The 116,072-nt window shown below is 39.1% G+C and overlaps 7 protein-coding genes across 11 annotated transcripts in view; 3 read left to right on the top strand and 4 right to left on the bottom strand.

Annotated features, from left to right (window-relative positions):
• The first annotated feature begins 9,992 nt into the window (after positions 1-9,992).
• Positions 9,993-43,795, top strand: abat (4-aminobutyrate aminotransferase). Of its 2 annotated transcripts, XM_056258193.1 has the most exons (17): positions 9,997-10,086; positions 10,307-10,449; positions 25,894-26,057; positions 27,122-27,219; positions 27,545-27,574; positions 29,575-29,692; positions 37,090-37,139; positions 37,698-37,778; positions 38,047-38,139; positions 38,703-38,765; positions 38,868-38,931; positions 39,166-39,314; positions 40,322-40,459; positions 41,076-41,243; positions 42,183-42,329; positions 42,610-42,721; positions 43,255-43,795. In XM_056258193.1, the coding sequence occupies exons 3-17, from the start codon at positions 25,988-25,990 to the stop codon at positions 43,374-43,376; spliced, it is 1,503 nt and encodes a 500-aa protein (XP_056114168.1). In that variant the 5' UTR covers positions 9,997-10,086; positions 10,307-10,449; positions 25,894-25,987; the 3' UTR covers positions 43,377-43,795. The 2 variants fall into 2 exon arrangements, with proteins under 2 accessions (XP_056114167.1, XP_056114168.1); XM_056258192.1 differs by lacking the exon at positions 10,307-10,449 and having other exon boundaries at positions 9,993-10,086.
• Positions 43,796-45,308: 1,513 nt separating this feature from the next.
• Positions 45,309-58,337, bottom strand: carhsp1 (calcium regulated heat stable protein 1). Its single transcript, XM_056258209.1, has 4 exons — positions 58,197-58,337; positions 47,319-47,515; positions 46,595-46,717; positions 45,309-45,891 (listed from the first exon to the last, which is right to left on the bottom strand). The coding sequence occupies exons 2-4, from the start codon at positions 47,498-47,500 to the stop codon at positions 45,729-45,731; spliced, it is 468 nt and encodes a 155-aa protein (XP_056114184.1). The 5' UTR covers positions 47,501-47,515; positions 58,197-58,337; the 3' UTR covers positions 45,309-45,728.
• Positions 58,338-60,248: 1,911 nt separating this feature from the next.
• Positions 60,249-68,057, bottom strand: nat15 (N-acetyltransferase 15 (GCN5-related, putative)). Of its 3 annotated transcripts, XM_056258206.1 has the most exons (7): positions 67,847-68,057; positions 66,945-67,060; positions 66,738-66,867; positions 61,524-61,620; positions 61,165-61,399; positions 60,559-60,727; positions 60,249-60,457 (listed from the first exon to the last, which is right to left on the bottom strand). In XM_056258206.1, exons 2-6 carry the CDS (start codon positions 67,052-67,054, stop codon positions 60,571-60,573), a joined length of 729 nt encoding a protein of 242 aa, XP_056114181.1. In that variant the 5' UTR covers positions 67,055-67,060; positions 67,847-68,057; the 3' UTR covers positions 60,249-60,457; positions 60,559-60,570. The 3 variants fall into 3 exon arrangements, with proteins under 3 accessions (XP_056114181.1, XP_056114178.1, XP_056114179.1); XM_056258203.1 differs by lacking the exons at positions 60,249-60,457; positions 60,559-60,727 and having other exon boundaries at positions 61,116-61,399; positions 67,851-68,056; XM_056258204.1 differs by lacking the exons at positions 60,249-60,457; positions 60,559-60,727 and having other exon boundaries at positions 61,116-61,399; positions 67,886-68,056.
• A 3,312-nt stretch (positions 68,058-71,369) lies between these two features.
• dnase1 (deoxyribonuclease I) lies at positions 71,370-73,489 on the top strand. Its single transcript, XM_056258199.1, has 9 exons — positions 71,370-71,479; positions 71,686-71,824; positions 71,893-71,981; positions 72,062-72,148; positions 72,250-72,362; positions 72,699-72,811; positions 72,890-73,044; positions 73,130-73,223; positions 73,359-73,489. The coding sequence occupies exons 2-9, from the start codon at positions 71,687-71,689 to the stop codon at positions 73,404-73,406; spliced, it is 837 nt and encodes a 278-aa protein (XP_056114174.1). The 5' UTR covers positions 71,370-71,479; position 71,686; the 3' UTR covers positions 73,407-73,489.
• Positions 73,490-74,166: 677 nt separating this feature from the next.
• On the bottom strand, positions 74,167-76,836 carry eci1 (enoyl-CoA delta isomerase 1). The gene is made up of 7 exons (XM_056258198.1): positions 76,731-76,836; positions 76,178-76,297; positions 75,929-76,056; positions 75,695-75,841; positions 75,457-75,578; positions 74,558-74,736; positions 74,167-74,468 (listed from the first exon to the last, which is right to left on the bottom strand). The coding sequence occupies exons 1-7, from the start codon at positions 76,771-76,773 to the stop codon at positions 74,302-74,304; spliced, it is 906 nt and encodes a 301-aa protein (XP_056114173.1). The 5' UTR covers positions 76,774-76,836; the 3' UTR covers positions 74,167-74,301.
• Positions 76,837-78,141: 1,305 nt separating this feature from the next.
• On the bottom strand, positions 78,142-112,000 carry arhgdig (Rho GDP dissociation inhibitor (GDI) gamma). 2 transcript variants are annotated; one of them, XM_056258202.1, is made up of 6 exons: positions 111,876-112,000; positions 95,574-95,750; positions 91,239-91,322; positions 83,401-83,477; positions 82,692-82,755; positions 78,142-79,234 (listed from the first exon to the last, which is right to left on the bottom strand). In XM_056258202.1, the coding sequence occupies exons 2-6, from the start codon at positions 95,743-95,745 to the stop codon at positions 79,029-79,031; spliced, it is 603 nt and encodes a 200-aa protein (XP_056114177.1). In that variant the 5' UTR covers positions 95,746-95,750; positions 111,876-112,000; the 3' UTR covers positions 78,142-79,028. The 2 variants fall into 2 exon arrangements, with proteins under 2 accessions (XP_056114177.1, XP_056114176.1); XM_056258201.1 differs by lacking the exon at positions 111,876-112,000 and adding an exon at positions 104,760-104,941.
• A 2,894-nt stretch (positions 112,001-114,894) lies between these two features.
• The window catches only part of LOC130090693 (retinal cone rhodopsin-sensitive cGMP 3',5'-cyclic phosphodiesterase subunit gamma), a 1,278-nt gene continuing 100 nt past the window's right edge, over positions 114,895-116,072 (top strand). The window contains exons 1-3 of the mRNA XM_056258208.1: positions 114,895-115,043; positions 115,347-115,387; positions 115,533-116,072. The exon at positions 115,533-116,072 is cut by the window's right edge and continues 100 nt beyond it. Coding sequence (XP_056114183.1) covers positions 114,895-115,043; positions 115,347-115,387; positions 115,533-115,609 — 267 coding nt within the window. The 3' untranslated portion in view covers positions 115,610-116,072. The remainder of the gene's footprint in view (positions 115,044-115,346; positions 115,388-115,532) is intronic.

The raw sequence follows: 116,072 nt of genomic DNA, 5'->3' as shown, positions 1-116,072 counted from the left end.
GACAACATATTGAGTATCGTGGTATAGCAATACTTTTTGGGACAAGAATGTCACTGTGGCACCAAGTATCACAATACTTATTTACTTGATATTTTAATGTTTTTATTTTGGTACATCTACACTGATACGATGACGATACTATGTTAAAAGTGCTGAACACCACAATATGGAACACAACCTTGTTTTGGGATTTCTCGGACCTACATATGTGCAATTTATGACTTTTGAAGGCCAAAAAATGGATAAGAAATGGCTTTAAAACCATGTCGGTGGGCATTAGATTAGTTTGTCAATACCTGCTCTCTCATCTCCATCTTTATTTTTCTCTCAGTCTCCTTATCCTGCCCTATTTCTTCCCCTCCTAAAGCTGAACTTTGACTGATAGTCTTTTAATTTTCGTCTGTGTCCGTGAATAAAGTAAACATAGGCTCAACAACTGATTTATGAATCACTTTCTGAGACAAGGTAATTTACTCAAGGCTACAGGAAAGCTCTGTACCTAGGAAAGTCAGTAGGCCTACCTATAGGAACCTTACAAGCTTTGGAATTTGAAGACTACGTTTAATTATAGGCTACGTTTACCGCAGTTGGTGTAATTGGCCGACGTTCCTTAGGCATCATGCGCTGTGAAACGCGTCAAAGCATTCTCCGGTATATAAATATGCAGCATTAAAGCACGTAGGTGATTTTGAATTAATATTTCATGTCGACAATGGTTACATAATGTTACAAAACTAATCCTGCTATTGATAGTCTATGTTTGTAAGACTGCCGATCCTAGAACAGTGGAAAGGGAAAACAAATGTCCAGCGAATATCGAACCTAAAACTAACTTAACCGCGCTCAACCACCGTGAGTGCATTTCACGCATTAAAGTAATCTTTGGCGTTCAGCGGGGAGGGGAGGAAGGACTTTGTCTGCATGCGTGAACCGGCGTAGATGCACTCAAATCAGACAGGAGAACAGTGACTGAGACGTCGGGAAGTGTGTTTGTGACATAAGCCGCGTTTCCACCGCAGGAACTTTACCCAGGAACTAGGAACTTTGGCCTGGTACTCGGTGTGTTTACACCGCAGGAACCAGGGTCTAAATGAAGTTCCGGGTAGATATTTCCCCCTCCGAAAGTCCCTGCTCGCGAGGTAGTACTTTTTCAAAGTTCAGGAACTTTCGCGGGTGGGGCTTGTGCGCTGAACATGCTGATTGGTTGTGTTCACGCCGCATTATGATTGGATAACTCCGCGCAGCATTTTATTTTAACCGGAATTTTTAGAATCTATTGCAGTTCGTGGCTTCATGCAGTAATGAAGTTCCATGCAGTAAGAGTTGTCTGTCTGCAAATATGGAATTTAATAAAAATAAAAAAGGCAGCTGGACCGACGACGAGATTCAGGCTTTATTAAGCGTATTTGCGGAAGAGAAATTTTCTGCGCGTTCGTCCCAGCCTTCTCACGGTCAATGTCCGCAATAGCTGATAACATACGCTGTCTAATTTTAGATCTAACGTTAGCATTACGAGCTTTCTGAACACGCTTTAGTATCAGTGCTCGTCTCTTTTCTGCCGTTTTGTTAATTACCTGGTTAGTAAACCAATACATCTCAAACAACTGCAGCACAGTGTGAATCTCTTCCATATTTATTATAAATGTGGCGCTCAAAACTGATTACTGTCTTTTACAGTCTACTGTCCGTCACAAGCAAGCAATGAGCAGTCGCGCGCAGTTTACCCGGTACTTTAGACCGCGATGTAAACGCAGAAAGCTACCGGTCTGGGGCAAAAAAAGTTCCTGGGAGAAAAGTTCCTGGGACAAATTGTTCCGGGCAATTGCGGTGGAAACGCGGCTTATAGAGGGTTTGTGACGGCGGGCGCAGGGGGTGATATTCAGGGTTCTAAATTAACTTTTTTGATCACCAGCCAATGTGGCTGGTAACTTTCTAAAGTTACCAGCCATTTAGAATTTCCACTAGCCAAATTTTTTCCGGTGAAAATAAGAGAAATTATGAGTGCCACTGAATGCATTTGATCATTTTATTAACATTGTTGGCATGAAAAACACATATAAAGTACAATACAACACAGAAAGTGCAAACATTTCATTTCAAGTTTGGGATCTATCTATCTATCTATTAGGGATGTACACGAATATTCAAATTTTCGATCTGTAATTAGAAAGACATTAGAAAGACAAATTTCCACTTGTGGACAATAAAGGAACTAAACTAAACTAAACATTATTATTCAAAAAATAAAATACTATTCGAATTTTTTTTCGCAGTTATAATTAAATACACTGGGTGGAGCATTTAACAAGTGGATTGTATTTGATCACATAATGTCGTTGTCTGCCTCGCGAAGTTTGGAATTACTTCAATGAAAATGATAGCCTATTACAAAATGGAATTACTTTTAATCAATTATTAATTAAACTGAGTTATCATAATATCACCACACCACAATGAGAAATCACATGAAATCCAAAGAAACAGCAGTCGACTGAGGAAGCAGCTGTCCATCACTGCATTAACGACTGGCAGCTGTACCCCGATATCTTCTGCTAGCAAAATGATTTTGAGACATGCTTCCTTTAAGTTTCGTTGAGGGATGCAGGTTTAAGAACAGAAAATGCAAAGTGCTGTTACTTCACTTTGCACACACACACACACACACACGCGTCTCTGCAACGTCTGTGTCAGTTTGTTCAGAAATAATGACAAAAACCTTAAACTTAAAAAAATAGCGTAGGCTATCTCTCGTTAAACGACATTTAAATTTAAGTCTGTCCCAACCACCGCCGCATTTAGTTTAATCTTAACTTTTTACTTTAGCTACTTTACTAGCTCCCTCCTCTTTCAGTCTATGCTCTCTGCTCTGGCTCCGTTCGTTCTTCATCTTCCTTGTGTTTTCTGGTAGATGGACGCGTACGTTTCATACGTTTGTTTCCATGATCATTTCTCGCGCTGGTTCTCTTACGAGAGGTTCTCTCGTATTGCGTAAGCTAGCTTACGCTACGGGAAAGATTCATCTTTTCTGAGAAATTGAAGGCAAAAATTATCCTATAATTTTGTATCTATTGTCAACGCAGTTCAGCTGCAGCAGAGCATGAGCAGGCTAGCTAGCAGCTCATTGGCTCGCTCACAGGGAACTGCTTAAGCCTATGAGGAGACACGAATGAACTCTCGGCCAATGAGAGACTGACCTGCTCTCATTGCGTCAGAGCCCGCCGAAACGGGCGTGGTCAGAGAGTATAAATTCGCCTCTCAGGCTGTAAATTCTGATTTTCATCTCTTCAGCGAGGCTACACGCATCTGCTGATCCTGAGAGAAGCCGCCGTCGTAGAAAAGGCACCTTCTAGCGAGCATCTGGGAGACTGAGGAAGCCGGCCGTCTTCGCCACCTTCAGCCGTCCTGCAAGCTAGCGCCATCCGACGGATTCATATCCTTTAATCAAAAGCTTCTTGTTTTGTGTGTGTGTGTATCTAAAAGAGCCGAGCGTCTTTGTAAAGATGTCTCGTTTTTCCTCCTGCGGTTCTTGCCGCGCTCCCCTCGAGACTGGAGACCGCCACGTCATCTGCGCTCTCTGCCTCGGATTGGAGCACGCCGAGCTCGCCCTCGCCGATGGCGGCTGCGATCTCTGCGAGGAGATGCCGTTATCGACCCTGCGGGCTCGACTTCAGGCCACAAAAGCTGCTTCCGCGCCGCCTTCGACTTCGCCGCGTAAGAAGAAACGCCGCTCGCAAAGGCCGCCGGAACCCCAGCCAGAAGCGTTCATCCCGCCGGAGCCTGTCGCCTCCCGCTCTCCTTCTCCGCCGCTTCCGGACATACAGTTGCCGCCGAGTGGCCGCTCTGTCGCCTCCGACGACGCCGCGGACATCAAGGAGACATGTTCGCTTCTCGCTTCAGACAGTGAGGATTGGTCCGGTTCTCACGCCTCTTCGGCCCGAGAATCCTCTAGGACCCGCGCTGGAATTGAGGAGGAATTAGTGCGCCTCCTCTCACAGGCCGTCGAACGCCTCGGGCTCGATTGGTCTCCTCCCCCCGAGCAGACCATCAACCGCATGGACGGCAGCTATTTCCGCCAGCGCTCGACTCCCGTCACTAAACGGGCCGCGCCCTTCTTGCCCGAACTGCACGCGGAACTCACAAAGTCCTGGAATGCCCCGCTCTCTGCCAGAACTCGCTCCGACTCTTCCGCCCCGCTTCGCGTTGTGGACGGAGCCGCAGAAAAGGGCTATCTTTCCATTCCCCCTGTAGAGGACCTGGTCGCCGCACATCTGTGCCCGCCCTCCACGAGATGGCGCTCATCACCTGTGCTTCCTTCTAAAGCCTGCAGAGCGACTTCGAGCTTCCACGCGCGCGCTTACTCAGCCGCCGGCCAATTCACCACTTAGCGTTACGCTTCAAAGCGTGGGAAGCTATTCCGGGAATTTCCCGCTGGGTGCTAAACACAATAAGGCTAGGCTATCGCTTACAGTTTCACCGCCGCCCTCCATGTTTCCGAGCTCGGCGAGAGACTACTGTGAACCCAGAAGCAGTGACTCTGCTCCGTTCAGAGATAGCGAAACTATTGTGCAAAAGGGCTATAGAGAGAGTCCCTCTATCTATGAGCGAGTCGGGGTTTTACGGCCGTTATTTTCTGGTTCCAAAGAAAGACGGCGGCCTCAGACCAATCTTAGACCTCAGATTTCTGAACAAAGTTCTCATGAAGAGACCGTTCAAAATGCTCACTATCAGAAAACTCCTCGCGCATGTGCGCCAGGGGGACTGGTTCATTTCACTAGATCTGAAAGATGCTTACTTTCAGATTCAGATAAATCCCCTTCACAGGCCATTCTTACGTTTCGCCTTCGAAGGCCAGGTTTATCAATACACCGTCCTCCCGTTCGGCCTATCCCTAGCACCCCGCACATTTACGAAGTGCATGGATGCGGCGCTCGCCCCCCTGCGGAGTCAGGGGCTGCGAATACTGAACTATTTGGACGACTGGCTGATTTTGGCACAATCACAGAGGGAGCTACTATCTCATCGTACAGTCCTCCTCGACCATCTGAAAAACCTGGGCCTCTCTGTCAACTGGACAAAGAGCGCACTTCAACCCAGTCAGACTATCTCCTTCTTGGGTATAGAGCTAGACTCGGTCTCGATGACGGCTCGCCTGTCTACACAGCGCGCGCGCCGTGTGCAGCGCCTCGCCGCATCCTTTCAGATGAACAGACTCACACCTCTGAAAACTTTTCAGAAGGCGCTGGGTTACATGGCCTCAGCCTCCGCAGTGCTCCAGCTGGGGTTACTGCGCATGCGCCCGCTTCAGTTCTGGTTGAAGAGCCGTGTGTCTCACCGCGCGTGGACCACGGGCCACCAGCTGATAAAGGTAACGCAGACCTGTATCACAGCTCTGCAGCCATGGACCATGACAGAATGGTTTCAGCGGGGCGTTTCCATGGGGACCTTTTCTCGCCGAAAAGTCATTTCGACAGACGCATCCAACATGGGTTGGGGTGCGGTCTGCGAGGGCTCACCGGCCTTCGGCCTCTGGTCAGCTCAGGAGAGTCTCCTCCACATAAACTGTTTGGAGATGCTGGCGGTCGAGAACGCGCTCACGCGCTTTCTGCCGCGCATTCACGGTCACCATGTGCTGATCCGTTCGGACAACATGGCTGTGGTCTCCTATCTAAACCGTCAGGGCGGTGTCAGATCCAGAATGCTCTTTCGGCTGACAGAATGCATCCTAGTTTGGTCCCAGTGTCACCTGCTCTCGCTCAGAGCGACGCACGTGCCGGGCCATCTGAACGACGGTCCAGACAGTCTGTCCAGGAACCCCATTCCCCCTGGCGAATGGTCCCTGCACACTCTTACAGTCCAAAAGCTGTGGCGAATATTCGGCAGAGCAGAGGTGGACCTCTTCGCCTCAGAAGAAAACACCCACTGCCCAATATTTTTCTCAAAACGCGAGGACGCGCTAGCCCAGACCTGGCCCAGCCGCCCGCTTTATGCATTCCCTCCGGTGTCTCTGCTACCACAGGTGCTTCAGAGAATCAGGGAAACACGCCACTCGGTGCTCCTCATAGCCCCGCGTTGGGAAGGTCAGACTTGGTTTCCGGAGCTCACTCAGCTGTCACAGACAGCCCCGTGGCCCATTCCAGTCAGAACAGATCTCCTCTCCCAAGCTCGCGGCACGATCTGGCATCCCCACCCAGAGCGCTGGGCGCTGCATGCGTGGGTGATCAACGACTACCCGTTGCTTTGCCAGAAGGAGTGTTAAACACGATCATGCAGGCTAGAGCGGATTCGACTAGAAGGCTCTATGCGTCTAAATGGTCTGTGTTCTCTAAGTGGTGCACCGACAGAAACTTGGACCCACGGTCATGCGAGGTTCCTTCCTTGCTAGTTTTTCTCCAAGAGATGCTGGATAAGGGCAGGTCCCCTTCCACTTTCAAGGTGTATGTGGCAGCCGTCGCAGCGTTCGCTGAACCCCGGCGCGGCCAGTCACTGGGCAAAGATGGCTTAGTCATCCGCTTCCTCAGGGGAGCTAGAAGGATGAACCCCTCACGCCCCCCGTCGGTGCCGATTTGGGACCTTTCCATAGTTCTCGAAGCTATGAAAGCCCCCCCATTCGAACCGTTAAACACCGTGGAGCTCAAACACCTTTCGCTCAAGACTATCTTTCTGCTCGCGCTCGCGTCAGTGAAGCGTGTGGGGGACCTTCACGCGCTGTCCAGCAGCGCTTCCTGTCTGGAGTTTGGGCCCAATGACTCCTTAGTCGTTCTCAAACCTAGACATGGTTATGTCCCAAAAGCGATTGGTACCCCATTCAGGGCACAAGTTATTTCTCTATCGGCTCTGCCTGCATCCGATAGCGAATCTGACTCTAATCTCCTGTGTCCGGTCAGGGCCCTGAGATTATACTTTACTCGCACTGCTCCGGTCAGACGAGCTGAGCAGCTTTTTGTTTCGTTCGGTGGGCGCACCAAAGGGTTGGCCGCCTCGAAACAGACTCTGTCCAGATGGATAGTTGATGCCATTGCAGCCGCATACGCTTCAAAAGACCTGCCATGCCCTCTGGGCATCAGGGCCCATTCCACTAGAGGCATGGCCTCATCGTGGGCTTGGTCCAGCGGAATTTCCATTCATGATATTTGTGTGGCAGCGGGATGGGCTTCCCCCTCCACCTTTATCAGATTTTACAATCTGGAAGTTCCCGCCTTGCAGGCTAAACTACTAGCAGTCTAGTATGTTACAGCTCTTCTGGTTGAGCTGCACTATAGGGAGTTATTCACGCAGACCGGTCTCGTTCTGTCCCTCCTTATCATGTGCTTATGTACTTCACAATCCCCGGCCCGCTCCGCTGGCCGTTGTCACATGTACATATTTTATTCCCACTCATAAGGGTTCCCCGGGGTCCCCCCTGGGACTCATAGTGGATGCTTAGCACGCACGGCGTTGACCAGGTGTTCCTGTAGCGTAAGCTAGCTTACGCAATACGAGAGAACCTCTCGTAAGAGAACGAATCGGTTACCTAACGTAACCTCGGTTCTCTCTAGATGAGGGAACGAGTATTGCGTTCCTGGCCGTGCTTGTGCTACTAGCGTTCTCGCTTCATTCTATGAAAACCAGAATTTACAGCCTGAGAGGTGAATTTATACTCTCTGACCACGCCCGTTTCGGCGGGCTCTGACGCAATGAGAGCAGGTCAGTCTCTCATTGGCCGAGAGTTCATTCGTGTCTCCTCATAGGCTTAAGCAGTTCCCTGTGAGCGAGCCAATGAGCTGCTAGCTAGCCTGCTCATGCTCTGCTGCAGCTGAACTGCGTTGACAATAGATACAAAATTATAGGATAATTTTTGGCTTCAATTTCTCAGAAAAGATGAATCTTTCCCGTGCCGTAAGCTAGCTTACGCAATACTCGTTCCCTCATCTAGAGAGAACCGAGGTTACGTTAGGTAACCGATTCGTTTCACTGCAAACTGCGCGCAGCCAATGGGCGTATGAATCGTCATCACGTAGCATTACGGCACAGTGTTCATGGGAAATGTAGGAAGTACTGCCAGAGGGATAAATGACCGAGAACAGAGCCTGATGCATAACCGGCCAAACTGGCTAGTAAGTTTTTATTAACACCCGCCAAAATGAATTTTAACCCGCATTTGGCGGGTTGGCGGGTGTTAATTTAGAACCCTGGTGATATTACGTTTTGATTTGACGCGGAAGGATTCAGAAGGAGCACCAGGCTGGCTGCAATTTGACGGTGTATGCAACATTTTTTTAACAATAGCCTATCACGCTATCATTGATAATGCATCTATTTATCTGAGGTGCCGGCCCACTTTAACCCCTGTATATACACACACACGTTTAAAGTCGTTTCATGCAAATATACAGCAACACACACACACACACACACACACACACACACACACACACACACACACAGGTAAAGTGCCATAGTGTTATTCCTTCTTTGAACACTAGAGGGTACATAGTTAGGAAAGGACTCGTAAAGCAGATCACGAATTCATGCCTATCTGTCAGGTCTGACCAGTTGTTCTTGCTTTGGCTAATTGTTCATGGATTCGATTTATAAATCAGCCTCGTATTGTTGTTTGTTTATGGTGTTTCAATACACAGTTGAAAGGTAGAAAGAGCCTGAATACAATCACTTGAAATGTATTGCTACTGCTACCTTTACAGTTTCTTAATTAAATCTAAGTTAATCTAGTTAAATCTATATTCTCCTCCAGCAATTAAATGCATATTTTTTTAAATACATGTAGGCCTACTTACATGTAGTTTTTGTAATGATGTTTGCACGCCACTGAATGTAGCATTGGATTCAATGTGGGAAATGTGTATTTTTGACTAAACATGGAATTGGTGTTTTTGAGCAAATCTTCGAATTGAATGAATCGTTCATTTTTGATGCACCCATTTCGCTGAATGCGTTTTATTGGTTGTACCTACTGAACAAAAACGCCCCCATGCCCATTCGAGTCAATAACAACATGAACGAAAGAAGTGGGGATATAGGCTATGAATCGTTCAGTTTTTTTTCTTACATTTATTAAATGTCTTCAAATTATCTTTCTAATCCGTCTGTCTGTTTGTCTGTCTGTCGACTGATTAATTAGACTAAAGCAGGGCTTTTCAAAGTGGATCGAGTGGTAAAAGGTGGGTCACTTAATTGGCTGCAGCTAAATTTACGTTTCAGTCATGACACGCAATGTTGTGAAGATTAATTTGGAGATTAAAAGTTACGCTATTTAAAATGTAATAAGTAGGCCTAGCTATGTTTAACTATTTCAATTACTTTATTCGTGTAATGTAATAGTTTTCAACTGTTAATCATTTTCAAACATAGTGCTGCTGTGTGAGTTGCTTTTGAAGTAGGTCTAATTGTATGGGAGAAAAGGGAAACATTTTGTGAACCGGTCTGAAAGTTTAAAAAGATTGGTATAGTACAAGTAGCCTTGTTGCCACCTAGTTCAATGCAAATAAATGATAGGCTGTTACTGTTTTACACCGTGATATGTGTGTAACTATTTCAATTACTTTATTCACGTAATGTAATAGTTTTCAACTGTTAATCATTTTCAAACATAGTGCTGTGTGAGTTGCTTTTGAAGTAAACCTAATTGTATGGGAGAAAAGGGAAACATTTTGTGAACCGGTCTTAAAGTTTAAGAAGATTGGCTTTGTAGTAGGCTAGCCTTTGTTGCCACCTAGTTCAATGCAAATAAATGATAGGCTGTTACTGTTTTACACCGTGATATGTTCCGAATCCAAACGATGCATCTTAAAATTGAGGCATTAAAATTGACAACTGGTCCCTGGAATTTTCTTTATGAATATGCTGGTCCCTGGCACAAAAAAGGTTGGGAACCCCTGGTGTAAGGGAGCTGACATTTCCGGGAGCTGCAGCTCTCTCTCTCTATTGGCTGAAGTCGGCGAATCCCCCAGCAAAACCCTCCTCTCGGGAAAAAGGCCAGACTTCTGATGTTTTAAAGTCTGCTTGTGTTCCTCACTCCTGTCTTAATTTTTCGTCCTTCCACCAAGAACCTGCTAGATTTCACCTCCCGTACAGCGAATAAACATAAAGGTGAGTCTTAAAATGTCATTAAGTATCATTACAGCAGCAGCGAACAGTGTAGCGAAATAGAGACGCTGCAGCGCTTTCGACGCAGAGCATATGCACGCGGTTTGTTTTTGTAATTCATAATCATAAGTTTATCGTGCATTAGAGGTATCGCTGCAGGAACGCCTCGCTGCCAATAGCTGTCTTGTTTTGTAACAGCCGCGTTTCTTATGAAACATTGCAGCGTTGTGAGACAGTAGACTGGTGGACTGCTGCATCGTCTCGATTCTCCATACGTCTCTCTCGCTCGCAGAACCGTTTGACAGGTCAGATCCAGTCGGAACCGGATACTGTTGCTTCTCCGTTCCACCAGCTGCTTTGTGTGCTGTAAGTTTTCATGTTTGTTACCTCTGAGACTGATTCTGACAAAAACAACATTAGCCACCTGTCATCCAAATGCACTCATGTATTGTACCTCATATCAACTTTGTTTTAATTGTTTAGTGTGTTTTTTATCCTTAGTCATAGTGAGTGTGTCCATAACGGCATGTTTGCCCTGTTTTGCAGTATTACAATTTTCTCGAGAAAATAAATTGCATAGAATAAGTTATTCTGTTAAATTTAAACTTGCTTTCAACCAGAAAAAAAAAATCAATTGGGTTAAACAAATAAAATAATTCAAGATATATTTTCTCATGCATTGTGTTTGCATCTGTTTCAAGGATGTCTAAATATTTTAATGGAAAACAGGAAAAAATACTGATTTGAAAAAAAAAATTGTATTGATGACCTGTAGTTGAACCATAACACATTAATATGGGATCTATTACCAGAGAAGTCTGTTTCTTTAAAACTCAAAAGGCTAATTTTGTTTGTAATATTCAGTAAGATTATTTAAAGCTTTACATATTGTGTTACAAGAAACTCCATTTTGTTCATAATCAAATATATTGACATTGTATACACAAGCTGTTGAATTTATATTTTAAAATTGTTTCCAAAACATCCATGTGAAATTTTGTTTACATGTTCAGCTGCTCTTGGTGTATGCTCTGTCATTCAATATCCAGTATCATAATCTCTCCTGCAATAATGTCCTTGATTTGCACACTGAATACAAAGGACGATTTATCCTACACTGTAAAAAATCTGTCTAATTTTCACAAAAAACAACATCAAAACTGGTAACTGTGGTTGCAATAATTCTGACAATTCTGGTATTACGGGATGGCATATTGGTGCCTGTATATTTAATAACTCCTAGCCATATGTTTCATTAATGTTAATTTACCAGTCTACTTGAAATACCAAAATCGCCTTTTTAGCATAAAAAATAGTACACTAAACACCCTAATGTAGGCCTACATGAAAAAAAATACTGTAAAAATATTAAACAAAATTATTTATATATAATCAAATGTGATGTGTCATTCAGGGACTTCTGGGAATGTACTTTTACCGTTTTGACCAAAAATTAAGGTAATTCATGTTTTTTACTTACAAAAACTATTAATTTAGAGTAAAACAGCATAATGCAATGTTAAACAATACTATACTATATAGCTATACTATCACTATACAGCTAATCAATTAAAAATTTTTTTACTGTAGCCTTTTTCTGTAAAATATCACAGATTTTTAACAGTGTAGATTTATAGCGCGAAGCTTGACAGAATAGACCTACTTAAAGGGATACTCCACCCAAAAATAATTTACTCACCCTCAAGTTGTTTCAAACCTGTATGAGTTTCTTTCTTCTGCTGAATACAACTGGCACCATTGACTTCCATAGTTAAAAAAAAAAAATAGTATAGAAGTCAATGGTGCCAAAGTTCCAATCGTTCTTCAAAATATCTTCCTTTGTGTTCAGCAGAAGAAAGTAGCTGTGCAAAAAAAAATCGATTCACATTTGAATCGCGATTCAATCTTTACCGATTCAGAATCGATTCATAGAATTCCAAAAATCGATTCATATATTTTTTTTAATGGCGTGCACGAGCGGAGTGGCAATCGGGTGAGTCGGGACTTTTACCGGTGGTGTTTCAAGGCTGCGAGGGCCGGTCTGATAAATAGTTACATTGCAAGTTCTTGCCGCCCGCTGGTCAAACTGTGCAGCCTCTCTGCTCAACCCGTGAATAAATGCATCGATCCGCAGATCTTATGTTTGAGTTCTGTAGATCTTTTTGCCAAGCGTGTCAGAGGTTACGGGTTCTTCTAAACCGCACTCGTATAGTTTTGTCTCTCTCTCATCAAAACCGAATATGTTCATCACGTTTGTGTGGATTTTATTTCGTGATTTCACCGGAACCACAACGGCGATATGAAGCGCGCGTCCGAGTGATGACTGCGCGAGCCACAGAGAACACTGTATCCATGACACATAGCAGCGGCAACGAGCGCTCAGCTTGATTTCAAAAACAACAGATCTCTTATTTAATAGCGAACTAAATGAATGCTCTGCTAGTTAACTGGAGATACCCGCAAATTACGCCTATGAACGACTTCACTGGATCTAAACAAATCAATCTAACCATAGATGTTACCAGTAGCGGTGGCTTTTTAAAATCTATTTAAAATAATTTCGCAAGGGTTCTATGACATTAGTAGCTATATATTTTTAGGAAGTTCAATGTGCCCAGTCGAGTTCACATTTCGACAGTCAACCTGGTAGCTGAAGTACTCCTTAAACCACATTTAGCATAATTGTTTGTTTGATCTGACTACAGCCCTTTAAAGCTACATGTAAAAGCTTTTTATTTAAGTTTTATTTTAAACTTGAATTAAATGTATTTGAAAGCTGGCCAAAGCTTGGCACTTTTTAGTTGCAAAAGTTTTTATTTTTGTATGATGACATATAAAGTAATATCAAACTACATTTAATTTGTTGTGGTTTTTTTCTTTTAAATTGTGTCTACTGCAATCAATCACATAGGAAAAAGTAAACTACATTTATATAGCCTACTGCGAATCGTTTTTTGAATCGAGAATCGTTTTTGAATCGAAAATCGATTTTGAATCGAATCTTGAGACAAAAAATCGGTATCGAATTGAATCGTGACATTTTCTGAATCGTGCACCCCTAGAAGAAAGTAACTCATACAGGTTTGAAACAACTTGAGGGTGAGTAAATGATGACAGAATTTTCATTTTTGGGTGGAGTATCCCTTTAAGCATTTGATTGTGGAGCAGGTTTTCGGGAATGCTGAATGTTTTTGAACCCCCCTTATGGATGACAGATTGATTTGTCTGTACATGTACAGTATGTGGGACTTGTTATTCATAGCATCTTCCCATCTGATGCTGAGCGCTTCACATGTCTCTCTCCAATTTTCAGGATGCATTTGTTGTGATTAGCCCTGGCTGCAACACTCTCTATGTCATGCTTTGTTTTAAATGAATACGCCATGCAATTATTTTTCTCGAGGTATTGATGCATAAAACCTGGCCTATTGCTTCTTAACCAAGATTTATCCTCTTAATAGCACCACAGTTTTTCCTTACAGAGGTTGATCTGTCGTCTAGACAAGAAAGACAGCCAGTTGTACAATTGTTTTCCTCCTTGGTTCTCTTGGCAACTGTCTTGCAGTATTTGTCAGATGTTTTACCTCCTCAATCCCACTGAATGTCCCCTTTTTCATGTACCATTGCTGCAGAGACTGATTAAAGACTCTTAATGTCTATTTCAACTACCTCTCAGATTTTGACTGAATCTTTTTAATAGTCATCTTTTCATTGAGCTTTCATATTCAGTATTAGAGTCTAGATTCTTATCTTTTTAATGAAATAGAGGAAAATCCTGTGAATTTTTCTTCACCACATTCGTATGAGTGAGTGTAGCAAAGAATGACTTGTGCATGACCTTAGTAGGCTGTTTAAATCATGCAGAGGGGAATTGGTGTAATGAAGTTTACCAATAGGCTTTAACAGGGTTGGCGATTGTGCGCAATGAACCGTGCTCATATTCTTCACTGACAGCTCAGTGTCTTTAGTGAGCCCAATGTTATCGCTAGCCAACGATCAAAGTTCATGTGCTGGTGATCAGGATTATGATGATTATTTCCCAAAGTGCAAACCCAAATAATCTCTGCTATCTTTATGGTCACTATGATCAGGTAAAAATCAGTTAATCACAATTTGTCATCTCTGAAGTTTAAAAATGAGCTTCACATATATGTATTGAGGATGTATTCTGTAGACTCTTTCATGTATTGTTGCTTACTTCTACTGATGTTATCTAGCTCCTTTTCCGAGGGGAGCTGCTCCCAAAAATGGTGTTACGTAACATAAGGAATAATTTGCATTTTAAAAATGGCTCCGCCGCGTTTGGTGCGGTTGCTCATTGCTCTCGTGGAGCGCTGGCTTTAGTTCACACTCTGAGCTGAGAGGATGAGGAGCAGAGGAATTGGTGGTGGCTCAGAGTTGTGTAATCCAGCACAGGCGGCTATTGTTCGCTTTGAAATGATCCCCCCGGACAGCGCCAATGCGGAGACCACTGATGAATATTGATTAGCTGAGAGAGAATCAGATGTCATGTGATGTGAGCAAAGAGTGCTGGTTTGATTTTGATGCTGAAAATGAGCAGATAAATGAACTTAGAAACCTAATGTTGGATTTCCAGTCTTTAATTGCCTTCACAGTTTCTCTTATTATTATTATTATTATTATTATTAGGGATAAATCAGCCAGTTGTTCAAATGTATAATTCCCCTACCAATATTTTCACTAATTTTACTTTTTTTCTTTAATTAAACATGTAAACTTTTTTAATTTTTGCTTTATTTAAAACGATACTCGGTTACTAACGTAACCTAAAAAGGCAGGCTCGTAGGTTGTCTCACTGGTTTCATCAGCTGAAGCGATAAGACGCTCGTGGCGCCTGCACGGTCAGGTTACGCAATACTCGTTCCCTCTTCTAGAGAGAACCGAGGTTACGTTAGTAACCGAGTATCGTTCTCTTACGAGAGGTTCTCTCGTATTGCGTAAGCTAGCTTACGCTACGGGAACCCATTGTCAACGCCGTGCGCGCCCAGCCTCCACTACATGAGTCCCAGGGATTCCCGGGGAACATAGATAAGTGGGAAACAGGTGGCCAGCAAGCAATGCGGGCCAGCACATGTTATAAGCACATCTAGGGTATACAGAGAGGCGACGCCGGTCCATAATCATTCAACCTATAGCGCAGCTCAACCAGGAGAGCTAGCGTCGCGTGAGGGGAGTCCGAGCATGATAATCCGTGCAGGACAAACCCACAGCTCACACCGACAGAAGTCTAGCCTGCAAGGCGGGAACTTCCAGGTTATAAAACCTAACAAATGTGGACGGGGAGGCCCAGCCTGCCGCCTCGCAAATGTCATGAATGGAAATTCCGCTGGACCAAGCCCACGATGAGGCCACGCCTCTGGTGGAATGCGCCCTGATACCCAAAGAGCATTGCAGACCTTTAGACATGTAAGCAGATGTGATAGCTTCCACTATCCATCTGGACAGGCTCTGTTTCGCGGCGGCGAAACCCTTGGTGCGCCCACCAAACGAAACAAAGAGCTGCTCTGAATGCCTGAAAGAGGCGGAACGCGTAATGTAAATCCTGAGAGCCCTGACGGGGCAGAGGAGATTCACATCACCCTCACTTTAGGTCCACGGAGTCTAACGGTTCAAAGGGGAAAGCTTTCAGGGCCTCTAGGACCAGTGAAAAGTCCCAGATGGGAACCGAAGGGGGTCGCGGGGGGTTCATTCGTCTAGCTCCTCTAAGGAAGCGAATGACGAGCTCGTTCCTTCCTATTGACTGGCCGGGCGTCGACTCAGCGAACGCTGCAACAGCCGCCACATAGACTTTAAGCGTGGATGGGGACCTGCCCTTATCCAACAGCTCCTGAAGGAAGCTAAGCAGACCCGGGACCCCGCACGTTCGTGGGTCTAGATCTCTATCGGCGCACCATTTGGAAAACACCGACCATTTAGACGCATAAAGCCGCCTCGTAGAGGGGGCTCTGGATTGCGTGATCGTGTTCATTACTCCCTCTGGCAAAGCAACGGGTATCCGTTGATCACCCACGCATGTAGAGACCAGCGCTCTGGATGGGGATGCCAGACTGAGCCGCGGGCTTGAGAGAAGAGGTCTCTCCTCACCGGAATCGGCCAAGGGGCTGTGTGGGACAGCCGCATCAGCTCCGGGAACCAAGTCTGATTCTCCCAGCGCGGGGCTACAAGGAGCACCGAGTGGCGCGTTTCCCTGATTCTCTTGATTACCTGTGGTAACAGAGCGACCGAAGGGAAAGCATAAAGAGGGAGGCTGGGCCAGGTTTGGGCCAGCGCATCCTCGTTCTTTGAAAAAGAACAGCGGGCAATGAGCCTTGTCTTTTGACGCAAAATTCGCTCTGCCGAAAATGCGCCATAGTAACTGGACTGTTTGGGGGTGCAAGGACCATTCCCCCGGGGGGATGTGGTTCCTGGATAGCGTGTCTGGACCGTCGTTCAGGTGGCCTGGTACGTGCGCGGCTCCCAGCGAGCGCAGGCGGCCCTGAGACCACATAAGCAGGCGTTCCGTCAGATGGCAGAGGTTTCTGGATCTGACGCCGCCCTGACGGTTTATGTAGGATACCACTGACATGTTGTCCGATTGGACCAGTACATGGTGATCCTGTATAAGCGGGAGGAAGCGTTTGAGCGCGTTCTCGACCGCTTTCATTTCCAGACAGTTTATGTGGAAGCGTTTCTCCTGGTCTGACGAAGACGGCGCCCCAACCCAGATTGGAGGCGTCCGTCGAGACGACCAATCGGGGGTGTGAAACAGTCCCCATCGTCACTCCCCGCTGGTACCAGTCGGCCGCTAACCAGGGCTGCAGGGCCGAAACGCAGCTCTGAGTCACTCTGATTCGCCTGTGGCCTGAAACCCAAGCCCGATGAGGCACTTGGGAGTTCAGCCAGCATTGTAGCGGGCGCATGCGCAGCAGGCCCAGCTGAAGCACAGCCGCAGCCGATGCCATACAGCCCAGCATCCTCTGGAATGTCTTCAGAGGTATAATGCTGCCTTTCTGGAAAGACGCGGCTAGCTGTCGAACACGGCGCGCACGCTGTGTCGATAAGCGGGCCGTCATAGCCACCGAGTCCAGTTCTATTCCTAGAAAGGGAATTGACTGACTGGGTAGTAATGAGCTCTTGGTCCAGTTGACCGTGAGACCCAGGCTCTCCAGATGGCTGAGAAGCGCAGTTCTGTGAGATATCAGTTCCATCTCCGACTGTGCTAGAATCAGCCAATCGTCCAGATAGTTCAAAATTCGCAGCCCTTTCACTCTCAGGGGGGCGAGAGCCGTATCCATGCATTTTGTAAATGTACGGGGCGCTAAGGATAGGCCGAACGGGAGGACGGTGTATTGATATGCCCGACCGTTGAAGGCGAATCTCAAGAATGGCCTGTGACGCGGGGCTATCGGAATCTGAAAGTATGCATCTTTCAGATCGAGAGAAACGAACCAGTCTCCCGGGCGAATGTGCGCAAGGATTTGTCTGGTCGTGATCATTTTGAACGGCCGTCTCATGAGAGCTTTGTTCAAATGTCTCAGATCTAAGATAGGTCTTAGAGCTCCATCCTTCTTTGGTACGAGGAAGTAACGGCTGTAGAAGCCTGACTCGCTCTGAGAAGGAGGTACTGGTTCTATGGCCCCTTTGCACAGCAGTTTGGCTATTTCTGAGCGGAGTAGGTGTGCTACATCCGCTTTCACTTTCGTCTCGGTCTGAGCTCGAAAGCGAGGGGGGGCGGCGAGCGAACTGAAGCCAATAGCCCTGACTTATCGTGCTTATTATCCAATCTGTCACACCAGGAATAGCCTTCCATGCTTCTACATGTACAGCTAGGGGCAGAATGGGCTCCTGGGTCCCGTTGGCCGCGCAGCACGGGCTCGGGAAACTGTACCGGAGGCGCGGGCGGGGTGCGCGCGCTCTCTGATCTCAGTAACGGCGGCTCGCCGACAGCTGTAACTGCCTGAACCACTTGATATGACCCGATTACTGGGAATGTGGAACATTTTGTGGCGATATTCATAGCGAGCGGAGCCTGGGGCGGAGTGTTTGTCCGTAAGCGTGAGTGCTCGTGGGCGGTCACGTGACTTACGTTCATAACCTGGCCGCTGTGGGGCTGTTGCTGTGTAACAGAGCGTGCAGCGAGTAGATGTGAGCACAGATTGTGCTCACACGGTTGTGCAGGAAACAGCCGTCGAGCCTGTTGGGTGCGGGCTCCTTCGGCGGTGACCAATCGAGCCCGAGTTGGTCGACGGCCTTAGAGAGGAGGCGCATTAACTCGGCGTCCACGCCTGCCCGAGTCCTGCTGGATTCCTGGACGGAAGGGGAGGCGGAGTGATATGAACTCGACCACTCCTCGCTATCCGACGCCAGGATGGAACAGCTGTCCAGTGAGTGGCCCCCTTCAGCTTCGTCCCCTGAGGCGGCGGCAGCGCGGGGCGAGGCCGGCGGCTGCGCGTCCGGGAGGGGCGGAGAAGGAGAGAGTGAGGCTGGCGGGAGACATTCCGGCGAGCACTTCACTGCGGCCACGGACTCCGGCATCCTCTGAGCACGGCGCTTCTTCCTGCGCGGTCCAGAGGGTGGAGTGACAGCGTTCTGTGTGAAGGCTTCGAGTCGAGCCCGCAGGGTCGACAGCGGAAGCGCTTCACAATGCACGCAGCCTCCCGAGTCCAGGGCGAGGGCTGCGTGTTCCGGGCCCAGGCAATCACATGAAAATCACATGGCGGTCACCTGCGCTGAGCTGGGCTCTACTCGAGCCGCAGGAAAGGCGAGGCATTTTGAAACAAACGCTCGCGCTCTTTTAGTGAGAGAGAGTGAGTGTCGCAGCGGCGAACACACAGCAATAAAAGGATACACGCCGGATGGCGTAGCAGGCACGGATGGCTGAAGGTGGCGAAGACGGCCGGCTTCTTCAGGCACTTTCCTCTGCTTGCTAGTCGCTGGTTTCAACGGCGAAGACTTCTCTCGGAGTCCAGCGATGCGGAGAGCTTCGCTGAAGATGATGAAATCAGTGAGACAACCTATGAGCCTGCCTTTTATACGCTAAGCCACCCCCATTTCGGCGGGCTATGATGCGTAAGGGCGCGAAGCGCCCTCATTGGACGTGACGTCACGCGCGAGGCTCAGTGGTAGGTTGCAGCAGTTGCCGCAGGGCAACCAATGAGCACGCAATATGCCCGCTCAAGGTCTGCTAGCTGCTGCACTGCGTTGACAATAAATACAAAATTAAGGATAATTTTTGGCTTCAATATCTCGAGCAAAGATGACTTTACCCGTAGCGTAAGCTAGCTTACGCAATACGAGAGAACCTCTCGTAAGAGAACAGGTTACAACATAATATTTTATTTGGCTTTTAATTTGCAAAAATTACTAGAAATGCAGCTATAATGTATATAAAGTATTCAATGAATTCTTACTTGTGACGCAGCCTGAATCATAATCATACACTGTTGGTTCGTTGGCCAGAGGAGAACTGGCTCCCCCAACTGAGCCTGGTTTTTCCCAAGGTTTTTTTCTCTATTCCGTCACCTGATGGAGTTTTGGTTCCTTGCCACTGTTGCCTCTGGCTTGCTTAGTTGGGGACACTTAATATTCAACAGTATTATTGATCTGACTGTACTGTATGAAAACTGAACTGAGCTGGACGATGACATCATTTTTTGCAGAACTGCTTTATAGATGAAATGAACTAATTAAATAATTGATGATCTTTACAACAGAACTGAATCAACAGTGACTGAACTGACTTCAGCTGAACAACATCCAAAATGCATCATTTTCCTGTTATCACTGTAAAGCTGTTTTGAAACAAACTGTAGCCTATTGTATAAAGCGCTATATAAACATAGGTGACTTGACTTGGCCATGCTGATATCAATTCATGAACACTCTTTAGGTGGAAAACAATGCACAATATCATGAAAAATGTTTATGATCTTCAGCCTTTCGCAAGCCATTCTTGAAATTTCGACAAATCCACGTCAATGTTTGCCAGCTAGACAACTGTTAAAAATGGCACAGAAAACCAATTTTATAAATTTGCACAAAAAAATCATGGACACTACCGTTTAAAAGTTTAGGGTCAGTAAGATTTAGTTAAATAAATTGATAATTTTATTCAACATGAATGCATTAAATTGGTCAAAAGTGAGAATAAAGACATTTATAATGTTACAATAGATTTCTATTTCAAATAAATGCTGTTCTTTTGACAATTCTATTCATCAAATAATACTGAAAAAAGGTATCACCTATTCTACAAAAATATTAAGCAGCACAACTGTTAAACATTAATGATAATATTACTTGAGCAGAAAATCGTCATATTAGACTGATTTCTTAAGGATCATGTGACACTGAAGACTGCTTTACACTTGGTCATGAAGCTGTCACGTAATGCATTGACAATAAATCATTTCAAAGATGTATCCACACTCCTCTTCCCATCAGCATTCACTCATCTCTCCGCTCTCTCTCAGTCAATGAAATGAAATTAGTCTCTTTCACTCGAGAAAGGAAAATCAGCTCCATCAGTCAAGTTGTTGCCCCCCAGCCATCAAACTAGTTTAACCTGTTAAGCTTCAAGCCCACTTTTGAAAAATCCCCAGAAATGACATACCCAAACTAAAACAGATACAGTTCATGAACCCTTTGCACTAAAAGCACAAGTATGATCTCATTTGAAAGCTGACACTTGGTTGTTTATTGTAAATGTAGAATTAATTATTGTCATAATGAAAAAAACAATTTTAAATAGCTTCAAAGTTTTGTAAAGTTATTAGAAATTTATTTTTATGAAACATCTTCATGAAAATAAAATTGAAGTTGGCCCTGGAGCAATCTAGAAATGCACTGCAGCTAAAGCCACATGTCTGACCATTTTATATTTAAAATCTGAAAATGATAAGTATAAAGCTCTGTATTTAGTTAAATGTTTTTCAAGATCATGTCAAATTACTTTATTTTGATTAGACTCTATTAGCAAACTGATGTTTAGTCATCTTCTGAGTCATCTATTCAGTCTATTGTCTCTATTGTTTTGTGGTGCCCCATTCAGTCTCAGTCTCCCCTGCACACATTTACACCTCTCCAGACTGGTTATTATGGCTCTAAATATGCATTTCTTTTGTCTGCATTATAGCTACTAACGACTGGCTATTCACAAGCTATTCATAGGGTTTCAAACCCTAATTTCTTTTATCAAAGTTCTCACTAAATATTTGAAACTGGTATCAAATGCACTGAATCATTTCAGTAAGCATTCCTATTTAGAAAAAAATCATAAAACAATAACTGCTCGTGGCAGGTGCGCCTGGGCTCGCTAGCATGTTAGCTTAGCACACCATCAATACACGACCATTTATGAGATTAAAACTATGTTTGCGCTCCAAACTCACTATATAACGCAAGTCTAGTGTTTTAAATAATCTTCTGTGATCTAACTTGGCTTCAGATAAAAAAAAAATCAGACAGAAAATGTATTATTTAGTGTTCTGAACGATGATGAAATCTATATCGATTAGCATTACATTATAAATATAATCTATTATTATGAAATACCTGGCATGGCTTGAAGAACACAGGTAACTCAAATATCATTGCAATCATGTTTATTGTCTTCAAAACATCTTTATCTGCATGTTACAGCGATCTCTGTACTTTCTGTATCACTCAGTGACGTCCTGGAATGTCACATGACTATGGGTCTTCTTCATGATACATATATGGACTTTTATTGGACATAATAGCGCCCCCATGCTATTGGTATGAATGGAAAACACAGCACATCTCAGTAAGAAGCGATCATTATGATTACATCGACGCATTTGGGTATAAATTCAATAAATATTATTCCTGTCTATAGAAATATGATGTGAATCTATGAGAATATATCAATATTTCTCCACATCTGCACATTGTTGAGCTAAAAGCCCTCAGGGACGTTGTTTTGTGAATCGCTATCATGACGACAGCACGGAGTGTTTTTTATGAATGGACCAGCTGACGCTCATAATTCATATTAAAGGTATCGACTCGTTTTTTTCATTTCATAACTCCTGACACAAATTAAGACATAACTGTCACTATAAGTTTCTCAGAATACAATAGTGGTCAAATACTGAATCTTGAGTCTTATATCTTTTTAATGATGTATAGTTTTTCAAGGTATAACATTAAATCTGATAGTATATTTGAACTAAATAAAAAAAAAAAACGCTTCAGTGCGCCGACGCTCTGGAGAAGGAGTTAACCCATTTTGCTTGCTGCATCCTCACAGGCGCATGACAACAGGCTTGTGTAACACACATTTTCAGAACCGGTTCTATCCGGTCGAAGAGCCGTCTGGTTGGAGTGCTTCTGAGAGACGGAGTGTCTGGATTTTTCTTGCTTCTGCCGCCTCAATTGTGTAAGCGTCCTATAGCACAACAGAGATGCACTTTCTGCTTCTCTTCTCCTGCGCATGAATAAAGATGCTATGGGTCTCCCCTCTGAATTGATTCCTTTGGACAAGCAAACGCATAAGACTAGTTTCCTTTCAATAGAGCTGAAAGACTGATTCACAGGCTTTCAATGTCCAGACTAGAAACATGACAGAAACATATGCCTATGACATTTAAACTGAGCAGGAATGATATTGCTTCATAAACATGGTGTTTGTTCCAGTTAAGAACATTTTGTGCATAATAATTCCATAATGTCACCTTGCTGTTCCTTCCCTAAGCATATGCTCACTCATTATAATAGCTGAAGATATGTCGGGATTCCCTCAGGCTTCAGCTTTTCCCTTAGGCAGGACTATTCTTCCCAATTAATCTTAACGTCAAAGTGTGACCGAGTGGTGCTCGAGTTCCCTGAACCCTGTGCCTGTTGGGAAGGTTTAGCGGTACTCGAAAGTAACGCCGTTAGTCACTTGTCTCCGTCCCAAGAAACGGCTGTGATGGTTCTGCAGTTGCAAAAAGATCATCTGAGGGCTGGTGAGGGTCTAAGCCATGTTGTAATTAACACCAATCAACCATGCTTTAATTAAGTGGCATGAGGGCCAACTGTCAGGACCACTGTTGTAGGACAGGATTGATGGGCATGGCTGAACCTGCTGCTCAAGGAGAGAGGAACTGTCTGTGGTGCTGCTGAAGCATGATCCCAGGACTGTCACACTGCAGACTGTAAGATTTGCACCAATATGTTTGTTAATCAGTTTCTGATAAAAAAATAGATATGCAACTATTTTCAGAGACAAGCTGTTTGTAGGTTGATTTCTCTGAAAATTGGGGTCTCTGCGGTGCTTTCTGAATATTCCTCAGTTTGTTTGAGTCAGGGTTAAACTAAAGCCATCGTGAACTAAAACTAAACTGAACTAAAACAAGGACTATTAAAACATTTCTGTTAACTGAAATAAAATAAAATATAAATATACAGTTGTGGTCAGAATTATTGGCACCCCTGGTAAATATGATCAAAGATGGCTGTAAAAATAAATCTGCTTTGTTCATCCTTTTGATCTTTGATTCAAACATTCTCAAAAATCTAACCTTTCATTGAAGTAAAAGAATTAAAAAATGGGGGGTAAATCACATTATGTAATAAATGCCATAATTATTGACACCCTTTTATTAAATACTTTTTGCAATCTCCCTTTGCCAAGATAACAGCTCTGAGTCTTCTCCTATAATGCCTGATGAGTTTGGAGAACACCTGACAAGAGATCAGAGACCATTCCTCCATACAGAATCTCTAAAATCCATGATACCATGTATCTGAACAAGATGTCCAGAACCTCCAGGAAAAAATAGACCCACAACATTAAAGATGCAGCGCTATAATTATCCATGGGCATGGGGTACTTTTTATCCCTGTTTGCTGCCAAAACGTTTTTCTTTTTTTTCTTTTTTTTTCTTTTTTTTCATCTGCCCATAGAAACCTGTCCCATTTGAAGTTCCAGTCGTGTCTGGCGACTGAATATGGTGGCTTTTTTTTTTTTTTTGGATGAGCGAGGAGGATTTATTTTTACTCTCCCAAACAGCATGTGAGGTGCTGTTTGATTATTTATTTTATTTTTTTGGCTTTGTGACCCCGAGACTAAACTAATCTGCAATTCTCTATCTGTGAAACTTCCCTCCTCGCTGTGCATTAAGACTATATAGACACACGTCCTCTTCCTGGCAGATTCGTAACATCTTTAGTTGATTGGAACTTCTTAATTATTGCCCTGATGGTGGAAATGGACATTTTCAATGCTTTAGCTATTTTCTATTTTGTGAAGCTCAGCAATCTTTTGCTGCACATCAGAACTATATTCTTTGGTTTTACTCATTGTGATGGACGATTAACCCTCTAAAGAACAGGGCAACGGAAAGTTTTCTTAAGGCCCCCATGTTCAGTGCATGTTTCTTTAAATGATTGCAACCAACTAGAATGGTCAAAAAAGTATCAAAGAACAGTCCAATAAGGTGTGGGAGTCACTTTCAAGCACCATTTGAAAGCATAGACAGTAAAAGAAATGGACACAGTGACCCCCTTGATTTCAATGGAGTAAAGGGAAGCCCAATAGAAGCACTCACTTCCTGATGGCCGAGTGAACTGCGCAGGCTCAAACTGAGCTTGACGACGGAGATGTGACGTGAGCAACCTGTCTGACAGTTGTACGTCTTCTAGTAGCTGTGCCAAGAGGAATCTGAATCATTCCCTTCCGAATCTTGCAGAGCCGGAGATCGTGAGTATTAGCTGTCCATGAGCTAGCAGCGGGATCAACTTTATGACTCTCTATGGGCTTCTCCCTTGACTTTATGCCTCCACGTCCCCCTGATTGCCTGCGAGCTTCTCCTCCTGTCTATACGGTAATTTCTCTACTGTGCGACAGAGAGTCGCGTGGTTATGACGCAATCGTCAGCCTATTTTTACAAAAACGGCTTCTGCAGGGCCATAACGTAAGATACAAAGTAATGGAGCCTTTTATACATTGTTGTGTTTCTTTAGAAATAAATAATGGACAAATGGAGTCTTTGGACGCCTCAGATGTAAAGATATTCGCTGTCAAAGTGACGCCAAAATGAATGGGAGTCAATGGAATGCTAACAGCAGGTGAAGTTCTGCTACAATGGCGGCCCCCAAGCGAAGCTTCAGTTTCCGGCTGGTGGATTACCCACTTGTTTGAAAGCAGATGCGTATCGCGTGTTCAGTCTACAGGAGCGTAGTGTATTTTTACAAAGTGACATCGCCAACTACTGGCCTGGCAGCATAATACAGCGTTTTAAAATCTAATAAAATGACAAAAGCACATAATGAAATTACTAAAAAATAAACTAAATGAACATGAAAACTAAATGTATAAAAATAAAAGCGAATTAAAAATATAAATAAAACAAAAAATATAATATAATAAAACAGAAATGACACTTGTTTGAGCTTCCCGACCAGGCCAATGTAGTACAATTATTAAATCCAATGGTGCAAGTTTGTGGCAGGACTATCTGTTTGTCCGACCAATGGCAAACAGTGATCTGTAAATGTGTGTGGTAAAATCTTTGTGTTCATGATTCTAATATCACAAACACAAAAATTTCTGAACAAACTGTTTTTTGTAGTTTCTGTTTAACAAAATGAATAGTCTGTATAATAGTATGTTTAAACAATACATGTATAACTGTACAACTATATGTAAGATCAAGGAAATTCCTTGATAACATAAAATTGTGGATATTATTTCTCCTCTGACCTGCAGATTATTATCCTCCAGGACGTATTTGATTGTGACATTTCAATGACCTATATCGGGCTCCCACTCCCTGTAACCTATCTCTTTCATTGTTTTTTCCCCAGGTGAAGTAAAAGGAAGGTGAAAGGCAGGCAGTGTGCTGTCTCTCTCTCTCTCTCTCTCTCTTGCTCTTCATCTCTGCCTTAGTGAGTACTACACATGGCTTCCTCACTCCTGACCCGGCAGCTGGCCGTCTCCCTTCAGCAAAACTTGCGTCTCGCCGTTCCAGGTAAAAAAACAAAAAAAACATGCTGAGACGGAAGACTACGATACCCTCCAGTCTTAAAAACTTGTTTAACTATAATGTTCTCAACCTACTAGTGACCATCAAAAAGAGCTGTAGCTGTCACAGAGACTTTATCAGAGTGATTAAACTCCATGCTTGGCTTAGTAAGTGAGAGGCTTCCTTTAAAATGATAATGATGTTTGGATATAGAGCCAGATGTCGAGAGGGACACAGTTCAAAGTTACTTAACCATGTAAATTAGTTACTGGGATCTGGTTCTGTCCAGCTTTGGCTGGTGAATTCTGCATGTGTAGAGAAGTTGTTTGTGTCTTGTCCTTCAGTGTCTGGTCACATTGCCCCAATCCTGTCAGCGTCCTACATTAATCAGTACCTCAGTTATGAGTTCAATTCTGTAAACTTATGTAGCCCGTCAAGTGCACATGGGTACTACTGCTCAAATATGGCTAAAAGGCATTTTGTGGCTGTTTATATGTATTTGCTGGCCACTGTTCAGATATACTACAAAAGTACAAAAGTTCTTACAGTGTTCAGTTGGTTAATTACTTTGAGATGTCAGATAAACTTCCTTAAAATGCTTAGCATTGCAATTAAGGAAGTTATCTTCACTGAAACTGAGGCAACCTTTCATAATTCAAGAGGAAATTAAAGGATGAATGAATGACTCTTTCCTGTTATGCAGCACGTTTTGTAACTTTTTTATGAAAGTGAATTTCTATAAAAGGGGACCAGATTTGATAATTTACACAACAGCAAGAAATTAATAATTAAAACAGTTAGTGCACAACACTCGTGGTTATGGAATAAATGGTAACATGCGCTCAAATTAAAATAGTAAAATTATATCAAATTAATTCCCATGTTCAACTAAATGTGATATTAATTTTCTTCTTGTAATATGATTTCCATTTTTAGAAACTGAATTTAAAATCTCATCCAACATATTACGTAACTATAGGAAATATGTAGCCTACTGCATAGTAAGAGTGACTGAAATTATTAAAGTATATAGTCTTATTTAAGTTTTTATTCTGTTTTTGTGGTGTTAGGTTCCAGTTATGTAAGCAAAACTGCCACAAAAACTGTTTCAGAGTTTGAATATGACACCCCATCCATGAAGACCGCTGTGCCAGGTCCAAGGTCCCAGGTTCAGTCTCAGCATTTTTACTCTTTTACCATGAGATTTATCACCAGATTGTTTTGTGATATGTCTCTGCAGTAAAATAACAGATTTTCAAAATGTTGCTTCTACTGATATTTTACTGCAGACTTTAAAAAATGCTGTCAAAAATTTGGACACGCTTCCTTATTAATTTTTCCCCCAAATCTTAAAATTATATATATAATTAAGCATTAAAATCATAAGAAAAATTATGTGTGTCCAATCTTTTTGTGATTAAAGCTGACAGAAATATATTTTGATATCTCTGCAGAGCAGAATGACTAATAGATTAATTTCTCTCAATCAACAGGAGCTGATGAGACAACTTGGAGAGATTCAGGTGAGACAAACTTTGGCGTTGGCTCAGTTTATACATGCATAACTGTACCTTAAAATTGCGTTATGCAATTAGATAGAAGTCTTCCATACTCTGACACTGGTTTTTAAATATCTCCATGTACAATCACATAAGGTGCAGTTCTCTTAGTTTGTACTTAGATAATGATTTAAGTATATGAGTCACTTTTTCAGACAGTGCCATTCAAAACAAAACGATATGATTAACAGCAGTAAAGCTAAAGTATGACTGCCCTAGATCAGCAATGTCACTTCTGATGTGACGTCCAGCCATATTTCAGCCTGTCTGGATGTTTTCAGCGTATTGAGTGATGAATGTATTTCAAGCAGTAATTTATCTGCTGTCTGGTCCAGCTTCTTGAGAGCAGTCACAGTCATCTTTTGACCGCTTTGCTGTGGATGAGTAGATAGATGTGAGCTGACAGGCATCGATGAAGCTAATATCACAGATTCGCTTCGCCGCAGCTCCTGTGCCTGTCTGTTGGTCGCTGTCTGTCTCCCATGCACAATAAGTAGACACAAGAAGTGTCATAACCTATTCATGAGACGTGCTAAAAATAGATGCTGCATCAGGTTCAAAGCCACGGAGACGGAAAAGCCAATTTCATTAGATAAAGCACCGTTGCTCACAATTTTGTGGTAATGGGTCACAGTCTGAATCTTGACATCTGCTTTTTCAGTTGTACAGTACATGTGAATTCATTAAAGGCCATATATATATATATATATATATATATATATATACTGTATATAAAATTTTTTTTCCCTGATGTTCACTTTTTATATTTCTATTTTATAAATTATTGTGCCAATAACCATTTAGTTGTACAATCACCACTTATACATGATGCGTGACATCAGTGCAAATAGACGAATCCGGCGAAACTACCGGAAGTAAGCGGGCGCCATAACTGAGCTGTTGCTGGGTAGCGTTGCGCCATTGCCTCCTATTGTTTTAGTTGCAACTTGCGTCCACTGGAATAAACAGCCCGCGATTTACGACTGTCACTAACGTTACAACTTTTATAATGTTGAGTGGGAAAACATGTTCCGTTTTAAATTGTTTCAATGGCGGCAGTAAAGGGCGCATTGGGGCAGTAACGTGAGTAACATTACTGTTATGTCTGTTGTTAATGTTTGATTTGCTTGACTGTGACAGAATTTTTTTTAAATAACAAATTAAAATAACAAATTAAATTAAATATAATGCGGTTTTTGTTATAATAACAATTATTTAATGAAATAAGTAAAAAATATAATAAATATGTAATATAGTGCTCAGCAAAATCTCCTCTCTAGCTATTTTTTCTATTCAATTAACATGCTATGGTCATTAAATGGCTTTCCTGAGCTAAATGTAACGTTATGTGACATAATTGTTCTCCTGCTGTTATATTGACCTCTTTCCATGGTTTAAAAACACTAATTGGTCGATATTATGTATACTTTCTAGCTGTACCTTACCCTTGCCTTTTGCAATGTGAAAATTAGATAAATAATGGACACAAATGAAAAACATGAATTCGTTTATTTGATGTCATTCATTTATTTATTGTTGCCAAATGGACAGATGTTTTTATAGTTTCCTCGTTAGCTAACGTTAGCCTAGCTGGCTTGCCAAGCTATTTTCATAAATAATCTGTAAGATCGTTTGTACCTTTATCTGTGACTGGAGGCCACTGTCTAACATCATCAACCCAACAAGTCATTCTGCCTGGCTGTAGCTGTCATCGAGGGTGCGTTATCACGGAGGTTTGTTTACATACCGTTAACAGCTCAGTAATGGCGTCGCCACAAGATGGCAGCCTACACAGAACGCTCGTTGGATTCGTGTACAGCTGGTGTGAGAGCTTGCGGGTTCCTTTTTAGCCATTCACTGACATGAAGCTGAAGCTCTGCCAAGAAAAACAAAATCAGGTGTACAGACGAATCACAAATCACTTTAATAGCTACATTCAACTCTACTTCTCTCTTGGTTTGCAGAATGTTGGAGCGATTCATTTTTTTTGCAACTATGAGGAAAGCAGGGGGAACTACCTGGTGGACGTGGACGGTAACCGAATGCTAGACGTGTACACACAAATCTCCTCCATCCCCATTGGTGAGCTCAGTCAGTAAGCTGGTCTCTGTTACAACACATTCATTGCTCTGCAGACCACTGACACATCTACTGTAAGACAGGAAATAAGACAACTTTGAATTAAAGTCGGCATGAAACGGAAGTTGCGTGACGTATATCCAAGTGAAACCGCTTCTCGAACAAGAAGAAATGTAGGACTGGACAGGATTTTTTCCAGTGGTAATTGATTGGATGGTTGTGGTTTGTTGTTGCTGTGATGTCATGTGAATGACAGATTGTCCCGCCCTTGTGCCCGTAAACACGTCATCAGAGAAGAGAACATACTTTGATTAGAGGTTATGGGGCCACATGAATTAAAAAAAAAAGTATGATGTGCAGTGCCCAGATAAATCACTTATAATATAATAAATACTGCAATATTTCTTAAAAAAAAGAAGAATTGTCATTTTCATGATGAGTTTAATGTTGTTCTCTGGAGGTAGTACACTTACTTTGATTTAGTGTCAGAAGTGTTTATCAATAGCATTTGGTGTTTTGATGTTAAACCTGATGGCACCATATTTATATTTATGGAATTATTACATGTTGTTTATTATGGAAGAATTTAGGGTTTGTAATGACATTAGGGTTAGTAAAAGGCAGATTTTTAATTAGTCAGCTATTTAAATACATTTTATGAGATTTATTTTTAGATTAAATATTTTCTTTGATTGCAATTCATTTGTTTTGCAATTTTAATAGTTTTAGTTAACAATAACAACACTGCACTAGAGTTGGAAAGGATCCAACAATCCAACATACAGTGTTGTCACTGTGGCCGCTGTGTTGTTCTCGTTCAGTAAATGTGAGAGGCGTCCTGTGGCTTTGCCTGAGGCGACTGTTGGTGCGGATGATTAAATGTGAGCGTCAGGAACTCAGGACTTCCTTTGAGGTTTGCCTGTACAGATCCGACAGATAGACCTGAGAGGCAGAGAGAGCACCTTTCCTCTGTCTGCATCTCATTCGTTTGGTCCGTTAGCTTGCTTGCATTTAATCAGCCTCAGCAAATTGAGTGAAGCTCTACTGTCTCTCGCTCTCAGATGTGCCTTCAGGTGGTAACTCCGATTTAATGAGCTTTGATTTCCCTGGCACTTGCTTCTCCTGTGTCATTTCAACAGAAGTGCATTATGGGATATTGTTGTTACATCAGTGTACAACCCTAGCCTGACTTCGTCATACTCATATTCTAGTCAGAATGTGAGTCTGATACTGCCCCATAGGGCTTTGATTATGAGGCGTGTCTTAACCGAACCAAAAAAAACAAACTCTGCACTCAATTGGCTAGACCTACAACCAATCAGAGCAACGCAGTAAGTCAGCTACATAGTTGCATAGCACAGTTGTCAACTACAGAACTCAACTGCACGCACGCTGGAAGTAGTAGTAAAATAATGAGTGTTGCTTCTTTTACTTGGTCCTCCATGAGTGCGACCAAAGGAGAAACCACAACGACCACAGGGTTTATTGCGTCCCATCTTCTTAGCGACCATCGGAGCCAGCTGATAAAATAAACTTTTGCCGAATCCCGTAGGAAGGACGGCAAACACATCTTTCCGATCGACAAATGCCTTGATTGCAGTTCTCTGTTCGTCTTTTAAAATTAATGCGCTGTCGATTTCTTTTACAACAGACGCGATAGCGGAATCTATACATCTCAGTTCTCCAGCTGCAGTCACCTTTGAGGGAAACCAGTTCAACCCAAGCGCTCTTTGATAACGTGATGATTACGTAACCGCAGATCATCTGTCCATCATCGTATAAAGCCCGCCCTGACAATTTGATTGGCTCGACTAATTCTGAACCGATCATAATTACTCCTCAATGGATCGAGTCCAGACCGAACTGCCCGACCAAAAAATGTTGTGGGCGGGGTTCGGGCTGGCATCCAGGCTAGTACAACCCCACTCACCCAAAACATTCACAATGACAGACACATCACACATGCATACACAAGGGCAACACACACCACAATCCACTAGTGCTCTTACTTAATGTGTTGCACACCCGTATCCTGTGTGTTTAAGCAATAGCGAGGCTTTATTTGTCCTGCGGCCTGTTCTTTAAATGTGTCAGTAAAGCACATGACTTCATCTAAAGCTTTCTGTGATCCTGGATCAGCCGCTGGACAGATTCAACCATCAGTCTGCAAAATAGATAACTCTACCTCTTTGATGCTTTTTTTTTATGAGCTTGAGCATCCCCTTTTCAGATTTTCATAATTCATTTGATCAAGATAACAAAATATTTGTTGCTGTAAATAACAGATACAGTGGGTGGAGTGTTGTATAGTAGTCTGTACTGGCTTGTCTAGAGTTCATATGAGTTCATTCTTGTTTTGCAGTACATTCTGTACTCTGTATAGGTTTTAGAAGTAAAAGTGCTTGTGTTCTAATTTAAGGAAGTATTATTATGAAACAATATACAAGACTTTCAGAAATGTGCTCTGGTCAAGCTCAGGCACTCAAATATTATTAATTCTGACTCGATTATTTACGCTATGGCAAGAAAGTCATCAAGACAGATCTCAGCATGAGGAAAATAAGAAAAAAAAGAGTTCATTGCATCAGTGCAAGTTCTTTTTGAGTGTGCATTTGTATAGCCATTTTGGAAGTTTTGATAATATAATACTGAGTCCAGTAAATTTATCTAACTTGACAAAAAAAAAACTAGTGAGCATAATTAAGTATAATAGAATAATACACAATAAATGTATACAAAGTATAGACAAATGTTTGAAAAAAATTCAGAAGTCTAATAGAACTTAACTATAAAGAACAATAATAAAAGTAAAAGAGTTGTTTGTTTAAAACCATAGTAAATACAAAAATCTAAATAGCTGTTTGAACTTTTTTTTTTTTTGTTCAGGCCAATGTGCACACTTAGGTAAAATGTAACTGGTTGATAGAAATCAAGCTAATGTGAATTTTACAAATCTAAACAATTCGGATAAGTTGCTTAGAATTATCCAGTATTTTGAAGTGCCCACAATAACAATACCACACATTACCGCAATATACCATATTACCGAATACTGACACATGTCTGTTTGTGATTATAATAAAGGAATCTAATTAGGGCTGGGCACGTTAACGCGTTATTTATTAATTAATGCCGACAATTTTTTTTTATCGAACGTTAACCGAGTTTTTTTATTTATTATTATTTTGAAAGTCCGTTGCTCACTGGCTCTGAATACACATAGGCCTACAGTCAAACCATGGGTCACAGGAGGGAATAACCCTCCCAAACAAGCAGTAGAGGGAGGCTTCGGCAGGTTCTCTCAGGTGAACAGATAGGGAGACAGCGCTCCGCGAGTGAACGGCAGGCGCTCTATGGGTTGTAACCATGGCAACGGCTTCAGTGCTCAGCTGCAGCCTTTTTAACTTGAATTAAAATGATAGATAACTTTACCTGATAGGCCTGCGTTTAGTCCAGCGGGGATGCTCTGCCATGTGAATTCCCTCCTGTTGATGTCCTGATAACTATTTAGATTCTGGAAACTCACAAACAGCGAGGATCAGTCTCTCTTCCAGTGATTTGTGCTGTGCGTCGTGTACAAAAAGTTCAAGACAATTCCACTTCGGTGGTGGGCATGTGCGCACAACCGCGACAGTTTCACGGGAACGCACCCGCTTGTCGCTGCACCTTGTGCTCGACCACTTCACCTCACTCTAACAGGGAAACTTGCTACTGAACACAGACTGTTTCTGCCGCTCCTTGATAAAAGACACCTGTTGATACCTGTTCAGAAAAATAACAAGAAAACAAGACTCTGATGGTAACTTGTTTTAACAAGCTAGATAAAAGGTAATGCCCTGGCAGTGGCAAATAGCTTTGGTTTAATATTTGATTTGATTACATTAATGTTTAAGTTGAGATTTACAAGAGTTATTTTATTGCTATTGTGTAAAGGGAATACTGCTGGTAAAAAGTACATTAGGCTATTTGTTTAAAGTTTTTGCAAACCACATGTTATTGCACTTTTGTATAGCAGTACATTTAAATCAAAAGTACGTAATACACTACTTTAGAATTCATTATTCAATTTTCCGCGTAACAATGCGATTAATAGCGATTAAAAAATGTAATTGTTGCCCAGGACTAAATCTAATATGATTTAATCTTTAAGAATTATAATTGTTATTTTTTTTATCCAACAAATATGATGGCGACATGAAAATGTACTGTATAACAGGAATGACCCATGTGGTAACAGCTGGTGTTTTCACATAAAGGCAGCCACTTGCATGGACAAATGCTTGTTTCAGTTGACTTCACAGGACTGAAAGAGCCAGATACAGCGTCTAGAACAGAATGAACTCCTCAGCAATCAGACTGAGGTCAAACTAGTACTGTTTCTACTCCTAGTGAGCTGTAGGCATGCCGTTTTAAAAGCTAGTCATCTTGATTAAGCTGCAGTGGTAGATTTTCCTTTGCGCACCTGACTTAAGTTAAACGGGCATCTTCACTTCGAAACCTACAAATTTATACTCTACTAGGCGCCTGCACCTGCTTCTAGTCGGACGATGTTTCGCCCCCTTTTGAACACTATCACTTGGGAATAAGATCTCGTATTCCACTAAACACAATCACTCCGGAATGGAAGTAAGATCTCTAGTGTTTAGCCTGTCACGCAGCATTAATCAGACGGACTCCAGACAATGCCTTCGAATGTGCTTTAATCACGGCCGGGAGGACCTCGTATCAATCACGGAGAATCCCCTCGACAAAAAGAGTACCACATTTGTTAGAGAATAGGAGCATGCCAAAGGTGACATGATTCATTCTCCAATATGATTGGTTCTTGTATAATTCTCTGTAACTTGGTAAAAGCAAATTTGGATTCCAAATTTGGTTGCTAGGGTTATGAGGTTATATATATATTATATACACTCACCGGCCACTTTATTAGGTACCCCATGCTAGTAATGGGTTGGACCCCCTTTTGCCTTCAGAACTGCCTCAATTCTTCGTGGCATAGATTCAACAAGGTGCTGGAAGCATTCCTCAGGGAGTTTGGTCCATATTGACATGATGGCATCACACAGTTGCCGCAGATTTGTCGGCTGCACATCCATGATGCGAATCTCCCGTTCCACCACATCCCAAAGATGCTCTATTGGGTTGAGATCTGGTGACTGTGGAGGCCATTTTAGTACAGTGAACTCATTGTCATGTTCAAGAAACCAATTTGAAATGATTAGAGCTTTGTGACATGGTGGAAGTAGCCATCAGAGGATGGGTACATGGTGGCCATAAAGGGATGGACATGGTCAGAAACAATGCTCAGGTAGGCCGTGGCATTTAAACGATGCCCAATTGGCACTAAGGGGCCTAAAGTGTGCCAGGAAAACATCCCCCACACCATTACACCACCACCACCAGCCTGCACAGTGGTAACAAGGCATGATGGTTCCATGTTCTCATTCTGTTTACGCCAAATTCTGACTCTAACATCTGAATGTCTCAACAGAAATCGAGACTCATCAGACCAGGCAACATTTTTCCAGTCTTCAACTGTTCAATTTTGGTGAGCTCTTGCAAATTGTAGCCTCTTTTTCCTATTTGTAGTGGAGATGAGTGGTACCCGGTGGAGTCTTCTGCTGTTGTAGCCCATCCGCCTCAAGGTTGTGCGTGTTGTGGCTTCACAAATGCTTTGCTGCATACCTCGGTTGTAACGAGTGGTTATTTCAGTCACTGTTGCCCTTCTATCAGCTCGAACCAGTCTGGCCATTCTCCTCTGACCTCTGGCATCAACAAGGCATTTCCGCCCACAGAACTGCCGCTCACTGGATGTTTTTTCTTTTTCGGACCATTCTCTGTAAACCCTAGAGATGGTTGTGCGTGAAAATCCCAGTAGATTAGCAGTTTCTGAAATACTCAGACCAGCCCTTCTGGCACCAACAATCATGCCACGTTCAAAGTCACTCAAATCACCTTTCTTCCCCATACTGATGTTCGGTTTGAACTGCAGGAGATTGTCTTGACCATGTCTACACGCCTAAATGCACTGAGTTGCCGCCATGTGATTGGCTGCTTAGAAATTAAGTGTTAACGAGCAGTTGGACAGGTGTACCTAATAAAGTGGCCGGTGAGTGTATATATATATATATATATACATATTTATATATAATATATATATTTTTTTATTTTGTCTCCTCTTTTGTTATATTCAGACACACTTTTGGACATTTAGTGTTCAAACGCATATAAATGTTAATCCTGCAAGAAAAAGAAATGTTAGTTATGATTAATTAAAAAAATTCCTTAACAATGCCTTTAAAGATGCTTCATTTAAGAGATATGTTGATAAAAAAGAAGAAATACAATTCATTCTTCTTTTTATATGCAGACATGCTGAATATCACGATACTGGTTTGTCAATTTTAGCTTTACTATGTGCAAGAGCTCTCTGCTGGAATTGCTATGCACAATTTTATGTAATGTCAACTTTGAAAAACAAAGGAAAACACACTGAAAATTGTTTGTGCTTACATTTAGGACAGGGGCAGGGCACATGTTCATGCGAAACTTGACGTTTGTTCAATTTGTTCTGGGCATGTCTTGTACTGCAGACATAAAAGATCAGTTCATCCCTTTTTTTTTGGGATCAGCCCTAACTGCTAAATTTGAAGTTGCGAAGTTGTAAGAAAAAAGAATTTACAGTGAATTTACAGGCTCACTCTACCATAACTGATTTTTTATTCAAGAAACTTATAGTAAATTCTGTTACTTTATTATTATTAATCTGTTGATTAATCTCAATGAATTGTCTCTATCTCTACATACAGTTTGTCTCATCAAGGTGCACAGAGTCAGAGACCTCAAAAAGTCACTTAACTAAATAAATGTCATTATGCAAAAAATATTACACCATTATTTAAGTTACTTCTCAAACATTTCACAAAATTAAGTTTGTTAGCTTGTAAATCATAGACGGTAGATGTGCTGTTCAAAATAAAGACATTTTTAACATTTTCTTGAGGGGAATCGACTTTATGCATCTACACTACTAATGACTTTGGGACCAAGAAAAGCTCTAGCATTATTTTCCACTTAGTTTGATATTTCTGTTTATTGCAATGACATTCATACATATTTAATTGTGGCTTAAGTGTCCTAATATTTTTGGGTTATTTGTGTAAGAGTAGTAGTATCAGAGAGTTGTTCTCACTGCAGCTGTAGTCGTAGAGAGCGACTATATCAACTATCCACCTCAACTCACTAGCTTGCAAATACATTTAGTTGCCTTCAGCTCCAATTGTGACAAAATGTGATCATTCAATTCAATTGCTGTTTGTTTTGGTGTGTTTTCACTGTCTCAAATCTTCAGATATCTCAATGCATGTATAATGAATAGATTGACACTTCTTTTCTAGGTTACAATCATCCAGCCTTAATGAAAGTGATGACCAATCCAAATAATGTGGTGAGTCCTGATCAGACTATGAAGTGTGTGTGTGTGTCTTTATAGATAGATCACTGCAAATCTAATTTCCATTGTACAGTCAAACAGTGCAGCATGAGTGGAACGAGATGAGAGTTTTAAAGGTGTGATGCACAGAGCTGCTTTTCAGTAGCACTGCTTCACTTAAGTTTTCCCATTAAAACCCAAATTCATTTATTTTATAATTCACTTTTAGCAGATATACACTACTGTTATTGGGTTTGGGGTCTGTACGATTTTTGTAATGTTTTGAAAGAAGTCTCATGTTGTTCACCAAGGCTGCTTTTTTTAATTATAAAAAATACAGTAAATTTGAGTACAGTAAACAGTAATATTGTGAAACATCTTTACAATTTAAAATAACTGATTTTGATTTGAATATTTTTAAAAGTGATTTATTCCTGTAATGGTGTAACGTGAATGGTAGCAAATTTGACAATTAAAATTCAAAGTGTCCACAAGTTGTATACATTTATGAATAGTAGCATATACACACTTAATATTTACTTTTTCAAATTTTGTGTGAATTTTTGTTTTCAGAGTGCATTTGTCAACCGGCCGGCACTTGGTATTCTGCCACCTGAGAACTTTCCAGACAAACTGGTCGAGAGCCTGCTGACGGTGAGTGTTGTTGGGTTTGAAGAAACACAGGTGAAGTATTTCTTGAAAGATGAATGTTTCCACAAAGCTAATAATAGCATATGTCTCAGAAATTATTGCTGACAATGCTCACAAGTAGAGAGTAAGGACTGTGAGTAATATGTTTGCAGATATCACTATGAACCTAATAAATGATTGCGCTCTTTTTCACATTGGCCGCAAGTGGCTTGCTGTTTATTGTAGAGGTGCCAGTGCGGAGTGCTGTGAATGACTCTTTCTTCAACATCAGATTGCCCCCAGCGGAATGACGAGAGTACAAACCATGGCCTGTGGTTCCTGCTCCAATGAGAATGCTTTCAAGAGCATGTTTATCTGCTACAGAGTGAGTGGACTTTCCTCAGTTTTCTCCTGCTCGACTCACACAAAGTCCAAACAAACAAATTTGCTTTATATAGGTGTGATATTGGTTGTATTTTGGCAATAATGATACCCAGAAGAAGTCTTTCTGAAACTGTTGGAGGAAAAAAATCACTTTATATCACTATATATTTTTTTATAATAAGTATTATGATTTTTGATTTTATTGGTATTATAGCTTGCAAAGGTATAACAGAAGCTTGAAAGCTTAAATCTGTTAGAGATACTGATTTAATTCAGATTACTTTATATTAGGGCTGTCAAATGATACAGGTGAGAGGTAATCATAAGAAAATATGATATAATTACACAAAAAAACACATTCCTGACTGTTATGTAAATTCCATATTAACTGGGCTCTTAAAATGGACTCTTGGACAGTGGTTGTGTTCATTGTATGGAATGTATATTCATGTTGCTTGCATCATGTATGTATGTACCTACGTACATATGTTGGCATCCCTACTCTATACACATGAACAGCTCTTAAATCATCTGATATCTAATACTTTTTTTAATGGTTTCTAGAATAAGGAGAGAGGAGACACCAACCCATCTGCGGAGGAAATCGACTCGTGCATGATCAACCAGGTTAGAGAATAGACACTGTGAAAGACACACATTATGCATATGACTGTGGCTCCTGAAATCTAAATGTTCTTTTTACACACACTATTCTCTTTCCTCTCTCAGAGTCCTGGATGCCCAGATTTGAGCATCTTGTCTTTTATGGGAGCTTTCCATGGGAGAACTCTGGGTAAGTGCTTGAAAATTGTCTGTTGATTTATGAGAACATAATTGAAAGATGTGTCTGATTCAGGTCAGTACACTTTGAGCAGATTCAGGGACCTGGCCTGCATGTATTTGCCTTACATTTGTTTGCCTTTGCAGCTATTTGTATCATATGACTTCATTTGACCAACAAAGACGCCTGGCTGTTTTGTTTTAACTGGGACATCCATCCCCTAATGTGTGTGATGTTGGATTACAGGTTGCCTGGCCACAACACATTCCAAAGCCATTCACAAGTTGGATATACCGGCATTTGACTGGCCTATCGCACCCTTCCCTAAGCTCCAGTATCCTTTGGAGGAGTTTGCACGGGAGAACGCTCAGGAAGAGGCCCGCTGCCTGGAGGAGGTCCGAGATCTCTCCTTCATGTGTCCACAGAAAAAAAAAATTCCACACTAATTAAAATAATATTGTGGGTTCAGTACAAGTTAAGCTCAATCAACAGCAGTTGTGGGTTTCCCACCTGTTCTTCAAAAAAAGGTACCTACAATAGAAGTGATTGGGGCCAATCCATACATTTTAAAATACTCGCAATTTCAATAGTATCACCACAAGACACAAACAACAATGTTAACATGATTTTAATGTTGTGTTAAGTTATATCCCATTTTACAGGTTTGTCAGCATGAAAACAGATCACTGTAAACCCTAAACCCATAAAGCAACTATATAAATGAGTATTGTAACAGCTTTATGTTTTGGTTGTTCAGCAAAATTTTGTGGGTGATTTTCAGTCATTTCAATAGGAATATATATGTGATTGGGAATTTTGCACAAGTCAAAGCATTTCTCCAAAGCAGATATCCAAGTTTTTCACGCAAAATCGCCTTGTTGACCGACAGAAAGCTGCATTGTCCACTGCCAATAGTGTAGTAATGCACAATGCACCGCTCACACAGAAGTCGCTTTCAACCAAGAAGCTGTTTGTCAATACGGTGAAAAACTTAAACCCGATGCGAAATCTGCGAGGTGAAATGTTTCGCCCTGCAAAATTCCTAGAAATTCCTGATTAAATGGATTCCAATTGAAATAATTGGATTTCACACAGTAACATTTCACAGAGCAATGGTAAATGTGATGACACGTTTTAAGTAATGTAAGTGATTTTATCAAATTCTAAGCTTCTGCTTTTAAATCCTTCAAGAATGGGCCCCATTTACTTCTATTGTTAGTGTCTCATCATTACCTTGCCTTTTGCGTTTCTTTAAGAAAATGAGGGACGAGTCAAAATATATATACACATATTTTTTGTTAATCAACATGATGCTTAATCCTTTCAACTTAACTTGTGTTGAACCAGGAATATTGCAGAAATACCTAGCATTGAATAAGTTTGAAACTGTTCTGTGTGTCAGGTTGAGGATCTCATCGTGAAGTGGAGGCAGAAGGGTAAACCAGTTGCTGGCATTGTTATCGAGCCCATCCAGGCAGAGGGAGGGGACAACCACGCCTCACCTGACTTCTTCATCAAGTTGCGAAATATTGCACGCAAGGTGAAACGTTTTTTCCTGTTCTAAAATAGCTTTCCTGTAGCTTAAAGTGTAGAGTGTTGGTGCTTGCAACGCCAAGGTCATGGGTTCGATTCCCAGTGAACGCAAGAACTGATAAGATTGTAAAAATGTGTACCTTGAAATGCAATGTAAGTCGCTTTGGATAAAAGCGTCTGCCAAATGAATGTAAAATGCTTAGCTTTCCTCCATAGTCATCCTTTCTTACTGAATCTGTGCTTTGAAGTCGTTTCAGATAGACACTCCAGTTATAAATAGCTAAAATGAGACTCTTTGAACACTAATAAAAAAGGCACTCACCACTCTGTGCGAAGTTCTTTTTATCTGCTCTAAATTGAGTCCTTATGAACGAGATAAGGCAGAACACAAAAGGGAATGATTTAATAAGGCTGCTTTATGCAGAGAAAAGAGCCCCTTTAAGTAATTGTGATGAAGTCCACGCTCTCCCTGAAAAACTTGGGAAGTGTTCTCTTCAAATGAAGTGTAGCAAAGCGCAACAGCTGTGTCCAGCGGGTGTTGTATGCAGTTTTATGCAGGCTGTCAAGATGGGTTTTGACAGAGAGTGAGCTAACAGATGTTTATCTGTGTCTGGATCTTTCAGCATGGCTGTGCTTTCCACGTGGATGAGGTGCAGACAGGTGGAGGAGCAACAGGCAAGTTCTGGGCCCATGAGCATTGGGGTCTGGACGACCCTGCTGATGTTGTTTCCTTCAGCAAGAAGATGCTGACAGGAGGATACTACCACAAGGATGAACTGCAAGCAGACAAAGTAAGGGCTGTCATCGTTTCACCAAATGTACCCTCATGCAAAATCGTCAATCCCATTCTTATAAACAAAAACGATAAAGCAGCCAACTGGGAACAATTAATAAGTCATTGTTTATGAATGGAGTTGTAATGTGTTTTAGTATCAGATGATTGTTCTGTCAGTTTCGCAGTCTTTGTCTAAATGATCGCGTGTCCTTGGATGAGATTCATAGCTGTATGGAACTGAGCTATCATGCCCCCTACTGTTTCTTTCTGTAAAGTCACCTCCAATGGTGCAGTTTTATCTACATTCTAAGCCACAACAAAACTTCAAAAAATGTACATATATGTAAGGTTATATGTTTATATAGGTTATAACTATGTAACCTACTGTATATAAACATATACTTTTCATAAATACTTTACATAAAAACTTTAGACATTGATCAAGAGAGACATTTAGGGCAAAAACAGTACAAACAGAGACAGTGCAATGTGAAACCGAAATTGTCCCGAAAAAATTGAAGTGACCAGTGCACATAGGGAGAGATGAGAGTATTAATAATTTTTAGTAATAATTGTTGTTACTATAATAATTATATCTGTGCAATTTAAATGGTGAAAATAATTTCTTATATTTATTTAATAATACATGTATTATTATTACTTCAAAATACTTTAGTTTTTGGTCTACTTAAAATTGCTTGACATGATTTATCTCTTGTGTTGATGCATTAAAACCAGAATTTGAGGCGGGACATACTGAAGGGTTCATCCCTTCTATTCAAATATCAAATAGCCTTTTTGTTTTGTTTATTCCCTGGAGAAAAAAAAAAAAAACTTTTAAGAGTATATTTGCCGATGAATACCCTCAAAATAGATTTTTGGTTGCATGACGTCTTAAAGAAGACTTGAGTGTATGAACCATTTAAACTGACATGACTGTCTGTATGCACCTCAGCCCTACAGAATCTTCAACACCTGGATGGGAGACCCCTCAAAGAATCTGTTCTTATCAGAGGTGCTTAACGTGATCAGAAGAGAGAACCTTCTGGAGGAGGTGACGCGCTCAGGGAAGGCTCTTTTGCAGGGCCTTTATGCACTGCAGGTACAGTCATCTTCATTTATATCCTTACATGACTGATTCCTCACAGACGCCACAGCTCATCACGAAAGACTTTAAAACTGTTAATGGTTCTATTATGACGTTCATTGCTTATCTGAGGGCCGGCCTCATAACTCCTGCTGCCGGAGAGAAAACCTGAGCCTGTAATCGATCTTAGCAGCGTAATGAGTGCTTGTTTTGAAGCTGTGGATTTATGATACTGTCCACATTGTGAGCCGTCTGTGTATTAATTTTTAATGTCTCGCTGCTTCTCTTCACGTAGACCCAGTACCCTCATATCCTGAGTAGAGCCCGTGGCCAGGGTACATTCTGTGCCATAGACGCCTGCGATGATGCCACGCGCAACAGTATCATGATGAAGGCCAGGAACAAAGGTAAGCTGTGGCCCCCTTACTCATCACACACAAGGTTTAAAATCTATGTTTTTTGTTCTTATGACAATTGGATTATTTTATCATTTATTCATAAATTAGTTATTGTGTTTCATCTGTGTGCTCTGAGATGCAGTTCATTTACAATGTAGGGGGGAAAAGCCACAGCTTCCCAAATTGCAGCAACTTCCATTTTTATTACAGATATTTAGCGCCAATTTCCCTGGATGTGATGATTTTGTTCTCTTGAACGCATGGGATGGAAATGCTGCTTTATTCGCAAATGTTTTAAGCGATTTTTGCGCAAAAGTTAAATTTGCAATTTTGGATGGAAACATAGCTAGTGACAAAGCTCAGGTCATTGTCAGGTAATTATATAATATGCAATTTGCAATAATTATGTTAGTGGTATAGGCATAATATTAATAGTAGTAACAAATAGTGTTAATTTTAGACCCTGTCCGTACAAGATGCAGAGGCTTTATGGGATACTATGTTCTCTAAAATAAAATAAAAACTTCTGTTTATTTCACCAGGTGCGTTTTTGGGTTCCTGTGGCGAAAAGTCCATCCGTTTCCGTCCCTCTCTGGTCTTCAAGGAGTACCATGTCCATCAGCTCCTGAACATCCTGAATGACGTTCTGACTGAGCATAAATAGAGTTCTGGCTGCCAGGTCGGCCTTGATTATGAAACGTATAGGGTCCAATCCCACTCGGTTTATACCAGCCTGTCACAATTAATTGATCACCGTCTCTCTCTCTTTCCGTCCAGTCTCATCCTGTCATTTCTAATTAGGAAGGATAAAAATCTGTTTTCTATCTCTTTTTATTTAGCTGATCTTGTCTTCTTCTTTTTTTTCTTTTTTTTTACCATGGGTGGACAGATTGAAGATCTGAAGCAGTATACAGGAATTATCCCAGTAGTAATGCCTCCAATTCAGGGTCATTCACTCAAATTATAAATTAAAGTAAATCTCTCTTGCTAATGTCGCAACTTAGTTTGTGAACTGTGGGGTCATTCAGGACCAGAAAGTCCTTCCATTGAAAGTTAGTTAAATAAAGCAATATAGAGACCTCAGAGATGCTACAGGATTTCTTATTTGCAATAATTCTTATAACCCTTTTTGTCAAAGAGAAAGAGTCCAGGTCTAAGCATCTGGAAGTTAACATGAAAAGATGAGTAGTCACTATGTATGACACTAAAACTACATGAAAGTAGCTACTACTGGCTTTATGAAGATAAAATATAACATCTACAAAGAAATGGTTGCACTGGAAATGTCTAGGTTGTAATTTTTTCATGATGACAGATTGAATTTACAGAGCACCTGAATATTATGGTCCTCTCTGAATTAAAAGCATGTGTGAAAGACAAGTCGTGGAAGCATCGTTGGACTGATTGCGTTTTAAGGAGCTGGATAGAGCCGATAGAAAGCTGGAAAAAGTGAGAAGCTGCAGAGAACCTCTATTCCCATTTTTACAGGACGTCTCTTGAGCCAATAAGCTTCAAGGAATCAGAAAGTCCCTTTATTGACTTGCTTTACTGTATAATTCCTCAATCATAAAGAGTTTTACTGTGATGCAAAGCCTCTGATTTGAGTTGTGAGATATGAACAGAATGTTGCCAGCACGAAACATTTAAAGCACAACCTGGTGTGGTAATGTGAGGGCTGATAATTTTCACAGCCAAACTTCTACCTGATCTAACAATAGAAATCCATCATGAAGCATGTTTTAAAAGCACAAGCTTGGGGCCGCTCAGCTTAGCGTCCATCCTCTGCTCAGGTGAACATGATCCCCTCATGTTCCTCATCACAGGCCATGTAAGAAAAGCTATGGATAACGTCTACAAGGTCATCTTCACTTAATGGCCATCACAGCCTGTATATGTTTATCATCTTTGGGGTGATTCTCCTGTTCCAGTTGCTCCAAGCTGAAAGAGTGATCATCCCTTCAGCTTGGTGTTTCAATCGTCCTTTCCTTTTTAAATACTTAAATCCCAATATGTACTTAATGTAGTGAGATTATGCAATGCTCATTGTGTAAGCTTTATTAGTGAAGTCTAACTACGTTTCCATGTTGTTTACAGCTGCATCAGAATTAAGTTCCTTATTTAACTGACATTTATTGATATGTATAAAATCACACCCTCTTTAACACACTTCGTGTTATTCCTTTGTGATAATGTGTCCCATGTCAGTGTAATGTAGAAATGTTGTTTTGGATGCCTATTAAATGTTCCTTTTAATGTTGTGGACAGGTGGCGGCAGTGACTCAATGTAAAAGCTGTGTCTGTTTGTACTCGGCAAAGTCAGTATTTAATAGAGAAATGTGTATTGATACTCATATTAATTAAAAAAATAAAACTGGTTTACACTGTTATATGTAGTAAAATTAGATAAAAATATTGAGGTAATTTCTACATAAAACCTTAATGTTGTCTGAGGAAGTTATAAAATAAATATGACAATTTGAATAATTTTTCATTCTTGCCTGTCTTTGAAGCAAAATGACCAAGAAACACACATGTACATGAGAAATGATCAAAATGATTTATTAATCACAATGAATGTACACATACACAGTGAACATGTTTTTTTTTTCAGCGAATAAAAAAAAAAGGGAAATCTACATATTAGATATGTGTTAAGGCTTCCTGTTAAGAGTGTGTAATCAGTTCTCATGAGTAATCAAATCAGTCTGCAATTCACAGATGGTTAATGCAAGTATAACTGATTATGGTTCATGCCACATAATTAAACAAACCAAATAATCAAGATCATTTCAAACAAACTCCCTTCCTGAACCCAAATAAAGAAAAAAAGCAGCAAGGTTTTTTTTTTTTTTTTTTTTTTTGTGGAAATTTGCTGTCATGTCACACACAGCACTTAAAGGCATTCATTCATTCAGCCCTGTTCCCTTTCCCCCAAACCTCCAGAAAAGAAACAGAAACCCTTTTCGACATCATTATGTAAGAGTTCAGATTCAGAGAGCTGCTGTTCTCAAGGACCTCATGATTCAAACACTGCTCCTGACCAGGTCTCATGTTTCGTGCCTGGTGCTAAATGAGTGATGGTCACCTCAACGGCCTGGATCTTTGCATGTTTGGGTGGAATAGAGCAGATCTTGTAGCTCACTTCATCTCCTTCCACAGGCACATATTCACCCTCGATGCTGTTGGAAGAATGGAGATCATCAGCAAAACGTGTGTGTGTGTGTGTGTGTGCTTATAGGACTTGCAGGACACGTGTTTAAAAAGTGCATCAAATGGAAAACAAAACGACGAGCAAGTCAAATTGGACAAACAAAATGGATCCCATTTTACAAATGAGAATTCTTATATAATTATAAATCACTATAATTTTTAAGTTACCTGACAGAATGTAATTTTATGTAGTTGAACATTAAACAAACAAGTCTTGAGAATAAGAAAATTACAAAAGGGTGCAAATGCTCATTCTGTGAATCATAAAATAATTTGATGTACTGAATGTTTGAACAGCTGGCAAGTCTATCCATTTTTTCAGTGGTCAAACACATTTTATCTGAAAGAAGCCAGTCAAGCGCTCTTATCTCTCATACTCAAGTACTTAACTTAGACCTGACGCCAAAACCTTTCACACACTCCACAAGTTTCTATTCCCAGAAGCCCCTCCCTCATGATCAGTTCAAATACATCTACAAACACACTGGGAGCGCTAACATTTATGAACTCTAAGTTGGGCTGCATATTAATGATGATTTGTGATTGCATCTACGTCACTGATAATCATGGTGTTGTCGATACATGTGATTTCAGATTTAACTGGGTTTGTGGTGGAATGTGTGTTGGCTTTGACGAAGGACTCGGCTGAAGATGTTTTCCCAGTGAACTCACTCAGATATGTGCACAAAGATGTCATTGCCTCCGTCTGATGGCGTGATGAAACCGTGTCCTTTGGAACGTGAAAAGCACTTGCAGACCCCACTGAAGACCGGGCCCTCAGCTGCACGCGCTTGACTGTCGGGGTAAAGGGACAAAAATATTACTCTATACTTAATCAGCAAAAATGACCATTTCTATAAATCAAAGAATCCTGAAAGAAATCGATCACGTTTTCAACATTGATAATAATGCATATATTTCTTGAGCAGCAAATCATTATATTCTGAAGGATCATGTGACACTGAAGACTGGAGTAATGATGTTGAAAATTCAGCTTTGTCATTACAGAAACAAATGAACTTTTCAAATAGAATTTTTTTCAATATAACTGTTTTTATTTGGTGAGCATTAGAGACATCCTTCAAAAAGTAAAAATAATAATAATATTCTTACTAACCCGAAACTTTTGATATGTGTGTATAAAGCAGGAGTGTCCAAACTCAGTCCTGAAGGGCCACTGTCCTGTAGAGTTTAACTCCCAACTTGCCTCAACACACCTGCCTGGAAGTCTCTATGCCTAGTAAGAGCTTGATTAGCTGGTTCAGGTGTGTTTAATTGGGGTTGGAGGAGCTAAACTCTGCAGGACAGAGAGCAGAATTAGGCTAAACTAGTATAGGTACATACATACAGGTTAAAACAGTGGATGGGTCTGTAGATGATGTGGTGCTGTACTCACGCTGAGCAGGTGCGGTTGCGGCGGGTGGGCAGGGGACTGGGAATCAGGTAGCCCCTCATGGGGGAGGGCGACCGGTCTCTGTTGCGACATGCAGGCAGACGAAGAGAGCTGGGGGACACCGGGGACAGCGGGGACAGAGGAGGGGTGGTGGACTTCACAGGAGATGACGCTTCTGAGGACATGCTGACGGTGGGACACTGGGAAGGCAGAAAGTGCGAGAAGCTTTACTTTTTAAAACTGAAATATGTTCTCTAGGAGTATTTCCTTAAAAAAAAAAACATGACGATTGTCTGCGTGTACATGAACCGAAAACATAAATAGTGCAAATAGCACACAAGTCTACCGAGGACAGAGTGACATCCTTGAAAAATGTATTTCTGTGAAGTGCAGACCAGTGATAGGGTTATATTATGACTAGTGGTGTCGCAATATACAAGTATTGATGATGTAATATAAAAAATAAAAAAATATATTCATCATGTTAATGTTAATCCTACACATACGAAAGTATCGTAAATAATCAAGCGCCAGAAACTTTCTGGTTGACACTCCAACATGGCGGTACACCCTCTGCCGATGGGATTAAGAGTTGTGTTTTCACCCATCATGAAACGTTAAAAAAAAAGACAAAGCAGTGTGTAGCTATTACTGCTGCACAAAATTGTGTGATAAAAGGAGGAGATGAAAGCTAAATATACTACCCACACCTGAAAAAAGTTAACTCACCACTGTGAGAGTTTTTTGGATTACGTTTTTTGGATCACCCCAGTCTGCAGGAAGTGCCGACCAATAGTTATTTTAGTACACCTTTGAACAGTTATGGTCAAAGACTCTCTCTCCGCATCCCTACACTTGTATTTTGAGTGCGGTTCATTGGCCCATAAATAGAACACGCAAAATAAAGTAAAAAATACATTTTTCAGATGCCATTATTTTTTCCAAGATTTATCTAGCTTTTGGTCCATAAAGCTATCACTAAGACGATGTGGTGTGATTCATCACAAAACAGATACCCAATACCCTTCCTTTTGAGAGTTTTCCACTGTTACAAAAATAATCCAATTCCCTGTGATAGCTGGCCTGTGATATTGACACAGATCTAAGGTAACTAAATGTCTCTAGTGTACACAGCAGTGGATGTAAGAGCCTGAGGGAACCACTTGACAACCCAACACTGAATGACTCAGATCAGCAATTAGTTAATACTTTACTATTGAAACATGAGATGTAAAGCCTGTATTTTCTTCTCCTGCATCTAAATATATACAGCTATAATATTCTGTATTCAAGCTCCACTGCATCTCTCACTCCTGTATTCATTTAAAATGCAAGGCATTATGTGCAGAAATGATAGATGTTAATTATTCATATAACATTTTAAACAACTGTGTTTTAAGCCCTTTGACTTTATCGTTGAGTATCCCTGATAATCACCATCACTGAAACACAACCCTCAGCAGCCGCCACAGGCTACAGCTCCCATTTGCGACAGTAATGTGATCGTTCACTGTTGATGCTGCAGGCCACCTTCAGCTTTTGTTAGCCCTATCTGACAGATCCCCCCTGTCCAGGAATATATTAAAAACCTGCTCTGCCGGCAGAGCGTTTGGCCAGGCCACTAGAGGTTTGTGCAGGCCTTGGTTGTGGGATCTGTTAACTAATGCACTGAGCACCAGAGCGCTGCATGTTAACACAAACGGCATGGGAAGGGTCAAGCATCCAGTAATCACAGTAGGAAATGGCACTGAATGCATAATCGCACGCCCTCCCCCACTGTCATCGCACTCCCTTTGGCCATTACAGCCCACACAAATTGAGGAAGAAGAGCGGGATGACCACGAAAGATGTTCCTTATGAGCCATAAAGCATATTATGTAATAATTTTAAGCACCGAAGAAGTAGCAAATTGGCTTTCCAGACACTCCCAGGCGGCTCTGCCATGGCAACACTGTACCGACGGCTCCCTCGAGAGATGCCAGATGAGAATGGGCCCCTTTGTACCTTCAGATGGATTACATCACTGCAATTATAGCTTTCTGCTGTCAGACTCAGCATGCCCCATAAACCGAAAACGAGGCCACTGAGTGTTTGAAAACCAGGGCCAATTATACAGCGCTGATTGTGTGCCGAGGTACTGATGCATGGGTGAACGTTCGCTTCAGCTCTCATTCGTTCCACATACACATCAGCAGAAATGACACATGTAGTACATCCTAACAGGAGGAAGAAATTTCCAAAGTATGACCATGATTTTTTGGGGATATGGTATTTTGGGTAACGCTTCCTTTTACAGTACAGTACGTACTTACAGTGTACTTACCTAGAAAGTACTGGCTAATATAAGGTAAGTACAAGGGTTAGGGGTAGGTTCAGGGTTAGTACCTAGTTATTACCCAGTAATTATAATTACTATAATAAGTAAGTACATAGTAAGTACATGGGTAACAGGACTGTAAAAGGAAGCGTTACCGTTTTTTGAATGGCTTTGTGTAACTCGTAAATACCATAATATATGAATTTGGCAATCATTTATGTATATATTAAAGAAAGAAAGATATTACCATACTTTTAGATTACTTCTTTGTAAGAAATTATGAAGCTTCTAGCGATTCATATAGAGCAGTCTCTTTAGTAGTGGTTCTCAACCTTTGAAACTCCAGTGAGTCTCCCATTACCAAAGACAATATTTGAAGACCACAGGCTATGATAGTTCCTCTCGCACCCCAGCTGAAATGAAAATAAAGGTGCTAGGGAGAAACAAGGGCTTTCATTACAGTTAAAATAAATTTTAATATTTTCCTTAATGCATAAAAGGATACAAGCAAAATGCAGAATTTGTTACTGTGAACTCAAACCTAAATTTGCCACTTGCTCCGCTAAAGTGAGTTATTATTCCCAAAGAGTGAAGAAACAACACAAACAAATTTGCTTGATCTTGTTGGGAACTTATTTCTTCTAAAGTGTAGGAAACTCAGAAGCGAAGACCAGGAGACTCGGTGTATCTTTTCTAAGCAGGATTCTTTATTGCTGTTGCATCGCTGTAGTCTGCTTCGTTCAAAAATCTTAGCCATGTCTAACTAAGGGCAAAATACTTTGTGTTCATATACCTTACAAGGGGGAGGGGTTACATAGAGGAGGGGACTCTTGAACAAAACATGTAAATGAAAGTACAGAAGTCGGCTCGTTACCGGAAATTCCCCAGCCCTGATCTCATCAGCATAACAGGGTGATTCAAATGTAAATATTCTAATCCAATCAGCAGGACTATTCAATGACTGGGACAGTGGCTCCGAGAGCCATTAGAACAAAGGGTGAGAGTTTCAGTAATCTGACTCATTTAACTTACAATAGAGAGCTCTGGACAGACAGGAAAAGGCAGGTTTGTGACATTTACCTAGTTACAAAATTCACACTAATAAACTTCCTCAGTTTATATACTATAAATCTAAATTAAACATTTGAATAAATTTGTAATCCTACAATCTGTCGACGATTATTGAGGGGATTAATTAAAAATGCTAATTATGTAGGCCTACATCATAGATATACACTCCAATAATAATTGCACATGTAAAGTTCTTAATTCCCGAGTAAAGAATGTCATGTCATGATGCACTATGCCTTGATTTATTACCTTAAATAATAATTAGTAGTAGTAGTAGTAGTAGTAGTGGCAGTACTTTTAAGAAAGGTACAATTTAAAAATATGTGTGGGTATAAACCTTGATATTTCGTATTACTATTTTTTATTTTTTATTTAAAAATAAAATTAAGCTAAAAACATACAAAAGTTTGAGATTGGGGAAATTTTGAATGATTTTGAAAGAAGACTTTTTAGCTCACTACGTCTGCATTTATTTGATTAAAATACAGTAAAACTGTAATATTGTGAAATATTACGATTTCAAATCATTTTCAGCATCATTATTCCACTACTCCACATGATCCTTCAGAAATCATTCTAATATGCTGATTTGCTGCTCAATTAACATTTCTTATTATCAATGAAAATGTGACATCTTTTTCGGAATTCTTTGATGAAGAGAAAGTTCAAAAGAACCGCATTTATTTTAAACATAATTTTTTGTAACATCACTTTTTATCAATTTAATGCTTCCTGCCTTAAAAAAATATATAAAAAATTTTTACACACACACACACACACAAACACACACACACAAAAAAACATTGATGCCAAACTTTTAAACCTATTTATATATTTGCATTTGTTTAGTATGGAACTAGTTGGTAGAAAATGTGTCCATTCCAGAGAGGTCTAACAGCAAGCAACAGCTCGCGTATTATTAGACAAAGGTCAACAGAGGGAGGAAGACATGACCTCAGGATGAGCACACAGACCTCTACACTAAGGTCAGCTATGCAATTTACTGGAATTTCCCATCAACTCTTTACTGTTGAAAAGTCTGCTAGCATAGGCAAATAACTCTGTCAGGCCCTAACCAACCACAATAGGGCCACTAAGCTGCATTGTGAGCAGAGATCCTAGGCAGTATGCAAAATAGCACTATAGAACGTAGACTAAATGAGATTTCAACCACAAGCTCCGAGCACTGAAAGAAAAACAGGGTTTTTTTCAATGAAAAAACATGTATTGGGGCAGAACGATGTACATTTGCATTGACGTCACCTAACAGGAAACTTCTCATGGCAGCAATGATGAAAGAAGCTGCCCATCTACAAATAACCAGTCTAACGTCACAAGATTACGTCACTATCTAGAGCTTTCAAGCCAAATGTTTAGCACAGTCTTTACATGAAGCACACAAAACATAATAAGTAAATGAGGCATACAAAGGAAATTATGTTAACAATTCTGTCTTCAAGTACACATGAATCTCAATTTACAGCACATTAGAGGCCTTGACAATATTCCCTCCAGGCTTGATGAGTGTGATAAACAACCTCCGCAGGCAGATTACAAGTGGACGTCACCAGCAGACAGTTATGGACGGTATTTAACTGCTGATTTACTAATCTGCACCTGATCTAGCAACTGTAATAACAAGCAGCTCTGAAATCAATCTCATCTCTGCCCTTGCCGTGACCGGGATTACTCACCAGCAACAGTGTGCTCGGGACGGGTACAAGCACTGCTTGTTCTTCAATGAGGAAGCGCAACCTTGCTTAGTTTGCGTCAACCACATCCCCCTTCTTTTGCTTCACCTGGATCCCGTGTACGGAGGGCGGAGCTTCCGTGAAGGTGGTGACTAATAAATACGGCAGTGATGGAGAGATAAAGGGAATGCTCTCCATCTGGATGGTGAGTTGCTAAGCTACAGAACAGCAGCTGCGGGACATGTCCGAGAGAGGGACAGTCTAGGATGGCATGACAAGTCTGTAGGTGGGGATGTTGCGTGGGTGACAATTTGCTGTTTGTTTGCGCTCAAGAGAGCACCTGAAGAGGCCCGGTTTGTAAAGTACACAGGAAGTGAGCAGCACAGCTTTTATTGCCTTGGCTTTTAACAATCCAATGAATGTCAAAATTTCCAACAAAACACGAGTTAAAGAGATAGACCTAACAAAACTACACCACTTAATGGAATAAAACAACAATGATTATCACTCACACCAGTACAGGAACAGCTGCATTCGCCCAAGAACATGCCCCCTCATGCCCATATTTTCCCAGAGGACAACATGCTAAACGGATATAAACTGACAGATAAATATAATAAAGAGTTTGTATGCATCAGACAGCCTGCAGCAGATGAAATAATGTGGCTAAAATGACAGTGAGTGACAATGATTAAAACCTCTGCAAGGTCTGGACTCTGGACGCCTACATACATTGATTCTCATCTATAGATGTTTCTACACACAGTGACGGCACACTATTGAATTCAGCCCACAGTTTCAGAGGGCAGGGACAGCTCTGACTCAGACACCTGCTGTTACAACTGCATTAAGTTGCATTAATGAAATTACAAACAACTTTCTCCAACGGCATGTTAAACTGAAAGGACATTTGAGCACAATGTGGGGACATACCACCCAATATTCAGAAAAGTAATCAATGGTTTGTTGTCTCTGCCATTCAGGAATGCCTTAATATTTCAATGACGACATGTGAATTTGACCTGTTAGAGCACAGCAAGCTCAAAACGTTCTCCACGGTTTAGGCAGTGAACAAAAAGACAAATGATACTTTTTGAAATTATCAAGTAACTCGCTGCCTACAGAGATCATTTTCACAGCTATAATCTATGAAATAAACATTTTACTCCCTGACTGTGCTTAAAAGAATGGTTCACCAAAAATGTAATTTAAATGAAAATTTTCACTAATAATTTATAATTAATATAATTTTTGTCTGTTCCATGATATAAAGAAAATATTTCTACAAAAGTCATACAGGTTAGTAATGACATGAGGGAATGAAAACAGTTTTAATTTCTGCATTAACTATTCACTTAATGGCCTTAAATCTAAATACAAATTCTATACATTCAAATTCACTTGCCCCACACAAAAAAAACTAAACTACATGTGTCCTGATAAAATGACACTGCTGAACTTGTTAAAACTTTATGAAAATATTCAGGCCAAACCACAAAAACCAACAAGTTGATACAAGTTAACAGGCCTATATTTTGATTATTTAGAAATGCTGAATACATGAAGAAAAACAGAGAAATCTTAGTTTTGCAGGATTTACAAGGGTGGAGATCATGTTTGGAATGTCAGATTATGACTGGAATAGTTTGGTAACGTATCCAAATAGCCTTGAGAAAAAGAATAGCAGGAGGAAAAACAGGGAGGCAGGGATCTTCTGTTCAAACAAAGGCCCCAACCAGGAAACAGCTAATCAAAACCGGTACGGTAGTTTCCTCCTGCAAGGATGGGTATCCAACAATACATTTATGATGAAAACAGCTTATTATGCGTTTATCCCAAAATAGATTTATTTAGTTGTATTTCAGACGCCCTAAAAATAGCATTCAGGTACGTTTCGTGCAATTGTTTTGATAGAGGGAAACAACAAGATGCATTTCAAGTTACATTTTATTTTGTTCTTCAGACATTCCTCTTTAAAATAAATAAGTATTACCTCAGCTGAGCTCTATGCATAGTGACCCAAATTTGTTTTTAATGAAAATGTGAACACTTTATTCAATTTTATTATGTAACAATCTCTGAAATTGAACCATACAGGACTTCAAAATGAAGATTCTAAAAGAAAAGTTTAAGAACCTGAGTCTAAAAGCATATTAACATTATCTTTAAGTTCTTGGGTTACAGTCATCCAAACTGTCACCATTAGCCTGTAATGCAACAAGGGTTGTTAAAGTCAACAGATTTTACTAATAGAATCTCTGTGTAAACATTAAAAAAATGCTTCTGCCATCTTTCTTTAGTTATTTTCCCCCTCCTGTAATTTGGCTCCAAAAAAGGTGAAAACATACATTTTATTCTTTTCTTTACAAAATCATACACTTTAGTTTGGAGGACACAGAATGACCCTATAGTTAGGTTACTGTCGTCCTTGGAATAGAACTACTTCAGAAACATTTATTTTTATGATACAATTATAATATTTATGCAAAAATGTGTAACAGTTATAAGACCCTTTAAGACTTGTGTAACCCTTTAAGTCTTTGATATATGTTGTTTTCAAAACAATGTTTCAAGGTTGGTAGCTTTTCCAGAACCTGCAAAAAGCAAATATCTGGAAATAGTACATCACTGATCAGGCAGCATCTGATCAGAACAGCTTTCATAAATTTCTCTGGTACATAACAACAAAGAAACTGAAGTAGCATGGTAGACTCATAGACTCTAGATGACTGTTATTAGGATCAGCCCACTTGGTACTGCTTGACTGAGGGTGGTCGTATTGCATAATATGAACATTTATGAAAGGCAAAGGTGGTCACACACATGGGGGAGCTTGCAAAATATGATCTTTGTAAGAAATGTATAATATGACTTGTATAGTTGAAATGGTCAAATCTATATGTGTCAAGAGGCAGTTTGAAGTCTAATTTACATCTCGATATTATTTTCTGGCAGATCAAAACTAAAAAATTACCATCATTTGTGATTTCATTACCTTCTTCTTTATGAGCTTAGTCTTGAGTTTGTTCTTCAACAGATTGTGCTAGTCTGTGTAAACAGATGATCAGATAGCCATCTGCAACAGTCTTTAATTCATAACTCTTTAAGTCATCGCGCTCTCTATTAACTCGATGGTTGGATTATACAATGAAATATGCCCTTCATTAATGTTGTTTAATATATACCAAGTCACATAAAATGGTTACACAACTGGGCACAGAAAACCTGGTAACAAAACTTCTGCCTGAATAACCTTGTAATTGTGTAGTGAGGGAGGCACAATGCAGTATTTTCCAAGACAGTAACAGACTCAGTACATGACCTCTATAGTTGTCTTTATAAGGTCCCAACAGGGAATGCTGTCACTGCCCAAAATCCAATATTACAACTTGAGAACTATCAATTACTTAACTGAAAGCATGGCCCAATAGTCTAGGTTGAAATGAGTAAATAACACAATGTGTTCTTGGAGTAAAGACACAACATTTCTAAGAAAAGAAATATTGAAAATGGAAAAAATAATATACATAAGCCAGGAAATTGTCAGCTCCAATGTAATCAGCCTTTTCCTTGTCCTTGTATTTTACAGTAAATCATTTTGCAACCTCAAAATAGGATTGATAAACTAAATAACTATCAATGACAGATCATCTAAAACATTCAATGATACTGTAGTTCACCCAAAAAAGAAATTCAAATGTTATTGGTGCATAATGCATTCAAGTTTGTATTTATGAGTTGGGAAGAGAACGTCAGGTGTAATGAGTTGTAGTTTACAAGTTTTATTGTAAATGAAAAATACTACTTTCATTAATTAAAAAAAACGTTACCATCAATATAGATTCAGCATTTTATGTGAGATTATTTACAACTTTGTGGTGCCATCCTTGTGCATTCAACACATAATTACAATCTTTCCAACATGACTTGAATGCCCCATTATTCACATTCGTTCCAAAACCTGCATGACTCACCAATTTGGAGTTTGTGTTTCAGAGACTTTTTTGTATGAGATTGAACCATATAGGGCCTTAAAAATGAAGATTCCAAAAGAAAAGTTTCATAAGAACAATAATCTAAATTACATTAAGATACACTTCTTGAATTAAAGACATGTAAACTTCAGAAATGTGTTTGTTTTTGGCAATCAGAGAGGTGTTGTATTAAATTTTGATAGAGGGAAACAAGATACATTTCTAATTTCAGTATTATTTGTTCTTCACGCATTCTTCTTTAAACACAATAACCATCAGCTGTTTAAAAAGTGACCTACATTTGGTTCTTGACCATTGAAAATGGGTAAAATTCAACAATTTGAACATGGATCTGGTTTTGAGATCCCCATATCTATGGGACTGAACTATAGGGCCTTAAACATGAATATTCCAAAAGAAAAGTTAATTAAGAATGAGAATCTAGAAGGATATGTTAAGATATATTGAATAGTTTTAGAGTTACAAGCTTGAAAACTTTAGAAAAATAATATGTATGGCACTCAGACAGGTATGTTCTAGAACTTCTAATCTATGCAATTGAGCTGATAGAAAAAAACGTGATACATTTCTAGTTTTAACATTATTTGTTAAGATATTTCTCTTTAAAATAAAAAAAAGTATCAGCTGTAAGCAAGGTGACCCACATTTGTTTTTTGACCACTGAAAATGTGTACAATTTACCAATTTACTCATGGAGCCACATTAACAAACCCATGTCTCTGGGATTGAACCTTTGAAATTAAGATACCAAAAAAAAAAAAAAAAGTTTGATAAGAAGAACCAGAATCTAAAAGGATATTAAGATATATTTAATACTTCTTGAGTTACAGGAATGCAAACTTGTGGCAAAAAACAAACAAACACAAAAAGTGTTTTTTTTCTCGCATTTTTGAACTGTCACCGTTGGCATATAATGAAACAAAGATAGCTAGTCAACATATTTTACTGATAGACCTACCAATCTCTGTAAAAAGAAAATAATGATGCTGCCATCTTTCTAAAGTCATTTTTACATCTCAGGTGAAAATTGTCATTTTGACCCCCCTCTTAGTGGATTACTCAGTAAACATATACCATATTCAACCACCGAACACCGAGACAATTTATTTGAAGCTTTAAATCAAAAGCAGTAACTTAGTACATTGTTATTTGTCCTGGTAAAACAAAACTGAAAACACAGCAGATCTGTTTTTCACTGTCAACAAGAATTCAGAAATATTGTGTCAATATCGGAGCTTCACCCAAAGACTTTCAGACAAATGTATCAAAATAAGAGTCACAGTCTTGCAACAAAACACCTTCCTTTCACGTAACACGCATGTTTGCTGTATATTTTTCCTAGAATTGTGGCACATATGTTTACTAGTAACGTTACTTAGTTCGACGAGCTGCGTTAACACTCCTCCCTTCACCAGCTCAACTACCGGTAGCATCTTTATGCATTAATTAAACCACTTTATTTTACTTACTTACTCAAACTTCCTACAAAAGCTCAATATGATACCTTAAATTATTCTCAAATAAAATAAAACAATATTCATCGTGTGTAGAATCGTGCCAATGACCGAGCAAATATGCAACAGATTAAAATCAGAGACGTCTAGAGAAAACAATCAATGTTTAAACTTAGTAAAACAACAGATTCATAAGATTGATTCTGACAGATTTCAAACATGACCATCTCTCGTTATAATTTATTAATCTCTCGAATAATTCACGAGCACGCAGCAGTCGCTTTTCTTTCACTTTCATAAAAAGTCACTTTGTTGAGATATAATCCTTCAAAAAGAATCACAGCATTACTCACCGTTTGCAAATGTGCACGAGCCAGAGAAAACAACCGTAGATTGTTGGAGGCAGTGAATAACGAAAAGCAGCCAGACACGAAAGAAAGTAGTTGTTGCTTATTGTTTGCTGGTCTACTCGGGAGTCTGACTGTGAATGAGGGTCCAAGACTCCGAAGAGGCGTGACTAAACCGATGCCATCCAAAATTACATCATTAAATGACAATTACCGTAAAACCTCACATATTCCGAGTCTGAAACGTAAACAAAAAAGAACATTGAAACAAAGGGTTGCACAATCTTTTTTATTTCGCTCTTGCCTGTAGGTCTTCTCAAAAATCTCTTAATGCATGAATCAATTCATAAATGAAGAATAGACAAATGGAGGGATGCAAATGGATGAGCAATACAACAAATAAAATTAATTTAAGTTGTGTACAAATTAAAAATCATCTCAGTGAACACTAGAGGGTGCTACACAATTCAGAGACTATTAGGAAGAATTCAGTTACTGCTTTCCATTTCATTTCACCTACGCCATGACCATCTTAGGGTTAGAATGCATTTTTACTAGAAGAGTAGAAGACATTCCCCTATTTCAATTCTTAATACCTACACAATGAAAATGTTATACAATGAAATGTAAAACAGAACAATGTACCAATTTTACAACAATGCAACATATTAAAAACAGACTAATGTTGAATTGACTAATTGGGGAATAATTGCAGATTTACACACACTTCCATGCTCAAAAGCACAAGGTGATAGTGATTATATTACCTAAATTGAAATTCATACATGCTATTTTGTCTTCAAACTCAATATTTTGCATGAAACAAAGCAAGTATACAAACAAGGAATTGGAAGAAACATTTTTTTCAAATGCATGAAGGCCAATAACATCTGATACAGTAGTTTCCTTAAGGTTTCTCTTATTTCACAGAAATGCTTCTCTGTGAATGTCCTTCACCAAAACATCAATGTTTCAACACAGACATCATGAATGTATTGTCAAACACAGATAAATATAATCTTTGATATTGTAATTTGTGTAAAGCAGGAGTATTTTTCTCAAATATGTTTATTTTGTGTGTAAATCCGATTCACAGCAACACAGCGAAAATCAAACATTTATCCCCCACTACATTCATTTCCCCTTTAAAAGAGCAAGTACATTGCAAGGAATGGCAGGATGTAATTTTCTAGCTAAATTAAGATGCTCTAAATTTAAAAAGTTTTTTCACATTTGTATTTGACATTAACAATACACATTTGGTGAGATGGAGGGTTTTCTGTAACTCTGGCATTTTCCCCCTTCATAGCAACACTACATTCATTGCCTCTGTGCAAATGTTATTTAAAAAAACAAATATTAAACTTAAAACTGGGGGCTGAAATACATGCTTAGTGTCACAAACAAAACACTAGAGCTTGACATGGATGAAAATGACTAAATGAAAAAGTATGCATACTTCTACCATCGAATCCTAAAATCATCTATATAGAACAGGCACACACACAAAAAAACGATTTATATTAAAAATTTGGATAAACAATAGAATATTTCTAACCTGGCCCTAGCCAGATGAATTTCGCTCCGCCTAGCTTCACTCACATCCATCTGGAACCGATCCATTGAAATGGCGTTTCAGAAGGCTGGGCCTTATCAATAATCCTTGCATATGATTGGATAAGCCACTTGTCTGTCATCTTTATCGACGTGCTATTTCAACCACTCACACCGAAGCCAACCCGTGAAAAAAAAGCCTTAAGAGCCGTTCTCTGATGTTCTTTTAATGAAACAATATTAGGTAGATTGGACAACACGGATGAAATAGCAGCATCAATGTTAACGCTTGTTTCCTCGATGCGAGCCGCCATTGTTGTCTGAATCAAAACAGTCTCACGGTCGCTTCTCCACTACGTCACATCTATGAAACTCCCGCCCTGCGTCCTGATTGGCTAAACCATAAAGTTGGTTGGAGAAATCACTCTCAATGGAAGAGGTTCCAGATGGATGTGAGTGAAGCTAGGCGGAGCGAAATTCATCTGGCTAGGGCCAGGTTAGAATATTTCTACACAGCAGCAGAATTGCAGGCATGAAGTGGAGAGTTTATATTAAAAGGGAAATCTACTAATGACAATGCATATATTAAAGTATATATATATATATATATAAAATGTACAAGTATAATACACTGCTCCAGACCAGAGAGAACCGATATCAGTCTTCAGCAGCCCAGGCATCTGATGTGACCCAAACAAATCAATCTCCTCCACCTGATAAATAAGACATCATTATTGCTTAGAAGAAAACGATTGATACATTGATACATGATACAAAAAGGTGATCTCATGAGAGGTGGATGGGTCAGGCTTACCCCCCACAATCCTCACATGGTTCTGCTGTACTCAATGCCGCTCTTGGAAGAGATGCCTGACCACGGCAGAAAGCTGCGCAGGAGATTCTGTGCTTGCCGGTAAATCCTCTGGGGAATAGAACAGGGGCTCAGACTGGCCAGTGCCGAACCTATATGATGAATATAATCAGTGCTGAGAGAGTCAAGGAACATTTTTTCTACCAGGCATTTACAGTTCAAATTCATGAAACTAGTATATCAATACCATTTAAAATAACTGTTTTTTATTTGAATTTCATGATCCTTCAGAAATCACTCTAATATGATGATTTGCTGCTCAAGAAACAGTTCTTGTTATTAGAAATGCTAAAAAAAGTTGTGCTGCTTTATATTTTTGTGGAAACTGTGATGCACCTTTGTCAAAAAAAAAGGGGGGGGGGGGGGGGGGGGGGGGGGGGTTAGGGGGCATATGTAAAAATGCAAAACAATTAATACATTATTGGATAAAATGATTCGGTATCATGTTATGTTATAACATGCAGCTCTAATTACCAATCGCCTTGATTAGCCCACTCACAGACAAATGCGACACATCAAAACAAATATGTGAGATAAAGAAAAGGATATAAGATAGTCCATGGAGGATGTCCGCCATTGATGTAGAGGACGTAGGTGAAGCCATCCTTCAGCACTCCTCGTATAGAGTAATAATATGGTAAATAGTGGTGCTGTTTAAAGTCTCTGTTCTCATAGAAGTGAATGGCAGTGTTATTGGTGGTGAGCACATGCAGGTAGATGGCTTTACAATGGTCCTGTGCCGTGGTGGAGATGTGCTCCTTTAAACTGTCCAGCAACAAAGAGCCTGCAGAGAGAGAGAAAGAGAAATGAGTGAACTTACAAACCGTTTGAATACAGTTCAAGTTTTATGAGGGGAAGCATGTGTCATGGCAGACGTCACACAACAGCACAAAAACGTCACCTCTCACCTACTCCATGTTTGCGAAACTCTTTCACGACTCCTAAACTCAGGATGTACGCAACTTGAGTTTCAACAGGAAAGCTGGAGGCCAAGATGTCTCCATCCTGATGGAGAGAAATATATGCTGAGTTAGCAACACAGGCGGTTAGCTGGGATAATATACTGGAATAACAAAAAATTGTGATTTAAATTTTGTTGTCACTGAAACATATTGAGGGTGTTTTAAGAGATATTTTAAGGGGTTGGTAAAGTTTTTGAAAGAAGTATCTTATGCTCACCAAAGCTAAATTAATTTGATCACAAATATATATTATATATTATTACAATTTAATTTTTTACATTATAAATGTCTTTACTGTCACTTTTGAACCCTTTAAATAATCCTTGCTGAATACAAATAGTTTCTATAAAAAAAAAATCATATTGACCCCAAACTTTTGAACAGTAGTGTAATTTCAAAAATAACATACATAACATTAATTTCTTATTCAGTACACAAGTATTTTAGAGGAAAAAAATTGCACATGTTAGAGAAAAATATAAAATCACACCAAAACAATGAAATAAAAAATTAAAGGCACAATATGTAGAATTTGGGGATTAAAATATCCAAAAACCACTAGAACAATGTTATATATTTTGTTGATTTGTGTACTTAATTTATCCCAAATGTTTCTAAGAATTTTTTTAACCAGAAGAATAAGCCAGTTTAACCAGGACACGGTGTCCGAGCGTCGTCTATCAATGACATCATACCCGCGTTACCCTCGATTTCCAGTTTTATTTTGTAGAAACCATGGAAACACCAAAGACGCTTTAATATATTATACATTTTATTAGATGAGCAACTGATTGGATACATTCATTGACAGAAAACTAACCATTGTTATACAGCTCAACATAGTTAGTCTTTTTGTTTAAATCTCGTTTTCTTGATTTAGCGCGAGTACCATTTTTACTATGCCTAATATCGATCTAGCTCACTGCAGTGTGCAACAAGTGTCTCATATAGTAGCCGCCGAGCGAACACACAGAGTAGCATTATAACAACTTTTCAACACACTCAAATGTATCTAATATGTTAAAACAGCGCTGCGTTACCCCACATACACATGACCGGAAGAAGCGGAAGTGGTCTGCGGCATAATAAAAGCTCCACTGCTCTCGAGCTGTGTGTCGTGCTTGTCTCTCATTGGCAATCGCTCCAGCGGCCTCGTTCCGCTCCAACGGCTTTCGTAACGTTAATAAATCTTTAATACATTACCGGTCATCCATGAATATGATTTTTGCCCGAGTCCCGTCGTATTCTCCACCGGCTGTAGAGGTGAAGACAACAACTCCCATGATATCGCGAAATCAAGGTGTCATCAAGCTACGCCTTTGTTTTGAATAAATGACCTCTAGTGGCAAAAAATTACATAGTGTGCCTTTAAAATAAAATAAAAAAACACTAAAAGGATTCCTTGCAATCATTGTACAAAGAAATCACACTCAAAACCCTACAAATCGCATATATCACACATCTCTCCAGGCTCAGGACTATTTGAACTCACACAACTAGATACAGAAATTTCTACCCTAGTGCTGTAAAAATGTTTAGCACACAACAACATTAATGTGTAATAATATCAATAACAACATGGGTACTCTTGCAACCTGATCTTTTACCACTTTCTATAAGCTTATCAATATAGGCTATATTTTTGCACATACGTAGCAATACTGTCTATTTTATTCTATCTTGTCTAGAGTCTGTCTATAGTAAGCATTCAAGCAAGATTTCCATTGTACTTCATACATGGAACTTGTACATTTAATAAACAACTTTGATATGCTAGCCATGCATGGGCCTACAAAGTTAATTAAAAGTGAACTAACAGTCATATCTAACTTGTCAGAACAGCCAGTGACTGCCAGCTTTAGTAGGAGACATAACTGTACAATGAAGAGGCAAAATTAATCCTCTCTAATGAAGGTCAAATTTAGTCTGTAACCTAATTAATCACCGGCTATAAAAAGGCTTTGGATATGTCAGATGATTTCAATTATGATCCTTTACATCCAAGCTCCAGAGGAACTATTCTTTATGGCCAAAGTATTTTTTTTACTCAATTAAACATTTATTATTCATAGTGATGCACCTATGTGAAAATTGTGGCCGATACGATAACCGATATTAATATTGCTGTTATGGCCGATACCGATATTTACCGATGTCGATATCGATATATATTGCGATATAAAAAAATTTCACCAGATGACTTGAATAGCTCTATTTGGAAAGAATGAATAATTCTAGAATGACTGGGGTGGTTTTGACATGGAGTAAATCCGCATAGAAACTAATATTAATAGAATGTTAACTAATGTAGTTAACTAGACTTTAATAAATGGAACCTTATTGTAAAGTGTTTCCGATTTATGTCTCTTGAGTTCAGTGTTGGACAGATCAGTTGTTTTAACCATTCATTAAAGGCCATCTTTCAATTTAATTGTATAACTTAATTTATACAGAATTTTGTATGAAAATGTCAATTTAAAAAGACATACATAAGAATACATATGTTTTACAACACCCACAGGCAGAAATTCAGGAAAAAGTGTACCTATTCTAAGCTAGGCTAAAAAAAACGCCCTTTTCCAGAGAACGCGTCATATGACGCAACGACAGGCAAACAAATAGGCGTTGCTGCCCTGGTTCTCAGTGTGGGTTTACGTAGTCTGAGAGGTGGTACAGAAAATAGAGCTTGTAGTTATCGTTATAACGTTAGTTGAGTTAGTTTGAATTGTCACAATGGTGAATTCTTGTGTTTGTTTTGGATGCAACCACTCCAAATTGTCTGGTCCACCGATTTCCAAACAAGAAACACAAAGATTTCCGTGCTTGGATACGTTTCGTCCAGGCAAAGAGAAGCAATTTCTCTGCCTCCTCGGTGACAAGACACACGGTGGTATGTGAAAAACACTACACACCGGATGGGAACGGGCGGTAATGGTCAGAAAATCGGCGGGAACGGGTGGTAATGGTCAGAAATTCGGCGGGCGCGGGCGGGAACGGGTGGTAATGGTCAGAAATTCGGCGGGCGCGGGCGGGAACGGGTGGTAATGGTCAGAAATTCGGCGGGCGGGATCGGGTGGTAATGGCATTTATCTGCATGCCTTACACCCAGTCCACATGACAATAAAAGATCCTTGTTGTAACAATGACTATATTTACATGAACAGCATATTCCCGTCCTAACCGGAACACTAACTGCTTTCATACACATACTCCGCAGTACATGCGAGCTCATTTACATAATGTCCGTCGGAAATACTATGGGAGTAGTATAACAGCCGGCTAAGTTCGGAAAATCTGGGATCTAAATTAAACATTTTAAGACGCATGTTGCTAGCATAGATGGTGACAATATACATGGATGCTTGAAAAACAACAAAGTCGACAGCAATATTGCTAAATATGATTTATTAAAGATACTGCAATGTGATAAACATGGAGACAACGTTAGCCACAATTAACTAGCTATAGCCTGTGGTCACTCACCAAGACACCTGCCCAATTCTCCACCGATTCTCCTCACAGGCTCACACCACAACTCTATCTCTCTCCTCTGTCCATTTACCCTTCCCCTTAACTCTGCCTGACCCCTCTCTCGCCTAGGTGGCTCATAATTATACGGCAATGGCCCATCGGAAGAGTTGACATGAACCCTTACTGCAACCACTTCAATGTCTGACTCCATTACGAAGAGATGAGATTTACCGGCCTTTGCGTCACGTCCGATCAGAGCGTTTTTGACAGCGGAAGTAATTTTACTCACAATTTCTTTTAAAAAACTTTTTTAATGCACATTTATGATTAATTTCTTTCTTGTGTGATTATCCAGGCAGTTTAGGACATTGCACAAGATTTGTCTCAACACAGAAAACATTTCATCACTAGATAGTTTTTTTTTGTTTATTGAAAGTGTGGTTTATGTCATCTGAATGTGTGCAAAGCTTTTCAGAGTTGTGAATTGTGCTAAAATAACGTTGCCTTTATTTTAGCACAATTCACAACCAGTGGTAGTTAAGAAAAAAAAAAACTTCGGTCTTCCGGCCTTTTACCATCGTGTATTCTCAAAGATATTCAGTCAACTCAATTCATTAATATGCACGAGGGAGGGAGAGAGAGCAAAACAGTTTGAAGACGGTGAGAGTGCGCGCGCGACCGGGGCTTTCACTCTCTGCTCGTTCTCTCAGTTAAACAAGCGCAGCAGTCAGTCATCTACATCACTCACCGGTCAAATAAGGCTTTGGCGGGACAAAAATACGCCTAATGGTGTGTTCACACCGAACGCGAATAGAGCGTCAAATACGCGTCTAGTTAGACGCTTGAACATTCGCTCGAGCTAAAATTTTTCAACTTGCGCAGAAGACATGCCCAATTCGCGTCATTCGCAACACCCGGCGCGAATGATGCGTCTATTCGCGTCTTTGCATTGACTTTGTATGTAATCTACTCGCGCAAATAATTAAATTCACGTTCGGTGTGAACTCACCATTATGGTGCGTTCACACCGAACGCGAATTTAATTATTTTAAATTCGGATTTAATAATTCGGTGTGAACGCACCATAATGGTGAGTTCACACCGAACGCGAATTAAATTATTTGCACGAGTAGATTACATACAAAGTCAATGCAAAGACGCGAATAGACGCATCATTAGCGCCGGGCGTTGCGAATGACGCGAATTGGGCGACGCTTTTGCCGCGAATGTCTTCCGCGCAAGTTGAAAGATTTGAACTCGAACGAATGTTCAAATAGACGCGTATTTGACGGAAAACAGCGCCCAAGTTCCAGTCTTCTTGCGCTTGATGTTTAAACTGACAGGACTTGCGCTCGTAATGTATGTGCTCGTGCAAAAACAAACATCCCCGCCCCCACACTCACATCTACACACACATCAAATACACAGGAATGATTATCGGCCTGTTCACATCAGCCCTATTTTGACATCGGAACATGTAAAAAATTTACCATATCGGCCGATATTATATCGGCGGCCGATATATCGTGCACCACTAATTATTCATATTATAAAACATTGTAAAAAAACTTCTGCCACGTTTTAATAGAAGCCTCGAATGTATTGCACCATAATAGTATATATTATTTGATTCTAAAACTTGAGTTTTTCCTAATTGTGTCATTTTCTCAATACATATGCAAGTCATACCTCTTTATGCACTTTCGTTCTGCTTTTTATTTCTGCCACAATCATCCCCACAATTCCACCTCTATGGGTGGCAGCCAGAGAGAAGAACTTCTTATTTGATGTGATGTCATGGTACCATGAGTCTGGATACCTAAAACACAAACATATAGCAAAGTGTTAGTGTTGTACTTGAGCCATACAAAAGGATCATTTGGTTCAAGCACTCACTCAATGGGGAACCACTCTCCACAGAGCACTTTTATTCTCTCTATGTCATCGTGGCAGAGTAGGCGGAGCTTTATTTCACTGAGGGCGGTGGTAGGCACCACGTCGGTCATTCACACCTGAAAGAACAAATTATGATAAACAATTCAGCAGTGCTTAACAACATACATCTCAGTTTGAAAACCCTTACTTTTATTGATCAGTCCATTATGTGTTAAAAGATTCATGGGTTAGAACATGGCGGTCAGTATGGGTAAAATTGTGCCTAATAACTTGCTTTTTAAAAGCTTTTAGCTAAGTTAATGTTACTTGCTTTCAGTGGAAGTGAGATCACCACTCTCAGGAGAAATGTGATAAGAGTAAACATGCTACTTTCTGTTTACTGTCAACTCAAATGATGTAATTTATAAAGAAAAAGAGAAACAAGATGTTAAAGTAAATAGACAACATTTTACCATAATAAATAAGCAAATGAAAATATTATATTGAACAAATAGCCTACCCATCACAGTTGATACTAAAGAGGTATCAGTTACAGTAACCTCATTGTAATCTATTAAACTCGAGGAAACAGCAAACACAATTCAAAATAATGTTGAGTAACGTTAATTGTATACGCGCATAAAAAGCCAAAACTGAACGACCTCATAATCTCAAAAGCTAGCAGCTAGTCAGTACTTCTGCCTGTCAAAATAAATAGACATGGATTTTTTTTTAAACAAATAAAATAATAATTAGAGGATTTTTAAAAAGTAGCTGCTATATAATAGAATGATGTGGGAATGCAGTAATTCAAATGATCAAACTGTCAGTTGCGTTTGCTTGATATGTTTACATCACATGCTAACCGCTAACGTTAGCCTACATGCAGTAATCATTAGCTGGGATGCGAAAAAAATCCTAACCTGCCTAGTTTCACCGCTTGGATAAGCAGAAGGATATGCCGTCGTTTCTTTTTATTGCCGTGGAGAATGTTCACTGCTGCGGTAGCATGGCGATAGTGTGTAAATTTGTGTCTGGGATGAAGATGACACATTCAGCCAGAGACTCGATTTGCGATCTGTAATGCATTAGCGTAGCCGTTAGCACTTCGACAAACTCTAGGCAGACACTTCCGGTCCGAACCATTCCGGAATCAGCCGAAAGCCGCCGAAGTGGCCTTGACGTGCCTTCGAGACGGAGACCAGATAAGACTAACAATTTGATCTCTTTGTCAAAATATTTACTATTTTAGTATATTTTTCTTTGATGTCTATATCGGCTACCTGTTTGTATTCACCCTTGCTCCTCTTTCTTTCTTTTTCTTTTCTTTTTTTCTTCTTTTTTTTCCCCTTCTCAAATTCAAACTCTGTGTTAGTCTCAATGGAAGGAACCGACCAATTCACAGTAGCCTACGGCATTAAATAAAATACAAAAGTATTCAGTATATACACATAACTCACGAAAAAAACAAATTACATATAAAATGTGTGTGTGTGTATTTAAATGGCACACAGACTATATGGGGAGGCTGCAGACCTGGAGCCGGCAGATATACGCCCCTGGCAGTTTTACGCCCCGGCAGTTTTAGGACCCTGTTGTTCCTGATGCGTCCAGTAGAGGGATATACTGCGAAATAACATAATTAAATCGACGCTTACACATTAATAACCCGTCCATAGACTTGACAATTTTGTGTTTTTTGTTAATTTAAATATAAACGTTACAGTGTAGATCTCCACGGATTAAATTTTCTGTAGATATTCAGTTGGGCTTCACTCTCTTCACTCAACCTACAGAAGACTATTTGTTTTTGTGAATTGAAAAATTAAAAATACACATAGTTGGAGATTTACATACCTATTATAAATGTGTCTTTTGTGTGTTCACACCATAGACTGTAAAATAAATTCACATATTTCCATTATCTACTGTAATATTGCTCTTGGATCAACTATGTGTTATGACAGGTGATGCTATGACCTACTGCAGTTATAGGCCAATTCACCGTAGGTTTTTATATACAGGAGACTGAGTGAAATATGTTTTTGTGAATTTATATAAAGTCACATTTAGATATTAACCATATTTAGCCCATTAGACATGCAGTACCGTGTAATAATATGGATCCTCGATGAAATATCTGCTGTACTATTCTATTGGTCATCATACAGCTACAAAACAGTGTCCTACACAGCATTTTATGAAGACAAACACAATTTATCCCTTTTCTAAAATTCCATGGGCCATTTAGAAGATATAGACAATATTGTTGTTCACAAAAAAATATTTATTAACACCATTTATGAATTATGATGACTCCCCTATGGTTTGCCACTCTTCTTTAACTGTTTTTTTTTCTTTAACTGCTCCTGCTCACTGATGAAACATTAAAAAAGTTAAAAAGGACATCCATGGTGAATTTGACCTTGTCCCTGTGTGTGTGTGTGTGTGTGTGTGTGTGTGTGTGTGTGTGTGTGTGTGTGTGTATTTCCTTAAGTAGCTAAAGCAAACACACCTTTATGAGATCCAAGTTAAAGAGAACTTGGTAAAGACAGAGTATGATAAAACCCACATTAAGTGCACATACCCTACATTTGAGTCCAGATCAGTAAGCTATTTTAAGAAAAATTTATATTAAGATATAAATGAGATAATTAGATCATCTCATTTATAAGAAACAACTCAAACCAGAATCTACATTCAAACCATATGGGAAGTTTTTAATGTGTTTTAACGTATTTGAGTGAGTGTGCAGTTTAACTCTTTATTTAGAGAGAGAGAGAGAGAGAGAGAGAGAGAGAGAGAGAGAGAGAGAGAGAGAGAGAGAGAGAGAGAGAGAGAGAGAGAGAGAGAGAGAGAGAGAGAGAGAGAGAGAGAGAGAGAGAGAGAGAGAGAGAGAGAGAGCGAGAGAGAGAGAGAGAGAGAGAGAGATTTACATACCTATTATAAATGTGTCTTTTGTGTGTTCACACCATAGACTGTAAAAAAAATTCACATATTTCCATTATCTACTGTAATATTGCTCTATAAACCATGTGGAGTATGTTTTAATGCAAGGAGTAAACAGAGTCTTACCAGAAGAGGCCAAGCTAAAGACAGGCAACAAAAGAAAATTAAAATTAATTTTAAATTGAGTAGAGAAGATAGGGGAAGCTAAACCTACACGTGGTTAGCTAAGTTTCAGCCAGATTGAACATAAACCTGTCAAAATACATTATAGACCCATCCATTGATATATAAATGAATTGATATACCTACCCTAGCTCTATCGAGCTAATCGTTTATAAATAATAAATGTTGCATCATTGCTAAAAAACAATAACTTTAGCAGATTATTTAACATACAAATGACAGAATATATTTTTGTCCGATTTTAATTCTAACTATGTTAAACTTGATTATACGGTATTATTACTTTGTCTCCTGGGCAAGTTTCATCTTCATAAAGACAGAACCATTCAAAGTAATCCTGATTCTAGAATATTCTCCTCTGATATAAAGTTCATTTTTTTCTTCCTTTAAGAAAATGTCAGAACCTTTAAACTAAGGTTTATAAAACAAATAATAGCATTGAGTCTGTTGTAAAGAACCTTGCATGTTTTTATATTGACAAAATGTAATATTGCATTGATTTGTGTACCCTAATTCAATCTCTTTTGATGTCCGTTTACCCTACCCCCTTGTTTTTTTGTTAAACAGATAATTTAATCCGTGCAGATCTACACTATAACTTTTATATTTAAATTATGTTAAACAGATAATTTAATCCGTGCAGATCTACACTATAACGTTTATATTTAAATTAACAAAAAACACGCGTCGATTTAATGATGTTATTTCGCAGTATATCCCTCTACTGGACGCATCAGGAACAACAGGGTCGTAAAACTGCCAGGGGCGTATATCTGCCGGCTCCAGGTCTGCAGCCTCCCCCTACTCCACACAGACGTGCTTATGTCAATGATTGGCACACACATGAAGCGCCCCCGGGTGCACGGAAGTTGAATTGCTTTAAGGGAGAGAGTGGGCTGAGTTAACAGGGGTCAATTGAGCTTCTCAATGTCAGAGTATAATAATAAAGTTTCTTGTTGATGACAAACAAATAAATTTTAAATAGGCTTGCTACGCAAAATCTTTTCAATCAAATAAATATTGGGAAATGTATATGGAAGAGTTACAGTACAAGCTCAAGTAATGCAGAGATTCTGACCCTATAAGAGATCATAGTGTTAAAAAAAGTCCTCCTTGAATACTGAGGTACAGCAGCCAGCTACAAAATAAATGTTTTTTAAATACTTCTGTCAAGCCACCTGTTTAAAGTTACATTAGACTTTGTCTTATCACCCATCTGTTTATTTCCCATGCAGGGAGAGAGTGAGCAAGAGGTTGCTGTCTTTACACAGTAGTGGAAAATAAAAACTCTAGAATATGTGATACCACTTATATTCCCAGAGAGAGGGACTTGCTGAGGTAGAGTATATAAAGGCTCCTTAGTGGTGCAAAAACGGCTTTCTCCCCGTTCTCACGGCACATGCGAAAGCAGAAATCAGCAGCAGGTAAAGCTATTTTATTGCATGGAATAAATGTCTCAAAATACAATCTTAACTAATGCATATTTATATTAGAGTAATATTTCCTTAGTTACATCGATTTTTTAAGATTCTAATTGACTTTTACCTGTGCTAATCTGTCTCAGATATGATTAACTATGCATGTCTAAATATTTCCCAGGGAAATATATCATCTTCATCTCGAAATACAGCATGAAGATTAGTACCACTTTAAATCTGCTCCTGGTATCCGTCCACATTGGAAACTCGTTTCTGATCGGAGCATTTAACATCAAATCCTTTGGGGACTCAAAAGCATCCAATGCCACTCTGCTTGACATCATTACCAAAGTGAGTGACACCCATAGAATACCCATATCTTGCTTCTTGTTTGGTAACCTTAGTATTGTGTTTGTTAGGTAGTTCGCCGCTATGACATTGTACTCATCCAAGAGGTGAGAGACAATGATCTCTCTGCAACTAATAAACTGATGGAAAGTGTAAATGGGTAAGTTGTTTAACTTAATGTCTATAAGTTACAGTATGTTTTTGTATACAAAATAAATAAAATATTATTTTCATTATCAGAGGTTCCTCTCCATATGAGTATCAGCACATTGTAAGTGAGCCCCTGGGTAGGAGCACTTACAAAGAGAGATATCTATTTATTTACAGGTAACATGTAGCTCACATATCATATAACACTGTATGTATACTAATATGTGTACCTGCTGTGGTTCATATCAAATGAATAATTACACTTATGTTCTCATCAGGCGCCAGACAGTGTCGGTTTCAAACAGCTTCCAGTATGATGATGGATGTGAATCCTGTGGAACTGATACTTTCAACAGAGAACCCTTTGTTGTGATGTTCTCCTCTAATACAGGTGGCGGTCCCTGTTCATTGTCAAAATGTTACCAGTAATACAGTTTAAAAAAGCACTGTTCAGCAAAAGCTTTTCATCCAAAGAAATTTATGGTACACTAAATTCAGACAGTTCCTCTGGTTAAGAGCCGTTCTAAAGGCCACAATGAAAATGAAGGGAATGTGATTTCCAGATCCTGAGTGACCATACTTATAGCTGAATATAAACTCCTATTCAAAAATTTGGGGTCAAAAAGAAATTAAAAAAATAAATAAATAATGTTTTTTTGTTTTTTTAAATAATAAAAACAGAAAATGTTTTGAATACTGAGCCCTAGCAAGTCTGTATTTTCCATAGCTGCCCGGGACTTTGCCCTCATTCCCCAGCATACATCTCCAGAAGTCGCTGTGCAGGAAATTGATGCTCTGCATGATGTCGTCTTGGATACTAGACAACGTTTGAACACAAATGTAACTATACTAGATGAGAACTATGCTGCTAATACAATATGATTTAGGGAATTTGTGACATTTCATATTTCATTTCAGAACATCATGCTTTTGGGAGACTTCAATGCTGGCTGTAGCTACGTTTCAAATTCGAATTGGTCAAAAATTCGACTCCGCACTGACCAAAGCTACACCTGGCTCATCCCTGACAGTGTGGACACAACCGTCACACACACAAACTGCCCTTATGACAGGTAGGGAAAACATCACAAGCTATCTAGCTGGATCAGATAAACTTATGTAATGTAATGATGACTCATGATATGCTTGATATAACAGGATTGTGGCCACCTCTGACATGATGAAAGGAGTGTCCCCTGGTTCAGCACAGGTCTTTGACTTCATGGAAACCCATGGATTGAGCCAGAGCTGGGTGAGGACAGGTTTTGCCCCATTGGGATTATTGTTAAGCAGCACAACTGTTTAAATTTGAAACCTAAGGATCTCTAGAGACTGAGTTATTGCTGAGTGTATTCATCTGTCTGAAGTGCTCATGTCTCTATCACAGGCCCTGGCAGTGAGCGATCACTTTCCAGTTGAGGTCAAGCTCATGTGAAAAAAGATCAAGGTTGTTCCCTCACAGCAGATACACACTGCTTGTAACACTTGGTGAGAATAAAAAGAAATCATTTGCTTCAACGAATGTTTGTCCAATATCATTCTATAGCTATAAGAAATGCATAAGTGAATGTGAAGTTGCTTTATAAATTATGACTATTTGTATTTGCATTTGTAAAAAACTAATTTAGCTGCAATACCATTTAAAATGAACTAGTGAAGGCAAAGGTTGATTAAAAATCCACTCAAAAAAGAGAAATACATTATGCAATCAAAATTGACCATTCTTATTTTTTTATGGAATATTGTAGTGTTTATTATTAACGGTTTATGCGTGCACAGTTTTTTTTTAAATTCATGTGCATTTGTAATATTTAATATTACAAAATAATTTCTCTCACTTGGAACGTCATCTCTTCTCCTCTCTGAAGACGTGTTACTGGTGTGAGGACAGGACAACCTGTCACTCACATGACATCACAGCAATAGCAAACCACAGCCATCCAATTAATTCCTATTGGACAAAAAAAAAGTTCAGCCCTGCATTTTTTTTCTTGATCGAGAAGCCGTTTCGTCAAAATAGGGAAGAAAAGACTTTCGCAACTTCCGCTTCATGCAGACTTTAAAATAAAAGGCAACCAGTTACTTGACCTGACATACACGTATGCAAAACTTTAATCTAAAACCTTGATGTTGAATAAAAAAAAAAGTTAAATAAACAAGTTATATGTCACTACTCACATGCTAATGAGACCCCATTTTAGTTTTATACGATTTTATTTACAAACAAATTTATCCTCTAGTAACAAAAGAGAGGACAATGTGATATACAGTGACATTGATGCACGCTACATAAAGACAATGTCAACAACAACAGGCACGTGTTCAGGTCCTCAAGACCTCTTCTTCTTCAGCATCTCCATGTACATCCCAAGAGATTTCTGGATGGAGTCTTTGGTGATGAAACTGACGAAGTTTGTGGTGTCGGCGTCTCTGTTCCCAAGAAGTTTGTCTATAGTGGGCTTTCTCATCATAGACTTACTTATCTGACGGGCATGATCTGTGGGCAAAAAACAGTGTACATTAACAAAATGTACTAACAATACCAGGCAGAAATATTGTATTTGGGAGCAAACTATTACTATTTACCTGGGATGGCCAACCATTTAGTCATGGTCTCAGTAGCTGCGCTGAGAACTTTATCTTCAGGAACAAGCTCATCCACCAGACCGACCTTCAGGGCTTCAGGAGTATTGTACAGTAAACCGAGCTGAAGACCCTTCTCGGTTTCTCTATGGCCCACAACGTTTGCCATGGTGTCCTTAAACCTGGTTTACAAAATCTCCATTTAGTACCATCCTGTTTTACAGGCACTCATTTTTGTCACTTTGAATGAATCCAATCCGATTTCAGATTCAGAAAGATCTGTTTATATGAAACCTAAACTTTGCCATCAGATTCACATAATCGTTTACACATACAATCATTTACAAACTTCAGCACATGCGCAGTGTCCAGTCAGTGCATTTAGAACCAGAGAAAGCCACCGTGATAATGTCACCAGAGCTATCGTGAGAATAACTGTCATTTTTCTTGATGACACGCCTAAAGCTGACAAATATGTCAGAAAAGCTTTTTTTCCCCCTACATACTCAGTCTCCTCCACTGACCACTTTGTAAGATGTAAATAAACATGCACATTCATAAGAAGTCAAACGCATCTAAACAGATCTTATTATAAAAGGGCTCATGTAAACATACGCATCACGGTACTGTGATATGTTTTAATATGACTGAGATTATAGTTGGATTCAAGCATTTACATGCGTATTTTTTTTCCCTATTGATCGGATTATTTATTTTCCCTTCAATCCGATCGAAATTCATGTGGAACAATCTCAGTCGTTTCGATTGAGGTGTTTACATGAAGGCTTTTCAATCCGATGAAGCCATCAATCCCAATACAAACCGTTTATTTGGGCAAATGTAGCTACTAGCTAGTGGTTCCAAAGTCCATGTATTGTGAAATTCACAGCAATAGCACTTACCAAAAAGGTGCAACTATACCAAGTTGTGTTTCATTGAGACCAATGTTATAGCGAGGGTTATTGGCCATGATCCTGTAGTCACAACACAAAGCTAACAAACAGCCACCTGCAGGACTGGAGCCCTAAAAACAGAACAATTATTAATGTACATTCAACAACTAAAAACTGGACCATATACAAGTACTTTACCTAAACCAGCCAGGTATCAGAAAACAGAAGAGTATATAGTGGCACTCACATTGATTGCAGCGATTGTGACCTTGGTGGACCCATAAAGCTTAAGCCACGCGTCCTGTACAGCCTTCCAAAATTCTGCGCAGTGCTCTGGGCTCTTCTGATACATTTCCAAAATATCCAGGCCTGCAGAAAACACCTTCGGCTGGGCCTATAGCAAAAATAGCACTGTCAATAAAATGAACAGACATATAAACCAAACTGGATTCCACTAAAGCAGATGTTTCTGATGACTTACAGATGTTATGATCACACCTCTGCAGCCTCTGTCCAGTTCAAGTTTTTCTAAATTAATAGCAAACTCAGTCAAAAAGTCAAGACTGAGACTGTTGACCGGAGGATTTTGGAACTGCATTATAGCAACACCTGTGAGAATATTAAATTATTATAACAGGAATAAGATATTCTGATAATGACTTTTTGATAAATGTGTAGTTGCAATGCAGTAAACCTATTATTAATACACATTATGTATTAAGATTCTTACCATTACTACTATCCAGGTCCACTTTAATTTTTGAGGATGATGAATATTTGTTTGAAGATAAGTATTGCAGAGCACAGGTTCTCCCATGACTACAGTTTCCAGACAGCAGTGATACAAACCCTGCAAGAGATATATTATTTTCCATATGTAAAACTAAAAGCCAAGGTATTTTCGCAGTGCATTTATTTGATTATTGGTTAACGTTACACCTCTATAAACATGCACTGTACTATACGCGAGCAGTGTTGTATTTCCCAGTGTCAATAAGCTGTGGCGTGCCCTTATTAAAGTTGTGAAAAGTAAAACGTTAACACCAAAACAACAACTGACATGATATGTATCATTATATGTTGATGAGTTCTGCTTTCTAAAACATATAGATTAATTAAAGAACTAATGATTACATGAAAACTACAAGAAGGCGTTGACAACTCTTTTGTGGTCCGCTGACCTTCGTCCTAATTCCTTAATGCATTGCTACTGCATATTTCATTCAAAATAAAACATGGTCACTCCACAATAAAGTTTCAGATGAGGCAAAACACACACATACCAGAGGGGCTGAATTTGGTACAGTGTCTTAATACCGATGACATCTCGCCAGCTAAAGAGATAATGCTAAATTGCTAAAAACTTTCCCGTTTGCGTACACGTGTTGCCAGATCTCACTTAAAAACCAGGTAACGCTAAGCTGTACTGATAAACATTCTTAAAATAAGTACCTTTCCGCAAAATAACATATTTGCATCTTTCTGCGAAGAAATTTTATTTTTAATAGGTTTATCGATTTAAAACCATTTATTTTTACAGCAACCTACAACGGGCCATATATTTGTTAGCGACTTCATGAAAAACAAGCTGAAAGACGTTTTACCAGGCGGACATGGCAACACTAACAGTATGTGTGGCTGGTGAACAGAGCGCCAATCAGCAAAGACGTACTTAATGTACTTTACTATGATTGGTCAATTTTGGAAGGCGGTACATGTTGTGGCATACTCAAGTGAGAGATGCGTGTCTTTTTCTACTGAGATTCGTTTTTATCATCTGTTAGTGAACAAATAATGACTTTTTCTCGTAATTCTTTTATTTCTGTTTTTTTTGCTGCAACATGAAGCAACTGTTCATTGCCAGCCATTACTGCTACATGCACGTGTTGTTCATTTGATAAACTGACTTGATGTGCCTAATCATACTAGTATACTAAACTAAAACATTTGAAACAAGATTACAAATAAGGACAAGCCAAACTTTATTACAAAATACAAGATGAAAACGTATGACAATTCAGAAGCAAAATAATCTATTTTTAGCAAATGAATCAGTCAGCTGAAAAAATGCCCTGACTAAATCTCACATTACATCTTACTGCAGCCGACTTTACATCACAATTAACCCCCTAATTAACATGTTTATAAAAAATGGAGCATCATGCAATACAGACTACAAGTAGACTAATGATAACATCCAATTGTGAGGACAATTGCATTAACAGTCACAATATGAATTTGAGAAAATATACATCATGTGTGTATATTTTGAAAAATGTTGAGGATTTCCATTTGATCAAATATATCTTATAGTCATATTTTGACTGTAGAGTCACACGGTTATCAAAAATGTCAATTCACAAAAAAACCTCCGCTAATCTTTTGTGCGCTCTCTTATTTATGTCTTCCTATTGCTAACTAGCTCCCAGTTAATGATGATTTAGCATTCGTCTCCCTCATAAAGGCATTACATAATGCACATGCAAGTTATACATTTCCTGTGGCATTTGTTACCTTTCTTCAAGAAATCTTATTCTGATCATTTCCGCAGAGTATTTCTGAATATTCTGCGATATATCTGAATATGATAGCGCAGTAGATAATTGTTTAAGAGAAATCAAGATTTGCACATGTCAGATAATAACATCAGAGATGGAGATGGAAGTGTAAGGTAACAGTATCAGCAGGCATATAAACAATAAAATGTATTTATTTTGGAATGTCAACAAAAAAAACAAAAAAACATAGACAATCTAATATCAAAGCTAGATGGAGGACGGTTACAGACACCTGGACAGAGATGAACAGATTTTGAACCATTTCAGGGAATGGGGAGGGTGCTTGACTATGGGCTCCAGTGATGGTGGGTTCCCAGCTAAAAAGACCAGCAAATGTTTAGCCTGGTGTGCCAATCGGGCTTCTTAACTAGACTAACCAGTAAGACAAGTGAACCAGCTTCACCAGAAATGCTGTTTGACCAGCTAAGTTTTGCTGGCGAACAACTTCATACTGGTCTAAGTTGGTCTTTTTTGCAAGGGTTTAATGCTCAGAAATACCTTTTGGACAAGCAACACTTAGTACAAACCACTTCCTACACATGTATTTATCAGTTAACAGCAGGCTGATTACATCATCAATACAAGACATTAGCCATAGCAGACACGATGGCTTCACATCCAAGCATGCACTGATCTGGTCATGGGCTCAGTAAAGAACTCTAAATGCATTTCAAGAATACAGACATTGTAATATTTACATTTACAGTTTACACTAACCTGAGAGTACAGGCATGAGGAATTCCATTTGTTGATTATACCGTTGTTATATCTATTACAAAGTACTAAGTCGCCTCTAATACCCTGCCAGTCACTGTTTGTCCTCACCGTTGATTACACTTAATATGTAAGAATGTCTTCATTATTTTAAGGTTTTTGTTATATGACTAATTGTTATTTAACCATTTGCAAAGTCAACTCCAGCTGCATATCTACCTAGACTAGCCCTCTGTTTTAAACATTAGTCATAAATTGGGTATTTTGCTGTGCATCTGGGAGAGAGAGAGAGGCAGAGGGATAACCGCTTTACTCTCCACTGTCCCAGTCTTTTTTGATTTGCAGGTTCCACTCCCACGACAGATGGTCTGTCTTGTCGTCATCTGTGAAGTAGGATTTGATGTGGTAGCTTCCCCGAACGATCATGCCCTTCGGAGCCTCCTCCACCGGGGTCATAAACTCATGCTCCTCGGCTCTCGGACCGTAGCTGCCCACCATGTACACTGCCTTATCCACTACAGGTAAAAATGAAAATATCTTTTAAATTTAGTAAACATTTTGTGGCATATTTATTCATTTGAAATCTAATTGCAAAATAGCATGACAGTCCATCTTACATCAATTTTGAGAGCCACATATATATGGAAGCTGGTTTCCGCCATGTAATAAAAAAATAAAAAGGGAAATTGCGACTTTTTATCTCACAATTCTGACTGTTTTCTCAGAGGTTTGAATTTATATCTCGCAATCCTGACTTTATAACTCGCAATTGCAAGTTTATCTCTAACAATTCTGAGAAAAAAGACTGAATGTATTTTTTCACAATTCCGAGTTTATAACGTGCAATTCTGACTTTTTTCTTAGAATTGTGAGATATAAACTCGCAATAAAAAAAGGTAATTGCAACTTTCTAACTTGTTTTTTATTTTGACTTGTTTCTCAGAATAGGGAGTTCATATCCCACAATTTGGAGTTTTTTCCTCACAATTCTGAGAAAAAAAATTGCAATTACCTTTTATATTTTTTATTCCAGGGTGGAAACAAGCTGCCATACACATACGAGAGAGGGTGGCTCTTAAAGGGCCATGAAACCCTAAACCAAATTTTCTGAGATTTTAACAGTTATGTGTGTTGAACATCACAGAAGTCAATGTTACCATCCATTAGTTTTGATCGTAGGAGAAAACTAGTTAATTTTCAACTTCTGGGTTTAATTTCGTCTTTGTGTCAACGTCACTATAGTACGTCGATGACTCATGGTAGGGCTGTGCGATATAGCTAAAAAATGTATCACGATATAATGTGTCATATCGTTCGGTATCGATAATTATTGACATTTTTAACCTTAACCTTTTTTTTTTTAGACAAGTAGAAAAGTTTGAATTTAAACTACTGTTTTTTTTTTTTTTATTTATCCACATTATTAAGGCAAGCAACAAATTATATTATGTAATATAAAAATTAAATCTAAACAAAAATATCTTCTATATGTCTTAGGCTATATTAAGGTAAAAAAGTAAGTGTTAAAGAAACTCTTGAACTTAAATAAAATGTTACAAAATATGTGCGATGTAAAAGTGTAAACTTAGAACAATCAAGGCAAACTTTGAGGTAGATCGACAACATCTGTAATAAGTAGGCTGTAACGGTTCACAAAATTCACGGTTCGATTTGACACAACAGTGGTGTCACGGTTCGGTACGTTATCGATACAGCAAAAAGAAAGAAATGCCAGAGAAATTTCCTTGATTTAAAAAGAAAAATGATTTATTAAAAGAAAAAATATTTTTAAGTAAGTGAGAGTTTTCCTACATCTTGAAAGTTTTAAGCAGACGCTTGAAAGCAGTCGCTTTGGATAAAAGCGTCTGCTAAATGACTAAATGTAAATGTAAATGTTTTAGTTTTATAAATGGGGGTAATCTTTGAAGGACGAACAAATAATGTTTTGGTCATCGCATTAAAAATAACATTTAAATATGATAATATTTTAGTCTTGAAGTGCTGGAAAAAGATGTGTGACATACTTTAAACCATTTTACTATTCCTGCCAAACTTCCATGGTTACAGTTAGTGTTACTACATTAAATCCATGGTGAATGCTGCTGATCTGTGACTTAAACCCTTTATACGCTGATTTCACGCAGCCGTTATTTTGAAATCAAAAGCGAGGCTCCGGTGGGAAGAAAACGAAAACGGAGAGTCGCGAATGCGATGGCGTATTGTTGTGTTTAATGTAGAAATGAGTTATTCTAAAACTGTACATACATTTCTTTCATACTTTAGACTATATACAGTGAAATTCATTTATAAATAAAATATATTTTTTTATATATATAATTCAGAAAGAAAAAAAAAGAAGCAGGAACGAACTATATACATATCCTATATTGGACATTAACATCCAATAGTGTAAATCGCGGCAGCAGCTTCAGGTTGGTAGTCCAAGGCATTGTTGTCTATCTTTACTTCCGGGGTTCTTCCCACCGGAGCCTTGCTTTCGATTTCAAAATGGTGGCTGCGTGAAATCAGCGTATAACTAGTTCATTCGTGGCAATGTTTCTCCTGGTTTCCACATCAGTGCAGTTTGCTCCGTTAATAATGGAGAGATTTGAATGCTTCTCAATAGATCTCGCAGCGATGTTATTACTTCTGTGGCAAATGCAACTGCTTTCTTTACTGGATCTCTTAGCGCTGTGTAGTAACAGTGTCGCTTGATCAAGATCGGCTCGCGCTGCACAGACATTGATGGTCCAAACTGATAAACGGTCCGTGAAGCACAAAACAATGAGTAGCGCAATTTCATTATGTTTGCCATTTGATGTTGGGCAACGTGCAATGCGCATTTTAATGAAAACATCGAGCGCTATATCGAACATTTTTTATATCGTTACCGACAATGGTGTACCGTCGATAAATACCGATACCGAGAAATACCATAATTATTCATGAGACTGCGTGTCCTTATCCTATGAGAAGACGCCTCGCTTAATTATTCATGACACGTTTATTTCCTATTACAGGCGCTTCAAAACAGTGAGATTGCATACAGTAAGAGAGAGATGCATTAATAGATCAAAAACGAGTGTTTGTTTTAGCTTTGTAAGAGTTTCTGCATCGCACAAGTTCTCTTCTTCAATAATAGATCATGACCCCTGAGTCTTCGACACAAGCGCGATTCATCCACACTGACTGGTCGAAAGCTGATTGATTGGTTTCCCCCACAAGTAAACTGGCCAATGGCATTTTTTAATCTGACAGGCAAATGGATAGAGAAAAGCATTTGGCAAAACGACGCAAAAAAAAGCAAATAAACTTTTGTCAATTTTTTTTTTTTTTTTTTTTTTTTATGATTTAGTAATTTTTAATTATTTAATTATTAATACTTTTTAAACATGAATTAAATAAACCGTTTTAAATATGCCTATTAATAAAAAAAAGTTGTATTTATTTCCATTGTTATGTTTGAATTAATAAATTGAATTGAGTCACACAGGCGGGTCAATCATCGAGATTATTGACTATGACTGATATAGTTAATATTTTGTGCTGTTATTCTTTTCTTGTCATATTTAATCAACAGGTTTTTAATTCAAAACTTTTAATTATTGTCATGACACAGTTTTCTTTATTGTTGACAAATCTCTAAATGCTTTGTTAACAAACATTAACACTGATTGACACATCATCGATAGTTTCCTGTTTATATAATATCAGATCAACTCAAAGTGGACTTATCACAGAAAATCTGAGCATTTTTGGACTAAATCATCTCAAGATTTTGCCAACAACATAACATATATAAATAAGTGAAATGTGTTTATCAGATTAAAATGGGAATGCAAGATATGTATTTAGATCACTCACATTAAAACAGTACATGTGTGTTTAAAAAATCCATACACCCTTGACTTAAACACATTCCCAGCACCAAGCAAGGCCAACATTTAAATTCATGAATACAGATGCTCTTACCTCTGAGTCCTTTCCTGTAGGTCAGATGCACATATTTCAGTCCAGACACAATGTCCCTATTGACCTAATGGGAACAGATGGGATGAATTAGAATAAATATTAATTTAACATATCATTTTCATTCTCACAGTCACCAGCAGAGGTCCTGTTAGATCCTTGAACATTTAGGAATTCACTTCAGGGAATACCTGGAATTTGCACTGAAATTAAGTCACTGTCTATTTTAGTGTATTTAGACATGAACTATAAAGCTAGATTTTACAGTATCTTCTGTATCAAGCTTAATCAGGCACTTCTTTCCTGATTAATCATGGGATAGAAGGATATTGTTGGATACAAAGGGATTTTGGGAAGAACGGTATTTTGCGGGAACATGATCTGGTATGACTCAATGATTCTAGATGCCACTTTTAATTAAAATTTCTTGAAAAAAACTGTAACAAAACAAAAACATTTCAACATCACCCATATTGCGAAGCAAAAAAATAAATAATCACAAACCCACTTTCTGCTTACATTGTACCCCGAACTGTTTACAGATATTTTAAGTGTGTTATTTTTAGCCTGGGAAAGAGTGTCTGTGTGTATTTCTGTATGTTCTTCATAGTGCTGGCCTGATCAAGACAGGAAATAAACAATCTATCCACTTCTAGCCTTGCATTTCATATCTACATGCTCTGAGGCTGCAGAAGCTTGGGTTCAACTTTACCTTAAAGTGAATTTTCACCCTGTAGTCCACTCCCTCCTTCATGGTGAAGTTCTTCTTCTTCAAAACATCAAGGTCACCTGTGTAAAAAAAAAACACATCAGCCAGAGTGAAATTAAGTGGAATTGTGCATTGTTATAATCAATGTTGGGGGGTAACGAGAGTTACGTAATCAGTTGACTTTTTCCAAGTAACACATTTCTTTTAAATTTACAACAAACTATTACTTTTTCAAATAAGTAATGCCAGGACTTTGTTTTCTACGGTGGTCGAGAGAGCTCAACGCGCTGCAACTGAAGAAAAACACCAGCAAATTAATAAACACATGTGTGCTCCAAATACTCACAACACAACCAAATACTGAAACGCGCTGCAAATAGCACAGACCACAACGGAAACGTTTCCAGGGGAGCCCAACAAGTGACGAACCCGGCTGGGACGTGCTTATTGCTTGTGAGCTTCCCTATGCCCTACTCCCTTCGAAGGGCAGAGCCCTTGAAGAGGGGACTTAGGAGTGAGCGGGGCACTTGTGTGCCATTATGTAGCCGTTTGGAACACACTTGGTGAAGGGAGCAACGAAAGACAATGCAATTTCCTCATTATTTTCACCTGGGATGTTCCCATGACAACGCAGCACCATGTCCATCAGCTGAAGAGCTGTTATTACCAGAAATATCTTATTATTGCTGTTAACATAAACTGTTGCAAATAAATGTACATTTTATATGTTATATATCTGTGTGTGAGTGTCTCAACTTTAAAACTTGCCTTCTCATCTTTGGACCCTGCATTACATAACATTTCTTATTAAACTTATTTAAACATAACATGACAAAATGTGTACATTGTAACTGAAGTATAGATTAATATCTTTCCCTCATGGTCTTTTTCTCTATCTTGTTTTTTTTTCCCCAGCTCATTGTTAACTCTTCTTTTCTCATTTGTATTCTGATGACATTGAACATATTGTAAATACATTTTGTAAATTGTATACAAAGTTATATGTCATAAACATGTCATCTCTTTCATGAGTTCACATCTACATATAATTATTACGGTAAAGGTTATGCGTACTTGGCGTGCTGTCCGGGTGGAGATGGAACTAAAGTGAGGAGATGGGGTGGAGGTGGGATGCTGATAAACTGTAAAGGAACAACGGTGGGTTCTGCTGTCATTTATCCTATTCTGAGTTGATAAGAGATTGAACTCCACTTGCGCTAATTGGGTTTTTTGTTTTTATCTGCACCTGCTCCTCCCGAACCTTGTTAATAAAACATCATGTATGTTTTGCAGAATTTTTTTTATTGTTTTAAGTTAAAAAAAAAAGTAGACTTTGAGCTGTAAAGCATGTCCTAGCCGGGTTCATCACTTATTCGGGTCACCTGGAAACATTCTGTTGTGGTCTGTGCTATTTGCAGCGCGTTTCTGTATTTGTTTGTGTTGTGAGTATTTGGAAAACATATGTGTTGTGAAACTGATGAAGATGTTTTATTAATTTGCTGGTGTTTTTCTATTTGCGTGTGTTTTCTTCAGTTGCAGCGCGTTGAGCTCTCTCGGCCACCGTAGTTTTCCCATTTATAGTCTGACACCTCTCCTGTCCCCATGGTGAATGAAATCAGGAGAAAGGTGCACCATATATATTTTTTGCAATTCAGAATGGCAGCACAGCCGAAAGGTTTGTTTGAGCTGCACCCTCTACTGTACAGGCGTGGATTTGCATTTCATTCAACGTTAAAGCTGCTGTAGGTAACTTTTGAAAAAATGTATTTGCTAAAACTGCCATTATGTCCTGACAGTAGAATATGAGACAGATAATCTGTGTAAAAATCAAGCTCATCTGGCTCCTCCCAGTGGTCCTATTGCCATTTGCAAGAAATACACGCTCCCGGTCAGAAACAACCAATCAGAGCCAGGAGGAATGTCTTAGAAGTGTCAATCACGCTCGTGTACGCGCTGATCACACCCCTCTCTTGCACAGCGCGAGCCGTCGTTCAAACTCAAGATTGCCGGCGAGCTGCAGCTGTGCTAATGGCGGAAAAACAACCTAAACGGCCAATTCTCGAATGACACCTGCTCATAAAACAAAGAGGTAAAAGGAAAAAGACTGACGACGATAAACAAGCGAAAAAGAAAGAATTAGACAGAGCCCATTGACTCGGTGTCAAAACTCTAGCCGCATAACATGTAGATAAAATGTCACGCACTGTGCTAAGCAACAATTGAAACCTGCTAATTCACTGGCTTGTCATGTTGCTGAAATAATGTACTAGCACACCTTATCTAGCATTATATATCACTAGAATAATTACTTACATACTGTAACGTTAGTTACCGTTATATTAACGTTATCTTACTAGCTATTTATAACTTATAGAAAGAGTGCAACGTTATAAAGTTACATGTATTGCAAAATACATAATGATTTGAGGACCAAGTTTGTAGTCAAAGTATGGGCAGGCCATAGTCAATGTAAAGCATATTGTTGACGTTTAGTCCCTATTAGTGAATGTGCCATATAACTTTTTATCCGCTGTTATCGGTGGCCCTGTTTACTAGCCTGCGCGTTCACGACGGGCTGTGGAGGGAGGGCTGTAGCGCAGCAGAGAGCAAGGGGGTGGGACCTGTAAGTTGTGATTGTTCAAATTTTCAGGCTAAGTCAACGTTTTCTCAAAACTCCCTACTGCAGCTTTAAACTTATACATTTCACTTTTGGTGTGTAAGGGCCTTTACATTTGCCAAAATATAACTTTTTTTGTCATTAAAAAGCATACAAGCAAGCCCAGCCCAGGTGAGAAAAAGTAGCAAAAGTAATGCAACACATTACTTTTCATAAAAGTAACCAAATGCAACTAATTACATTTCAGGTAGTAACGCAATATTGTAATGTTAAAATTACTTTTATAACTAACTTTACCCAACACTGGTTGTAATCACATTTTTAAAGAAATATAACAGAAATCAATATCATATTTGTAAATGCGAGCCTTTTATGTTGCAGATCGCATTTTGCTTGTAGTTCAAATGAGTTCAATGCAAAGAGCTTCCTTACAAAAGTGCAACTGCTGCGTTATCAATTTATCCCTTGAATCTGCCCTAAGTGCTTTGTAATGGATACTGAAAGAGACCAGGGAGGAAGGAGAAATCGGAGATTTATACAATGAACAACATTAATGATGATTTGTGGCCCATTCACATGATGCCAAATGCCAGACTGTTTATTAGTGTCCTTAACATTAATACTATTTTTAGACTAGACTATAGAGGCTTTACCATCTAGTGGAACTGGACCTCGGCTTGGAGATTCTCCATCTTGAAGTGGATTCTCTGCATGTGCTGACGTGTGATGTCAATGTCAATATAACAGAAGCGGCATCAAACCCTCTCAAAACCTTTTCTACATCACAAAGATGAAAATTCCTTATCTGTAATTGACTAAATCTAGCTCTGAAAATCACTGTAATAACATAATCCTGATTGGACAAGAGGATTAGTCCATGTCTGCGACAGTGAGAGTTAAAACGTGGGGTGTGTGATCTCCTTATGAAATGCTGATCAGCTCCCCTTACATGCAAATTAGATTGTCCGCACACATCACATATACACACATTTACACTACTGTTCAGAAGTTTGCAGTCTGTAATTTTTTTTATGTTTTTGAAAGAAATTTCATGCTCAACAAGGCTGGTTTTTTTTTTTTTATTAAAAAATACTGTAAAACAGTAATATCATGAGGGGGCCATCGCAGTCCAGGAGGGAGAGGGCACAAATTGAAACTGATGGGGCACAAATCCGATCTTAGGGGTCATGCCCCGTTATGGCGCCGGGCCAGGGACATTTATAGACATAATAATTTGTATACTAAACAAACTATATTTTATCCCCTAACCCTACCCATCACAGAAACCTTTCTGTATTATTTTTACATTTTCAAAACGAAAAACATTCAGGTTTTACGGGAAGTGACATTTGGTCCCAACAACGAAGACGCGCACACATACAAACACATATGTATATGTGTGTGTGTGTGTGTGTGTGTGTGTGTAGATGTGTGTTCTTTCCTTCCCTGCGCCTAAAGATTCAGAAGGACTTGGTTGGTTATGAACAGTTTGCTGAAGTTGTTGTAGCTGGTATGTCGTTTGTATGACTCCCACACAGCAGTTAGGAGAGAGCAAAGATGGAGATGGATAAGGAAGATCCCAGCGGAGGCTCTAGCAGTCTGGAGGAGCTGCAATCTGGCAAGAGGTGAGAATGAGAGCGGCACGTTCCACCCTCACTCCCGCTGCTGCAGCGTTCAACACAGACACCTCATCACCATCAAACATAACTCACTGAATCTTGCTTTACTAAAAGATACGTTTCCTACAGAAGAGGATTAGGGCCAAGTAATAATAATAATAAAAAAGACCATCTCGCTTTTAAAGTCATTTTAATGCGAGATTATAAAACTCGAAATACAATGTTGAGAATAAACTAAATTTAGGTTTCAAGAATCAAGTCGTGTTTTGAGAAAAATCACGTTAAAAAAACGTATATTTTGAGAATAAACTCAAGCTTTAAAAAAAAAAAAAAAAAGGTAAAATAAATTGCTGAGAATAAACTCATTATACTTTGAGAATAAACTTGTTGTGTTACGAGTTGTTGAGAATAAACACGCATTCGATCATTTGCATTTGCAGGAAGGTTTCTTCAAGCGTCTTAGAAATGTTGACGCAGTTCTTCTGGGTTTAGTTTGTCTCAATTTTTTCTGTTTCTTCATGTAATCACAGACAGACTTGATGGTGAGATCAGATCTCCGTGTGGAGCACCGGCTGTTTTCAGACTCCTTGTACATACAAAAATATCACTGGATTGTTACAATTAATGGCAAAATTAATGTTTGTAAACTGCTATTTACTACTGACACACTACAGCAAAAGATACAATTAACTGGCTTAAAACCATTTTTGGGGGGGGGGGGGGAAATACTACCGTGTCTAATGCCGGGGACACACTTAACGACTAGCTGAAACATTCTAAGACTGAACTGGACACACTTACAGACTGTTTCCAATGACTGGAGCAGATTTTAAACACCGACTGTGAACACCGACTGAACGCAACTGTCTCTGACTCGGCGCACTTGGGCATGATCAGTCGTAAGTATCAAATTACATTCATAATCGGCCTTACAGTCGTTAAGTGTGTCCCCCGCTTAAGACTTTTGCGCAGTACTGTATATTTGTAAGGTTTTTTTTTTTAGTGCAGACTGGGTTAAGAGTGAATCCTCTGTGCTTTATTCACATCTCTCTCAGAGGGGATGCGACGAACACTGCAAAATATTCAACTGCTCGGATATGGACTATTCGGATTCAATTAAGAGCGGCATGATAAGGTCTGGCTTCCTGCTGCTCTAATCTGAACGTCAGCAGAGCAGAACTTCTGCTGTCACGCTGAGTGCTATTCGAGTCTTGAGTGCAGTCAGGTTCTGTTCCCCACCTTCATCTACCACTAACTGTTACAGTCTTCCTCCACTGCGTGTCGGCCCAGCCACATCCATCAAAAACTCAGTCTGGTTAGCACGTTCCGTCCCAGTGGACGTCCCACAGTGAGGTGCCACGCTTGGCTGTCACTCACAGCAGGACTCCGGCACATCCGCGTTCCTGATCACAGACCTCTAATGTGCTCCTGCTTACAGCTCAGGCTATGGAATTATATTTTATGCTGTTTATCTGCAGGTTCTTGTATAGTGAAGTATTCGCTCTATATTTATGGATTGGAATAAATTTACAGCTAAAGCACGGTATTTCAGTGCAAAAACTATGTTTTTAAATGTTTAAAAATGTCATTTAATATACTCTACCATTCAAAAGTTTGGGGTAAGACTTTTTATGCATTTGAAGGAGAGTCTTATGCTCACCAAGGCTGCATAAATACAGTAAGAACAGTAATATTGTGGAATATTATTACAATTTAAAATAACTGTTTTCTATTTTAAGATATTTGGAAATGGAATTTATTTTCAAATGTATTATCCTTCAGAAATCATTCTGATATGATGATTTGCTGTTCAAGAAACATTTCTTATTATTTTCAGTTGAAATGGTTGTGCTTATAAATGACTCTACTGTTATTTTGATCAATTTAATGTGTCCTTGCTATAAAAACAAACTTCCTAAAAAAAATTTTTTATTGACCCCAAACTTTTGAATGGTAGTGTAATTATCTGGATCACACTGGAAGAGAATATTATTACTAGAAACATTTTTTTTGACAGGTTTTTTTTATTTTGACAACAATTAATAACGAGAATTAATAAATGAGATCAAAGAGACACAGAGAATTTGTTTCTCTGTGAGAACATAAAATAAGAAAAATAATTAACTGAACTAAACATCAACTATGACCAAAAAAAAAAAAAAAAAAGTACACTGATCTAAACCCCTTTGTCTTGAGTTACATAGATTTATGAGTTACATATTACATGAGTTTTAAGTGTAATAATAATAACCATTAACCAGCCATCAGGCAACCAATAAAGAAATAAACATAGTTTTGTTCCTTTTATTTCAGTGCAGAGGTAATTTAAGAATAAAAGTTGCTAAACAGGAAGTCCACACACAAAAGCGCAACAATGTACTCTGTGTTAAGAGGGCAACGCCTTCCTGTACCAACTCAAACCGCAAGTCATTTCTGGTTTTGTTCTAAAAGAGGAAATGTGCTGCTGCATACAGGTTTGACACTGTGAATGAATTATGTTACAGATTTTATACCTGAAAAGGGCTTCTTACTTTAAATCTCTGATTTAAACAGCCCAGAATCATCCTATTGCCTAGCAACCAGGTGACCTTTTGCCGTATTCCCGTTGTTAAAGAGAAAAAACACTGTAGAACCGGCTGAGGGCAAAGGCGGGGGCAGAAACCTGCTCTGACCGTCAAAAGACCTGACAGTCCCCTCTAGTGTATCGAGGGTGGGTACATGGTTACATACAGCAGTTTATGTTGATTTGTGTTGCAGATCTCCATCTCCTGCCTGCTCGCATGACATTGGCTGGCAGTGTAAGGAATGACATCATCATCCCTCTGAAGGCAGGGGAGGTGAAGCATTAGGATGCAGTGCAGAGCTACTGAGGCTCTGTCAATAGTGTCAACTAAGCAACTGCCCTCCCAGCTCTTGATCAGCAGCCTTTGTGTGGACAAAACCACATTTCACAGATTCATCCCACTTACCTCAACCCACATAACTGTTATCGTACCGATACTAATCACACAAAAAATATATAAGTTGAATGCTTTGGATTTTAAATAGGGTTATCAGTGTTGTTATTGCTCACATAACTGGACTATTCGACTGTTTATGTGAGACACATGCGATTTATTTATTTATTGTGTGAAATGCAGCATACACTAAGCCCAAGGAAAAATACCCTAAGGGGACAATAAAGTAAATTGTATCGTATTGTTAAATAAAACTAAAACTAATAAAAATCATTTTCATTCATTGAAATAAAGCTTAAATATAATAAAATATAAATATTAGATAGAAAAATGAATAAAACTGAAAATATAAAAAATAAAAGCTAATTGAAAATATTAATAAATAATATAATAGTATATAAATAAGTCAATGTAGTATTATTTTAATACAATTAATCATATAAAAAAATTATCTGTGCAAAATAATAAAAATAATGTATTACAGTAAAACAAATAAAACAACCCCATTTGAGGGATTGTCACAGTAAGTATTAGTATATCTGATTAAATCTAAATAAATACAATGATATTGAATCGGCTGACAGCTCTCATTTTAAATGAAGTGGATTATGTTTACACTTGTTGACTAGTTTGTCTTGTGAGACTCACCTGTCAGATCCATGGTGATTGGTCCAGGGGCCTGGTCACACATCAGAGTCAGCCGGGTCACCTGAACATTAGGAATGGTGGGATCTGCAATGCAATAAATGAAACAGATGAGAAACAGCAAAATGTCTCCTCTACATTTATTATTGAAGCATTCGTAAACTACTGTACCTACAGAATAAACCCATCAGAATAGCCTTTTTTCCTAAGTGCATAAACAATAAGAAATAGGCAACCAGTGTTTACTGGGTTTAATATTCTCAGCATGCAGTGAAGCTTTTAGACCAAAATGATTTGCTGGTTAATAACGGTTCTGGAGCAAATGTGAGTGGTGCTTGCCTGTACCAAGTTCCCCGTCACAAAATTGGGACTTTAAGTGTGATCGCTTAGAAAAAGGTAAAAGCACACATCTTCCACACAATTTGAAGTATCATTCTCCAAGCCGATTCACCCACACATTCATCATGTGTCTCAGCCCAGAGGGAAGATACTTAGACTGGACTAAATAAAGTAAAATTGGGGAGGGGGAAATGGGCATTTCATGTGCACCTGCAACGCACTGGCCGGTCAGTGTGTAAATAAGACACATTAATCATCTCAGATATCAGCAGATGAACATCATCAATTCAGGTTTGGGAAAGACAGGTTTCTCCAGTCATACAATTCACACTCACTTCCATTGTTTTATCTGTCGTCAATATAAAAAGCTGTGTTCCAAAACCTAGTGAGCCGACTTAATGCCTACTGCCTACTTAGAATTCTAACTAACGATCATGGAACCTCGTAAGTGACTTTGAGGTAACACTATATAGGCACCACATGAATAAAGTTCCTCACAGGAAACAGATTGCCAGTTGCTAAGCTAACGAGACGATTCTCAAATAACTCATGAAAATATAAAAAAATGACACACACTGAGTAAAGCTGATTGAGTTTGACGTTAACAAGTTGCTAAGCTAATGAGACGATACTTCAAATACTTACAAAAAAAATACACACAAATATTGGGTAAAAATTATTTCAATTGAGTTTAATGTTAGCATGTAGCTAAGATAACAGGATGATACTACATATAGGCTAAAAATGACACAGAGTAAAACTGATTGCAATTAAGTTTGACATTAACATGTTGCAGCTAATGGGACGATATTTCAATAACTCATAAAATAAATAACAAAAACACACAAATATTGGGTAGAATTGATTTCAATAGAGTTTGATGTTAGCATATTGCTAAGGAATAATACTCTCAGCATACAAATATACAGCAAAAGTAACACAAATATTTGTTAATTGACCAATTTAAATTACACTGAGCTATTTTTATGAATACCTTTCGGAACTGAAGAAAATCTGTTCATAATATACATGTTTCTCACCATCTTGGATATAAAAAAAGTTATCTTAAAAGACAGCATAATTAAGTTGCCTATCTTTGGAACAGCCTTTGTGTCAGGAAAGAGCCAACAATTCTTTAAAATGCAGTTCAGAAGGTTTTTGAAACAGAACTACACTGTCTTTCACAAACATAATCACCTTCATTATAAGATAAAGAGGTATTTAAAGTCTTGTCAATCACTGTTGCTTATAAGCCGCCATGCATTCCCTCCCAGGTTTCTTGTGTCCATAGGAGCTCTGGCCATTACAGAAATAGATCGGGCCTGTCAGGGTTTAGGTGGACACAGAGCCACTGCAGGTTAGTGACCCCAGCATGCTGTCTCAGCACATTTAACAGTGATAGAGCTGCGGCTGCCCCAGCCCTTAAAGGAACAGTTCACCCAAAAATGAAAATTCAGTCATTATTCACCCTCATGTCATTCAAAACCTTCATGCTGTTATTATTTTTTTCCACTGGAACACAAAAGGAGACTTTTGAATCTTTTCCATACAACCATAGAGCATTATGACTATGTCTGTCAAGCTCCATGAAAAAAGGACACACACACACACACACACACACACACACACACACACACACACACACACACACACATGCACGCACAATCAACATAAAAGCAGTTTATACAGACTGAGAGTGATATGTGAACTCCCATAGGCCCTACATTATAGAAGTTGTCCCATGAAGCATGCAGGGCAGATGACTAGCTTAATTTAGGCACTTAACTCTACTGTTCCACTAATGATTGTTTCTGCAGTGCCAAGAGGGAGCTAGTGGTGTAAAACTGCAAATAACAAATTGTTGGACGGGTCTCATTGATGCAGTGTTATTGATGCAGGGTGGGCTGGTTTTAAAAGTGGGAACTACAGTTCATCATCCGCTGATGGCTACAAGTGCTGCCACCCGCCGCAGGCATGCTCACTCGCAAAACTGCGCACTGGGGACCGCAAGCACCAAACATGACTGATCACCCTGGCATAATCCCACTATTAAATCTGAGAAGATCTAATGGCAAATGAATGAACGTCAGGACAAACCCGTTTCATATTTCCAGTGTTTTCAGCTTTAGAGAAAAGGGGTAAAGGGATAGTTCACCCCAAAAATGTGGTGACCCATATTTTTTTCGTCCGTGTAGTACAAAAGGAGAATTTAATAATGTACTGATTATTGTTAGATTAATAAAATTAGAAATGTGTCTTTAGCAACTATCTGAAATATGTTTTAGTTTAAGCACTAAAATTACTAACTGGAAATAAATACTAAATAAAACTGAAATAAAATTTAAATAAAACTAAATAGTAATATTTAAAAATAATAATAATAAAAATGACAAGCACATAATTAAATTACTATAAATTAAAATGAAAACTGAAAATAAAGAAGAATTCAAGATAATAATAAAAACTATAATAATACATAAATAGTACTAAAATGACACTGGTACCGATTTTAACGTACAAATTGTGAACGACATGAGGGTGAATTATGTTGCAATTTTCATTTCCTACACAATATAGGAAATGAGGACATAAGGAAGGGTATGCATCATAGTTCTCAAGAGGCAAAAGGCAAAAGATCCACTTTTTTTGCCTTGCCCTGATTGGTCATCATGATCTCAGGACTGTGAGCAGATCTTTCAGTCATTATACTGGAACATAAAACGCTATAAAATACCAGCGCAAGCTGCCGTTTGCATCCCAGCATATTGAATACAGGCTATTATTAACCTGGCCATAACCAACAGAACAAAGATCATTTATGAATCAGAGGACTTACAAGGTAAATACCCTAGGCACATAAGTTGCTTTTGAATAGAAAAAAAAAGAAAAGAAATTACTGCCGTTGATTAATTCTCAACAGAAAATGAAAGTCCTGTGAGTCAAGAAGAAATTAATCTGCCTTTTATGCCTTTAGGAACACTGTATCAGCAAGTAAGGATTTTAAGTGTATATTTGGATTTTCCCTGTGGCAAAAGAAATTAGGATTGCTTTGATCATAATATCACAGACACAATTCATCATAGAGAGAAACAGAAAAGAAACACTCTTACAGCTATTTCACTCAATAACTGAGTGAGAAATACTATAACAGATCTTATAATTAATGCAGCGGGACAGAACATCAAATGCAAATTTTCCAGCGTTATGCAGGGAGTGGAATCATAATTCATGTTTCTCTAAACAACAAAGCAGTTCAAAGCTATGCTCTTCAGACTAAGTGATAGCCACCTTCTCATTCTTTCCCTGAGTTAAGAGGATATTGTTTGGGGTCTTTGAACCAAGACTGGAGTCCCCCGGGGGATCTGAATCCGTCTAAACAGCAGGAGGAGAAGGGAGAGCCGTCCCTGGAGAGCCGAGCTACAGCTTTAACCATGAAGACAATGCAATCTTCACAAGATGAGATTCTATGCAAAATTTATTATTTGTGTGTATCTATAAATGTGGGTCAAAATATCAATAAGATTCAAATCATTTTTAGAAGTTTTTTTGGTGAGACTGTGATCCACTAAAAATGTCTTCAAATATTGAGAAAATTCACTAAGTCTGCATTTTTTTTAATCAAAAATACAGTAAAACAGAAATATTGTAAACTATTATTACAATTTAAAATAACTGTTTTCTATTTGAATATATTTTAAGTAATTTATTCCTGTGATGTCTAAGCTGTATTTTCAGCATCATTACTCCAGTCTTCAGTGTCACATGATCCTTCAGAAATCATTCTGATAAGCTGATACATTTCTTATTATTATCAATGTTGAAAACAGTTGTGCTGCTTAATATTTTGAGAAAACCGTCATACCTTTTTTCTGGATTATTTTATGAACAGAATATTTAGAATTATTTTTTTTTAATGGTAGTGTATAAATTATAATATAATATAATATTAATAAATGGTGTGCACATGCAATAGGCGTTTTCTTGTGAAGGTACACTAACCTGCCACCACAGGTCCAGAGCCCAGGAGGGTTTGCTTGTACTTGTTCAGGCTTTCATCATCCTTGTCCAGTTCCTGGATCTCCTGCAGGCTTTTTTGAGCCGGAGGCTGGTAGTTCAGATCTGGTTCATCTTCGTCCTCAACCACTGGCACGTCTTTCTCTTTATCAGCCATTATGCCTAAGAAAAACAGGAATTTGGGGTTTAAGATGGGTCTAGCCATGGTCTTAAGCTCCGGATAATCTTTTTCTGTTGCTTCTCAATACGTTTGAAAGAACATTCATAAACATATTCACATACAGATATCAAAATAACCATGATTTCACAACATACCTGGATCAACATACTTGTTGGTCATAAAAAAAACATTTCTATTTATCATTCAGATTTTATACTGAGGGCTGTGGTTGTGACTTAAACATTTTTATCAACCTATTATTCCCCCTCTGAATTTAGGTGTAGTAAATGGTTATGAGATGATAACATTTCTGTGCTTGTCCTCACTTGGATTAAAGCTGACTAAAACTAAAAATGACTTTACAGTCTCCACATTTCTAGACTTCAGCAGGCCAGTCACGATCAAATTTGGAGCATCTAGTAAGTATTAGTGTAAAAATCTAGTGTGAAATATATGGCCTCTTAAACTACATGGTTTGTGATGTTCAATGTGATTATTTCTTTGTTCTACACAGATGAGTAATGCTCTGATAAAAGACAGACTGAATGTATTTTCTGCTATCTTTCCTCCTCTCGCACATTTTTAGGTTTGAAACACAGACCAATTCAGATGGGTTAACACTGCTACAGACAGTAGATTTAAACACTTATCTCTTTTAATATTCAGAGTCATTTGTTGTAATCCTCACGTAGCGGAACAATACACTCATCTTCGACGCTGATAATTCCATTTCTATTCAGCTCATTTGAGAGACAGTTTCTAACAAAATACCCACAGTCTGACAATATATATAGCAAAAAGAGCTGTTTAATTATAATAAGCTGGTCTGGTTGTAGCAGATCTGTTAAAACATCATTGCCTTTATTTATTCAGCCACTTGTCAGACATTGAAAACTGTGTTTTCATTGTCAAAACCAACACACTGCGTTTCAGCCTAACAGTTAATAATTACTGGAAAGCAGACAGCTGAGGTATTGCTCCCCAGAGAAACAGAGGAAAATAAAGACCCAGAAAACTGCTCTCCATATAGGAAGCCAACATTAGGGACACCAATTTGTCATATGAATTAAGAGAGCTAAATCATAATGTCCACATAACTCCCCTAGAGAAGCAGTGCTGTTTAAGTGTTGTATAGAAATATACTGCCATTTTCTACAAATAGAGTACAAAATGGGGCCTAAAACTCGTAACCTTCAGAAAATATAATTTGTCAACCTCAAGAGGTGGAACTCAATATTATATGGGCTGTTTTATTTTCTATTCAGTTTCTGAGGTTTAGGTTTTTGCAACCCTGTTAGATAAGTCTGATAGTTTTTACTAAAATGGCACTTATGTATTAAATACAGTTGAGACATTCTAGATTTCTGAGGGAAAACCAAAAATTATAATTTTAAGGTGGGTACAGACATTTCATGTTTAAAACTAGCTAGTTGTCATGCTAAATTAATTTTACATTGGATAATAGTTTAGCAAGCATATCTTATACACTCACCTAAGGGATTATAGGAACACCATACTAATACTGTGTTGGACCCCCTTTCGCCTTCAGAACTGCCTTAATTCTACGTGGCATTGATTCAACAAGGTGCTGAAAACATTCTTTAGAAATGTTGGCCCATATTGATAGGATAGCATCTTGCAGTTGATGGAGATTTGTGGGATGCACATCCAGGGCACGAAGCTCCCGTTCCACCACATCCCAAAGATGCTCTATTGGGTTGAGATCTGGTGACTGTGGGGGCCATTTTAGTACAGAGAACTCATTGTCATGTTCAAGAAACCAATTTGAAATGATTCGAGCTTTGTGACATGGTGCATTATCCTGCTGGAAGTAGCCATCAGAGGATGGGTACATGGTGACCATAAAGGGATGGACATGGTCAGAAACAATGCTCAGGTAGGCCGTGGCATTTAAATGATGCCCAATTGGCACTAAGGGGCCTAAAGTGTGCCAAGAAAACATCCCCCACACCATTACACCACCACCACCAGCCTGCACAGTGGTAACAAGGCATGATGGATCCATGTTCTCATTCTGTTTACGCCAAATTCTGACTCTACCATCTGAATGTCTCAACAGAAATCGAGACTCATCAGACCAGGCAACATTTTTCCAGTCTTCAACTGTCCAATTTTGGTGAGCTCTTGCAAATTGTAGCCTCTTTTTCCTATTTGTAGTGGAGATGAGTGGTACCCGGTGGGGTCTTCTGCTGTTGTAGCCCATCCGCCTCAAGGTTGTGCGTGTTGTGGCTTCACAAATGCTTTGCTGCATACCTCGGTTGTAACGAGTGGTTATTTCAGTCAAAGTTGCTCTTCTATCAGCTTGAATCAGTCGGCCCATTCTCCTCTGACCTCTAGCATCAACAAGGCATTTTCGCCCACAGGACTGCCGCATACTGGATGTTTTTCCCTTTTCACACCATTCTTTGTAAACCATAGAAATGGTTGTGCGTGAAAATCCCAGTAACTGAGCAGATTGTGAAATACTCAGACCGGCCCGTCTGGCACCAACAACCATGCCACGCTCAAAATTGCTTAAATCTCCTTTCTTTCCCATTCTGACATTCAGTTTGGAGTTCAGGAGATTGTCTTGACCAGGACCACACCCCTAAATGCATTGAAGCAACTGCCATGTGATTGGTTGATTAGATAATTGCATTAATGAGAAATTGAACAGGTGTTCCTAATAATCCTTTAGGTGAGTGTAGTCCTCACAACAATAAAATAAAATAAAAATTATTCCTAAAAAAACAGTCACTGGACACCAGAGTGTACCGAATTCATGGGAAATGACAAAATCTAAATAATGACAACATTGCTTTCAGTAGTCTGGGGGAGAACAAGTGAAACTCCTTAGAGGATGGATGTTCCCGAACACAATTTAGGATTAAAAAAAGAGAAAGACAGAGATACCCCACCCAGGTTTATATGTTTCCCAGGCTGATTTTATGTACACGCTGTTCAGCCCAGCTCTTCAGCAGCCATGGAAACATGCTTACATCCTCCTCAATGATTATCAAGAGAGACAATGAACCTTTATGAAAGGAGAACAAAAACCGTAAGTGCTGTAATGTGAAGGCAAATGCAATAATGGAAGGACGAGCTATAAAATCTGATCTGATGGGATCAATAGGGTGTTTTGAGGGTCATTCTCTAATACACCATTAGTTTTCTAAGAGCGATTTTCACTCATAGCATCTAATAAAAATATACCACCATCTTTTTTTTGCATCAGATAGCTTGAAGACCATGACACTCATATGCTGCTGTATATGAAAATGGGTAGCCAATTTCCTCCAACAATGGTAAATGGTAAATGGACTGCATTTATATAGCGCTTTCACAGACCCAATGGCCACCAAAGCGCTTTACAATTTGCCTCACATTCACCCATTCACTCACTCATTCATACACAAAAAGGTAGGAAAGTGTGGGAATGAATTCTGTATCTCTACATCAATTGAACCTGTGGGGGAAAAAACACTATCCAGGAAGACAATTTTAGGAAGGACATTTAGGTCAGATTAGGAGGCTGCACGATTTGTGTAATTTCCAGGTGCAAAATGCAGTTGAGACATATGGCATACTCCAGCAGCAGAAGACAAAGTGAGCCAATTAACCTACTAATTACAGAGAAATAAACAATCTGAATGTGTACAGATGAAAGTGGTAATGAAGTGTGAGAAGGGAAATTTGGCTATGCATAAATGTGTATGAATCGACAGCTAATCCTTGTGCAAAATGGAAACGCCTGAACTGACTGCAGTGTTACAACATTTTACTCAAGTGTGGCCACATTTTGGACACTGGTGTCCTTTGGACCAATATCCTGTGCATAATAAGGCTATTTAGTTCATTATCTCTGTGCAATTACAGCTTAAATATTGCTAAAAAATGCACACCAATTAAATAGCTTGCACACTGAATACACAAATCAAATCCCCTGAGCTGAGATTCACAATAGGGAACCCTGGTCACACTGAACAAATGACTGGGCTAATTGGGCAATTTAAAGCATATCCATAAGCCAAAGCCAAGATTCTTACTGCAAATTACAAGCAAAATGAACAATATAGTGATGGATATGATAGTTATAGATACATTTCAGGGCATGTTTTCTGTATAATGAAGATGGTATCTCAAAACTGCAATGTGATCAGATACATATTAATATTCCACATTAAATCATTAAACATCGCTGATGTCCAATGTCCACAAGCTAACGGCTAATTAGTTACAATCGTTCATAATGTAATTCAAAGAGTGAAAGTAACAAAAACCACCTCATAAAAAAAACCTTTAAATCAGTGGATTTGCATCTCAGCATCCTGATTGAAGCGCTGAAGTGTTTACTGTACAAACATAAACTAAAAACGGCCTTAAAATCAGATACTGAAGTTAATTAATATTACCATGAACAACGTTTTGTCAAACGTTCCCCGTTCACACGGATCTGTGAAAACAACTAAAACCACTGTATTATTCATGCCAGGCCTGCGCATGATGTCACTGTTGTCACAAATTCACGTTTTTGTAGTTTACACGGAGACGATAAGGGTATCCTTTTCAAAAACTTGGACCAGCACCATGTTTGTATTACGACCCCCCAATTGACAAGCATTTCTGTAAAGAACACTGGAGACATGCTGCCATTCTCGCAGTGGCCACTAGTGAGAGGTAATTTTTATTAGCAAAGAGAAGAATGACAGTAATTACCCTTGCTCAGCTGTGTTAAATAGCAATAATAATACTGTGAAGAATCTGACAAGCTTTTTTAATTGCCTTCCCCCGCCCTTCGGAGATATAATTTCTGAGTAAAATATGTGTGCCGCAGCATCTCGAGCTTCAAAGGCAACATGCTTTGACCCGCTTTGATCAGTAGAAGCAGTTAAATGCCTGGCTACATTGTGATGGATAGCATGCTGGTTTTCATCTGATGGCGCGTTGCAGGTTTCAGTGCACAGCTAATGAGGTGGAGTGAACAAGCAAACAGTGCTAACAAACTGCAGTCTCTCATATTCAACTCACACAACAGCTGTACACCCAAATATTTAGTGGACCTTCAGCAGATGAATGGAAGGCCCACGAGAGTTTCTCAAGTTCATTCAAACCTCACTCTTCTAACAATGATTTAAGAACCCTGCAAAGGGCGATGAAACCATTAGGGTCAAAGTTTATGCGACAACAATGTACTAAAAACGGAAACGTTTTTCCATTGCGTTTTTCGCGTACAGATGACAACCTTGTTCAAACGCTCTCTGTTCATACGAATCCACGAAAATGACTAAAAATGCTGTATTATCCTGCCAGGCCAGTAGTTGGCGATGTTACTATGCGCCTATTGACTGAAGATGTAATACGCATGTGCATGATGTCACCGTTTTCACAAATTCATATTTTTGTAGTTTACACGGAGACGATAAAGGAATCGTTTTCAAAAACTAGAACTTTGAATCGCGTTTTCACGTGTAAATAAACGTTCAAAACACATGAAATGTTTTCCGTTTTTGGTTGATAAAGGTGTTGTGTAAACACTAAACAGCCCCTAAAAATGCCTAAAAATAACCATAGGAACACTAGCTAGGCTATGTCTCCATCCACATATTTTTATGAGTATTTATGGATATCACATAAAAAAATTAAACGCTGGATGGAAACGCAACGATGTGCATAAATTAAAAAAATGTGCATAAAAACCTTACGCGCTCAATTAAGGAGGATACATTTTTTATCCTATAAGAAGACATGCGCATAAACCATGATGGGAACACATTTACCAAATAAATCCCTCGATGCGCAACAAAAAACTCATGTGACTGCCTCAACAGTGGATGTGATTGGATAACTGGACTAACCAGCAGACCAATTTCATTGCACAGCATCTCAAATGTTGGTTTAATCATTCTAAAATGCCTAAGCTAAAGTCTGTCATCAAAATTATTTGGTATAAGGACCACCCAGAACCGTCTCACACCATTGCGTTCTCAAACACCAGGCATCGGAACGCAAGATAACATAAAAGATTTTTTTTTGCATTTCGTCTGTGTCCTCTGAAACACAATACATTTACGATGGGGGGGGGGGGGGTTACATAGTTCCTTCCCCGATTGCAGAAACTTCCATTTTTATTACAGATATTTTGCGCCAAATTCCCATAAAGTGACGATTTTGTTCTCTTGAACACATGGGATGGAAATGCTGCTTTATTTGCAAATGTTTTATGCGATTGTACAATTTTGAGCAAAAGTTAAATTCGCAGCTTTAGATGGAAACATAGCTAGTGGCTCTGTTGTTTATTCATTTATGTTTCAAAGTATGGTGTGTTACAGTAAAAAAAAAAATCTGAATATCTTGCCTGCACTTATGAGCTCAGTTTGCTCTAAAATGAAAGCCAATTCAGCAGCTACTGTGACTTACTCCCCGCCCCGGCCCCTAACACTTTTAATTTAACTGTTCTGCAACCCTCACATCCTCCACTTTCTCAACGTCAAAGTCTCTGCTAATCAAACTGAGAGCAGAGTTGAGACTGATTCATATCAGTAAACTCTGATCCTTTAAGTAAGTGACAAACACAAACCACAGCAGGCCGGAAATCTGCACAATTCAACTGTTTTAGAGACAGAACGCTGCAAGCCATTTGACACCATCACAGAAGGGTTTGGCTGTAATATACTGAAACAATGCAGCAGGAATACATGTATTCTAATCTAGAATATGGCTGAACACAGATTGAATACTCACAAGATACACTAAAACAGTACTAGACTACTGTAAAACATAGATCTAAATATAGTCAAAAACTTAAAAAATAAGTATAAATTTAAAAACATTAAAATAAGTATTAGTACACATAAGAGTCGGGGGATGAATGACACATTGAAATTCTCAGGATTGTTAGTCAAACAGCATCTGCAATGTGTGAAAACAGAGCTGAACACCTGACTGCATGTAGTGCAATGATGCATGTGATCCTTCTCATTCATATGGCCTTTTCCTACAGGGAGCACAAACACATCAGCTTTTTGAAATCTATGTTTCTCCTACATGCAATCTAATTGATTTACTCCTTTAAACATGTGTCAGGTCTCTGACATGCAGCCATCCATCACAACGCAGCAGCAGCTGAGGCTTGAGTGGTGATGCAGCTCTGCTGGGCCACAGGGGGTCTTAGCGTGTCAGCACCTCTGCAGTCAGGCAGAGAGAGAGCTGAGAAACCCGTGCACCGGTCCGTCCCTTGGAGCCCGCTTTTGTGGGCCTTCTCTAAACACCATTGATTCCACTGGAATCACCCTGCCTCAAACTACTCTGGCTTTGTTCACACTGCACACAAATCAGTGCTGTCAAATGCCCTGCCCTAAATGGCACCCTGAACACTCGCAATCTTCCTATGAGTTTGCACCTTCGCGATGGAACGCCGTTTTGACTGTCAGGTAGAAGTCTGCTGTGGATCTCGCTTCAGGCAAAAGTGCGCATCAAGGGCACATATCGCCCGCAAAGCACCCCTCTGAAACTTAAAATGACAAATGGGATACCCTACGGTCTCATGGACTTCATGATTACGTGCACACAGCGGCCATTGTAAGTCTACAAGACCGTAAGTGCATATGAAGTGTGCCATCTGGGACAGAGCCAATGTCCGGTGTATCAATAACAGGCTAAGGCACATTCCAAAATATCAGATTTTGATCAAATTTCAAAGCACATATGGATTTAATATGATTTCATGAGCTATTCTGACATTCAGACTACAAAAAAATTAAATGGATTTGAGTCAGATAAAAGGCATCAAGTTTTATACAACAGTCTTGTGACAAATCGTAATTATTTTACATTTTGCTAAACTGGAATGATTCATTTATACGTTTTCATACAACCTGCTAATGCCCCACTGAGAGCTAGGTTTAGGGGTGCAAGTTCATGCTTCCTTTTCACATCATACAAATTTGTACGCAATTCCAACTTTGTAAAACACTTTCTCATGAGATCAGGTTGGGATTAGCTGGTTAGCATAGCTTCATTCGCCCCTGTTGGTACATGTTGTAACTACACCATATGCGTACGGTAGCAAAAAAATTATAATTTATATTTAATAATATTATAGTAAATGTTTTACCAGTGGCAGATTTGTTTTTGGGGGTACTTAAATTTAAGTTAAATTGACTTTATATTTTTCCAGTCTCTAGAGTGATTAGTAAGATATCTGCCTCAAAACACCTGCAAAACTGAACACCCGTGAGCAAAATCACATACTTCCAGGGGGCTCCGCGTCATCTAACCAACTGCCATTGAGATTAATAGGAATGCTAATGGAGAAGCCACATACTGTATAGGAATCTGAGATAACAATGTCAATGTAACCCATCCCACACACACATATATATGTACATTTACTCTCCACTTTACACATAAAGGCAGGTGTTCATTTGTCATACATCCTTACTTCCAAGATTTCAAAGTGAATGGAGACACTAAGAGAGTGGAAGACAGATAAAGAGGTAAAGTGGGAGTGAGGAACACTGGATTGGTGTCAGTAAGCAGAAGCTCTGCAGAGTGAAGCCCTGAATCAACAACATCGGTGTCATGTAATTACAAGCAACATGATGATCACACACACAAAGCAATGTTGTGAGAGCAACAACCGATCGATCAATACATATTGATCAATCCACCTTCACTTGTTTTAACTGCATCACATGCCAACTATAAAAATGTCTATTTCCACAAAGGAAGTCGTCACACAAAATGGCCATTCAGTATGACTTTTAAAAAATCTTTTTGAAATGCAAATAGGTTTTAGGATACATTGAAACTTATTAACGCCATTCACAATAAGCTTTAAACTACTTCAGGTGAAGGTTTAGGGCTGGTCTATTAGATTGGCAGATCATCTGAGGTCTTTCTGTGGAGTTTGAAGAGCATTTAAACTGCATACATTCAAGTTAATTTTAGTACATTCTTTCCACCTTTTCAACATTTTTATCTCACAATAGACAACATAAATGCATCCTCACCTCTGTAGCAAACTGTTAACCAGAGCAGTTCAAGAAACTGTCCACCAAATTCACAAACATCCAAGCCCAACATTGTGAGTAAGCTCTTTTCCACAAGGTTTCCCCCCAAAAAAATCAGGAAAAGAATCAAGAAAGCACACCTCCCGTGATACAGAAAATTCTGTGTCTAAAACCCATAAAATTAAAAATAATTCACAGCAGCATCCCTTCTACCGCCACAAAAAACCCAAGATAGAGAATCACTGGGTGTGGGTTGGCTCGAGAGAGAGCGAGAGAGGGAGCGATAGTAGAGAGACAGTATGTAAGAGACAGAGAAAGAAAGTAAGGGAGTGAACGAATGCACAAATGATCTGTGTGTAATCCGTGCTGGAAGACCGGCTGTGGCTGAAGTGTTGGCAATGAGGCGGTAATGTGGGAAAGGTATTCCGGTCTGCAGACGCTATTGATTCCACCGGCATGAGAAGCAAACCCTCCGCCTCAGTTCAGCACGCCTCCCAACCCCATCACTCATTAGACAGGAGACTGCGATGATCTCATCCTCTTTCTCTCTCTCTCTCTCTCACACACACACACACAGTATCCTTTCTCCTCCGTTCTCTTTATTCCCTGTTCTATTTCTCTGTCTTCACATTTCTGCTCTCTAGAGACACTTATTATTCTTACCATCCCCCATTTTATATCAACTATCATATTGTTTCCCCATTTATCTCCCTCTCTCTCTCTCTCTCTCTCTCTCTCTCTCTCTCTCAGGGGCAACATGCTGGGCAGACTGTTTTTTCCCCTCTGGTCAACGGTGACTTTCTATTAGTTTGTAGTTCTCCAGCACGTCGTTCAGTCATCTCTCTCAGGGGTCATGGTCCTGTCAGAGGAACCTGTCGGAGGTTACACTGGGCGTGCCTCTGCATTTCACACGGCCTTGATGCTCTGTCGTTGGTAGCATCTTGCTAAGGGGTGCTGCAATGCCAAAGCCTTTTTCAAGAGACTTGTAAGGACATTGGTTTATGTGCGCCGACCAATTACGGCATCTCACTGCATGTCTGGTGCAAAGCTATGGCACACACAGCTCATGATCTGATGTGTAAACTAGGTAAAGACACATTGGATCGCATCTGAAGTAGTATTTATATTTAGTATAATGATGCAATAAGTCACGATGGTCATGCAAAACGGCTATGAATGTGGCTCATCCAATCCAATCAGAATTTAGAGTCTATCCATTTTATAAATTAGGTTTACTTAGCACAAAGGTGACATTATATGTACTTACAAGTATCATAATCATAGAAGTTAATTATTCATTCTCGTGCAGAGCCAAAAGAAAATTAGACGTGCAGATTGACATGTCAAGGGAGCAGATGAAGTGAGACTGAAGTGAGACTGAAGTGCCAGTGCAAAAGAAAAAAATATAACAAACGTCTGGTAACTACAGCATTCAACTAATTAAAGTTATTTTTAAAAAATCATGAATTTTAGCTTTATTAACTAATACCACCCTTATAATTAGAAGAATTTAATGAGAAATGTTTGCTTTCATATTAAAATCTCTGACTGTTGATTGAAAATGTATTTTGACAAATCTAAGATATGTGACTCCAAACTTGCAGAGACACATGTCCGATTACAGGGGGTTTTATCTCAGGAGAAAAGAAGCAGGGGGAACTTCACCATGAATTCAAAATTGATTATTCTCTTTTTTTATGGAATATTGCAGTATTTATTATAAATTATATTTATCCATGGACATTTTTTTTAAAATTGCCCTCATAATCGAATCAAAAACTTCCCCTCCCTCTTGCATTGACACCTCTTCTCTGATGAAGTGCTTACTGGTGCGAGGGCGGGACAAACGGTCACCACAACCATCCAGTAGGCTTGCTGCAATAGTCGGTGTTACACGTGATCAGCCGCACACCGATTACATCACTTGCCCACCACGGCACCACCCAACCCACTGTCGTTTTGATTTTTTATAGTAATAAAATTATTTTAGTTCAGTTAGAGAACAGACACCACACTTAAAAACTGTCTGCTCAATTCAGCGTGTGCCAAGCGAAAGTCACAGCACAGATCAGCAGCAGGAGTCCAATTTTATATATCACGTGACGAGTGAGGCAAGCTGACTCACAAGAAGAGTGAGGCGAGCTGACTGACAAGACAATGGCGGAAGATTTGGTTTGAAAGCGGAATGTAAAAACGCCTATTTGGCAATATTTTGCATTCAAGCAACTGCCGCCCCCGAATTGCCACTAATGCCGCTAATTTAAGTCTCAAATTGCTCTCCATGTAAACTGATTCCTGTCTAGAAGAAAGAATTGAGAAATGAAAGAGATCTCATTTATGGTTATTCTATCCAACAGAGTAGGCTTCACATTGTGGTCAGCCAGCCCAATCTGGGATTCGAGTTCAGACTGACTGACAGTTGTTAAAATCAAGCAGCTATGAAAAGGAATTTGACAAATTATATAACAGATCTATCAAACTGCCCTACACTGAAAGCACAAGACTGCTGCTGGTATCTGGAAGCCTGTGATTTCCAATGACTACTTCTGTCAAGATATCAAAAAACTCTTGAGGGGGCTGCTTTAATGGGTTAGTTCACCCCAAAATGAAAATTCTGTCAGTAATTAATTACTCACCCTCATGTTGTTCCAACCCTGTAAGACTTTCGTTCATCTTCGGAACACAAATTAAGATATTTTTGATTAACCCTTTCACGCGTACGATCACACCGGTGTGATTAGAACGGTCAGTGCATCACGTGATCAACTGCTAAATTCAAACGTGCTTTCGAGCGTTGGCTGGCGCTGAGCCAGAGACGGACGCACTCAGTGCTGTCATAATCACAACTATTGAGTATTTTAAACCACATAATGTTTATTTTCGGTTTCAGACATTTAAATACATTTAAGTACTAGCAAAACAGTGATTTTCAATTAGTAAAATAGACACTGATGTCTATGGAAACAGCAACAATAATCATTTCCATTATAATAAGATGAAACGTTTTATTCATATCAGATACACATTGTGTAAGTAGCTTTACATTTTACCCTATTCTTCTCCTAGTTCACCGGCCACTTACTTTCATGTATTTCGTGAGAAACAACAGATCCGATTCTCTGAACTGTGAAACAAACTAACATGGCGCCGCCCATCGCGCATACAGCTCAACTAACGCAATCGTTATAAAGATGTTTAAACAACAAAACACATCCACTTGCACATATTTGACAATCGGAAATATCAGTGTTTCATGCTATAGCTAATACAATTGTGAATATTTTGAATAGAAAAGGAAAAAAGACATAAAATCAGATCATCACTCATTCAGCTCTGTGTTGTGATTGCGCTGTGTCACGTGACAAGAAATGACGCGTCACCATGGAAACATTAAAGTGACAGGTTCTAAATAACGGTCGCCTTGAAAAACTCACGCTGGGGGGTCAGTTAGAATATTTTAAACTTACGTGTGAAAGGGTTAAATCTGAGAGCTGGATCACTCCTCCATAGGCTTCTAAAGGATCGAAACTTGACGGCCCACAAAAGTTAAAGACATCGTTCAAATAGTCCAAGTGACTACAGCGGCTCTATCTTTAAGTTTATCAAGTGACGAGAATACTTTTTGTGCGCAAAAAAATAAAAATAACCGCACAACCTAGAAGCTTTGCGCAGTTACACTACGTGGAATCTCGAGGCCCACAGAGTAGGAAATGAATAGTTGAATAAAGTCGTTATTTTTGTTTGTTTTTTGCGCACAAAAAGTATTCTCGTCGCTTGATAAACTTAAAGATAGAGCCACTGTAGTCACTTGGACTATTTGAACGATGTCTTTAACTTTTCTGGGCCTGCCAGTTTCGATCCCTTAGAAGCCTATGGAGGAGTGATCCAGCTCTCAGATTTAAAGGAACCGTATGTAAGAAATGTTTTTCAATTAACCCTCTGGGGACGGATTGGGCGGTACCGCCCAAAATGGCATACTTTTACAAATGTGTAATTATCTTAAAAACTATTAGTGATAGAGAGGTGCGGTCTTTTTTACCGTCTTCCTCAGATTCCGCTGAAAACAGTGATAACTCACCCGGCTTGTAAATATACACACTTCCTTGTTGCGCAATACCACTATGTAAAAGGCCAATGAAATCGATGTTGTTTGGCAGATTGCGCGAACAGCAACCAATGGAAAAATTGCTGATGGAGAAATATTTTTCTTACCCAATCAGAGGAAGGTTACCAAGACGTTTCTAGCAAATCAGAGGACTCTGTAGCCTTGCAAGGGGTGGTACTATATAGTTAGGGATATGACGCAAACAGCGTTGAATGGAGAGAAGGAGGGAGAGCAAACTAGGGTTTACGGAGCGGATTATCAGAGATTTATTAGAGATAGACAGAACAATTATAATATATATATATATATATACACACATACAATTATAGCATTATTTATTGTTTTAGCACTTTTATGATGGCAAGCAGTAAAGATTTACGGTGGAACAAGCTCTGGAACAATTACTGGAGAGTGACGACGAGATCGCATTGATTAGAAAATTCTAAGCATTCCTAAGAAAAACGCCTAGGACTATTTGTAAATAAAGTTACATTTTTCATTGTTCTTTACACATTTTATTTAACAATTACACATGTCTGTCAAGCAAAGGGTTTGACAAATATATTTTTTGTTCAAAAACTGTTCACTATTGTTGTGTGATGTGTGATTTTCAGAAATAAATGACAAAAATCTAATTTCCGTTTTTGAAATTCTCTAGTTTATAGTACATTTTTCACTCATACTTCCTTTATAAACACATTGCATGCATGATTATGTTAGCTTAGGGTCTTCTGAATCCATAGATACCAAACACATAAAGTTCCATCTCCATTACATATGGTATATAAGCCCAAATGTAAAAATAGAGAAAACGGACCAAAAAGGGCTTAGTCCCCAGAGGGTTAATCATAAAATGGCCCTGATATGTCACTAGACATTAAGAAATCATGTTCATTTCAAATACTTATATCACTGACAACAGTAGTCTGGCCAGGATATTGTCATTTAAAAAGTGAAGTTGCAGCCCTCAACTGATGTTGATGTTGTCATGTTGTTTTGGTCTGATGTGCCACCCTCCACCTATCTACCAATAACAAAGTCAGTAGTGTTGCGGCATCAGGGTTGCCAGCTCTGCTGTAGTTACCACAGCTGCAGCTATAAACGTGTCGGATAAAAAACTGTCTAATGTTACGAATCCAAAAAAACCTTGTTATGATTCCGAAATACTTTGTGACAAAGTCCAAAATAAAACAAGGATTTGTATAGGAGATGCCTTTGAAAGATGGAGACGGCTGAAAACGGAGAAGAATCCTACTGGATTCTGCGGCCTATCAGGCAACCTCGAGTCAGGGGGAGGGGGAGGGGATACACCGCTCTACAGTAATTTGAAAGTGATTGCAGTACCAGTTTTGGCCACAATCTTAGATAAGGTTCCTTTAATCAAAAATATCTTAATTTGAGTTCCGAAGATGAACGAAAGTCTTACGGGGTTGGATGGAACAACATGAGGGTGAGTAATTACTGACAGAATTTTCATTTTGGGGTGAACTATCCCTTTAACTTACTAGGAGAAAAAAAAACTAACAAAAAATCATACAAGACGACAAAGTCATGCATGCAGACTTTCGACAAAACAATCTCTCTTCACTTATGATCTGCATGACTGGAAAGTGTTGCACAAACAGGAAGTAACAAGAGCAAGCTTCTAATTTCAACCAGTTGGTCTACATCACTGGTATTCTTTTCAAATGGAGCTTGTCATCTATTATCTGAATGTGCTCACAAATTGGATCTAACTTTGCTCAACAAAGTTAAATTAATTTAAACACTTCTGAATGGTTCCTCTTGTGGCTTGTCCTGAATCTCATTCACTTGCAATTCAGATCTGTTCCACTAGCTCAGGAAGTTCTGCGGAAGCCTAGGCCTGAACAACAAACACCTCAAGAAGGAAGTGAAAGGGGTGTCTTGATCAATAGACAGAGATCTTGTTTATCGAGGTCTGCCAGTTAATATAGACAGCTTCCTCTTTACGGATTTGTCAGGCATTGTGATATTTTTGGCTGCTTCTCCAGTGGCTACACTTGTTTATTTGTGTGGAAAAAAACGAGTTAGGCTAGCTGTTCAGATAGAACGAAAAATATAATATCTTCGAAAATCATTTCCACGCTAGCTTTTATGGGCTATTTATCAGCTCAGTGATGCAACTTGACGTATGTCATCTACTACACTCATCAATATGAGGCTAAAAGGCATCGCAATAATTTTCCAATCATTTTACAGCCCCTTAAACCATGGCAATGCAAAATGAACTTTCAAAAGTAAAGCAAATCACATCTGAATTCCCCAGAGGCTGCAATAAAATAGCAATACACCTTGGATATGTATAATGTGCATTTGACACATTATCTCTCACATAACATATAAAAGTCTGATGATTTGCTCATTCTGCTCATTTTTAATATTCATACTTATAAAGTGATAAAGGATGGCAGAAAGGTCTCTGTGGTGTATTATAGAGGACACAGGAGCCAGTCAGAACAGGATCTCAGTTTGGTCTTACGTTAGAAGAGGATGTGGTTGCATACGACTTTACCAAAAAAGTACATCGAAAGTTAGAGGATGGGGGCAGGGGCTAATACTATGGTATGTGAGATTATTAATGCACAAAGGTATCATCATAGCCAGATATTAATATCATTCAGTAGCACACATTCCTGTCAAAATGAAGTTAAATCATATAAATCTAAACTGTGTGAATTGAAATCTTGAGAGTAAAGTTTAAATCGGCAAGTTACTCCCAACCTCCTACAGTTCAAGACAGTGTTCCCATTTCAGAATGTCACTCAGAAAATGAAAATCACAAAGATCACCTATATAATCATTACATCCAAAAAAAAGAAAGAAAAAAAGAAAAGTTTATTTCTTTTTAGCAGCCAGCTTTAAAATATCGGTATGAATTTTGTTTGCATTGTAGGCTAAACATCTTTGAATAATTTCTACAGCGAAACAAAACGGTTCTAAACATTGAAAACAAAGTTAGATAGTAAAGTAATACAGTAAAAGTGTCTTACCGCCTTGTCTCGTCTTGCAGAACTGTAGATGCGGATGTTCAAGAGTGTTCAGATCATGTGCGTACCAGGAAATAGAGTTTGCCAATCACAACTCTACGCCTCACACTAACACACAGCTGTTAAGAGAAACACCAGCCCAGTACTTAAAATTATTTTACGGGTTTGTAAATATCGCTATATGTTTGTAGCTACTTGCAAAATAATATCCCATTGCTAGAAATGGCAAAAGTATGTAAAATGTCGAAAAAGTATCACAAGCGTGAGCGTGACAAATCTCTGTTGTTGCACGTGCTGCAAAGCAACCTAGCCTACTGCAACGTTAGCTTTGTGAATCTGATATTGTGTAATCAAACAGATTTATCAAACTTTTCTTTAAAATTCCGATGTACAATGTTCCGTAGGCTATTAATAGCAATATATTAATGACAGAGGAGGAACTCTTTAAAATGAAGAAAGCAGTGTCAATCTGCACATTCCAGTGTGCAGCGTCTCTGCGCCACAATATGAGCTCCTAAAGATGCCGTACTCAAACTCATCTGCTCAAATAGGCTATATGGCATATTTGTCTCAACATGTCTTTAAATTCCTCGACAGGATTTTCGACGTTTCTGTAAAACAATACCTGCTGCAAACAGCTGCGCTTTTTCTCTGTACTCTGTAGTGAGTTAGTGAGTCTGTAGTGAGTCACATAACGTTAAATGTAACTTTAACACAATTTGCTTTGAATAGAATTGAATTTAATACAAAATGAATACATGTCTTATGCCAATATATCTACAAAAGCTGAATGTTAAATGTAAAGTTTTGCGATTATTAAATTATGATACACATACATGTAGCCTATAGCCTAATGTGTAAATACAGCATAACACAATAAATCTAGACAGTTAAAATTGGTCAGTTATTGCATTAGACTTTGTTCCAGTCAAGATTTGGTCATAGCCTATAGGATATTGTCAACGTTTTGAAGTTGTTGTTGTTGTTGTTTTTGTTTTCAGTCTTTGCATTTAAATTGTTAGACAGATCCTGCTATTGCTGGATTTGCATTACAGTGAGTATAGCCTAGGAGGGATTAATGGAGTTCTGTGTAGAGAAGGAATGCTGAGGAAGTTGCTACAAGCCACAGCTTTTATCAATCAGTCATTAATGTTTTTGTCCTCTAGATTATAAAAGAATACCAGCAGATCTCAGTCTTTTGGATTCCAAGGTACCTCATTGTCCAATACAATATTCATATCTTTTCTGCACAAACCAACTTTGCAGTGGTCTGAATTAAATGGTCTGAATTAGATCTCAGCTGCTGTGATTATGATGTCAGTTTCCATAGATCTTGATCTAAAAGGTTTTTAAAGCAGCATTTTAATTAAGTTAGATTTAATACTATAGTAAGCTTTGGGCTCCTTGAGGCCCCTGGCAAACCACTGTTCTTAGACAAGTTAATTGCATCTGCTTTTATTAAGATTCTTACCACCCTCTTCTGTTTAAAAGTTGAATTACATTTCCCCAGCTGTATTCATCTTTTTTTAAACGTTGTTTGTGTGTATAAAAGTGTATGGCTACTGTCTGCTGCTGGCTGCTACTAATAATCCTTTCTCTCTTAAATCATATTTAACATAAAATAAAAAGAACACAGATACAATCAGGTACTGATTTGAGACCAAGGTAAGTTATGCTTTCTCAGTTGTATGGCATTGACACAGAAGGCTCTCTATAGATCTTCGAACTACACTTTAGGAGCTACCTGCAGGGAATGGTGGGTAATTCAGAGTGAAGTCAACTTACAAGGAGACCCAGATCACGCTGCGAACTGGACATGGAGGACTTTGAGGTCTCTTTTTCCTTAAACTGCATGTCTTTAAAAGTTTGCATCAGTTCATATGTAATTGGAAAAGGCTCCATGAGATGATATTTTACCTGTTGGCCTGAATTCCTCTTCTCTGAAAGAAGCAGGTGTTCTTTCTCAATTGTATTAAAGCTCTCAGCCACATGACTGTCATGTCCGAGTTATTTGACATCTGTCTGTCTCTGTGTGACATGATCTTCTTAATGGTGCTCACTGCTCAACATCACTCACAATGTCAATGACTTAACCTGAAGTACATTAGTCTTTTAACATATAGCTTACGCCACACTTAACGTCAGCAACCCTGTGCCATATGAAGTGTAGATAATACTGTTGTCTTTCTCACTTTAATGTAGTGTTGAATACTGTAGGGCATCAATACCCATTTCAAAATTAATTATTATAAGTTATGGTATTGATAGATATCTATCGATGGATGGCTGGATAGATAGATAAATAGATAGAACATAACTACTTGATAATTTTTTTTATTTAACAGTAAATTAAACTTCATAATTACTAATTTAAATTTTGAGAAATGAATAAATTGTTGAATTAAATTATTATTAAAAAATAATTAAGATGTCATGGTTCTATTTATGCTACTTTGACAAAGTCATTGTTTGTTTATTCTCAACTTTGTTATTTCCTGAGGAAAGTCAATGCTGACGTTCTTTGACATAAGAGATATTTGCAATTATTTTAGATTTTTGAGTAAAATTACTGTATGCAACTCACTTTGCAAAGATCTTTAGAAGATTCTTTGAAACATGTCATATCAAAGTTGTTGACAGCTTGAATGCTTGCGAGTGCACATGCCTTACGATTTAGTTTTCATTCATTTCCTCTGCATATGTCATGAATGAAAAATATGTTCTCTCTAACATGATAGACTCTCCAGGTGAACCTAACTATGCGAGTAGTCCATTCAGAAAGATTTCTCATTGAAGGCCAGTTTGTGTTTTCAGAATCCGAGGAGTAATCCTGGCCCTTTGCCCGAGTTAACCTGGAACAGATTGCTGCTGTGTCACTGCGCCAATCTGTCAGGCTTTGTTGTTGACCCATTGACGCAAACACAAACCAGTCTGAGTGTATTTAAGCCGACCACAAGGAGAGAGATTGACATTGAACGAGAAGTCAAACACTAGAGCCCACATAAGATTTTTTGGAAACGAGATGAGCTCGGGAAATAGCTGCGACAGTCTCAGTGACTCACCTATCCCAACAAGAGTAGGACCAACAACACCCAGAAGAGGACCCCCTAAATTCAAACAGACAATGACTAGACAATTCAAAAGCAAACCTCCCAAGAAGGGAGTCAAAGGGTGAGTATACAACATTTAAATCTACTTGATCTCTCCACTCTCAAAAATAAAGGTTCCTAATGGGCATCTATGGTCCCATGAAGAACCTTTAACATCCACAGAACCTTTTCATTCCTTTTCAAGGTTCTTAACAGTGTAAAAAGCTTCTTTGTATTTTAAAAATGTTCTTCACACTAAGAAAAATTAATGGTTCTTTTAAAACTAAATGGTTCTGTGAAAACTCCCTTTTGGAATCTTTGTTTTTAACATTGCATGAGGAAATAGACTTAACTTTGGGATTTATTTCTTCTCTCCTTTCATTAGATTTGGTGATGAGATCCCAGGAATGGAGGGTCTTGGCACTGGTGAGTATACAGCCTTTGGAACGTTGCTTTTGTAGTGTTCAAATTACTGTGTTGTGTTGTGCTAAACCCATTACTCTTGCAAACTGATTTTGCTCACTGTCTGGCTCATCACTGTGCTTCATCTGCCAATTTCTTTCATGCACAGACATCACTGTGGTGTGTCCATGGGAAGCGTTTAGCCATCTGGAGTTGCACGAGCTCACCCAGTATGGTATTATTTGAGACGGAATACAGGAAGATGTGTCACCTGGACTTGTTTAGTAGACTAGCTCCACCTCTGGATCCCAAATTAGGGGTGCTGCAAATGGACACCATTGCCTTTATACTCTGATGCAAACAGCTGAGTTATAGATGCTAACCCACCTGCCTATGAATGCATGATTCATTTAGTGGCTATTCAGATGCAGAAGGAAATAGGTTTATGATGTTTTGGATGATAGAAAGGTGACAGCCCAGAATAACAATTTGGAATTTCTTTCCAATCTGTTTATTTTCTACTGTACATAACCAAAATACAATACAGTGGTACAATCTGTGGCACCACCTGTTTTTATTTGTGCTAGTTCTATATTTTGTAAAAAAATTTCAGTAGGTGCTCTCTGAGAGGAAATGCCTTATAAGTTATTGGCTGTTCACATCACTTCATCTGGCGTATGGTATCAGTTTTTTAGACCATTGTTGTTGT

The sequence above is a fragment of the Rhinichthys klamathensis genome, unplaced genomic scaffold, assembly GCF_029890125.1.
Source record: "Rhinichthys klamathensis goyatoka isolate OS25496 unplaced genomic scaffold, OSU_Roscu_1.1 h1tg000149l_1, whole genome shotgun sequence".
NCBI lineage: Eukaryota > Metazoa > Chordata > Actinopteri > Cypriniformes > Leuciscidae > Rhinichthys > Rhinichthys klamathensis.
Note: the sequence above shows the minus strand (reverse complement) of the source record. Positions and strands in the feature narration are given on the sequence as shown.

Excerpts from the sequence above, each read along its gene's own strand:
- abat (XM_056258192.1), top strand. The coding sequence starts at position 25,988 with ATGGCTTCCTCACTCCTGACCCGGCAGCTGGCCGTCTCCCTTCAGCAA. Across the intron at positions 37,779-38,046 it reads TGGTCGAGAGCCTGCTGACG|ATTGCCCCCAGCGGAATGAC; the intron begins GTGAGTGTTGTT and ends CTTCAACATCAG. Across the intron at positions 38,932-39,165 it reads TTTCCATGGGAGAACTCTGG|GTTGCCTGGCCACAACACAT; the intron begins GTAAGTGCTTGA and ends GTTGGATTACAG.
- carhsp1 (XM_056258209.1), bottom strand. The coding sequence starts at position 47,500 with ATGTCCTCAGAAGCGTCATCTCCTGTGAAGTCCACCACCCCTCCTCTG. Across the intron at positions 46,718-47,318 it reads CGCAACCGCACCTGCTCAGC|TCAAGCGCGTGCAGCTGAGG; the intron begins GTGAGTACAGCA and ends TTACCCCGACAG. Across the intron at positions 45,892-46,594 it reads ATCTTTGTGCACATATCTGA|CATCGAGGGTGAATATGTGC; the intron begins GTGAGTTCACTG and ends TTCTTCCAACAG.
- nat15 (XM_056258206.1), bottom strand. The coding sequence starts at position 67,054 with ATGACCGACGTGGTGCCTACCACCGCCCTCAGTGAAATAAAGCTCCGC. Across the intron at positions 66,868-66,944 it reads GGAGAGTGGTTCCCCATTGA|GTATCCAGACTCATGGTACC; the intron begins GTGAGTGCTTGA and ends TTTGTGTTTTAG. Across the intron at positions 61,621-66,737 it reads GAACGAAAGTGCATAAAGAG|GATGGAGACATCTTGGCCTC; the intron begins GTATGACTTGCA and ends TCTCTCCATCAG.
- dnase1 (XM_056258199.1), top strand. The coding sequence starts at position 71,687 with ATGAAGATTAGTACCACTTTAAATCTGCTCCTGGTATCCGTCCACATT. Across the intron at positions 71,825-71,892 it reads TGCTTGACATCATTACCAAA|GTAGTTCGCCGCTATGACAT; the intron begins GTGAGTGACACC and ends TGTGTTTGTTAG. Across the intron at positions 72,363-72,698 it reads GATGTTCTCCTCTAATACAG|CTGCCCGGGACTTTGCCCTC; the intron begins GTGGCGGTCCCT and ends TATTTTCCATAG.
- eci1 (XM_056258198.1), bottom strand. The coding sequence starts at position 76,773 with ATGTCATCGGTATTAAGACACTGTACCAAATTCAGCCCCTCTG. Across the intron at positions 76,057-76,177 it reads GGACCTGGATAGTAGTAATG|GTGTTGCTATAATGCAGTTC; the intron begins GTAAGAATCTTA and ends ATATTCTCACAG. Across the intron at positions 75,842-75,928 it reads GAGGTGTGATCATAACATCT|GCCCAGCCGAAGGTGTTTTC; the intron begins GTAAGTCATCAG and ends TTTTTGCTATAG.
- arhgdig (XM_056258201.1), bottom strand. The coding sequence starts at position 104,832 with ATGTTGGGCTTGGATGTTTGTGAATTTGGTGGACAGTTTCTTGAACTG. Across the intron at positions 95,751-104,759 it reads GTTAACAGTTTGCTACAGAG|GCATAATGGCTGATAAAGAG; the intron begins GTGAGGATGCAT and ends TGTTTTTCTTAG. Across the intron at positions 83,478-91,238 it reads AATCACCATGGATCTGACAG|GTGACCTTGATGTTTTGAAG; the intron begins GTGAGTCTCACA and ends TTTTTTACACAG.